Source organism: Acomys minous, assembly GCF_964271855.1.
Source record: "Acomys minous genome assembly, chromosome: 3".
NCBI classification, from domain to species: domain Eukaryota; kingdom Metazoa; phylum Chordata; class Mammalia; order Rodentia; family Muridae; genus Acomys; species Acomys minous.
In genome coordinates this window covers 114,290,384-114,434,562 of record NC_140485.1, presented here as the reverse complement: position 1 = coordinate 114,434,562, position 144,179 = coordinate 114,290,384, and the positions used below count along the sequence as shown (strand labels likewise).

The window sequence follows — 144,179 nt, the reverse complement described above, 5'->3', positions numbered from 1 at the left end:
ATACCCCTGCCCCAATTTGTCCTCTGGCCTCTGCATGTGCACTGTGTCATGCATGGACCCACACAAAAATGCACGCCAGATAAATAAACAAATATAATCAGACAGACAGACAGTCAGACAGACAGACAGACAGAAAGTTTTGTGTGAAAAGGTGGCGAGTTGAAAAGTTTCACAGCATGAACAGCATGAAGGAAGCAGGCAGTGGGGAGAGCAGCACTGTCCGTTAGGGTTGTGGTATTGGTCTCACAGTTTACACGCTGTAAATTTCAGCATGGTATACTTAAAACATGTGGATAATATTTGGGGTCATATGGTCTCAGCTAATTTGAATTTTAAAAGTTTAGTCTTCCCCCCCCCCCCCCCACACACACACAGACAGGGTTTCTCTATGTAACCTTGGCTGTCCTGGGCTCGCTTTGTAGACCAGGCTGGCCTCGAACTCACAGAGATCCAGCCTGCCTCTGCCTCCCGAGTGCTGGGATAAAAGGCATGCATCCATGATCACCCAGCAAGGTTTAGTCTTGATAACCACTAAATATTTTAGGTAGGAGTCGGTGGGCTGAGCCAATCAGATCAGAAGTGAACCTGCTTTTTAACTGTATGTGATTAAAAACTATTTTTAAGTGAAAATTATTTGTCATTTCTGATAGAGGATTTGTCTATGTTAGTGGCATATATTTTGTGTACAAGCAGGTTTCAAGAAAGTATATAGTTGTGTTTGAGATCAGTATAACAAATCCCAGCCTAAAATATTGCAATTGAAGTTTGCATTGACTGGAATTGATTGATGACATATACTTTTTCCAAAAGGTAGGCAAATTATACCAAGTAAAAGGTTTTTTTTTTTAAAAAAAAAAACAAACCTATTTTCAGTTTTTATTTAAGGGCTCTAATGTTCTAAATACTTTCTAATTTGTCACTTGGCATATCATTATCAAATAATGTAGGGTTTAAAAGGTTTTCTTCACATTTGTGTCTTTCTGTGTATACAAGCCAATCTGTTTTCTCTGCTACTGAAATAAATCTAAGAAACGTAGGTTCCTATAGCCTGAATAATAAGTTCTTTCTGCCTACTAGATGTATCAAAAGGTAAGCTGAAATATGTCTGCCCACACATAAATAATATAGCTCTTGTGCCACCGACTTCAATATAGTCTGGAGTCTCAAGGGCAGTAAGTAAGAAAAGGATGGAGCTACAATCGGGGATAAATATTAGTGTTCCAGGAGCTGGACAAAGGTGGATGCGGTGCACTGGTAGGCCTGCAACACCCTACAGTCCACCATCGTCTGAGGGCAAAGGCATGGCATCCAGAGCCCCTGTGCGTGGGAACAGAATTGGCTGATGGCCTAGCTGCAGGCTGAAGGAGGTTCGTTAATATCCTAATGAAATCAAGCCGGAGCTGATACCGGGAGCTTTCCAACTCTGCTATAATGTCTGGTCCCTTCCAGTTTGAGATACATAGAACAGCAGCATCTTCAGGAATACTCGCGGGATTGGCTGGCAGCACGTGGACCAGGAGCATCACTTCTGAGCAGGTCCCTGCTTGTCTTATTTTCTCCCTTGCTGGTGGGAAAGAGCTGAACACTTCCCACACTGCTTTTGACCCCCAGGCTCCTTGCTTGTGATGCATCATCTGATTTCATACTGCTCACGTGTTTATAACAGGAAACCAAGAAACTGACAGGAAACAACATCAACGACAACAACAGCAGCCACAACCCGTCACCCGCTGAAGCTTACACACTGTCATTTAGAGTTGAAGAATAAACTCACACCTGTCTTCTCCCAAACTCTCCTTCCCACATCTCTGTAGAACTAGAAGGTCATTTCTGTCATTATATCAAGAATTAAAAAGACCTTTACAGGCAGGTGCACACTGAAACTCACAGACGCTCGCTGACTCACCGAATTCTAATTTATAAATGCACCGTGAGAAGTCAAACTGACAAGGGAGAAGATGCAGGAGGAGCCAGTACTTCTCTCACTAGACACGAGAGACACCTGGAAAGCAAAATGATGGTCATAAGAATGCTTAGTGGCTATAACCCAGAAGCAACGGCCAGAGTGACCCTTGATATGATGAGACCCTACAGAGAGCTCAGGTTGCCTTCCTCGCTGCGCATGGGGACTGGCGATGGCTGTTGGATCTCTAAACAGAGGCCACCAGGTTCCTGGAAGAGGGTGGCTTGAGATTAGCAAAGAAGTTTGACCATAAGATGAGAGTTTATCCTCGGTCTGAGGCTGTAGCTTAAGGGCAGAGCACATGTCTAACTTGTGTAACGCCTTTAGTGCAACCCCTACTGCTACACACACACACACACACACACACACACACACACACACACACACACACACACTACAAAAGTATCCTGTGTCCTATGACGATCCAATCCCCACTAAATTTCTATTTTAAAACTATTATTATTATTATTACTATTATTATTATTATTAATGTTCCCTGCTCCCAATAGTGATCAGATGATGTTCAGAGAAGGGATTTCTGCCTGAAAGCAGATTTTATTCAAAGCTGATTGTTTACATACGTGGTCATCGACATTTCGGACTTCCAGAGAGGCGGAGGGACGGGTGGAGATTTTGAGGCAGATGGCAGCTGTAAGTCATCGTGGCACTTCCCACTGAGTGACCACAAGCAGAGGCTTAACCTCTCTGCATTTCAGAGTCTCCATTTTATAAACTGAGGGTAATTAAAGTACATTTATTATGCTGTGTGTGTGTGTGTGAGGGTAAAAAGAGTGATTACATGTAAAGCTCTTGACCATGCACAAGAAGACTGTCAATACACACCCCTTTGCTGTCCTGTGCAGGCCTGTACCCCTCACTCCTGTAACTTCTAGTCTCCCCGACTCTTGCCATCTTTGGACAGCTGGCCCTGTAAAATCATACAGCGTACACCACTGCCTGAGGTTTGCTTCCTCAAGTTTTCTGACACCCTTTAGCACTGGTGCAAAGTTAACACACCCATAATTTGATTAGCTAATTTTTTATTGTTGCCATTTTTTTTTTGTTGGTGATGGCGGCTTTTTGTTTGTTTGTTTGTTTGTTCTGAGGCAGAGCTTCATTCTGAAGCTTAGGCTGGCCTGGAACCTAGTAATGCAACCGAGACTGGTCTCAGACACATGACTATCCTCCTGCCTCAGCCTACCAGGTGCTGGGATTTCTGGCATAAGCTAACCATGCTTGGCTGAACATAAGAGCTTGGGGTTTTATTTTTTAAGCCTCATCTCAATGATATCCGTGGCCTCGGCTACAAATTTTTCAGACTTTTCTTTTGAGTAAGTGTACAAACAAAATGTTCTTCTGTGAGAACGAGCCTTGTTGACAAAATGATTTCAAGGGGGTAGGGACAGATCAGGTGACTCATACTTTAAGTGCAGAACCTGGAAGCAGAGGTGGGTGGATCTCTGTGAGTTCCAGGCCAGTCTGGTCGCCAAAGCCCAGGTGAGCCAGGGCTATCCAGTGAGACCCCAGAAAGCCCAGTTAGCTGTGTTTATGAAGGCAGTGTGTAAGTATAGGGTTGTACCAATGATTGGAATGTACCTTTCTCTTCTATCCTACCTTTGAGGATCTGGGAAGCTCTGTCCCCAGCTCTTCCAACCTGTGACCCTTCCTCGCCATAGAAAGGCTGAGTAGGTTTGAACCTCTGACCTATTGAGCTATGAAGTCTGATGAAGTGCATGCACCTGGTCTGTTCATTCCTCCTCTTAGTTCCTTCTCACTAAGCGCATCTTCTGTGGCCACTGGGGGTTCAGGTCTGTTTTGGTCATATTCTCTCTCTCTGTCTCTCTGTCTCTCTCTGTCTCTCTGTCTGTGTCTCTGTCTGTGTCTCTGTCTGTGTCTCTGTCTGTGTCTCTGTCTGTGTCTCTCTCTCTCTCTCTCTCTCTCTCTCTCTCTCTCTCCCACCTGTGATGATGACATATAACCAGCCAGCCACTTGATATCTGCTCTACGAGCTCTGCTGACTTCGCCTCCAGGCCCATTAGTTCAGCTAAGATATACACACTTCATGAGAGGGGGAAGGAGGCTCTTTAGTCTCAGCTGTGGAGCCATGGTGATTTAACGGTGATCAGCAAGGACTAAGGCAGATGGCTTTTGAGCCTGTTCTCTACTCACTGGATGTCTCCGCTTCTAATAGTATCATGGGGTTGGGCTGGATGGCCCCTAAACAGACATCACTTTTACCCTGTCACTGATGCCAGCTCTTCAAGAAAAAAAAGAAAGGAAGAAAGAAAGAGAAAGAAAGATGTTGAAAGGGTCAATTTACAAACACATTCCATTTGGAAATAAAATGAGTGGGGAAAGTCCATGGGGAGAGCCAGATGTAAAAACTCTGAACAAGAAACAGGTCCTATCTGCACTGAACCATATTTACATTGACAGCCATCTGGCCCCGATCCAGTTGTACCTCTCCGCTCTGTGTTCTGTTCAGGGTGCAGCATAGCCTGTTTAGCCCAGTCTTTGCGCAGGCAGTAGGCATTGGCTTATTTAATATGGGCTTTTACTGCCAGCAACAATGGTTCTAAAATTAGCCAAGACAACTGTATACTTCACTGAAGATCTGTAGCACAGAAAAAGGTATTTGAAACCCAACAGAAAAGCCTGGGATTAGCATACCACGGCTGCCTCAAGCTCCTCACAGGGATGGCTGTCACTTTGCTGGAGCCTGTTTCAGTCTTAGAATCTAGGGGTGGTTAGCAATGCGCGCAGCAGACATTTCTTGAAATGTAAACTATATGTACCCTGAGATTTGAGCTTAGCTGAGAACAATATTTCCATAATCCTTTGTTGGCACAGGTTCACCCTAGTATAGGCCATGAGAGTTGGATAAAACTTCTTCCTCTCTCCTTCTCTTCCTCTCCCTCTTTCCCTTTTCCTTTCCTCTGTCCCCTCCTTTTGTCTCTTCTCCCCCTCCTTCCTCCCTTTTTTCCCCTCCCTCTCCCCTCTCTGCTCTCCTTTTCTCCCTCCCTCTCCCCCTGACTCCTCCTCTCTCTCTCCCTCCCTCTCTCTATTCCCCTCCCCCATATAAGATGTAGATGTGAGTGAGTTCAGGTGTGCACACACCATGATAGGTGTGTGCAGGTCAGAGGACAATCTTGGCCATCAGTCTTCGTTTTCCACTTTGCTTGAAATGAAGTTTCGGGCTCCCTGCTCTTTGGCAAGCTAGCTGGCCTGCAAGCTTTTAGGGGTTCTTTTCTCTTCATCCCTCTCACCTGGACTCCGAGCCCAGTTGCATTTATCCAGGAGGCTACAATGCAAAGCAGAAAGTGGTGACTGGGGGATTCCTGGGGTTCACACATACTATGTGGAAAAGCCATTCCTTTAGTAATCAAGTGGTTTTCATACAGAGCCCAGGTGTGTATAATACCTGATTTCTGCTTAAAAATATTGAATGGTTGTCATAAGGAAAGAAGAAAATGACCCAGAACTATGAAAACAAAAGCAGGAATTAATGAACAGTCAGCTAGTCCAGCAATATCTAGACTACAAAAGAGGGAGGGGCGGAGTCTTTCTGAGGGCATCTGTGATAGCTTCCCGTCCTGTTCCCTCTCTTCAGCCACTCCTGGTGTCTATCCGGTTTGCTCTTCTGAATGAAAATTAAGCATCCACCGTGGGGTCCTCCTTGTTATTTAGCTTCTTTAGGTGTGTGAATTGTAGTATGGTTATCCTGTATTATACAGTTAATATGTTTATAAGTGAGGACATACCATGTATGCCTTTCTGTGTCTGTGTTACCTCACTCAGAATGATGCTTTCTAGATCCACCCATTTGCCTGCAAACTTCATGATTTCCTTGTTTTTAATAGCTGAGTAACATTCCATTGTGTAAATGTACTACAATTTCTGTATCCATTCTTCGGTTGAGGGACATACAGATTGTTTCCAGATTCTGGCTATTACAAATAAAGCTGCTATGAACATAAGTTAAGCAAATGTCCTTGGTGTATGGTGGAGCATCTTTCAGGTATATGCCCAGGAGTGGTACAGCTAGGTCTGGAAGTAGAGCTATTCTCAGTTTTCTGAGAAAGCACCAGATTGATTTCCAATGTGATTGTAAAAGTTTGCACTCCCACCAGCAATGGAGGAATGTTCCCCTTTCTCCACATCCTCGTCAGCATGTGCTGTCACTTGAGTTTTTTATCTTAGCCATTCTGATGGGTGTAAGATGGAATCTCAGAGTTGTTTTGATTTGCATTTCTCTGATGACAAGGGACATTGAGTATTTCTTTGTTCCTTAGTCATTCAATGTTCCTCTTTTGAGAATTCTCTGTTTAGTTCTGTACCCCATTTTAAATTGGATTGTTTGATTTGTTGCTGTTTTATTTCTTGAGTTCTTTATATATTTTGGATATTAGCTGTCTGTCAATTGATGAAGAAACTTTGAGCAGAGTGCAGGGATTCTTATGGAATAGTTGGGGGACAGAAGGAACCAGAGGGGACAGGGGCTCCAAAAGGAGACCAACAAAGCCAACAAATTGCAGAGACTGATGCACAACCAAGGACTATGCATGGAGAAGACCTAGACCCCCTGCTCAGATGTAGTCCATAGGCAGCTCCGTCTCCATGAGGGTCCCTATTATGAGGATCTGGGGCTGTCTCTGGCATGGACTCTGTTCCTGGTTTGTTGGTCACTTCCCACTGGCAGAGTGGTCTTATCAGCCAACAGAGGAAGAGGATGCAGACAGTCCTGATGAGACTTGATAGGCTGAGGTCACATGGTAGGGGAGGAGGGTTACCCTTCCTGAGGGCTAGGGGAAGGTGGGGGAAGAGGGAGGGAGGGTGGGACTGGGAAAAGATGAGGGGGTGCAGGGAATAAATTAAAAACTTTTTTAAGGAGGGAGGGTGAGATGGAAGGAAGGAGAAAGAGAGAGAGACAGGGGGCAAGGAAAAGGGACATGGAGGCTGAAGTTTGTAGAGAAATCAAGGGAGCATTTCTAGAAAATTCCTAAGTTCTCACTGGTGGACAAAAACTAAGAGCATAGTGGTGGTACCAAGACATGGGATACAACGAAAGGCACAACAGAGAGAGGGAAGGACAGCACGAACTGGGGGTTCTTGTCTGAAAATGGGTCTTATTGTGCACTTGAGTTTATGAGAGAGGAGGAGGAGGAGGAGGAGGAGGAGGAGGAGAGAGAGAGAGAGAGAGAGAGAGAGAGAGAGAGAGAGAGAGAGAGAGAGAGAGAGAGAATCTGTAGTTCTAACTGCTCAGGAGGCTCATAAGAGCATCATCAGTGCTTACAGTGGACCCTAAAGCATGAACTGGTTAATGCATTTTGAGGAATTAGAACAGGAAGTGAGTGGAACTTAATTTACAAGCATCGTTCTAGTGAGTTAGTTGTGTTGCAGGTCTGAGACAGTCCTGCTGTCACAGGCATCCTCAGAAGCTTCTGGGTTTTTTTTCCCCCCTCTGTGCATTTTAGTACCTCAGAGACAACTATAATGTGTCAACAGCGGGGCCTTCTTGCCAGAATTGTCACCGCTTACATATGGTTTTCTTTAGGAAGTTTAATATAGCTCAGTTCTCTGGTCTGTATGCCACACACATGCACCGCATAAAAGCCTTTTGAAGTCACAGCATTTGTTTAAACACGGACTTCACACACTTGGTCCATTCTCTTAATCCTCAGTGAAATAAACTAAAATCATCTTAGCAGCCAAATTCCTATTACATTGTTCTGAAGGAAACCGTCTGGACTCCCATTACAAGGAAGCAAGGGGGGAAAAATGTTTCCCAGGGCTGAAAGTGGGGAGCACCGTGCTGAATTAAACACAGACTTGAAGCCTTTTTCACAGCTTACCAGAACTCTCCATCCCGTGCATCCGTCATTGGAAGGGCCAGTGGAGTGCTCCCAAGACCAGGCTCCTCAGCGTGAGCATTTTATCCTCTCCCAGCTTCCTGTTACCAAGGCCACAACCTCACTCTGGTTGTCCTTATCGCTTATCTGGGCCATCCTAATAGCCTAACTGCTTTTATCGATAGCACTCTCATTACGCATCTGGGCCTTCCGAATAGCCCTGCAAGTTCCTGTTCCTTAGCAGCTGTTTTCAACCTGCTGTTTTCAAGCCTCTGAAGCTGGAATGCGCATGCTGTCTGTCAACACACTTCCCAGTTGTTCCATGTGCTGCTCTGGGGACCCAGGCCTGAGCCTCCAGAGGCCTCCGACCCCTCCTTTACCTCTCCTCCACATCATCAACCCATCCCCCATTCACCAAACCACCCTCATTTCTTCTGCCCCTCTATGTGCTGTTTCCTCCCTAGTCATCCTGAGTGCATTTTTTTTCCCCACCAGAGAAATGCTACCAGCTGCAAGAAGTCTCCTTCCACTGTCATCTCTCTTAAGATTTTTTTTTTCCTAGCCGCCATCCTGATCTCAAGGCAGTTGAGACATTTTGATCAGACATCTTTATGTCATTTACCTTTATTAGTCTTTGTATTACAGGTATATGTGGATTTGTGGGGTTTTCCCCCCTTCAAGATGCTGCTTTTTAAATTCTTTTAAAACATGCTTTTTAGGGAAGGGTCCAATATCTATTCCAGAATTAACCAATTATCATGACTAAAATAAAAAAGTCAAGGTTATGATGGTATTAATAGTGGTTTTAAAATCTGTAATGGTTCTAGGAGAATTTTCCCACTCAGTGGTAATTAGCACCTTGGTAGACTGCGTTGGAAAAATATGGAAGATATTTAGCACAGCACAGCCATAGGGAGTACTCACTGAATGTTATCTCTTTTGTAATTATGATAGCTTCTGACAGCAGAACGTTCAGCCACTGGTTACATATTCACAACTGGTTGGGCCGGTGGGTGACCTAATTTTACCATGTGGCAAATTTACAGCCATGTCTTCTCAATAATAGTAAGTCACACCAACAGCATGCCTCACCATTTTAATAACACCGTTTATGAGCTTAAAGTAGGACGGGGGCCAAGAGAAGTAGTGTAAGCCATGTGTGGTAGAGGGACAGCTACGAAATCTCTCCTTCATAACCTCTAGAGTAGATGAAGTGAACAGACCGCCAACAACCCAACAGGAGGAAGGAGGACAGCTTTACGAATGTGCATTTGGCATCATGAGAAGGCAAATGCCAATTACCTCAGTGAGGGCGGAAGCTGTGATGCTCTGCCTCCCCGGGAGGGAGCTGAAGCACACGTGGGGGATCTGGATGCATTGGAATGAGCTTCAGAAGAAACTGCATAGGCCCGAAGCACAGACAGTGGTTTCTAAGTGATTTTTCTTGGTAAACAGATTGGTATAGACACACAGGCTGTGGGAAGGCAGGCAGCAGGGCTGCCTCCGAAGAAAGTACCAATGTCTTTTCTCCTCTCTCCTGGAGGTTTTCTCCTTCCTGGAAATCTAAGGAAGAAACTAGGGGGTGTAAAGAGGAGATTTAGGCCAGGCTGTAGTGGCACACCCAGCACTTGGGAGGCAGGGGCAGGTGGATCGCTGTGAGTTCGAGGCCAGCCTGGTCTACAGAGTGAGTCCAGGACAGCCAAGGCTACACAGAGAAACCCTGTCTGGGGGGAGGGGGAGGAGAAGAGATGTAGGACAATTGCTTTTCTGTTTCTCTATAACTCTGAAAGGCCTCTCATTCCTCTCACCAGCTTCCTAAGTTTCTACTACTGGGCAGGAGCCCAGAGAGCCTCTCCCTGAGCTTGGGTAGGTGAAAGGCAACAGAGGTTGGAAATGCCTTGGTCCTCAGGCAATTTCTAAGCTCGTTCAGCTCCTTTTAGCATAGCAACATAAAGCATGCTTCACCCCCTGTTGTAAAAAAAGCTGTTGTGAACTACTATGAGTTCGGGGTATTGTTTTTTGAGACTTAGCAATGGGTAGCAAAGGGCTGGCGCAGCCGACCCTGGGCATTTCTGGACACCGCAGTGGCTGAGTTGTCACGCTGAAGGAGATGGACAAGACCCTTTAGCACCTGTTCAGCAAATCAAATAAACAGCTATTCCAATACTTAGCCGCAATCAGAAATGGGCCATCCCATGCCTGCATGAACAATTTTATATGATTCAAAGGACCCGCGGAACTCACACAACAAAGGACAGTCCAGTGCTTCTAAAGTACACGACCTTACAAGGCAGTTCATTGGTGATGCCAAATGTGCACACACACACACACACAAAAAAAACAAAAACAAAAAACTATGGTAAAAGGTTTATGATCCTAAACTACCTCCAAACAATTCGTTCCTGAAGTCTTCAGTTCTACTTTTCTTTATTAGCTGTCCTGGGCTCGCTTTGTAGAAAAGGCTGGCCTTGAACTCGCAGCGATCCACCTGCTTCTTTCAGTTCCAATTATTAAGGAGGCTCAAAAATTGGGGCACTATGAAAATTAAGGCAGAGACCAAACTGGACTCCCTGTGCCTTAGAAACAGCTGTGAGCATCTCCTTGTGCCATTCCCTAAGGGATATAAAACAAAACCTCAAGGGTACTCATTCTCCATTAAATCTACTAAAATTCATGGAACTTATTATTTTATTTTTATTTTTATTTTTATTTATGGAACTCATTATTAATGTTGACAGAAACATGATCAGACTTCTAGAAGAGGTTTCAATGTTCCTGAAAATCAGCCTAGTTGTTGTTTATTTATTTTTTAAGTTAAAAATCAACTTCTACATGAAATGAGGGAAACCGTCCATGGATAGTATGTAAATTACACCTACTTGGAGTGGATAGGTTCAGCCTTGGGTGGCAATTTACTGACAGAGCACTTGCCTAGCACGCATAAAGTCCTAACTAGCAAAATTAAAATAATTTAAAACGAAGTGAAAAAGAACTTGGCAATTCAATGCTACCCATTAACTTGGTGCTGTGTTGAGTCTTAAGATAATAATGAACACTGAATACTTAGCTGTGTGTGATGGCATGCATATGCCTGGGCCACACACGGAAGGAAAATAGAAAGGGCAGGGGGGCAGGGGAGAGAGGTGGGGGGAAGGTTCTCTATATTAAAATTTGCTACTAAATTTTAAAAGTTGCAACAAACAATTTTCATTATGTGACTCAGATTTTAAGACTAAAACCTGAGTAGGCTTCCTCAAACCTTACAGTGTTTCCTGTGCATGCGGTTTGCCTTTGCCGTGTCTAAGAGTACCTGGCACTTCGTGAAAACCGGCTGAGTGTGTGATAGAGTGTTTCTGTCCTACATTGTGCTGGTAGAGAGGACAGTTGGGAATATTTTGCCTGATGTCTATGGGGTTGAGGAAGGCTTCAGAGATGTGTGTGTGTGTGTGTGTGTGTGTGTGTGTGTGTGTTGGGAGAGCACCTTCCTGTGAGCTGACAGCCAGTACTGGGTGATGAAGAATGCCCCTGTCATCAGTAGACCAGGGTTACGGGGACCTACAAGGAAGATGGCTTGGAGGATAGGAAGTGTTTCTTGACCAAATTGTAGTCAGGCTTTTGATGAGGTGTCAATGTGGACCCCCTCCCGTTGTTGGCCTGCCTGGCCTAATTTTACGAAGCAGCAAGAACCCCTATCCTTAGTGCTGGCTCTTAGTACTTCCTACCCACAGGCCCTCACTTCCCTGTTGGCTCTGAGCCCTCACTTGTCCTTGAAGTATTTAGAATGGAGATCAATCCACCCACTGTCGGGGCAGTCCTGCATCTAGGACAAGAACCTTGAGCACAGTGTCTGTAGCTCCAACAAGAGCAGAGATGGTGAGAAGACGGCAGGAGTAGGAAGCTGGGGGCGGAGGCCAGGAGGCAGGAGGGGCCGGATCAGGCAGAGGCTCCCGCCACATCAAAGATCTGAGCCTCTGCTAAAAAAGAATAGGGAGTTTATTGAAGCGTTTTTTAAGCTACAGGACAGCGATCTGATCAGATTTGCATTTTTGAAAGATCATTCTGTCTTTTACAAGGAGCAAAAGTATCTTTAAAATTCTTTACGTTATGTAAAGGGACATGAAAGAAAATTGAGCTCGCTTAAACGAATGCTAATCTGCCCCTCAGGAGGCTGAGGATCTGAGCAGGAAATTGGAAACTTACTCTAGCCACAGCTAACTATGGGAGACCCTACAGTCTGAGTTCTTCATCCTCAAGGTCCCTGCAGCACCCGGTGCGCTGTGACCATCGCAGCTACAGAAGCCTCCTGTTTAGTGTGGGTGGAGAGTGGGTGCGGGTGAGGTATATGCAGTCATTCCAACAGTTTTACCCGAGAGTACTTACAGTAAGAATTTTGGTCTTAAAAAAAAAAAAAAAAGCAGTTGTGTTATATGACAATATTTTTGTTTTAACAGGTGTGAGGTATGAGGCTGCTTCAGATTGTCCACAGCTGCTGACTATAATGTGTATAATGTGTCTCGTGCTCTGTCAGGGTATTATTTATTTATTTATTTATTTATTTATTTATTTGCCAGGTGTTGATAGTTTAATTCTGGGAACTCTTGGGAGGGTATAAATAGCAGAGCCCCAGGAGTGGCCCTGAGAGGTGCTCAGACAAGGTGGCTGCTGCTGCTGCTGGTCCCCGCTATTGTTGGATCCTGTTGCTGCGTTTGCTATTGCTGGGTTGCTGGATTTGCTGGTTTGCTGATTTGCTGGATTGCTAGATATTCTGACAAAGAAGATTGGACTAGTCTCTAGGATCCCCATTATCCTGATCAGCAGGAAGCAGTCCAAAGAAGTCTATACTCCTTTTCTCCTCTAACCTACTTAGTGTTGGGGGGTTGGAAGGTATTGAGGTGGAGAAGGGCAGTAGATATAAAAACCCAAATAAAACAGCTAAAAAGAAAATGTCCCTACAACCACTGTCTATTTACAGAGCAACTGTGTCTGCTTACCAAAGAGCCTATACCTTAGTCTCCAATTAGAGATACAGTGACATTATGATGCTGCCTTGAACACCCACAGAATCAACTAACTTGGGCCTATGGGGGCTCACAGAGACGGAACTGGCAACCAGGGAGCCTCTATGGGACTGACCTGACATACGTTACAGTTGTGTAGCTTGGTCTTCATGTGGGACTCCGAAAAGTGGCTGTCTCTGACTCCGTTGCCCGTCTTTGGGATGGTTGCCTCATCTGGTTTTAATAGGAGAGGAGGTGCCTAGTATTACTGCAACTTGACATGCTATGGCTAATTGATCTCCATGGAGGGCCTACTCTTTTCAGAGGAGAAATGGAGGGGGAGTGGATGCGTGGGCAGGAAGAGCGGAGGTAGGGTAGAGAAGGACCAGGCAGAGAGGAGGAAGGGGAGACTGCGGCCATGATGTATTATTAGGTGAAATAAGCCACACTCAGAAAGTCAAAAACCTCATCTGTGTAACCTAGATTTAACAAATGACAGTAGAAGGGCGGCTATTGTGGAAGAGTAATAGAATATTAAGATTATTTAGCTATGAGAGGGAAACACACAGGAAAAGGGAGCAGGAGTTACAGAGGGTAATAGGGGCAAATTATGATAAGCACATGTATGAAAACATTGTAATGGAACCTCTTCTTTTGAACACTTAATATATGCCGAAGGAAAAGGATATGATCTTGAAAGATCCCCGAAGGGAGACCCTTACTCAAGCCTCGGGATGGCGCGCACCCAAAGACACACAAACGACCATCTTGCTGTAAACACATGAGGCAGTTTATTGGCAGAGCTCCGGGTCGACACGTATCTCATGCAGGAGACAGAGGGGTCGACCCAGAAGCCCAGGGGTTTGGGGTTTATATGGGCAAGGGTCGGGGGGGAGTGGGAAGTTTTGGAGCGGCCACACACGATTGGTTGTTTCAAACATTTGAACATCAGCAAATTGCATAGGCAGATCTGGGGTAAGCTCAGACTTAATCACATGGGTACAGTCCTTGGTTCTTGTCTTTCTTGGAACCTGAGGGTAGATGTTTATCTGAGCTAACGATACATCTGGTTAAGCTCAAACCTGGAACATTGTGTGCGGGCCTCAAGGGGGGGATTAAGCAGACACCATAAGATTAGATGAGGTGGGTCTTGGCTCATTAATCAATCACTTGACCATGTCTAGTACCTGTTTCTCTCAGGAATTTGTCCTTGTGTATTCTCCCTATCTTTTATGGCCAGCCGGTCCCTGGAACACTCAGTAGGCCTTTGTCTCTTATCTCCGCATTCTTTGTGACTTATCATCTGGGACCTTGGGCTAGCATACCTGTCGACCTGCACTTATGAGTTAGAGAGCTCTGCTGTTCTGGTTGCTTTAATGCTAATTAAAAATTTTCCCTTTCAATCTCAAGAAAGCTCCTTTTAACTCTCGGTGCTGGAGTCGCGGTGACCTCAGGGTTGGTTGTGATGGTGGAGGGGAGGGTTAGGGAAAGCCTGATGAGGGCTGGAGTAATGGAGGTGAGGGGTTTTTGTCATGGGAATGAGAGTTTTGTCATGTGGATATGGTAAGGGGTTTGTCATACGGATGAATTGAGGGCATGGGGGGAGGGTCAGGGTTGGGGAGGAGCATAATGACATCACAAGAGCTCTATGCCCGTTAGTTACAATAAGCTCTGGTCAGAGTGTAAGACCATCTATTGAAAGGCAAAAGTTAGCCTTGGGCAAAGACAGTCTGAGTGATCTGTGCTGTGAAGCCGTAAAAACAGAAAGAGGCAGGTACTTTAACTGTGAGTTGCTTTACCTTTACGATGGACTTTAGCCAGGACAGGAAACCAGGCTCTGGAGAGAATCAGATAAGAAGTCACATTCACCCTGCTTACAGGTGTGACTACAGAACTGATTGGTCTTCCAGTATGTTAGTGAGGGACGCTTGTGACTTAGAACACTGAAGTCCTCTCCATGCCCCGAGCACTGCCTTGCTCTGGTCTTCCGAGTCCCATGGCCCCCATCACCTGCCCAGCTCCCCCTCTGGCTTCATCCTTTTGATGTTTGGAACCTGCTTTGGAAAACATGTATTCCAGCTCAGGACTAAACTTGTCCCTGCACCCCCCACAAACTTTTGTTCCACTGATTAACAAAACAAAACAAAACAAAACAAAACAAAAAGCCCCTCAGTTTCTTCCATTTTTGTGCTACTCTCTCTGGGGTTTGGGGGTTTGCTTCTGAACTCATGTGCAGCTCTAAAGCAGAGCCCACACAGGTCTAAACACGCAAATCAGATTAGCTTTTGGAAGGAATATTTGCCCCGTGATTAGCCTGTGGGTTTCTTTGAGATCTTTTTCCCTCCTCTCATTTGCTATATGGTAAGTTATCTTGTTCCATCGTTGTTTGAAAATAGGATTGAATATGTGACAGGTGAGGACGTGGCTCAAGTCTGATGATGCCTTTCCAATGAGTAATGGGGCACTTTAAGGAACCGAGTGGGCATTGTGCTTCCGTGTCCCACGACTAACTGTGATGACAATGACAGCAAGTAGGACTGGATGTCCTGTGGGCACAAGCCAATAGAGTATTGTCACATCTGAAAAATACAAGGCTTTCCAATCCATTATAGACAAGCTGCAATCAAGACCTCACGGGCTGCTCACGCTCTGGCATGGGTGCTTTAAAAAGCTGGGACTCACCGTGCTGCGTTCTTTGCCTCCCACCCAATGGCTGTGGGTGGCAATCAGCCCTGGATATGATGGGGCAATTGACCTTTCTATAAATGAATGAGTAGTACAGGTGAACATGGCTTGGGAAGACTTTAACTTTCATTAAGCCGTAGGAGTTGTGCCTTGCTATTTGGGTCAGAATAGCTTGATGCCATTAGAGTTTTAATTGGAAACATGCAAGCCGTAATTACCCGTCCGTCACTCTTGTTTGCTGTCAGCGAGAACACTCCTATTTTTAATTTTCTTAGGCCTTAGTTCAGCTCCCTACCTGCCCCCTATGGCCGGTTAAATTGCCTGGACTAAATTTAGGGCATTTTAGCATGTGAAAATCATCTTAATCTTGGGAAGCGTGTCACAGGCTGGGAGCATGGGTAATTATCACATGGATTTCAGAAATCCAATTTCTTCCGGGGCAGTAGCCACTTCCGAGCATCTGAAATAGACTCTCCTGGTGTCACAACAGGTAGATGACAAGGTTGGTTTGGCACAAGGCGGAGCCCATTGTGTTCCTGCTCCCTAGCCCCCCAAGTAAGAAAGTCTGTGCTCTCAGGAGCCTTATTGCAGCTGGAGGTGTCTACACAGAACCCCTCTTGTGAATGTTCAACCCCACTCCAGCTGTTACATGGATATCTGGCAGATTAACTCTCAAGGAACAGCAGAGATGGCCTGTGACATAGAAAAATAGCAGAGGGAAGAAACCATTCTTGTTCTACTGTTGCCACCATCTCTGGCATCACAGCTCCATACACCCATCTCTCTCTCTCTCTCTCTCTCTCTCTCTCTCTCTCTCTCTCTCTCTCTCTCTCTTTCTCCTTTCTCTGACACACACATGGACACACACACAATATATACTATATTCTTTATTCTTTTCATATCATCCACTGCACACAAAGACACCACTTCTTCACTGCTTCCCCTGCCTCTGACTGACTTTATGATATGATGGCTCAGGGGATGCCTTTGTGTCCCCCCAAACTAATACACGTTAGAGTGAAACTTTGAGAACATCCTTTTTAAGCTCCAGATGACTAGATGACACACCAGCATGTCGCTGGCTCCCCCTCACTAGTGTGAACTGTTACCATGCACGCATAGTAAACATTTTGCAAACATACAAACGTCAACTCTGTCCCTAGAAGGCATTTGATACCGACCCTACTTTTGAACTGAGGAAACTAAGTTGGTTTGCGTAAGGCCACAAGGGCAGTAAGTAGCTGGGTTCTTCCTGGCAGTCCAGTTCCAAGTCCTGCACCCATGAACCTTTTTTTTTTTTTGTATTGACAAGGCCATTGGTAAACTAGGAGTGTACAAGAAGCACCTCGTACCTCATAGGAAACAGGACAGAGTGCTATCAGCAGTGGGAGAATGAGATGACTGGGCTTGACTGAGTGATAGGATGGGGTACCTGGTCCTAAAGGGGCCCATGAAGGTGAAGGAAGGCCTCGGAGGGAAGCGGTTACTCCTCCTGAGCAGAGCTGCTTGTCACCATCTTGTCCCGGCCTGTGTCCAGTCTTTGTAACACTCCGGTTAAGCATGCAAAGGGCCATATTCACTAATTCTGAGGATTCAGATGTGGACATCTCTAGGGATGCCCTTCATTATTCAAAGATTGGACACTGTGCTGGTCAGAATGTGGAGAAGCGACAACTGCCCTTGTCACTAATGAGTAGACACAGCAGAGAGGTTGCAGAGCATATACAGGGGCAAAGCTTTAAAACCTTGCATGTGCTGTTATTTATTTATTTATTTATTTATTTATTTATTTATTTATTTATTTATTTATTTCGAGACAGGGTTCTCTGTGTAGCCTTGGCTCTTCTGGACTCACTTTCTAGACCTGGCTGGTAGATCCACTTGCTTCTGCTTCCTCCAGTGCTGGGATCACAGGCATGTGCCACTGAGCCCAGCAATGTGCTTTTTAAAGAGACGTAAAATGGAGAGAGGGGGAAGGGAGGGAGGGAGGGAGGGAGGGAGGGAGAGAGAGAGAGAGAGAGAGAGAGAGAGAGAGAGAGAGAGAGAGAGAGAGAGAGGAGGGGCAGGCATCAGTCCCCTGTTGCTGGAATTAAAGGCAGTTGTGAGTTGCCCAACATGCATGATGGGAATACAGGAATGAACTCAGGTTCTCTGTATGGACACTATGGGAATCTAACCACTGAGCCATCTCTCCAGACCCTTGTGTTTATTTTACCCAGCCATTTAAATAGCACATACCGCTTTCATTGCCCTGAATCTTTCAGTACAGTTCACAGAGAAGGAAAGTGGGGGTTCTAATTGCTTCCTTGTCACCTTCTCCCTCTGGCTTTAGACTTTCTTGGGGATGCAATGGCGTTCTTCTATAGTGCTTGCTGCACATACACAAACATCCTCACACGGAGGCATAGAAAATACATTTATTTGTTCCCATTCCTACTTTGAGCCATGCAAGTGATAGCTCTATTTTAGTACTGCTCACAGAATCCATATGTATGAGTTTAGACTGAGAGTTTGGCTAACAGCAATACAAGCCGCAAAGCTTAAAGCAGTCGGGGCTTTGCCTTCCCAGTAGAAGCCAAGTCATGGATGAGAATCAGAGATGTTGTCACGGCCCAGATTCTTCCCAATCCTCCTTTTCCTTGGTGTGTTTTCCTGGCCTTCTAGTGTCAGGGGCACCAGTGTAGGGACAGGCTTTGAGTGTATGACTCGCAGGGAGGCCTGTGAGCCGAAGACAGAGAGGCTCTCAGCTTGTGTCCTGCTCTTTCTGACATGTTTCCAAAAGTCCTTCTCCATGAAATCCAGTTGTGAATCAATCCCTTGATATCTGAGGCATGGTGCCTGTACCATTGTACCCCAGGATGAGTCTGCAGGAACCTCACGCACATGAGCTGATCAAATGCTTCATTGTCTGAGGAGCCAAGACATTCCGTTAAGGTGAGTTGCACCTACACAATAGGCTCATCCAAAGGGAAGTTTGCTAACGATTGCTACACTATCCATCTATCAAGAGTAGATCCCACGGATGTAGAGGAAGTGGAGTAGGTGTGCACTAGTGAAATATTCTTACCAGAACTTCATTTACACCATTGCTGGGGTCCAGCCCTTGAGTGGGGGTCGGGCCTGAAGAACGGTGGATACAAGAGCAGTGAAGGAGGAAAGGAAGGACTGAGCCAGGCACGGGGGATTGGGAGGAGTTTTGCATCCTGATTGGCAGTCAGAGTGCTTCCTTATTTATACAGAGCTCAATAGACAAGGATAGATGCATGTTGTTCCAGAACTTAGATCATGTCATTTTTTGTGTGTGGACACGTGTTTTAACTTCCTCTGGTCATAAGTTTAGTTATCATTGATAAACCACGACAGAACAGAATTATCTTTTACAATCATCTTCCCTCGGCAACCCTACGATCCAACTTTTAACAAATATTGAAGTTTCAAGGGCATATTTTGCCAAAAACATGACTGCCTGTTCTCAGGCTGGTGGCTCTTGTAGTTTCAAGGGCATTAGACTGAAAGAAAATCTCCAGGCCAGCCTGGGCAGATTGTCATGTCCCAAGCAGTGTATTAGCAACTTTTAATAGTCAGAGTGCTAATTGCTATTTGACCCAAGAGAAGTCTTCAAGCCAAAGTTGCTGCAGTTATTATTCAATTTCTGGAACAATAAATGTGTATATTTTATATATTCATAGAATGTATTTATATGTCTAATCTTGATATTTTTGTTCTTTGCTTACATGACACTGTAGTAGCTCTGTATGAGCTCACTTTCGCTAAGAAAGGGAGGTCTTAATATTTTATTCTGTTATCATCTATCCATACCATTCTTTGTCCATCAGAATGAGAAGCTTTTAATTTGATCTGCTGCCAACTCCCTACCTCCAAATATTGTTTACCTTTGAAAGTTTACTTTGTTTTGACTATCTTTTTCCTGAGAAAAGAACATCCAGGGGCAGATGTGCCAAAGAGTCAGAGCCTCAGAAGGAGGTCTCTGGCATAATTATTTGAGTCACAGCCTCCAGAGCATAAGACAGACCCTCAAATAGGGCCAGATAAGGATATCCCCCTGAAAACAAGACGTGTAGTACAGTCAGGGCATACCTGGGAAAGCTTAGAAACAGTACTCTGGGGGAGAGGGCATTAATGATTCATAAGAAAAATTCCATCAATCCAATATCTCCAAACTATATAAATAATAAAAGCCCCTTAAGCATGCAACACATAAAGATCAAGGCCAAAAAGTGGGGGAATGCACCACAGCGATTACATCACTCTGCTTAGCTTTGCCAGAGCTTTGTCAAACAGCTGTGCTGGCTTTATGACTTTAACTGTTTCCATTAGATATGGCTGTGCCACATCATTATTTTTTAGTTTCTTTCAAGAAGAGGGCTTCCAGAAGGGACTTCAGAGATGGCTTGGTGGTTAAAAGCAGTGGCTGCTCATCCAGATGATCCAGGTTCGATTCCCAGTGCCCACATGGAGGGTAGCTACTGTCTATAACTCAGGGGATCCAATGCCCTCTGCAGACTTCCATGGGTACTACATGAGTTCTTACAGAGGATCTGCCTAGCCTGACAACTTCAGATCCAAGGGGACCCAACGCCTTGTTCTGACCTTTGTGGGCACAGCACATACATGTGGTGCATAGACATAGATTCATACATACAGGGAAAACATACAAAAAATAAAAAGCAAATCTCAAAAAAAATTAAGTCAAGGAGATGTAGCCCAGGCTAGCCTCAAACTTAGGATTCTCCTGCCTTAGCTCCCCAAGTTCCGTGTTTATAGGCATATTTGTCTTGTATTACAGTGCTACAAAGATACGGGATTTCAGAACAGGCGTGCGCTTCAGGGACTACCCAGATTTGGTCTTATAGTTAGGGAACAGACCTGAGCACAGTGACATAATTTACTCAGGGTGGCAGTAAGGAATGACAAAGTTGGTATCCAGAGTGCATCTGTACACTATGAGCCACCCTAGGCTAGTCTCAAGGACTTTCATTGAGTTCACTAGTCTCTACACAGTACTAGGGCCCTGATCTATAGGGTACCAGGGCCCTGATCTATAAGGTACCAGGGCCCTGATCTATAGGGTACCAGGGGCCTGCTCAATATGGTGCCAGGGCCTGCTCTACATGGTACCAGGGCCATGTTCTATATGGAACCAGGGCCCTGCACGATATGGGCCCTGCTCTATATGGGCACTGTTCTATACTGTACCAGGACCCAGCTCAGAGCAACATAAGCAGAAATCTGCATGATCTCAGGGTTTCTTTTCTTTCACACCCAGAAAATAATTTCAGGCAACTACTGCTATTTCGATCAATACAGATTCTATTTATATTTTCATAAATGCAAATTTGATTCAAGAATGAAGACTTCGAAGCTAGAAGTGAGGAGATTCCAGTGTGTGGACGTCTGCCTTAATGACAACTGAAATACATTCTGTCATTTACATATCTGCTTGTTGAAAATATAAATAGGAGCTTCTTGAGACTAGTGTTTATTTTTAAATATTGAAGATGCTGATATTTTCAGAGAACAACATGATTAATAAGACAATTTTGGTAGTAATGTTACCATAGTAACATCAGATCCAGAACTGACTTTGAGGTCCTTTATGCTTTAAGGATTTTTAATTCTAATGACTTTCACTATTGATTCTTTTAAACAGTGTAAAATTGAGAGCCAACTTGATAGGGGTGTGAACCTCATTTCATGTCAGACATTAAACAAAATAATCATAACAGCCCTCTATCTTTTAAGACTAGCTCCAACCAAGGTCAAAGTACTAATTACTGCTTTGACATATTAGTGTATTAACTCAATTATTTAAAATATGGCTGTAGTCATTGTTAAGTATAACACTGAAGATAATAAGTCAATAAGTTGGATCCAGTTCCCAGGCTTGCTAGTGCCAACTGAGTGACCTTAAGATAACCAACCCGTAACACTTGCACCAAGTGCTCTAATAGCTGCCCTTCAAGTTCGTCATCTGCAGAATGCAGTGAGTAGAGTTATCTACGTGGGGCTTACAGTGGCAGCATCAAGGACAAGATGTTCCTTATATTGTTCCCGAACACCGTGATGACTCCTTTAGCCCTGAATGCTGAGCCACCCAGCTCTTGAGTGGATGGATTTCTTAAAAGGGTTGCACCTCTCCCAATGGTGAGGAGGAGGGAGGTGTTGGGGGATGACAAAAGAGCTAGAGGACAAAGGGAATCCATGACCAATCAACTGGAGAATCCAAACAACACATCCGGCCCCTGAAGTGAGCGGCAGAGAGTGTGTGGGGGTGAGCTCTGTAGATGCACAGGCAAGAGTCACAGGATGATGTCGAGGAGCTTGTTTGTTCTACCAAATGTGAAGTAGGTAAAACTCAGGAAAGAAGCAGAAGTTGAAGCTGGAAGCTGCTGGTACCTCTGGCCACTTGATCTTCAGAGAAAGAGGCTGTCGTTGAATTCTGCCTCTCAACTCTGGCACTCTGACACAAGTTAAAAACACCTGCTTCTTGCTTGGAACTACTGGAAGATAGGGACTCTAGCAAGCATCATTCTAGCTTAATTGAATTGGTGCCAGAGATGTGGCCCAGTGGATAAAGCGCTGTTAGGACCCAAGTTTGAAGCCCTAGAACCCAAGCAAAGCTGGACAGGGTAGTGTGCACCCGCAATCCCAGTGCTCCACAGTGAGGTAGGGCAAGGGGGGAGGGTAAGCTCATGCCGTGTGCAACAATGAACGATCGATCGATCGATCCTGCCTCAAAAAGGTCAAAGGCAGAAATTAACATTAAGGTTGTTCTCTGACCTGCACACAAGGCATCACAGTATACTTGAGCCCACGTGTGGCACATGACCATATTCACATCCCACTCAGACTTTCTGATATCTCTGCCCCTTTGCAAACAGCATAAACCCTTGGTACAGTCAGGTAAGTGACAGACCCTTTTCAAGCATGGGCTCAGAAACATTTGAAGATTTAGGAACCATGTAGACAATCTAAAAGTGAAAGTTTGGTCTAGGACTAACCCAATTGTCTGCTCACACCAGCACCTCCCTCCACACAGATGCCCAGGCTGTGGGAGGGAGAAGTGGGTGGCTTTACAGAAATGGGACATGGAACCAGAAGGGAAGGGGAGGCAGTGGGAGGAAGTGGTGGTGGTAGGAGGGGAAGAGAAAGAGAAAGGAGAAAGAGAGAGTGAGAGGGAGGAGGGAGGGAGGGAGAGAGAGAGAGAGAGAGAGAGACAGACAGACAGACAGACAGACAGACAGACAGACAGACAGAGACAATGACAGAGACAGAGACAGAGAGACAGAAACAGAGAGGCAGAGACAGAGAGAAGAGGAGAGGAGAGGAGAGACAGGAAATATATAGAAGCATGGAATTTGGAATAAGCAGGAATGAATAATGAAGGGACCCAATGCGCTCAATCTGCCTGGGCATAAGACCCACCTGGGGGAATTTTCCCGTTTCTTTTTCTTTTTCTTTTTTTTGCTTGGGCCGTTTTATTTTATAAGGGGCCTTGCTATCTAACCTTGGCTGTCCTTGAACTTTAACAATACTTTCTTTGCCTCTTAAGGATGAGAGGGTACTTTCACATCTGTTTTCCATTTCATCTTGTTGAAATATTTTATATAACTCATGGAATGTGTGTAGGAACACATTTAAAGGTTAATGAGCTGTAATACATTAAAAGTCCAAAGACTCACTATACAACTTTTAAAAATTGACATTGCCCACTTTTTGAAGCTCTCTGGGTGCTCCCCTCTCTCAGCTTGCCTTTTCTTCTTCACTCTGTTTAATATTATTCATCTTACCCTAAATTTAGGGCCAACAGAAATGAGATTATTTTTTTTAAAACAATGTAAAGGAGAGAAAATAGCAAGTCATAATGCTATGAATGAAAGAGGGAGATGAATTTAGTTTTACTGAACAATTTCTCTTCTTCACAAAAATCTTTCTAAAGTTTCTATAAAATTTCACCCTAATCAAGTGTCTTCAGGCAGCGGAGGCCACTTGGGTGGTCTCTGGGTATGGTGGTATCTCTTGCAGAGTGGGCCAGCAGGAATGGTTGTTCTTTCTAAGGTGATATTTTCTTCTCTTGCAATTCGAATAACTGAGTTTTGTGCAGTTATGCCTAAATTACTAGAATAACCTTGTCTGTCAGTAGGCATATTTGTAAAATTGGAGTCATTAATAGAGACCATTCTTTTTTAAACATATATATTTATTTTATTACACATGAATAAAACAAACTACAGCAGGGAGAACCAAGAGACAACAATGAGTTGTATAAATGTCACATTCATAGTGATTTGGCTATTTGTATTTGTCAAACTTGAAATAAGCATCTTTCCTATCTTGTTGGGTCTAAATTTCTAAATGAAGTTCAATATCTATCATATCTCATCTCTATTAATTAATGTAAAGATTCTTTGACAACAAGACAATTTAACTCCTGACAACACCCAGCTGACCTCAAAGAAGATGGTGAACATCAAAGAACATCCTTATGGAGTTGACTTCAAATGTGGCAAACAAGCCACTGGGAAAAATGTCCTCGTTTCTGCTACAGACAGGATTCTGTCTAAAAATGGCAACCTTAGATGTAGGCAGAGTCAATGGCCTAACTCTGCCAAAACAGGATAATTAAGTCCTCAATAGTTCCTGTCTCCCAAATAAGTTACAAATATGTCTGGCAGAAATTTGGGGCCAGAAGGCCGAAGATGAGGCTCCAACATTTAGAGAGTGTTGGGTGACCGTTCAGGCAGTAAACTGCCTGTCTTTTTTTTTTTTTTTTTCATTTTGGAAGCTGCTAACCTGCACTACTAGTTCACTCAGGCATTTAAGTTTTATTCCTTCTCAAGTCTCTGAGGGGAGTTGTAGACCAGATAGTTTAGTTTTATAATCAAGTTTAGTTGGTTAGGGGCTAAGATCTTTTTAGATCAAGATAAAGGAATTAAGTTATTAGAGATGAGACCATTCTTGTATATAAAAGCACTGTCCAGTGGCTCTGCAGAAGCCTGTTACTGTGTAAATGATGTTACCAGAATCTTTATAGGATATAAAGCAGATACGATTCTGCTGCCTTTTACCAAGCTCTTAGATGTGTCTCCAGGTCCTCATAGCCCTGCAGGTCTGAGCAGCCAGTCACTAGAAGTAATTCAGAAGGAAGGGCATGGGAGAAGGAAGCAGGCGGCAGAGGGCAGAAAGAGCCGGACAGTCGAGGTTTGTCTCCTTGAGAACAGGACTGCCTTGGCCAATGTCAAATCCTTCCCTGTGCTTCCTGCCCAGCCTGGTACAGACCTGTTTGTTAGCAGGAGTCAGAAAGACACGGCTGGTCAGCAAGGCCTCCAGGGCTTTCCAGATTACCTCTGCTTTCCCATTGTCTGTGATCCCAGGGAAGGACTAGCAGGACAGAAGGCCACGGGGAAGCTCTTCAGTCCAGTCTCCCTCTGTTTGCCAAAAGAGGGGTGACTCAGGAGCACCCCTCCTCTCCTCAGTTATTCCTTGACAAGCCTCTGAAGGCCCAGAGATGAGTCAGCAATCTGAGCCTAAGCCTCTGAAGCAAGGTTGTCAGAATGCTCTGTAGTAACTCCTGGGCCGAAGCAAGAGGAGTTGGGATAAGTGGTCAATATGTACCAAAGACAAAATGTGCTAAGTTACAGGGCCATGTCTGACTAGAGCAGCGCGGCCACTGGGGCCTTTTCTCCACCTCGGCACTGCTGACATCTGGATCAGCTCTGTTTCGGGAAAGAGCGCATCATACTGTGTCTAGCTGGACCTATGGCCTGTTCCTCTTAGACGACAACTGTTTTTAAGCAAAATCGCAAATGTTCGATTTTACCAATAAAGACCCAGGAGCCAGATTCTGAAGTCAAAGCTGGCTAGCTCAGAGAGGCAGAAAAAGCACCCAGCTGATGTCCCACAAGGAAAAATTCCCCTTCTCCTTCTCCATGCTATCTTAAATACCCTCCAAACCGAATGTCCCTCTTTTCTACTTCCTATGCATCTCTCTATCCATCCTTTGGACTTCCTCTCACTCTCCATGGTTTTTCCATGTTCACTTCCTGTCAACTGGCTGCTTGCTCCACCTCTTGACCCAGGGTTAACTTTATTTAATCCTGTTTACAGAAACCCCTTGTATTAAAGGTATATTCTAGATCTGAGACACATACAACTACCTTTTTACAACAAAAAGAAAGTTTTTGGATTAAAGGTGTGTGCTAGGGCTGAGCCACACCACAATTAGAAGCAGGCTTTTCCAGTCCACAACCTCAGGGTTCACAGTGTGATCAAATATCATGCAACATCTCTGTCTCCTCGACTCAGGACAATGGAAAATGTCTGCACACATTGACTGGTTCCTTCTTGGCAGACTCATCCTTATCTGAGAGTAACTGGGAAGTACCTGATACAGAGAGTGTGTCGATAGTGTACTTCACAAACATTACACTCAAGCTATCTGCAAGAAAAAGGAATTCTGCTGATAAAATGCTGAATCCTGGGGGCCAGCCCAGAACTACTGGACTCCCAGAATTTACGCTTCAATGAGTATACTACGGTAATTTTTATTTATATTTATATTTTATTTATTTATTTATTTATTTATTTATTTATTTATTTATTGTCTTTTAGTCCTGGGATAGAATTCTGGGCTTCACACATATGAGGTACACACTCTGTCATTGAGCCATAAGATCATCTACTTAAGAAATTCAGATCTGAAACCCATGGTCTTCCCTGGTAGTTGTATTAGAGAATTTTGTGTTTAATAAGCCGATAAGGAGGGGTCGGCAGGTCGGTGGTGGTAGGAAGACACAGTTTTCCTGCACTGATCAGTGTTCCCTCCACCCTGTATGGACAACACAACCTTCTGGTCCTACCATTTGTAATCCCTCTAAGTTTAGCTCAATGAGCAACAGTTTGGAGTTCTAAGAAGGCTGATTCTGTAATTAGACATTTACTGGAAGTAATGTCTTACAGGGATACCTGTACAAATTAAGACTGACAATGCCCCTGCATATGTCTCCAGTAAGATGAAATAATTCTCTGCATATTATAATATAAAGCACGTTACAGGCACACCACACAATCCTACAGGACAAGCAGTTATAGAGAGATCTAATTGTACCTTAAAGGAAATGCTTATAAAACAAAACACAGAAAAGGATAAAGGCCCCCTGGGATAGACTAAATAGTGATCTGTTAACTTTAAATGTTCTGAATGTTAGTGAGAAAGGAGCAACAGCAGCAGAGAGACACTGGGTTACAGGAAAAAAAAACTATGGAATTAAATCTGCCTATATACTATAGGGATGTGTTAATACCAGAATGAAAGCCAGAGGAAGTTTTGCATTGAGGACATGGATTTGCTTATTTTCCACAGGAAATGAAAACCTGTGAGTATTATCTAAACTGATATAAATTAGAACTGAGCAGGAGAGGGCTTGTGAAAACCTTGGGCACTAATGCAAACTTTGCTTATTTCATTGGAAATGTTTCTGTGTACTATTTTCTGTTACACATGGCAAAATTAATGGCACTTCTAGAATTTTGATTTCTTAAAAAAAAAAAAACAGAAATATTATAAGAATATGTTTTCATTTTACTCAGGGGTGTAGGATGTGGGGCTGCTTCAGACGGTCCACAGCAGCTGACTATGATTTCTCTCATTCTCTAGCACAGGGGTGATTTTGCCAGCTGCAGATAATTTCTGCGATTATGTGACATTTGGGATTCTGGGAACTCTTCAGAGGGTATAGAAATGCTAGCTAGGGCCCTGAGAAGTGAGGTCAGTGGTTGTTGGTCATTTATTGGGATTGTTTGCTATAGCCACGGGTCAAAGGTCAAAGAAGAAACAAGAGGGAAGAGATTAGTTCCAGTGATCTTGAGCTTTCTCTGCCCCCTCTATCTTTCTTTCTCTCCTATCTAGTGATAGGGGGTGAAATCGTAGAGTGGAGTGAAATCCCACAAAATAGCAAAGACCGGCTGCACTGAGTCATTATTGTTATGCAAGTACCTTACCTGGTAGAGGAACCCTTTACAGCTGGGTACCTCGAGTTCCAGCACAGTGCACTGAAGAACCCTAAGTAGAGACATTAATTTAGAAGAATGAGTGAAAATAATTTTGAGTTTCTAATGCAACGCACATTTATTTCCGCTTGCTTGTCTTAGCTAGACAACCCCTTAGGATGCTTCCATGGGCACTACTTCACTCATTCTTCTTTCCGCTCTTTGATGCTGCAGAGCATGTGGTTCATGGATGCTTTCTGCTGAGTGAATGGATTCGGATGTTATCAGAGGGCCGGGTGCGCGGTGGCTGCAAGGAGTGGATATACACGGAACCCTGGTGGTTGGGGGATGGAAAGTCATGTGTTGAGAGGCGGGGAACTGAAGGAACTAAAGGACCCTAAAATTTAAGAGCCTGTCTTGACTCTTATCTTAAGGCTGCTTCTGCCAATAACAATAGTCCATATTTATGATGTACTTTCTTCGTGTTCACAAGGTCTTCTCAAAACACTAGGAGGAAGGCATCCGTCTTCTCTGTGGCTTTTGTGTTAGGTCTCAAAGCAGACACAAATGTCTAACTGAGGTGTCCGTCAACACAGCATAGGGGATGCTCAGCCCCTACCTGTGGCATGGCTGGCACGGCTAGCACGCAGCTTGGGTTGGGCTTCCCTGCCCACAGCTCCTCTGGCCCCTCTATGACTCAGTGAATTTGGCTATGCCAGTCTCTTGGCCCAGGCCATGACTCTAGGTCTGTGCCTCCTCCCGCCTCTGCCCTCCCCTTTCTCCTCACAAGACTTGTGTTCATGTCCACTCTGGACTCTCCCAGATGTCCCTGCCTCTGGCTCTGCTCTCCCTTTTATCTACAATAAGCCTTCTCCTCCACTGTATTAGGAGCAGCCATGTCCTTTCCTTTTTTCTTTTCTTTCTTTCTTTCTTTCTTTCTTTCTTTCTTTCTTTCTTTTTCATTCAGTTTCTTAGACTAAAGTTGTCAGAGAGACAAAATGTAATTCTTTCTCCTCAGACCCAGGCTCTTATTAAGGACATTATGATGAGATACCAAAAGAACTAAAATTGGATTTCAGGGTAACTGGGGCAAAGGTTAAGAAAGAGGCCTACAGGAGATAGTCTGGCCAGCTGTAAAGAGCAGCCCCACTAGAGATAGCTTTGCCTAGTGACTGACCCAAAGGGTCCCACCAGAGATAGAGTTGATAAGAGTTTTATGGCCACATTCCTTCCTGCCCACCAGAGATAGCGTTACCTCACAACTGACCCATCCTGGAGAACAAAAGAAGTTAAGCCATGGGTGGTGTTGGTGCCATTTTCTGCTTAAAGGACATTGAGAGGATAAAAGGACCCCAGATCACACACTCCTGAGACCTAGCATTTGGGGGATCAGGTGCTACCCAGCGTGGAGCGCTGAATTAAAGATTCCTCTTGGATTTTACAGCGGCTTCGTGTGTTTTCTGGTTCTTTTTTTGGGGGGGGCGGTCAGTCTGGGCGCGACAATGAAACATCCGGGTTCCCTGAAGTTCTACTTGGGAAACACCCGTGAGATCATTCAGATACACAAGGAAAAGCCCTGTGTGAGCAGAGGGTAGGACAAAGCTCCCAGCAGATGTGGGAGTCAATCTAGTCTATGAGAATAGGTTTGATTTAGTTCATCACTCAGGCTTCTCCCATATCAGCACCTTGTCTGTCTGCCATGGCTTAGCAGGGTAGTCCTGAGGAAAGTGGGAGCGCATGTGGAATCTGCAGGACCACCCCTAAGGAGTCCAGCAGAGAGCCTGGGTCTGAACCCCAGGGCCCCAGGAAAGAGACTGAGAGCTCTTTAAACAGTTCCTGGCTGCCTTGGTTTCCTTCTGTACACTGTCTTTTGCATGCAAATTACCCTTTCTGTCTTCTTTTTCTCTTTCATCTGAATTCATTCCTGTAACATAAAGGGAAACATGAAGGACACTAAAAGAGATTGCTCACTCTTCAGAGAAGATGGGAGCTCTAGGGTTCCTGGAGTCCACTGGGGAGCGCTGTCTGGACTGAAAGGAAGGTGGTATTGAGGGTCTGAAGCAAAGATGGCTTTGTTTAAAGCTAAGTGGGAAGACAAAGAAAAAGGGAGGGAGAAAAGGAGGGAGTGAATCCAGCAGATAAAGAACACAAATACTCTGATTGGACCATACAATTTTAATGCCCCAGAATTATATTAACTTAGAATTGCCTCATGTGATTTACTCTGTCTTCCTTGAATTTTTTTTTTCTGAGGTAAGGTTTCTCTGTGTAGCCTTGGCTATCTGGACTCACTATGTAGACCAGGCTAGCCTCGAACTCACAGAGATCCACCTGCCGCTGCTTCCCAAGTGCTGGGATTAAAGGCGTGCGCCACCACCACCAGCTATCTTCTTTGAATTTTTTTCCTTCCTTTGATTTTGTCTCCCTGATTCACTTAGCCTGGAGAACACAGTTTTGGGGGAGAGGCAAGATCTAAGGAGCACAGCAAGGTGACTTTTATGGTTACCAACACCCCAGCCTGTGTTCTAGGGCACCCAGATTGCTTGCAGTCCCTCAAAGGTTAAGTTCTACAATCAACACAGAGAATATTTATCAGAACATAAAATTGTGCTGTAGCAAGTTTTCCAAACGTGCCATGGCCTTTACTTGGAACATTTTCTCCAGAGAGCCAACCTAGAGCTTCACACTGACTGTGCCCAGAATTACAGAAAACAGTGCTCACAGAGGGTTCTTCCTTGTGTGTAGCTGAGCAAAGTCATAGCTGACACATGGCAAAGACAGGTACCCTGTGGGCGGGGCGGGGTGGAGCAGGGCTTCCAGTGTCTGCCTCAGCATCTCTTGCCTTTTAGGGTGAAGCACCTACACAAGCCCTGGAGTGGAATTTGGGGCCCTAAGTGGTCCACTTAACATGGTGCAGGGGGCTGGGTCAGTCATCTCAGTGGGAAGGCTTTTGTCTTTCTCAAGGCCACACCGGGCTTCACTTGCTTTGTAAGCACTCCACAACTGTTAAGTGTCTCTGTGGTGAATGCCCGTGTTTGCAAAGGAGGTATCATCTATAAATTTAAAAAAAAGAAAAAAGAAAAACCTCACAGTTGAAAGGGAAACAAGCCAGCCCAGCAGCCCTTTGTTTCCACCCAGAGGTACTCCCTCATGTTCCAAGAAAAAAAAAAAAGAGAGAGAGAAAACCCTGACAAAACCAAAAGGCAAGAAACCTTGATAACAGCCACCACCGGGAAGCACTCTGCTTCTTACTTTCACAAAATAATTTGGTCTAAAACATCACATCTGTCTTGTCTATTTTAAAGGCTTCCCTGCAGGAATGTCTAGTCTCTGAACCTCCAAGGTAAAGCACTCCCTCCCAGAGAATGGAGCTAATTACATTCATGTCTTATTCAAGGGATCCCTTTATCACGGTGACAGTGGACTTTGAAAGCAGCTTGAGATTCTGCGGTGGGACTGTGGGAGTTTTCCTGGATGGGAGCCTGAGACCGAGGCAAGGAAGCCAACTGAATTCCCAAGGCCAAATGCTGCTCCTCCATCTCGATATTAGAAGGACTGGAAAAACCAACAAGCAAACAAACAAAAACAGAGAATAACTTCATTGTAGCTTTCTGAATGTTGGAGGAAGTAGCAGGAAATTGTCCCTGAGCACTGGCCAGAGGCATAGACGGTTGTGCTTGTGTCATTCCACAGTCAGAATTTACTGAAAAACAATATATTCACAAAGTTTAATGGGTTCATCGACAACAATTTGTCATAAAAAATCATCCTGCCTTGGTAGCTTGGTGGAGGTGAGTGAAAGTTTTTTATTATTCAATTACAAATATTCTCTCTTTATACAGAGCTCACGGAAAATAGCTCTATATCTCTCTACATATGCGTAGGTTACAGAATAAATACAAATTAGAGGCACTGCAGCAGAGTTCAACAGGTTCCCTAAACGATGGGTCAGGTCCAGGCCCAGATGGCAGAACAGGTACATGGCAGGGAGGTGACAGGCTGTGTCAACAACAGGGAACCAAGCCAAGCTGGGGAGTCCTTGGTTCTTGACACACACATTGCTATCATCAAGAATGAGATGCCAAGCAACAAACAGGATATGGAGAGATTCACTTGGGGGAAGGGACGGGAGAAGAGTTAGGGCCTGAGTGAGCCATGAGGGGAGACAGTGGGGGAGAGAAAGGGGGAAGGGAGGGAGGGGGCCCCTTAGGGAGCCAGGTAGAGACAGGGAGGCTGAAGAAATAAGAGTGCAAGAGAGAAAGATGACATGGCAGATTGGTCCTTTCATAGCCTGCTACACCTAGAGGCAGGCTGCTGGGCTGCTTATGAAATAACAGCCTTGTCATTGCAATGCTAGGTGTTCATCACTTCTTGGGTCCAGGCAAGGGAGCTGCACTCTTTACTAGGTCTGGTATTGTCCAATCAGTTCTTGGGCCTGAGTTCTCTGATAAGATTTTAATATGCTCACATGCCTTCAAAGTTCTCTCACTTCTCTCCAGTAAACTGATGAGGTGGCGCCCTTTCCACCCTTGGGAATGAGTTACTTATCAGTCTGTGCCGCGTGGGTGGTGACCGATAAGTGGTGCCTGTTCTAAGTCCACCCAGGGGCTACAGTCACCCTTTTTCCTCAAAACGGAGTGAAAAGCTGCTTGTCAAGCGGAGTCTCCTAGAGCCATGCGTGGCCTGAAAAAAACAAGTTTTACATAATATAGAGTAACTTAAAGTAGGGCATACACTATTCTCAAGAGGAGTAATATTTCACATCTGGTGGTATCCATTGCCTCTGAATGAAGGGATATACTAAAAAAAAAATTCAAATATTCGATTTGGGAAGTGTAAAAGATTGCTCTGTTTTAAATATTGCATCCCTGATGGGAATAGAGTAATGCCTCTTTTATCTCTCTCCTCCTATCTTCTTGCACTGTGGACTGTGAGTACTTCGCAGGTAAACCATCCTCAGGGGCCCAGAGAGGTGGCTCAGTGGTTATGAGTGAGTCTTCAAGTTTGGTTCCAAGAATCTGCACGGTGGCTCACAACTGCCCATGGTTCCAGCTTCAGGGCCTCTGACTCCCTTCTGGTGTCAGAGAACTCTTGCACGTACATGCATATACCACCTTGACATATCTACATAAATATATGAATAAAATAATTCCTAAAACAAATCCCCTTCTGTATGCCCTGTTTCTGTAAGCTTATAATCCTTTGCAAGTATCTTTGTAGCTGTGAACACTTAGAAATTCAGTGTGAGCAACTTGCCTAAGGACCAGAATAGCATTCCCACAGTGTGCACAGCTTATGGCACTACAAAGTGACCAGTCCGGTATTGATGACGTCACCTCTCTGTCCCCTTGTCCTCTCTCTCTCTCTCTCTCTCTCTCTCTCTCTCTCTCTCTCTCTCCTGCCTATTCTAAGAACATGTTTCTAAGCCGGCACATGCTGTATAATTCTAACTTTTGGCCAGAGTGAAAAAATGAGAGAAAATATGTATGCCCACATCATATGGTTGCTTAAAACCCGGAGAGCTAGCATTTAAAAAAACCTATCAGCCCAACCTTAGGAGTCACCGCCTGTGTCATGCTAAGTCTGGCTACTCCTCCTCAATAAGCCAATTAAAAGAGCAAAATCAACAGTAGAAAGTAGAGCATGGAGATTTATTCAATTTGGCCATGTTGTGAGAAAAGAGATCTGGTGATCCCTGTCCCCAGCTCCATCCTCAAGATCCTGAAGTGAGACTGAAGTTTAAATAGAAGGCAGAGGATGTGACATCTAAACAGTCTCCAAGCAAAGTGTGGTCCCTCCTACTCTCCACCCATCACTCCGATCCTGTAAGACGGTCTGACAAGTTGTTGGAGGTGTATGGAATCTCTTTGTTGGCTGGTGCCATTTCTTTTTCCCAGCATGAGATTCTAATAGCTGATATTAAATTGGGAGACACAGTCATTTCTTTAGAATGTCTTCATTTCTGTTGTTTAATGACATTATTATTATTATTATTTATTATTATTATTATTAATGACTTATTAATCAAATAGCTTAAGATGCACAAGATGAAAGGATTTGAAGAAACATAACAGGGATGGAAACAAGGTAATGTTAAGAGACAACAAACTCGAATTTTCCAGAGCCCATCTTTCCTAAATGACTTTAACCTGCCCTCCTCCATTGTTCTAGAGATTTTCTAGCAAAGTTTTTATACTCACTGACATCCTTGTCACTTCCAGTGAAGACAGGAAAGATCAGAGCCTTTTCCTCATTTGCAATTCACTCTTGAATCTGATTAATCTTAATAACGTCAATTGTACTTGATTGATAACTTTGGTTTAAAGAACGCGTGATTTTCACTTAGTATTTATTTCTTTTTCTTGGAGAAGTTATACCTCGATCTCTTCTGGCTATTTCCATATAAATACCATAGTGATACATTATGCATGTTTAAAGTTATGAAAATTTAGATAAAACACTACGAGTTTCTTTAGTCAGTAGAAGCCTCTTGGAATTTAAAGGCATGGTTTCTTGAAATCAGAGAGGAGTGTTGGCTGATGACACCCTGTAATCCAAACATCAGAATACAGATTACTCATCATGCTTAGAGCTGATTCAATGTGATTCTAAAATCAGTGATAGGGGAGATTTATGCCTGCATCTTAACATTATGGGATGGCCAGGCCAGTGCTGTCGCACAAAAATCAACATTGCAGTTGCCAGGGAAACAGATCACCTTGGAGATGATTAACACCGGTAGGACTAACAGTGAAGGCTGCAATCAATCATGCCCAAACAAAGAGCGGCAAACATTTTTATAAGGCGTAAGAGACAGAGCTTTCCTCCTGAGACCGTTCAGGATCATAGCGGCATGGTCTCTGCAAGTGTAGGACTGCCCTAGTAAATTCTTGCATTCCTAACCACTGACCGACATTTTGCTAGATTAATTGTTTGGGCTTATGAAAGTTTCTTTTAGGTATGGCAGAGAAGGTCCCAGATGGAAGCATCCTTGTGACTTTGCAAGTACCATTAGTTATTATCTATTATTTTCCCTGTATGGTGAGTCTTAATATTTGAGACTCTTTTGACTCTGAAGCATCATATTTGAAGTTTTACAAAAAATGGTCTCACCTGAGAGAACTTGGCCAAAATATCAAAGACACAGTACTGCTAACAAAAAAGTTTGTTACTGGGAAGGAAAACAGTGTTAGTCTTAAACCAAAGATTTTAAAGCTGAGTGTAGGGAGCACAGCCCTTTTTTTGGTTGTTGTTACATGGCAGGCTTGTGGAGATTAGACTGTCCTGGCTCCAAAGGACAAGCAAATACTGTTGTCAGCAATAAAGTTACCCTAGTAATACACTTACCCCAAATTTCAGCATTAGAGGGGGAGATAAAAACAGAAGTAGTAATGCCTTTTCATATAAAGAGGCTTGCATTATGAAAATGATGCTTAAGTTAAATAGTGTTAAAAATTGATTCAATGTATGCAGTGTCCTTTTTATTTTTTTATCTTATTTTTTTAAATATTTATTTAATGTATGAATGTGCATGTACACTTGGAAGCCAGGAGAAGGCATCAGATCACATTATAGATGGTTGGGAGCCACCATGTGGTTGTTAGGAATTGAACTCAGGACCTTTGAAAGAGCAGTTGGTACTCTTAACCACTGAGCCATCTCTCCAGCCCCCAAACAACAAGTCTTAAATCCAGTCAAGTAATTGCATTACTGAAAATGATCTAAGCACTCTAACTAGAGGAATAGGCTGTGAGATGTGATAAACGAAACAAAACAAAACCAAACAAAACTAAGAACAAACTACCCCACGTGCATGCTCTCTACATACAAAAAGGCAGGGAAGGGCTGGAGAGATGGCTCAGTGGTTAAGAGCTCCACCCGCTCTTCCAGAGGTCCTGAGTTCAATTCCCAGCAACCACACGGTGGCCCACAGCCATCTGTAATGTGATCTGATGCCCTCTTCTGCAGATAAAGTACTCATATACAATAAATAAATATCTTAAAAAAAAAAAACAAAAAGGCAGGGAAAATATATTGTGGAAAACTGAGCTCAAAAGAGCCTGAGTGGGCTGGAGGTGGCTCAGTAGTGGAATGTGTGCTTCGCTCTCATGAGGGCCCAGTTTCGATCTCCAGCACCCAAAACCAATAGGCAACAATAAAGTAAGATAAAAACAAAGGATTCGCCAGTGGTTACATTAGTGTCAAACAAAGCAGACTTCTGATAAGGACATGGTCCTTACAAAGCACCACAAATGCTGTCCCCCATGGTGCATGGGGTGACTTTTCCTGCCAGTGCTTGTTTTTATGCACACAAACAGGGACCCCTGCATATGATTTTCTACTGCTTTTGTCTTTCCCTCTCTTTCTAGAAGCTTGGAGGGTGCTCTGGCTTCCATGAGCTCACAGGTAGTAGTCAACATGGTGGATGAGCTGGGAGACCTTTAAAGGCCTATGAAGGAAGTTCACCAATGGGACTAGGCCCTTGGTAAAGAGGCTTCACCCAACATTTTGTTGGCTTTTTCTGTCATGTGGAGACACACCGCTTCTCCCCTCAGGAAGACTCAACAGAGAGGTGCTACTGTGGAGGCAGATACTCTTACTGGAGCATTGGTCTTGGTCTTTTCTGCTTCTAGAACTGTGGAGAAGGAAACTTCCACCCAGTGTTAGGTGTTATGTTGTAGAAACATAGAAAATGAAGGCCGGGAGTCCCAGGTATTATGATATCTACAGGGCCATCTGGTTGGCTCACAGGATGATGAGGTTCATAAACCCTTACCTTCAATTGTGGCTTGTCTGTGATTTTACCTGGTCCCGCCCTGATCCATGCGCTCCTAGGGGCTGCTCTGTCTTGTCTGTTTCTTGCTACACTGTTCTGGAAGCTTTAGTGGGCAGTCTCTTGGTACCCTGCTCACTCTTTACCTCCCCTACCATCTGGCTCAGAGCAACTCCTTGCTGTGTCACTCACAGGACTGGGAGAGAAGTTCTCTGGACTTAGGCTCTTTTGAAGGATCTCTTGGGAAGGCAGCTTGGTGCCACAGCTCTTTCAGTGTTAAACACTTCATCTAAGGTACAATGGTGAATAGGGGAGCTTTCAAATAAAAAATTTTCATGCTGCCATTGAAACAGCATCTCCCCTTCTTCCCTGTTGCAAATAGGCAATGTCCTTTTTAATATTTCCAAATGAACAAAAAGACTTGGCACCTGTAACAGGAAACCCCAAACACCTTTGCTTCACTTAATAAAAAGTTTTTTTTTCACTTCCAACATTTTCCAATTTATCAGTTTTTACACCATGGCAAGGTACCATAGATTTCATGTAACTTAAGGAGAGCAATAAGAGGTTCCTAATGATGTCCGTACAGTGAGTGCTCTTGATGACTAACTTAGTAGATCAAAGGCACATAAGCAGGGCACATGGAAGCAGAGAATGATCCAGCTTCTCCAACGAAGAAAAGTAAAGAGGAAACAAAAGGGGGGGGGAGAGCACAAGACAGACTTCGGCAGCATATTAGCTACCTGTCAAACGTGAGCCTCACTTGGATTTTAATACAAAGAAATCAGTCGGAACAAAAACTTACAAAACAACTTGGACACACCAAGTGATAGTTGATAAGATTAGAGACCCAACGTTAAATTTTTGGTGAGAAAAACCTTATGATAAAATTAGAATTAAAAGAGGATGCTGTGAGTTGGCCCACAGGTAATGGGCAATGCTCCCAAGCCTAATGACCCAAGTTCAGCAGCTGGACCCCACGTGGTAGAAGGAGAGACCTCAACAGTTGTCATCTGAGTCCCTCACATAGCATGGCACGAGTCTTCTAAATAAATAGATATAATTAGACACACAAATAAAAAAATAGTGAAAATGAAAGGAGGCCCCTTGAAGGATAAATGATGGGACTATTTACAAGTGAAATGATTTGCTTTAGTTTTAAAATACTTCAGCATGCTGTAGCATTGAAGGCGAAGCCTTTGCCTTGTGTAATCATCAACACAAGAGAATTCGTTAATTATAAAAAAGAGAGAGTAGAAGTAAACCTCAATATTTCTAGTTAAAAACGTAATTCGTTTCTAAAAGTGAGCTGGACATGAAAGAAACACGTTCTGGTGAAACCCTGGCATTCAAGAGTAGATTCGACAGACCCTTCTGACTTCAGTTCTCCATTTGCAAGAACAGGGCCTTGTTCATTCTGAGGAACAGTACCCAGGCTTTATTCTAAACTCTCTACACTCAGATGTCAGCCATAGGATCCTGGTGCCCTTGGCTCACGTTCAAACAACCAAATCCTGACCAGAGATTAGTCTTTCTCCAAGAATGAGCCAGAGGCACCAGGGGCCCAGCAGGGAGGAGGCTAAACTCATTTTCTCAGGATACTGATGCTAAATGTTGCTCTGCTGTCTCTTTCTATCTTGAGCAAACAGAGGGGATTTCCAGAGGCAGCATGAATTGTGAAAAAAATGCCATTCCTCTGGCTGTTGGGTGGCAGTTGGTGAGAAACCTGTTTTGTTGTTAGTTCTCATTTAAGTTCTTGGCTTTGTTTTCTGATATGTTAAATGCCTGTAGATAGAAAACATATGTCTTTTTAGTCTTTAATGCTTTTACTAAGAATAAAAGAAGTTCCCATGGCTAAAAACCTGAAAAGTATTATTACATTTGTTGTCATGTCTGTCTTAAATGGCACTTCTGTGCAAAATGTTACAGGAACACATATGTTTTGGAAAATTTGGGATTTTATCGAGCATACACAGCAAACTGCTTAATCTACTTATTTACAGCTTGTCTACACTGCTAATAAGATGTCTACATTGTTATAGAGTTCTCAGCAGGATCCTTGGCTTCATTATATATGTCAAAAGGCCAAATTTATTTAATTGATTGAATTGGGTTTTTATCTGAATCACGGGAGTACCTCACAAGAAGCTTAGAAAGCTTCTCCCACATGAAGAGCAGGAATTATAGGCAGAGGAAGGCCAAAAACAGTGCGAACAGACAGCAAAGGTAGGTTAGTCAATTCGACATATGGTTAAAACAAAGAGAACAGCCTATCTCTGGTCCATAGCAGGTCTGTCTATTGTAAATCTTAAACTGTACAACGCCTCTGTTGAGACCTATGCTAATTCCTAGCATAACTGTGACTCCTCTATTAATGCCTGCTGTCACTTTTTAGCACATCAGAAACCATTTTGCTTCTAAGTCTTTATCTGATCATAAGATAGAATTAAATTCATATTCTCAGGCTCCACCTGCCTGGGAGCTTGAACAGTCTCTTACTTACAATTCAATACTTACTTGCTGAACATTCTGACTGAATTAATGATTTATGTTCTACTTAAACAAAACCACGGTACCCTGCCATGCTCCTTTCTCCTGGAATGGTGGGGAACTGAAAACTCCCCAAGCGCGTGTCCTAGCCACTCAGCTTCAAATGCTTTGTCTACCTACTTGGACACTGTGCTTAGCTCCTGTTTGTTGGCATGGAACCTTAGCCCTGAGTGACTCTGCTCAGTTTGGGTTTACCGAGCCCTAGTATTGAGCTCAGGCTGGACCAGCAGCCTCCTGTATATCTCACTTTACACATTTTATTTAACCTACCAACTTATTTACACCACTTATAACTATTAGTGTTTGAATCAACCAATAAATAATTGTATCGTTATACGTGAACAGATAAGACTAACTAGATATATGCCAATAGTGCACACCATCAGCCCGTGCTCAGGACATGGGGAGCAGGGGGTTAGAAGGCAGCAGTGGGCCAAGGGCCAAGGGCCCAGAGGAGACAGTGGGATCCACAGGAGAGGGCTGGCATGCAGAGAACGGGAGCGGTCTGGAAACATGGAGCTTGGGCTTCTCTGTTTCCAACCATCCTTGGCTGCTGTCCAGGGCAGTCCTTGCTTTCTGGTTGAAGGCTCTACTGCGGGGGAAGTAGCGCCTACAGGGTACAGATCCCCCTTCTCCCTGCTTGCAAAGCCTGTGCTGGTTACGGAGAACAAAGACAGTCGCTTTGTAGGTAGACATTAGACGGCTAGAGCGAAAGGGCAATCAGTCAACTGACATGCAGGAATATGTGCCTTACATCTTGTCTTTATCAGTCAACTGACATACAGGAATATTTGCCTTACATCTTGTCTTTTGGGAGCTGAGTGGACAGGGCACAGGGAATGACGAAGGTTTACTACAACGATGAAGTGGGCAGCAGTGAGGGCGGGGATCTGCAACTCTGCACTCCAAAGGTTGGAGATTCCCTTCTTTTTGTCGTCTTCTCAATAAACGTTCTCACATATTCTACGGAGAAAGTAAAACACTGCTTAGGAGTACTCTGATCCCCTCATTCACAGACAATGTGAACTAATGTGCTTTGAGGTTTTTGAATCATTTCAGAATCAGACTTTTCCCGCTGGCCTTTGCTCTGGGAGGTGCAGTCTAGCCTTGGTGTTCTGAGTCCATTGCTCTCCTCGCTCCTCCCGACCCCCGTCACTGTGCTATTGGGAGGGGTGTTCTACACTCACACTGTGGAGGGAGCAGGCCACGGAGAGGAAGACCCAGGCTACAGCGGAAGGGTTAATGTTCAGGGTGGGGAGTGAGCTGAAGGGCACCGCAATGCAGTGACCATGTCGTGTGGCACAAGAGGATTTGAGTTTATAAGTCTGGCAAGATCTTTGAAAGGTAGGGTGTTGTTCTCTTTCTTGGTTTTGTTTCTGCGATATTTTATACAGTACCTGTGTTCAGTGAGGGCTCAAAAGGTGACCATGACAGTCATCTGAGTGTTGGGCTCTGGGATCATTTTATCTTTTAAATTATATTAATTATTTTTAAAATTTATTGAATTCATTTTATTTGTAATTTTTAAATCTTAAATGATTAAAATAAAAAACATTTAATGTATTTTTATTCTAAAAACCTACATTTTAATGTTTATGTGCCTAGTAAGATTGAGACAGGGTCTTGTCATACAGCCCAGAACAAAGATCCTTCTGCCTCTACTTTTTCTGGGTGCTGGAATTGCAGGTGTGTGCTACTGTACCCAGATACACTTTTAAGGGTATTTGTAAAAAAAAAAAAAACTAAAGAAAGTCTTGAAAGTAAAAAAATAAAGTGATAGCTTGTGGTATAGCAAAGAGAACCCGAGACAAGGCTGAGAGAGTAAGCAATGCTTAGTGGAAAGATTGACCCCGTCACAACCATAATCAGAGCTGGAACAGCAGAGCTGCAGCCATGGAGGAGACACAGCTTACACCGTAGACCAAATCAGAGGGAAATATCTAGAGTTCCTTTCTTTCTTTCTTTCTTTCTTTCTTTCTTTCTTTCTTTCTTTTTTTAAGACAGGGTTTTTTCCTGTAACCTTGGCTGTCTTGGGCTCTCTTTGTAGACCAGGCTGGCGTTGAACTCACAGAGCTTTGCCTGCCTCTGCCTCCCAAGTGCTAGGATTAAAGGCATGCACCACCACTACCCAGCTACAGTTCCTTTCTTAGTGTGTTAAAAGTTTGTCTTTCAGTAAGTCATCCAGGTGGGAAGATAAAAATCTTGATAATGCAGAGGATAGGGCTGAGATGTTTCTCAGTAGGAAAGCTTTGTGTGACTCACTGAAGGCCCTGGGTTCCTTTCGCAGCGCACGTGATGGGGGTGAACGCGGGCCTGAAAGTTATGAGCATGAGGTATGTGTTAAAGCCAACAGAGTACAGCAAGCACTGGTAACTTCAGAAGTGAAAGCTAAGGACTGAACCCTAGGCCAGCCCAATGTTAAGTCGTAGTTGAAAAAAGGAAAACCAAAGAACAAAACAACAACAACAACGTGGCTTACGAGGAAGAGCTAAACAAAGCAGGAGCACTTCCTCTAGGACAGAATATGAGCGTGTGTGAGTCTGTGTACAAGTGCGTGCGGGCTGTACGTGTCCATCCAGAAAACCGAAAGTGGGGAGAAAAACAAACAAAGGCAACTGGGTACACTAAAGTGGTGACAGTCAAACGCAGTCCTGTTTTTTAATTTAATTTAATTTAATTTTTTTATGTTTTCTTCAGTATTTACCCAATCACTCTGCAGGTCACTAAGTTTGTATTCTAAACAAACCTCACCCCACACATGTCTTTGATACATAGGAAGTTTTTATCATCATCGTAGAACCACGTTTCTTGGCCTGGCTTTGAGTCACTACCAGTGTACATATCTTTCCGATCTCATCTTCTGTTCTTGTCCAGTTTAAACTTGGAGCTGTGGCCACGTGTTCATCCTGACATGTGTGCCTCTAGACTGTAGGCCTGCAGCTTGGCTGCACTTTCTCTGTATGAAAGATATTGTTTTTGAAACATTTCTTCTTCTTCTTCTTCTTCTTCTTCTTCTTCTTCTTCTTCTTCTTCTTCTTCTTCTTCTTCTTTCTCCTCTTCCTCCTCCTCCTCCTCCTCTTTCTCCTCCTCCTCCTCTTTCTCCTCCTCCTCTTTCTCCTCTTCCTCCTCCTCCTCCTCCTCCTCCTCCTCCTCCTCTGAGATAGGCTTTCTCTGTGTAACAAGCCCTGGCTGTCATGGACTCACTTTGTAAATCAGACCAGGCTGGCCCCGAACTCATCAGATCTGCCTGCCTCTACTTCCCCAGTGCTGAGATTAAAGGCATGTGCCACCGCACCTGGCTAGAACATTTCTTTAATTCATTTAAAGACCTTCAAAATCTACCCCAAGCTGTTCGACAAGAGAACATTCTCTCTTTTTAATATTCCTTCAAGGTGTCAGGGGTAATGCAAGTCTCATAGCCAGTTTGAGTACAATAAACGAAAGCTGCATAACTGTGCACAAGAAACTCAGTCTTTTATAAATTATTTGTTTATACTAAAGTTAATAAGGTAATGGTACCTTTTCCTCCTCTACTTCTGAGAATAAATGTTTTTGAAATTTCTATTTTTCTACTTCTGTAGTATCTGAAGTTAGTTCAAATGTGTAAAAGTTTAATTAAGACTGGTTTTCTATTTTAGGTTTATGTCCCAGAAGTGAAGGTAATTTGCATGCACAGGTAATACTGGAATTCCCATGAGACTGGGGAATGAGGCAGTGCACTGTCCAGTCCTAGGGCCTTGGTACAGGAATGTAACCCGCCACTCTCTAAACACTAGCCAATGAAATGCAAATCTCTCTTTTTATGTCAGAGAATAAAGACCCTAAGATTAAAGTAAAAATATATGGGGCTATAAGGTAATATAAAATTTCAAAGATTCTTGCCTATTCTTTACACATTAAATTCCCTTTTTACTTCAGAAAGAACTTTCATATTTTGTTTTGAAAATGATATTCATAGCTTCTGAAATTCCATCCCTCTTTGGCTACAGACTGTAATGAACAAGAATACCACTGTGTTAATTCCTCCTCCAAGTCCTTGTAACTGATTTATACCCCAGTGAAAGGCTGATAGCTCAGCCACACTGGAACTTTTCTAACCAGCCACACATGCTCTCTGCTTATTGTCAGACAGGCTGTGACAAACTGACTCATAAGTATGTGGTGATTAAATTTAGATAGTGTTTTTTGCTACCGACTAAAGTTTGATCATTATTCACTGAAACCTAGTATGTACTAGCACTGTATAAGACCCTGATATAGAAAAAATAAATTCCGAATTTTTGTGATTTCTTGGTACATAAATAATTCAATGACATGGATAAATTGACAGCAACTTGCATTCTGATCATTGAATTGACTTTTGGTTGATTATGGTAGTAGAAGTGAGGGACAACCATAGCCAATACCAAGGATGTAGTGAGATTCTACCCTTTTCTTTCACATGTCCTCCCTGGCCTTCCTTTGTAATTCCACATATTACCATTTCATTGTAGACGCTGTGTAGATACATTGTAGATCCAATGCAGTCAATAGTAGATTTTACCTCTCCTCTCACTTGCCAGTCAGCAAGTATTGGCATCAAACTGGCGCAACAGAAGCAGATTTATAAATAAGGAGAGAAGCGATCTGATGACTCACAAATGAAGTGCTAACTATGGAGTGGTTGAGACTAGGCAGTATTTTTAGAACTAGACCAGACCATTTTTGACAGAGTTTTGTAAGCATACAACCATTTTGTATCACAATTTCTGAGTGTGTATCTTTGCCAGTAGAAGTGTACTGTAAGAAAGGAGAGTGGCTTATATTAAATTTGCTTTGTAAGTTGCTAAACATCTTTCTGGCAAATATAAAGCAACATGCGACACTCACATGCCAAAGTGCATATAATTTACTTACGTTAGTTCATAAGAGACTCTGGTAATGTTTTTCAGATGATAATGGACATACTATACAATATGGGGAACTACAGCTTATGTTGAATACAATCTGGGATTAACTGTAGCTATATTCAACATGATCTTAGATTTCAATGTCCTCCATAGTTTTGATCACATATGTTTTGTTCAACACTTGATATCCTATAACAAACTAAAAATAAAAATCTCATCTTTGAAAGAGATTTCCTTTACTTGTCAAGTACTGGTAGAAAAGTTAAGTTGGCTTCCCAGATTATTAAGAGAGCAAATGACATCATAAGATAACATGTTTAGAATATGGAAAAGCCTTAGGGAAAATATATCTAATGAACACTGAAAATATCCAAGTTCAGGATTTTGTTTTTGCTATAAAGTTCTCCAAACAGCTTTCAGTTATTGATGATTTGCTGGTTGACAGCTTCAAATGAATGATCAAGTCTCTAACCCTTAGGGCTAGGCCCAATGAGCTGGCTAATAAGCACTGCTGAAATGTGCTTTTAAACCAACTAAAAATATTTTCTCACACCTCAGTAATTAAAAATTATGAGCTTGGTTCTATTCCAAAATAAAGTATAAATGAAATGCCTTTTTGCCACGCATAGGCTTTCAATAAGCAAGAAAAACATATGGTGTTCTCCCCTCCTCTCCCAGCTCCCAGACTGCATGTTCCTTCTTTTTTCAAAAAAATAATTTATTCACATTACGTCCTGATTGTAAACCACTCCCTCATCTCTTCCCTCTCACCCTCCCCTAGTCCTTTGAAAGGGGAGTCCTCCTCCCCTACTATCTGACCCCAGCCTATCAAGTCTCATTAGGACTGCCTGCATCTTCTTTCTCTGTGGCGCTCCACCAGGTGGAAATGAGCAAATAGCGGACAGCAGAGTCCATGTCAGAGACAGCCCCTGCTCCCCTTACTAGGGGACCCACATGGAGACTGATCTGCTCATCGGCTACATCTGAACAGAGGGTCCAGGTTCTCTCCAGGCATTGCCCTTGGTTGGCTGCATGCTCCTTCTTACTCCTGCCTCCTTTGATACAATGCTGCTTATTGAATGTGGATAGAAATGACTTTTAATTCTGTAGTTCACATTGGAAGAGTATCATGGGGCGAGAAGGCTTACAGGTATAATCTTCATGGTAGTATTGGGGAGGCTAATACATTAAAACACAGGAACTCAAAGGATACTCCAAATACTAGAATTTTCCATTGCAAGTTATGCGCCTTCTCTAAGACCAGCCTCTACTATACTCCCTTAGGCCCCTATCTAAGATGTGTTTCTTTCCTCCGAAAATTCTAGTTCTTTCTCTTTGTCCTTATTATGGAACTCCAGATCTAATCATTGCTGTGCATTACTCCACTGATATAGGTATCACTGGTGCACGTGTTTCATTGAAGTCAGAATCGAGGGCTGGAAGTATCGCTAGTGTTAACAGTGTTTACCTAGCAGGTGCAAAATTCTACACTCAGGATTGAGTTCTGCAAAAATCAAACAAACCCGCAGTATTAAGAATCAGAGATCATAGGTGCGTGTCCTGATATTCCTATTAACATGCATCTACCTGAGTGTTGGCCCAAGCATCCTATTCCTTCTGAATTCCGGATACTTCCACTAGCAAATTATACTATATATTGTGCTGCCAATGCTGTAGCTTTGACTACCATAGGGGACCATGAACAACGGCACTGCAAATAAAATTTATGAGTTCATATTCTACACACGCTTCATGAATCTAGGGACAAAATACATACTGGTAACAAGAAGGAACTAAAAGACTATTCATTTTGAAAGTATTAAATGATCATAGGGCAAGAGATTAAAAAATAAATGAAAGTAACTTCAGCCATTTCTATAGTAAAACAACTAATTGATGAGCCAGTTGCAAAGGGAGGTAACCAGAAGAGAAAAAATATTCCAAGCTAAAGACGGGGCCGGCTACAGCTTTTGAAAGCCACCTTATCAGTATAAGAATGGTAAGATGCTGTGTGTAGAAGATTTCCTACAGCCACTCCATTATCTTCTCCCCTTAAACAGTGAGTGAACATTTATATAAAAATGCAACTTAGCTTCCCTACAAATCACTTCTGGAGAGGAACTGGCATCCTGCCACTTAAAGGTTGATTGACCAAGTTCTGTCGCTTTAAGGACTGTTCTTGAACATGTCTGATATTTAAATCACTATCATTGTGACTGCATTGTGCTCCTACCTCCACTTCCTGTATGCCACCTCAATGCCTGCAGAATCTAAGAACACAGCTAGCTGTATTTGCAGACAGTTAGCCACATGGTTGGGTTGGGAGGCTGCTGTTATGGTGGGTCCTAATGCAACCCTGACTGTTGTTCTTTGAAAAAAAGGGGGGGGGATTTGTATGTATACAGTAAGAGTAAATATCCAAGACCTATGAGGACAAGGTGAATTCTCACTAGAAGGTGGCCTGCTGAAAGCCAAAAAGAGAGGCTTTGGGAAGAGAAACCAAATGACCGACATACGACCTTGGGCTTGCAGCCTCCAGAGCTGAGAGCATTCAGACCTCTTGGTAGCCAATAGAGGTCTATTCTGTTATTACAGCTCTAGAAAAACTCATATCCTATCTTAAGACCACAATGATGATTGCGGGATTTTTTTTGTGAAGCAGTTTTTGTCTGGTGCATATTGTTGGGTGAAACAGCAGAGAGAGGGAAAGCAATGATTTGCTTCGGTTTGAATGCAAATCACAAAGAGCTCTAATCTTCAAATGAGAGATTACAGCAAGTTTCGTTAATAGTTCAATATCACCCTTATGTGCTCGGAAACCTTGCTATGAGGTATAAAATATGAGGGAGGAAGTGAGGAGCAGAGGGGTGGCAGGGTGACTCACTGTAAGGACAGGGTAACCTTGCATTATTTTTCCTGTCCCTAGAGAGCGAGAGCGTTACTCCTCAGAGCAACCTGAATTCTACAGTCAGTGGATGTGCAGCTCTGGGCTGGCAGAGACACTAAGGTTAAAATGTTTTGGGAAAAGTATTAGTGAATGAGCAGTTACTTTCTTTTTAAGGTGTAATTTTCCTTAGTCATTCATGGTATGCTTCTGCACTATATTTAAATGTCAAAATTGAGTTGCTAAAATATGTAACTTAATTTTATGTTTAGCAAATAAATTTGCATGAAATATATTTTTCCTCATTTAAAATTAGCTTCATTTCTCCAGATATTTTAAATATTTGGAAACATATATAAAGCATATATTTGAAAGCTTTTACAGCTGATGGCTGTATTGTATTGTGTGATTTATTATCTCAAAGAGGTAATACTACCTGACCCAGAGAAGCTATGCCTCTTTCTCAAAGTCATTATATTTACATTAAAATTATCAGTGCTAAATTTAAGGAAAAAAGATTATCAGTGCAAAAACAAATGTAATGCTGGTCAGATAGTCTATTTGACTTTGTTCTACAGCAGTTTCCTCAAGATTAAAATCATCCGTCTTGGAAGGATTCTCCTGAAGACACAGGATGGTAGAAAGTTAGACAACAGAATGTACTGGGGGGAGATGAAATATTCCATTCTGAACGGAAGCTCACTAAGCTCAGGAAATAAGGACCTCAATGGTTTCAGGAAATCCCTGAAACTGACCAGATAGCATTAGGCTCCTCCCCCTAAAGGATATGGAATCTCTAAGGTCTGTTCAGAGACTCTCAGACCAGCTGAGCTGCCTCAAAGTGAGAGATCACCCAAGCTGTCCTGAAGAAACAGAGAGCAGCTGAGCTAGCTAGAAAGGGCTCAGGCCAACTGAGCCACCTGGGATGGGCAGCCTCCACCCTGTTGGGCGGCCTGCAGGTGGTGTAGTATGCTCTAGATTTCTAGCTTTTGTGATCTGCCAGCCATGCTGTAGTGGGCTGTGGTGATGCAGCTGCTTTTAAGTCAGGTCTGCTCTTGTAAGTAACCCTTCACCCATATTCTTAAAAATATAACCAGAATAAAACTCAGTGGGTCACCAGAACGGATCTTGGCAGTATCCTTAGTTTAGTTGCATCTCGTCCTCGTTATATGGGACAAGCAGCCGTTCGTTTACTTTGCTCCAGAAACAGTGTCATACAACAAACCTCATTATAGGTGACCTTGAAAGCTGCTGAAGAAACCCCTAGTTGGATTTGTTTTATCTGGCTGCTGTAACAAATTACAATAAACGGAACAAATTCAAACATCACTCTTGTTCGGCTCTAGAACTCAGAAGCCATAATTGGGTTTAAAAACAAACAAGCAAACAAACAAAAAACAGCAGAGTCTATTCCTCTGGCAGCTAAGGGCAGTATCTGTTTACTTTGGTTTTGGTTTCTCCAGTCTTGAGCTGACGGCTGTTTTTTTTTTTTTAATATTTAATTTTTATTCTTTAAGAATCTTAAACAATGTTAGCCGGGCGTGGTGGCGCACACCTTTAATCCCAGCACTCGGGAGGCAGAGGCAGGTGAATTGCAGTGAGTTTGAGGCTAGCCTGGTCTACAAAGTGAGTCTAGGACAGCCAAGGCTATACAGAGAAACCCTGTCTTGAAAAAAAGAGTCTTACACAATGTACTTTTTATGACATTCATCCCAACCCCTCTCAGATCGAGGGGGCTGACAGTTCTTGACAGAAAGCTCCCCCTTTCCCCCTTCAAGCTGGGCCCTAAGCAGCACTGGCCCCATCACCACTTTCTTTGCGATTTCCCCACAGCTTCCCTCTTACAAGGACCTTTTGTCGCTGCACTATGTTCCCCTGAATGGGCCAAGATAATCTCCCCATCACAAGATCTGTAACCCCATCACTGTCACCAGTGCATTTTGCCAAGTAATTTAACGATCACATATTCTAGGATTGGGGGGGACAGGGGCATGCCCTGGGGGGCTTGTTTATTCATTCTAGAGTTGGTGATATACTTGGTGTGGGAGCAGGAAGGGCATGAAGGCTGGAAACATTTTCAGAAACACTTCCATGTGCTAGTAACCTTTAGATATTAATTTTCATTATGTTTTTGCCATGACACCCGTCCGGACCCTCTATAAAGGTCATCTCGTATACTCTACAAAATCCTGGGAGCAGGGCTAGCACTTGGCACATCGGTACACATGACAGACCACTGCCTGTTCCCAGTGAGAATGTTACAGTGCCAGGCTTCATGCTCTCGCAGTCTGGCTGCCAGGTGGGGGCCACTCTGCCCTAGTGCAGCACCGGTCGGTCCTCCCTGATGTGGTAAGCACAATCTGCTGCATAAACACAACGAGGACCAGTGGATCCTCAAGAGTGCAAAACCCTTAGTATTAGAAAGAATTAATAGTTCATGTTCTGACTCATCTTACGTCATAGTTGGGGAATACTTGATCTGACTGAAAGTTAAGAAATAAGATGATAATTGGGATACTAAATGTCATTGCTGAGGCTGCTGAGGCCATACTCTGTTTTTTGTCTTCTGCTTTAGGCTAAGGATACGCAGTCAACACTCTACGCACCATGTTATGGCTGACCCACATCCAATACCTTGCAGCTCAGATGATAACCATGTTTGCAGAGAGATCATTTAAAGATAGAACTGAGGTTAAGTGAGGCCTATTGGGGGGGAGGGGTAGAGCGCTCATCCAATTTAGCTTGTGTCCTATAAAAAGAGTCAACAGGGATATATATATACACATGCACAGAGAAAAGGACACAGAAGGACGTGGTGACAAGGCCACCACTCATAAGCCTTGGCTGACATAAGCCCCAGGAGAGACATGAAAAATGATCTCAAGACAAGAAACTATGAAAATAGCCCCAAAACACAAGTGGAGAGACCTTACTCTAACCTAACCTTGATCTTGGATTACTAACTTCCCAAAAAAAAGTGTGGGAAAACTTCTATTGTTTGACCTATCCACTGCCTGGCTTTTTCTTATTACACCACTGGAACACTTGAACACTGCCCTCAGGCTCCAGGCATTGGAGACTACCTGGGCTGGAAGCAGCTTAGCTTGATCCACTTCCTGGGGTTTCTCATAGGGAGAAATTACAGCTCTAAATGATTTTTCAGCATTCATAAGAGCATGGTGTCATATGCAAAACATGAAGTAAGTTGTCTTCCTGGTTGGAATGATGCCAAATTAACAAGGTAGAAGAATTGCCTCACACTAATAGTGATGCATGAGTCTGATTAATTCAAATGTGAAGACTATATATCATTTAATAAGGTTCATTTGTCTAGCGAATAAAATCCTGGTGCTTTTTTTGATGAAGAATTGGTTAGGTGTGAGCCATTGCTTTTAGCTCCCAGTTGTTTTATTTAGCTGTTCCAAGAGGCATGCGCTGCTCAATGCTTTTCATATTTCTGGACCACTTTAAAAGGAGAGACTTGCAAATTGTGTCTCATGTCACACCAGGCACGCTGAGAACTGCTGTGCTGAGGTATGGGAGGGCTGTCCACATTTCCGTGCTGTATGTGGGGCTTGCTTCTTTACCTGGAAAGTCAATACAAATGAGATGAAAATTATCACAAGATAACAAAGTATGAGAACAAGCTGATGAAAAGAGTGGCTGAGCACCTTTTTAACCTGACCGAAGCAGTGTTAGAAAGTCAGAGCACTCATGTACCACGGTAGTAAATGCCATCAATAGAACCTAGCAGAAAATTGCAAACCACTGTTTTAAGCAGAAATGTACATTTTATTTAAAAATAATAGCAAAGGTATGAAGAACACACACTTCTATGAATAAAACATTTATTAAATGTTTTGTAGTAAAATATTGAGCTCAGTCTATTATAACACACAAGCTTGAGGTTCTATGAAGCAGGGTGCCTCTCAAGAAGGAAGCTGTCTGTGTAAACACAGGGTGGGATGCTAGGGTGCCACTCTTACGATTGTATCTTTTCTGCTCTTCCTGGCAACTATAATAAGAGTGGTCAGAAATGTCTAGGCTTTGGGAAAAGCCAGCAAAATTTCCTGAGTATTCCATTAGACTTTTTTTTTTAAGTAAGATTTTATTTTATGTGTATAAGTGCCTATGTGTGTATGTGCAGCATACGCATGCCTGGTGCCCACAGAAGCTAGAAGAGATTGTTAGATCCCCTGTAATTAGAGGCACAGATGCATGCGAGCCACTGTGGTGTCAGGAACCATATCAGGGCTCTCTCTCCCAGAGCAGCAAATGCTTTTAACTGCTGAGACACCCTTCTAGGACCTCATTAAATAACTCTTCAACTGTGTTACCTTAGTGAAAAACGTCTGATGGAAACATTCATGTTAGTATCTAGTATCTTTGACACTTTAATATATTTGAGAACCACAACCCTAAAAATTTACTCAACCATGAGAAAGTCTTTGGAGTTAGCAGAAGGTCTTCCAGCACAGGGTAAATCGCAAAGGCAGTTTATCAAGTGATAAGTTTTCTTTAACCACCAAAGTAGTGGTATGTGGAGATAGAAAAGATGCCAGTGTTAGCTGATTATATATGGAAATAAGGATATGGGGGCGAGCAAATACTGGACAACAGCAGGTGGCTAGAAAAGGTAAGATGCTAGCAAATAGCATCTTCATTCCTCAGGAAGCATTCTCTCTGTGTGTGTGTCAAGACAGAAATTCTACAATCTACATTAGTTCGTTCACTTTTCACATCACTTGGCATAGAGATTTTTGATTTTGAGGCTCTGAAGTAACAACTGGTAGCTTTTTGCTATTTATCTCGAAACCATGGACTTCCCAGCCACATTTCTCTTTTTAATTAAAATATCACCCTAACAGAACTGATGTGGAAATATATATATACTGCCCATGAAGAGTTCAGAGTGAGATTCATAACACATGTAAGAGAAATCACTTCTCCTTCTGTGTCACTAGGCAATCCCGTACAACACAGTAGCCCAGCGATCACAGCTCGAGATTGCACTCACCCCCATTTATAAATACTTCTATTGACTAATGGGCCCGAATTTAACACTTCCGCCCACACTTTGGTACCCTACACTTTTCATACTGGCCGCTCCATTCCATGAAGATGATAATCGGTGACAGGATTCGAAAGTGAAGGCAAGTTCTTCACATGAATGCAGGTATTTTGTATTCACGTCTACAAAAGAAACCATGCTTTCCAAGAGTGAGAAAACAGAATCCCACATGATAATAATCTACAGTACAGCCGGGAAGAGGAACCCATACACACAGCCATCTTCCTTACAGAACTACCAGCCACTTCTAACACACTACCGTTTGATTTTAAAAGGCTTACAACCAACGCTTTAAGAAGGAAAACACTGGTGAAAAAAATAGTATATATCTCCATGGGAAATGATCTATTTTTAAACACTAAAACCTTGTTTCCGAAGTTCCTCGCTTTAAGTTGTTACTCAAAAACTCATCGTGTTCAAAGCTCAGGTTGTTGTGAGATCTCGATATCATAAGAAGTTTCTCTTTATTCGTAAAGTCCTTTTTGATTGCTGTCTGGGGAACCAGCAACCGGTCCATTGGGTCCTCTTTGTTCTCCAGTTTCATGTACCCTTTGCTGTTGCTCCGATCCAACCGAGGCCAACTGGGGTGCTTCCGTTGTTCTGCCTGCACGGTCAGGGTGGAAGGACGGCGGTCTAAGTCCAGGGATTTGGAGTGAGAAGAGAGCAAATGTAAGGAGGTGTTGGATCCAAACTGTCTTCTAGCAGCCCCAGGTGACAAGAGTTGTCCAGTCCCGGGTCCCAGGGCCACGGAGGACTTGTACTGACTCGATAGCGACTCCCCAACGGAATTGTTCCTGGGGAGTAATGTGCTGGCGGCGGGCTGGAAGGACTCGCCACAGCTGGGCAGTGGGACCACAAGGGAGTCCATTGAAAGATTCCTGGACCTGCTTTTGAGGTTGTCTGCGACCTCAGTGATGCTGTCTATACTGGGCTCGTCAATGACACAGTTATTCAGTTTGATCACAGGCAGCGTAAAAGCACTGATGGATGATGACACGATCGATTTGGTGTCACATTTCTTAGAGCTGCTGGCCTTGTCATCGGTGGTCTTGGATGGAGGTGGATAAAGGCCAAAGACAGAGACTGCACTGCCAGATAGCATAGGGGGCATGAGGTGCCCCGGGCTCTTATTTTCACTCAACATGAGCTCATCCTCCTCCACAGAGCTGTCCACCCGAAAGCTGTTGCGCATCCCTGAGAAGGAGGCCAAGGTGGTGGCAGCCAGCCTGGATGCACAGGGGCTGCCGTTCTGCTTCACCTCTGCGTCGCCCAGCAAGCCCGTGTACAGGCCGTTCGCTTGCTTCTGCTCCTTGAGTCTCAGCGTGTGAATGTCAATGACCGTGGAGTAGATATCCCTCATGTGGATAATTTTGGTTTCTTTGTCGCGGTTCTCGTGAAGGATGGCGTTGGCACAGATGAAGATGAAGATGCCGATGCCCATGGTGAATGGGCCAAGCATCTTCATCTTATCAGAGTGCAGATGCTGCTCAAAGAAGCGCACCACCACACCGCCCTGGTTCCGAACCACCTGCGTCTCATTGGTGGACAGCGTGGTCTCCGCGTCAATGAAATGCTCTTTCTGCGGCCAGTATCCAAGGACTGCCATGACGATTCCTATGATAGACACCAGCACTCCCAGAATGAGGAAAAAGCCAGATGGAGAATAAAGCCGGATTTTCCCACGAACCACCACGACGTCAGCTCGTGGGCGCCGTCTGACGGGTTTCTGGTCCTGGGGAGCAGGTAACGGGCTGAGGTTGATGTGTTGCTGGGACCTTGCGGAGTCCTGGCGCTTCAGGGCCGCCAGGCCGGTGATGACTCCGCCAGTAGCTATCATAGCTTCCTCTTGTACTCTGAAAAGAAAGGAGACAGGTGATCCACAGGTGCGCCTGGGGAGGCTGGGAAATTCAGTTTGAGGGCTGCTCGCACGGGACGTTGGCTGCTACTGTTCCACCTGATAAAGGCAGAGGAGTAACTTTTAAATCCTCATAGTTTGGGAAGAGGTTATGTTCATTGACTTAATGTGAATTTCTGGAGCTTCCCCCTTCCCCCTTCTCAGTATAATACAGTGTGTCTCTCTTTTAGTATTAATGCCATGTGAGCTCAAAAAGTATTTTTGGTTAAATAATTTTGTCACCAAATATGTTACGCTGTCTCTTGGTCGCAAGCCCCCACTACCCCCAGACATACAGACTTCCCGTAATTGTTTATGTTATTTAAAGAATGGGGACTTGGATGAGAAGATAGGAAGTCAGTTGGTAGTGTGTGCTTTACAAGCGTGAGGGACTTCGTTCAATCTTCCCCCAGATCTGGGTGTGGAGGCTTGCTCGTGTGAGCAAGACAGCAGGGACCCAGAGATAGGAGGATCCCTTGGGTTCCCAGGCCAGGGGGAGACTGGCTTAAAAGGCACACACAGACACACACATGCACAGACACACAGATACACACACAGACACACAGATACACGCACATACATACATACACATACACAGATACACACACAGACACACACAGACACACACACACACACACACACACACACACACACACACACCTGTGTATTGAATAGGTCAAAGAAAAATCTCCAGACTCAACAAAAGAACACAGTCCAGCATCCATGGTAAAAATAAAAAAATAAAAAAATAAAAATCATCCATGAACCCTTCTTGTCACATTTTAGTTTCTCTTTAACTTTTCCTCTTCCTTCCTTGCCTGCCTCCCTGGCTATCACTGGCCCCGAGTCCTGCCCTTGGACACTTGTCTGGACTCTCCCTTGGCGTGCAGGTAGTTCTATTCCCACATCTTCCACAATGGCCTTTGTGCTGATGAGGAGTCCCCAGTCTGCATTTCAGATCACACTGTGAACTTCAATTTCACATTTTCAGCTGCTTCTTGTGGAACACGCACACATCTGCAAGCTGCTGGCAAAGCTGAGCTCACATCTCCATGCGCCATTGGCCTCAGTGTCACACCTGGCTTTGCAGTGGGGCCAATCCTCAGGCTTGGCCCTGTGCAGTGAACCTTCCTCCCTTTCTACTCCCCATTTCAACATGGTCTTAAATCATAGAGATTTCATGCCACACGGCATCACAGTTCCACCTTCCTGTTACAATCCCATTCTTTCCAGATATGTGTAGCATGTATTAACCACCACTGAGTAACCCCCCAACTTCTCTCCAGCATTTGGGGGTCCTCTTCCTGTGCCAGCTGGGTTACATGGAGTGAGCAGATTATTCTATGAAACACCTCTGAAAGAGTATAACAGTAGAGAAAATGGCCCTTGCTACTGGCACATTAACCTGGGAGTTCAGACCCCGTGTGTTTAATCTCCCTGGCCCCTTTAATGTGCACACACCATTTCTCTTCCTCATGTATTCTGTATGCCACTTTGAGACTACTGAGAATGCTTCAGCCACCTGTGTATGCTGGTGCATGCCTTTGATCTCATCACTTGGGAGGCAGAAGCAGGCAAAACTCTGAGTTCAATGCCAGGAGTACACAAAGATACCCTGACTTGAAAACAATCAACAAAAGAATGTTCTGGCTGGACCATCCAGATCGCCTATTGCCCAAGTCCTGGCTCAGAAAGTCCTTCTCTGACAGACTCCACTCCCGGGTCTCACACAAGCTTCATTCCTCAGCTCATTTGAACAAGGTGTGTGTGTGTGTGTGTGTGTGTGTGTGTGTGTGTGTGTGTGTGTATGTATGTGTGTGTACATGCCCAGGGTATGAATTCTCCATGCCTTATGGTCAATCCCATTTTAATTAACACTTTTATTATTCACTATAGTATCTTGCACACAGCCAGCATTCAAAAAATAGTTGCTAAGATGATGACTAAAGAGCGAGACAGCAACTGACTTACTACTACACTGACTTTCATACTTAAACATATAAGCAAAGAGAATTAACACCCAGACAAAAAGCAACCCTTTCTAAGTTTGTAAAATTTATGTCTTGTTTTATAGTAACAGTCCTCAAACTGCCAAATTTAGTTGGTAGAGAAGCAAAAGTTACTTTAAGATTCTCTAGGTCTTTGAGAAGTTTCTGAAAGGGCATTCAACTTTATCTTCCAAGAAAGAGATCTCCTTTTGAATTCCTACTTATGGTTTCTGAATTGCTCTGCAATGATAAGGTTGTGGATGGTGTGTACTGTCTGAGTGAGCTGGCAAGGAGACACAGATTGCTGTGGAATTATAACCAGGATTAAGGTAGTTTAATGTTGAGAGAACAAACAAGGGCATAACCCATGGCTCTAGTCTGTGGGATTTATCAAAGTATACATACTAAGCTTCAAGCCAATCGCAAACCTTGGCAGAAATAAAGCATAGCATCAACCTCTGTTTTCTGGAATCCAAACCAGTTCCAAATATTCGAAGGAAATGCTTAGTTTAGCTTGCAGATTCCAGGCTAGCTCTTTCCATATGGCAAGCTCAGGAAATGGTCGGAAATCTTTTTTTTTCTTTTTCTCCAGACAGGGTTTCTCTGTGTAGTCTTGGCTGTCCTGGACTTTGTAGACCAGGCTAGCCTCAAACTCACAGTGATCTGATGGCATCTGCTTCCCTGAGTGCTGGGATTACAGGTGTGCATCACCGTGCCTGACTTGGAAATCTTTTTAAATAGATATATTGGAGGAAGAAACAGAAACAAGGATGGATGATTTCTCCTTTGTTTAAAAGCAACTATAGCGAGCCACATTCCAAAGAGATGCCCAGGCCTTTACCGTCTGTATACAGAAAGGTGGAGAGAAAGGAGGAAGGACTAGGTTTCCATGGGAGCAAGCGAGGTGAGCCTGCTAGGTTAAGAGGAAGAAGGAAGGAAGGAAGCCAATGTGTGGAAACCCAGACCAAACCCTGCTGGAGCAGTTCAGAGAGAGAGAGAGAGACTTGTTTGTGGTAGGAATCTCATAACACCCAAAGCCATCTGCCTTGGTTAGGCCTAGCTACACAGGGCAACAGAGATCTCAGAACCAGCAAACCAAGGTTTGGTGGCAATTCCCTCCTTAACTTGATTCAAAGCAATCCCACACTGCACGATTCTGAATCACCACTCAGAGATTCAAAGTAGAGCCCAGGGGAAAAAAAGCAAAGAAGCAAAATCAGTGACTGTTTCCTGGAGCTTGAAACCTAATAGAAGAGCTAATAGACCAGCAGTGAGCAGCCGGAGGTCACTCCAGAAAGAAAGTCTCAATTAGGAAGGGCTTTGTGCCAGGGTGCTTACGAGAGGCAGCGTTTTCACATTTATCATGGTGAGAAATCCAGTTAGCATCAATTCAGATGAGGTGGAGGGAACCAGCAAGCTGAAGAACGGGAGTGTGGCCTTCCTTTTGGCCAGTGGCTCTCAACCTTCCTAATGCAATGGCCCTTTAAGATTTAGACCATCAGAGATTTAGACCATTATCATATTGGCAGGAAGCATGGCAGCACACAGGCAGAAATGATGCAGGATAAGTAGCTGAGTCTAGATCCACAGGCAGCAGGGAAAGTCCTGGCTTGGACTTCTGAAATCTCAAAGCCCATTCCCAGTGACACTCTTCCTCCAACAAGGCCACACCCACTCCAGCAAGCCACACCTCCTAACCCCCCTCAAATAGTGCCACTCACTGATGACTAAGCATTCAAATATTTGAGCCTATGGGAGCTATCCTGTTCAAACCACCACAAGGAACGAGCTGTCATAGTCTTGTTCTTTAGCCACATGCCTCTGCCAGGCTATGAGGCTTTACCAGGTAAACTCCTCAGCTCTAGAAATGCAAGCAACCCATTTTTGTATAAACTCTCTAGACTCTTTACTGAAATAATACAGAAAAGATTTGGACAGAGGGGCACAAATTACAGTTCTGAGGGGTCCATCCTGACGACCTAATGTCCTGCTCAAGGCCCTTTTTCCTGAGACTGTTGCCTTAGGTGTTGATAGTCAATGAGTGAATTTGATAGCCAAGTGAGTATTCAGTCAAGTGGTCCATAAATAGAGAATATAGATGAGAAAAACTGACTGAGTTCTGTGGTGAGGACTGGAAATCTAAAAATCTATGTTCTTTTCACTCCGTCTTGCTGCCACTAACTCCATGCTAGAAAAGGAGAAAGGAAACGATGAAAACAGAAAAACTCTCACCTGTCCCCCTTCCCCCCAGCACCCTGATTTTTGTTTCCATATGCTTACCACTCAGGCATTATCTGTGGGGTTTCTCTAAAAGATTCATAAAAAATATGTCCCTCGGTGCTAAAGGAATTCGTGTTTCCAGCATTAGAGAATTCTGTCTTTTTACGAGTGGAGGGGGGTGTCTTGCCATCTTTCCACAGGCTTTTTCCTTCACACCTTCTCATTCCTTGCTTTCAGAGAACTCCTGAATGGATTCTACTCATAGGTGGGGAGAATAAAACAAACAAAACAAAACAAAACATCAGCCAAAATGATGTTTTCAAAAAGGCCACAGGTTAGAAAATTTCACAAGAGGCTTAATGTGCAGGCTCCTGTAAATTATGGGATGGCACACTTTAGTGCTAATGTGGATGGTGAATTGGCTCTGGGGAAACATGGCTTATTTGCAGTGTAGACGACAGTGAGTCCTTCAGTGGCCTCGGCAGGCTGGATGCATGTGTGTTGCTTGTGGTTCTGGGAGTCTTCCCCAAGCTGTGAGATACGAAGTGAAGGCACTTGTGTTCAGATGACCATCTGTCTTCAGCATTTCTTTCTGGCCTATAGGACTGTCACCAGTGTGTGCTGCATTGTCCAGGCCTAATACCAATAAACATGATCTTAAGTCTTAATAATTATTAGCATCTCTCTTTCCAGTCTTGCTCCACAACTCATGGTAGCCATGGTGCTGAGGGCAGCTGCTGTAGGTAGCTGTGCTTTGGTGAGGGGTGAAAAGCAAAGGCTGCAGTCATAAGTGCTTCATCTCTCAGCTGGGACATTTCTGCTGACCTCCTACATGCTGGTAAGTTGGTGATTTCCATAGCAATGGCTTCATTTTCACAGTTCAAGCCACCTTCCTGTGGAGTGGGGAATGTGACAGTTATTGTTGAGAGACTGTCCGGATTTGAAGAGCTGGGTTATGCGATGGGAGCATATTTCTACTTTAGGGAAAACAGGCTTCTAATGCCTTCTGTTCCTGCCAAATACGTCTCCCACTGGGTCCCGGCAGGGTGTTTTCTGAGATCATTATGGAGCTGCTACTTGGCCTTCTGGAGATTTCTGTGTTCCAGAGCTTCGTGGCTTTCAGTCCTTGGAGAGTGTTTGTTCCATGCCATTGTCACACAGCTCATAATTGGTTCAGGCCTGCACTTCGTAGTTTGTCAGGCCGGCGGGTTTTGCAGAGGCATTGCTGACAAAAGAACGTGTATAGATTTTCAGGTGCCTAAGAAGGCTGCACTGTCTGGAGGCTCAAGATGTGCTGGATCACAATTGTTACATTTACATACAGTGACTCCAGTGTCCATCTGCCAGTCCTCTAGAGGCTGTGCTCTGTTTCCCTTCAAGTGTTTCACGTGGCTGTAGGCCTTTACCCTACACCGAGCAGTAAGAAGGGCAGCGAAGGTCTTGAGAATATGCGAGGCTCGTTGGCACAGAACTAACATTTTGCAGATTTTCATATTATATCACCATACGGCTTCTTCTCTAAGTCTAGGCTTCCTCTTCCTCATAATTCTCTCTCTGTTTTATTCCCTAGTAACCCAGCAGCGTCAGAACGGTGCCAGCAGAACCTTCCAACAGCAGGTCCAGGTTTCCTGCTTGATCACTCCTTACACTATACATTCAATATAATTTTGTAAATCTGAAGAAACAGAATTAATTAGAAAGAAAGGCAAGCCTTCACGTAAACTCACCTCTTCTTTGCAAGCAATGGGTCTATGTCGCAGAATGCAGAAGACCCAGGCTTCTTGATTCCCTGATCATTAATAAGCATACTTGAATAATTAGCCAAACTATGACTTACTTGTATGTGTGTACACATGTGTGTGTGAGTGTGTGTGCAGGTGTATGCCATGGTATGTATGTGGAGGTCAGAGGACAGCCTGAAGGAGTTAGTTCTCTCCTTCCTCCATGTAGGCCCTGAGGATGCCCATGCCATGATATAGCAAGACCATGGACCACTCAGTATCTTGTTTCAGCATCCACATGCAAAACCACTAACGCACCCACGAGAAGAGGACTTCCACTCCACTCTATTACTTTCTGAACTTAGTCTGACTGAACTGCTAGTCACCCATAGGAACTTCCTCTTTCAGCTCTGGTAAGGATAGAGATTTGAAAACATTTCTCAAAGTTTGAAATGTCTCTACAGGGAAGAAAGTCCTCAAACTATTGTGGCTTGAACAGAAAATATTTCCATCTGTCACATTTGTGAATACCACATGGAGTTTTGTGTAATGTTTTGTTTGGTCCTGAAGGCATAGATTAATTTTTACTTCCCTTGGGCAGTTAGTCTTGCATTCTGGCAGTTTTTAAGCCCTAAACAAGGATAAAAATCCCAATATATGAATAGAACAGTGTCAATTATATTGAAAATAATAGGAATACTTCAAGTGAGAAGGATGATGGAAATCTTAGGGTAAGGATGAATCAGATTCTGTGTTCAAAGAAAGATCTTGCTAATGTGCCAAGCTTCTTTCAGCTGCCACCACCTCTTAGAAGCCCCCACCCCATTCCTCCAGAGGGTATGGAAGAACAGATGCTGCCATCTCCGAAGGCAGTTCACTTCATTTTAATTATTTACTTTGACTCCTTCTCCACAAGACTTCTTATCCCCTCATGGGAAACTGGTCTTTATTAACTTTGTGTACTTGTTGTCTCGATTATATTTGAGAATCACTGAGTCAGTTCCTATCGGTCTATGAGGCCCTCAGGTAACATGGGAAAAAAACACAGTAAGACAAATAGAAAGGCAAGAAACAACATTGGACCATGAGTCTGAGAGCTTACATCCCAATCCTATTTTACTGCTAATCTACTGTTGGACTGAGACAGCACACCTGGTCCTTAGTTTACTAAAAAGAATAATGTTTGTGTTGATGAACTTCTAAAGTCTCTCAATTCTGAGAGTCTGGTGAATTGTGACTGACTCCAGTGTGTGTGCCTATGGTACCACACGTGCTGTGTATTACCATGGCCTGCTCAGAATGGTAGAATTACCATGGCCTGCTCAGAATGGTAGATCGACGTGGTCATAAAAGAACCAAAACAGATGTCCGGAAGCACAGGAGAACTGGACACTGGTGTGGATTAATGCTGTGAAAGCATCCAGAACATGCTTTGCACATATATATATATATATATATATATATATATATATATATGCTTTGCCTATATATACATATATGTATATGTATATATGTGTATGTATGTGTATATGTATGTGTATATGTATGTGTATATATAGGAGTGGGGGTGGTGAAGGACAAGAAGGCTTTTAAAATGATTAGACAAGACCAGAAGAGGATAAGAACAGGGATGAGAGCGCCTTCTGTGTGGTGCGGTGCAGCACATGAACTGGAATGTAGAAGTCCCAAGAGAGGCAAAATGAACCTCTGTCTGGAAACAGTGGAATGAACCCAGATAAGACATCAAAAAATATAAGGGCTTGAATAACCGCGAGAGTCCACCTGCCTCCTCGGTGAGAAAGGTAGCCAATGAGGCTGTGACAGTGAATAAGTTCTCATGTCTCTGATGAATGCTAGACTCTCAGAAGATGGGAAAGCTGTGGAGGTGGCCCGTCACCATCTTGGCTGCCTGAGGAGGATGGAGGTATATTTTGTAAAGTTTACACTGATAATATTGATGCCTGTTTGCTAATAAGATGGCGGCTAGTTTAGGAGTACTAGAAATGGGAAAAATGAATGATCCATAGGTAGTCATAACTTAATCTATGCTACTTCATACCAGAATATATGTGCATACCATGTTTCCGGGCAGTCTCTTTTGAATGCTCTCACAAATGCAGTGCCGCGTGTGCATTTCTGTGAACTGCATCAAGGAGTCGCTAAACCAAGCAGCAGCGCCCACCAGAGAGGAGGCCTCCCATAGAATCACACAGAGCTTTGCTCTACGTACCCTTCGGCTTCCCTGTATTTATAGTTTTTGGAAGTTTAACTCACAATATTTGCAGGTGAATATAAACTGGGAAGAACAACTTTGTTTTGTAAGACATTCTCTGAAGCTAAAGATCCAGCTGAAATGAAGCAACAAAAAGTTTGGAATAGGGGTGTGAGTTCTGGCCATCTTGTCACCCCACCCAGCCATCAACTCTTCACAGATACCTCGCTCATAGCAGTGACTCATCCGTGGGTCCCTGCATGAAAAAGTTCTGAAGCACAGCAAGGAAGAAACGAGAGGAAGCGGAACGGGCTTGCTTTCAACGCATGACATTAAATAAGAATTAGACTTGGCTCCATCCTCTCTAAGGAGATGAATACAAATGAGTTGAATAGAAGAACCTTCTCTGCAGGCCCAGATCAGACTCCCTGTCCTAAGGAAGCAGCTGCACGCACCGGGAGAAAACGGTTCCAAACTGAGGATGTTCTCATAAAGAAGCCTGTTTCTCTCTGCCATTCAAAGGGCAAGTGGCGGACATAACACTGAGGGCTGAGCTAGGGAGGCCACGCGCCATTTGGAGGCCAACCAAGAGTCCATGGATTTGTCTCGTGACGGAGAGCAGAGGAGGCCAACCGACCTGTTGAAGGGTGGCTTACGCCTACTTGCTTACTCGAAACATTGTTAGACTTAGACACAACAGTCCTCATTATCTTCTTCTTAGCGGCAGAAAGTAATGTGTTCCCTCGCTTCCTCGAGCGCGCACGAGTGCTAGGTGAGCACTCTAGCACTGAGCCACATTCAGCTCCTCTTTCTCCCTGAGACAGGGCTATCTAGCCTTGAACTGTGCCAGCAGGCTTTAAACTTGTGATCCTCCTGTCTCGGTCTCCCTAGTCACTGGGATCCCAGGTGTGAAACCAGCCTTAAGGCATACTCGTGCAGATGCAGGCGATGCTCACATGCATAGAATTGCCTCTGTGCACATCTGCTTACTTTGTTTGCTTAGCGATTTTAGCCCTTTCTATATTTTCTCTGCTCTTAGATCTCCGCCTCAACCCTGGACTGTGTTTGTTCTTAAATTAGCAGACATACTTAATTCTGCAAGGAGGCGCAAGGTTGATTAATTTTACTGTTACTGCCTAGGTCCCAGCATTCTTTTTTCCCCCTCCTTCTGTTATTGCAATCCTCAAGTGGAAAGAAATAAAAGCCGTTCAGGTTCCTTGCAAATAGGTCCACAGCACAGTTACACCCTCGAAAGCGTGTTCACCTAATTGGCAGTCCCGACAGTAAGCGTATAAGCACTGTTAGTACATCATTGTTGCCTTCTGCATCCGGTCTACACATATCCACACAGGCTCTGAGGCGCTTAGACCCAGGATAGTATCTGTCCTGACATCTCAAGCAATGTGATATGAGTCCTTTTTCTCATTAGCCTGCACTACTACTCCTTTAAAGTTGCATAACAGTCTTCAGCATGTCTCAGTTGACCACACTCCTTCTGTCACCGTCCCTGGGTCTTTTCTGTCTCCAGTTTTTCCATCACTACAGAACCACACAGAATGTCCTCACATGTCATTTTATATACACCTGGGCAACTCTTTCTTACATGCATTTGATTTTGTGTGCATGCGTGTTGAAGGTGGGGTGCACACATGCCACAGTGCACATGTGCTGGTCACATCAGAGGCCAGTTTGCAGTAGTCAGTTCCCCCCTTGCACTCTGTGGATCCAGCAATGGAACTCCAGTTGCCAGGTTTCCCAACAAGCCGCTTCATGCACGGATCCATCTTTCCAGCTTGAGAGTTTTCCCTTGGCTAATAATTATTAGTATGTAACAACTAGACTAATGACTTCATTGTGGTATTTGTAGTTATGCACACCCAGAGCCTGGATTATGTCTCTCCCTAACACAGTCTTGCACTCTCCTGGCCCCATCTTTCCCCTAGACTCTTCCCTAATTGTCTCCTACGGTCACGTCACCACCCTTGTTTGCTTGACTGTTTCCATATATGAGAGAAAACATGAGATACTTCTTCCAGACACAATGGCCTCCAGTGTCATCATTTTTTTGTTTTTTGGGCTTTTTTTTTAATGAAAATGATACAATCCATTCTTTTTATGGCTGAGTACTACTCCATTATGTATATGTGCTATTTTTATTAACCCACTCATCTGCTGGCAGTTATCCCCATCTTTCTAAAGGAGATGCTAAGGGAGTGAAACTGGCAGAGGAGTAAGGCAATGCACATGTTGACTTGGGCAGGTCACTCTCAAATTAACCTAAGCATCTACCATTTCCTCTTCTCATTATACAGAATAAAAAGTATGTTTCTTTAAACCTCACCAGCAGTGCCCCCCCCCCTCTCTCTCTCTCTCTCTCTCTGTGTGTGTGTGTGTGTGTGTGTGTATGTGTGTGTGTGTGTCCTTCTCCCTCTCCCTTCCTCTCTCTGTGTATCTGTCTCTCTCTCTCCCGCCCCTCCCTTCCCCTTCCCCCTACCTTAGTCAGTAAGTTGTTGTGCTTCAGAGTGGTCCTAGTTTGCATCACCTTGTGTCACTCTTCTCAGTTGTGTTAGACATTGCTATTTTTCTGCTATGGAGCAGCTATTAATGCCCATGTCTGCGTTTCTCTTTGATTGCTACCTCATTACCAGTGCAGCAAGCCTTCTCAAGTGTACTCCCTACACTCGTACAACGATAATGAGCATGTGTGATGCTTTTAGCAACACAGTATTATTAGTGTTATTGCTGTGGGAGGCTTCCCTTGGAAATGATTTTTACTGCTAAACATTCTTTTGCATTTTTCCATATTCCTGGTATTTTCTCCTTTTCAGCTAATATACCTAACAGACAATTCCCAACAATGCCAGGGAGGGAAATATCTACCTGTAGCAAATGCTTCCAGAAAGAAGAGACATGGGGCTTGACTGTAGTTCAATTAAGAGATCACTTGCTTAGCATGGGCAATAGCGTAGGTCCCATCCCCAGCTATTGCTCATATGAACACTTGCACTCCCAACACTGTAGTGGTGAGGGCAGGAGGAGCTGAAGGTCAGCTCAACTGCATCCTCAACTGCATAGCAAAGTTGGAGCCAACCCATGCTACATGCACCCTGCTTCAGAAAACAAAGCGAATTTTGAAAGAAGTCACGGAAGGGCTTATGATTATGTACTTAGAATTGAGTGAGGGAAAGTCAGCTGTTTAAGGAGAGAAGTACAGTGTTATTGAAAGAAAGCGGCCCCCAGCCCCCAGCCCCCAGCGTCTCTGAGTTGCCTCACTCAGTGCCATGCCCTCAAAGAGTGGTGACAGCTGCTGAAGAGGACAAAATGAGTTGAGCTTCTGATCCTTAATTCGTGTCTGTAGAATTATCCAATCTGCATGCCAGAGACTATACAATATTCTCAAACAAACACACGGTACGGTGCCATTGAGCAGCTCGAGGATGCTACCATAGAAAACCATGTGATGGTGACACCAGGGGACCTATTCAGTGTCCTATGCATCTAGGGGACAGAGGCACAGTTTCCAGAGTTGATCTCTTTATTGCCATAGTCTGGATCATCTGTCACCAAAGCTAAGGATATTAAAAAGTGGCTCCTATCACCTCAAACCCACTGGTGATATATTTATACCCAATCAACTTAGTGATTTTTTTTGTTAAAAATCTTATTTATTTAGCCTGTGTACACACACACACACACACACACACACACACACACACACACACACCTGAAGAACAGCTGCTTGTATCCTAACACAAATGCCCCTACTGTAACTACTGACATCCTCGGTATGTTTATAGAGAAAATAACCAGATAACACAATTGGAAGTGTTCTTTTTAAGAGTTAACTAAATGTGATTTTAATCTTGATGATCTATTTTCTAAAGTCCCAAATAGATCACTTAAAATGTACCCTTCCCAGTTCATGTACATCTTTCCTTTCAGAGTCAAATTACTTTGTTGTTAGATCAAAATCAGCTTAAGAGCTACAGCCTAAATGTAAAATGAATTTACAGCTTGGACCAACCAACTGAATGACACAGTTCTTTGTATAAACTGGGTACTTTATGGCTGAAACAACGCTTGCTGGCAATTTCCAAAAGGCAAACTGACTACTTAGATACCAGGAGCATAAACACAGTCGGGTGCATGTTTTCAAATATTGTCTGAATGAATCCAAATGTCTTTGCTGCAAATGAACCAACTCTTCACTATTTTGTACAAACACAGACTTTAAAAGATGTATTGGTGACCCCTTGGCGTCCTCTGTCTGTTCTTCTGGAGAACGGCCCTCCCTACAATGTCACAAGCTAATGGGAAATTTCATCCCAATATAATGCTGTGATCCTACTGACATGTATGTGCTCCTATTGCTGATCACTAGTTGGCACATGGCTGTATACACAATTTCATTAGAAAACAAAACAACAACAACAAAAGCTAAGCAAAACCAGGACCTGAAAAGAAATAATTGCCAGGATGCCTTGAGACACAAAAGAAAGGAATAGTGCTGTCCAAATATATGCCTCAAGACGACGGCTTTGGGTCAGCCTGGCAGCTCACAGGCACATGCCCATCCAGCAGGTGTTACAGAGTGGTGACACCTCCACACCCCCTAGCTTCCCGGAATGACCATCTGATCACAAAGCCTGGAGGAGGAAACAAGTAAGAGGAAAGAACAACAGGCAGCACATTTCTGGAGACCCAACACTGAGAAGCCACCATGCTTTCCCTGGGCCCAAGGTGCTTCTGTGTAAATGTTCCTTTCCTTCTGTTACTTAGAAACTTAGCTCCCAGATATTTCTGGACACTGGGGGGCAAGTAAGAATAACAGAATAGGGAGTATGTTCAACATATAATAAATACCCATAAGGCATTTCTCAACCTTACAGGCAGCTTAGCTATAGCATGCCATGAGTCCTTCCTCCAGGCTTCCCAGTATAGGGTCTTACCCTTTAGTTTCACCTCCAGACTCAAAATTAGGTCTTCCACCATCTGCATCTGCATCCCCACCATGCCCATTGCCTCATGCAGCCCACAGCTGTTAGTGAAAGAAAACAATGCCATTTTTAATGTAAATAAATAAATAAATAAATAAATAAATAAATAAATAAAAATTGAGCACCCCTAATGGCATTCTAACTAATAGCCCTTCTTCAGGAGGCCATAGTTTATCCAATACATAGACAATACATACATATATATATATATATATATGTATATATATACACATATATGTACATGAATGATACATACACACATACATACATACATACATACATGTGTGAGTATTGGGGAAATATATACATATTAGAGAAATACAAATATATAAAATATATTTTCTTTCTAAAAGAAAGAAAAATGTGGAATTTAGATTTTAAACAGAGCTGATAAGATAGCCCAATAGGTAAGGGGGCTGGCTGCCAGTCCCGATGACCTGAATCTCCAGCTCCTATAGTAGAGAGGCCTGACTCCCATAAGTTACCCTCTAACCTCAACTAACATAGGCAGAGTCCTTGTGGCAAAATGTAACCAATCAATCATTAGTTAATCAGCGATAATGATGATTCTGTCTTGTTCTGCCCATGTCTGTTGTAGCCCATGGGTCCATCATTTGATTACAGTCTCCTAGACCTGGGAAATCAGGCAGAGGGGGCCGGCTTGCTTTAGGCAGTGACCATAAGAGATGTCACCTTTCTTGGAAAAAAAACTTCTGAGTGACTATATGATTTCTCACCATACCCTTCTGGCTGCCATGGTGACTGCAGCCAAAAGCTACCCATCCCTGTTTCTTGTGTTAGGAAAGCACAGAAGGGCTACTGCTCAAACCAATATGGCCATGAATGAGTGAGAAAGTGTTGGTTATTTAAGATCACGGGGAGTTGGGGCTGTTTGCTACTACATATATCCAATTCTGGCTGCTACAAGCTACAAGTATTATTCTACTTTCATTTGTAAAGAAATGAAAGAGAAGTTAAAATAAATTGGCAAAATAGCACGTAATGCTATGGTCTGAATGTGTGCTCCAAGTCTGTTAAAACAACTGTCAATGTGGTCGTTTTGACAGTGGGGCCTTTGGGATGTGGCTGTCATGATAGCACTGTGCTCTTGGGCAGGACTAGTGGTCTTACAAAAGAGGGTTCATATAGCAGTCATCCCTTCTGCCTCTTGGTCTCCGCTGTGTGAAGACCTTGGCAATATAGAGCAGCCTTACCAGACACAATACCCCCTAGCATCTCTGTCTTGCCCTCTCTAGCCTCTAGAATGTGAGAAATACATTTCCATTGCTTATACATTACCAAGTCTGTGATAATTTTGTTACAGGAGCAAAGTTTGGCTAAGACATGTGGTGTTACTGGGATTAATGTCTGATCCTGTGGTTTAAAGAAATAAAAAGGGGACTTAATTTACAAAGCCACAAAGATTGCCTTCTGTGGCTCTACTGTACACTTTTTTCAATAATGCTATGTGATAACAATCACCTGATTAGAGATTGTCATCACTTAAAGAGACTAAACTCCTTGTGGCTCAACATGTGACCAAAGAGACCATACACCAAATGCTATTAATCTACTCCAGGTTACTTGGAGGATTGTGAGAGGATCTAGTTGGGGGGGGGAGGTGCAGGTATAATAAATTCATATTCACCTTTCTTAGGAGAAAAATTTTTTTTTATTTTGGTTACTTGGTATGGGTGAAAATGCCTCTAAATTTAATACATGTAATAGAATTCATTGTTCCAGGCTCCTCAAACAGTATTAAACAATAATTTAATTTTCTCTCCATGACTCAGAGTTGTTTTGCTTTGTTTTGATTCTGAATGTCAGCTATGACATGGATTTCTGCAGTACCCTGAGAGCTGGGTGAAAAGCCAAGTTTCCTGAAGGAGCTTGCAAACAAGAAGAGGAAATGGGGCTAGGGTAGTGCTTAGAAGTAGAGAATGTGCCAAGTGTAAGCAAGGCCCTGGGTTCAGTTTCCAGCCCCAGCACATGATATATGCACACACATGTGTGTACATACACACATGTGCATGTATACACACACACACACACACACACACACACACACACACACACACACGAATAGGCAGTGCTATAATCCTTTCACTGGACCATCGTGGTCTATTTATCCATGTAAGTAAAGGTTACTGGTGTCAGGATAAAGCAAAACTGAATTCACCACACTAGGTCAGCCCTGACGCTGGTGCTGGCTGCAGCTGCCCTTTGCTGTTAAGTTCTCATTTGATGGTTCTGATACTCTGTGTTCTAGAAATGCAATAACCAAATAGTGGATGTTGCAATTGTTCACGTTAATTACTAATTGTAATTAGTAATTGTAATTGCAATAATTGAGATGGGGAGATCTGCCCCTGTGTGTGGCCAGGATCCTGGACTGCATAAGTGGAGAGAGGGACCTGAGTGGTCATATACATTCACCTTTCTCTGTTCCTTGCTATAGGTGGCACGAGACCAGTGACGTCAAACTCTTGCTGCCTGCCTTATACCCCTTCCATGATAGACTGATAGATCCCTGAAGTGTGAGCCAGAATAAGCCTTTTCTCCTTTAAGTTGCTTTTGTCAGAATATTTCATCACAGCATCAGGCAAAGAAACTACTACAGGTCCTATTTAAAGATTAAGAACAAGCAAAGTAGAGGTGAACACTTTGGAACTATATCTATATTTGAGGTGTGCTGTGTGAGGAGGGGATGAGAGAATGAGTGTGTGTGTGTGTGTGTGTGTGTGTGTGTGTGTGTGTGTGTGTGTGTGTGTGTCTAGTTCCTGGTGTTGCTGCTTCATCTAATGAATAAAACCTGAAAATGCAGTTGTGAGAAGAAAAATGTTTAGAGACCTTACAAAGAGAGGTACCTTGTAGCAAGAACACAACAAAAAAATCTACTCTAGATGTTTGCATTTTGTATACATTTACTTAAGTAACACTTTCTGCTTATTCAGAGCATATAGATGTAACTAATTTTTTTCATCTGGAAGATTCTTTCCATATGTACTCATATACTAACAAATCCCTTTCAAATCTATGTAGACAAAGCCATTGATGCCACCACCACCACCCATTTGTGCTCAAACTAGCATAATTTTATTTGTTTCAAATTTGGATTATTAGCATAATTCAACACCAAGAGTATCTGGGTGAGATTCAAACCAGTCTTTCACTCACGTATTTTTATCTGTCTAATAAATATTTACTGAATGTCTACTATGAGTTAAGAATTCTGTCAAAAGACTGGGGATAAAAATGACATGATCTTTATCTATTTGGATCAAAATACTGAATAGAGAAGGCAGACTGAGAAAATAATCACAAAATTATATATATGTACATATAATTTATATATAATTAAGATATATGTGCTATAAATATAATATATATCACATAAAATAGCATGGAGGTGAACGACAAGGTGGCCTATATTAGTCTGAGGGACTTTGGAAGTCAATTTTTAAAAAATGACCTAGCACAGTGAAGAGAGAGAACAGTAGCCTGTGCCAGGACCCAAATGGTGGAGTGCTGGACCTAAAGAAACAGAAAAACCAATAAACATGGGGAGGGGTAAGTAAGGGAAAGAGCTCAAAGGTCAAAATATAGGTTTTGAACTAAAATTTCAGAGACATCATGAGCAGGCTATGGTATGCATACAGCTAAAGAAACATGAAATTTGCATTTTGGAAGAATGTTGCTGTTGCTTGGTGTAGTTTTGAATCCCAGCACTCAGGAGGCAGAGGCTCTGAGTTCAAGGCCAGCCTGTTCTATAGAGCTAATTCTGGGCAGCCAGGGACACACAGAGAACCTCTGTCAAGAAAAGCAAAACAGGAGAAAAAGAGGAAGAGGAGGAAGAAGGAAGAAGGAGGAGGAGGAAGAAGGAAGAAGGAGGAGGAGGAAGAGGAAGAAGAGGAGGAGGGGGAGGGAGAGGAGGGGGAAGAGAAAGAAGAATCCTGCTGCTGTATGGGATGTGTAAAGGCACCAGGATGAGCTTCTTAAAAGGAGGATTTCTAAGCCCCTCCAATAATCCAGGCAAACGGGATGAGCCAGGCAGGAGAAAGAGAGTTGAAAGAAGACAGAACTATTTAGAAGACAAAATAAAAAGATCTTGACATTATATGTGAGTGGTCAGATAGAGAAAGTGGTCAAGATAATGTCAAGGCTTAGTAATTGGATGGATAAGGGCCTGTTAATTGAAATAAAATGAAAAAAATTAAGCAACTGGAGAAGCTTAGTTTTGAATGCTATTGATCTTCACGTTATTAGAGATTTTCTGTGAATTCACTATATGTGAAGACATGCACAGCAAATCTATGATTAAAAGATAAGCACTTAATCTACTGATAAGAAAACATGTTCCTTGACAATTGCAAACCAAAATAATGTTGATTTTTTTCATAAAATACAGTCTTTAAAGATCTTTGATTCTGTGCACTGGAGTTAAAAAACTGACTGATGAATGTGACTTGGCAACTAATACATGCTGTCTTATGGCGTCCTTTATTTTGTAACCCGAAGCAGCAGTAGTTATTAGCATGGAATCCTTGCTTGCTTAGAGTTTTCTGGCACAAGATCTCACCATGTGGCATTGGCTGGCCTGGAACTTGCTAGTCTCAAACTTGGAGCCATTCTCCTGTCTCTACACTTGAGGAATGGGATTTGAAGCATACAACAACATGCATTCCCTAACATCTAATAATTGTTACTCTACTAAGGACATATCAAAACCAAAAAGACTCTTTCTAGCTACGTGTGCTGACACACACCTTTGATCTCAGGAGGCAGAGACAGGAGCAGGTCAAATTCTAGGCCAGTCAAGGCAACACAGTGAGGCCCTAGGTCAAGCAAAACAACAATGAAAAAGACTTCTTTCAAAACAAAATTCTTAGGTAATTATCAAGGTGATCATGCATGACATTTAAAATATAAAAGGAAAAAAAGCAGCATATCTGTAAAAGTAGTCTAAGAAGCATTTTTGCCTGAGCATGATGCCACACACTTGTTACCCTAGCCCTTAGGAATCTAGACAGGAGGATCTCACATTGGAAGCTAGCCTGGCTACAGGGCAAGATCCCGTGCCAAAAGATAAAACGGACAAACACCAAATTCAAATGCTGACCCCTTGATGTGACCAATTCTTTCTAATTCAGTTTTCAAGTGACTCACCCCTATGATAATGAGGAAGGTTCAATAATGAGTCGCACTTCCATACATGCACACAGCACACGAACGCACCCACACCTAGATCAAAACACTCTGACTAAATACGACCAGCTCCTGGCAGGTCAAGCATACAACTCCAGAAACCCTTTGGGACCAGTCTTATGGGCAGCAGAAAAAAAAAAGCGGTTCTTTGGCACCTAGGTGGAGCAAGGGTTAATCGTGCATAGGGAAGAGATGGGAAATTTCCTCATAAAGCATAAAAGAGAAGTTCCGCAGCCTTTCAAAATGTAAGAGCTATCAAGTTATGGAGACTCTGCCCCCCCGCCCCCGCCTGCCCATCATGTCACTACTGGTACAGGGTCATATTTCACCACATCACTGAATGATGCATATCATAAAGAAGGAAGCCAGGTCCTGGCAGGTCAAGTGCACAAGGCTGGGGAGCACTTGTAGGATAGAGGGTTCATGACCTCAGCCTAAGCTAGATCTTTCTGTCTTGACAGGGCACTGAGAAACATGGCCACTTTCCTCTGCTCTTCCTCCCAACACCTGCAGCCCTGGCACTTCATCACAGGTTTCTAGAAGAACAGACTTGTCCCCACAGGGCAAACCTTTCCTCCTTCTACCTTCCCCCGTGGTGCCTGGTTCCTTGGCTTTGTTCCTCCCACCTTCCTAAAGCTAACTTGCAGACACTTAGCTCCACAGAGATGTCTGTGGAATGTGAGGTGGAGATGGGCACTCAGTTCTCTCAGGTTATCTATGGAATAAAAAAGTCATCATGACTTCAGTTAATGAGTGAACTAGCTAAACTCCGAGCCTTTTATATCCCACGTCCAGAGGGGTTTGCTTAGAAGCTCAATACATGGGCTGAGGAGATGGCTTCTTTGGTAAAGTACTTGCCACGGAGGCATGAAAAGCTGAGCCAGCACCCACGGGAAGGCCAGGTACCAAAGCCTGTCTGTAACCTCAGTGCTCAGGAAGGTGAGGGACAGGGGGCTACAGACAGCTCCATGGCCTTCTACTATGGCCAATTTGCGAACTTCAGATACGATGAAGTGTCCTGTCTCAAAAAATAAGTTGGAGAGCCATTGAGAAGACATTTGATGACAATAGTTGGCGCGCACACAGACACACACACACACACACACACACACACACACAGAGAGAGAGAGAGAGAGAGAGAGAGAGAGAGAGAGAAAGACAGAGAGAGAGAGACAGAGAAAGAGACAGAGAAAGAGAAAGAGAGAGAGAGAGAGAGAGAGAGAGAGAGAGAGAGAGAGAGAGAGATGTGCACCTACCTACAAAAACCACATACATATACACATGCATCAAAAACTAAGATAAGCAAACAAACAAACAAATAGTGAGGGATCAAGGCTTACATAGGATTGTGAGAGAAGATGCTGACAAGAACAGATGCAGCAAAATAGTTTTCAGAAGGATACAAGATGAGACTCGAGGGATAAGGGATGGAGGATGATTCCTGAAATTGACATCAGGCTTACATATACACATGTTTACATGTGTGCACACACAAATGTGCCTCTACACATACAAATGCACACATATATGCACACGCACACACACACACATGAAAGAGAAGAAGAGAGGAGAATGTAGGACATTTCCAGAGTCTTGGCTGGGGGCAGTTGTGATATTAATTGGTGCAGACGGAGGGGAGAAATATGCTCAGTGGGGACGACAGTAAGGAAATGTGTTAGGGAAGCCAAAATGCAGGTGTGAGCTTGCTGAGTTTGAGGTGCTGCTTACATGTCAACCCGGAGAAGTCATGTGGACGCCAGCTGTAAAGCACAAAGCCCAGAGGGTACTGCTTGACATCTGTGGTGTCACAGATGTCTTGACAGCTCACAGGCTTCTGGACAGCAATCTTTTTTTTTTTTTTTTAACACAACCGAGACAAAGGGGCAACCAATACTGAATGTATGACTTAAAGGCAATTCCAGGGCCAAGATCTGGGCAGAAATATAAATTTCAGATCACAAGTATATTATCCACGCATAAAATAGAAAGGCCTGTGTCAAGAAGAAGAAACCAGAGGAAGAGGGGGAGGAGAAGAAGGAAGGAAACAAAGGTGATCAGGATAGCTCAGCAGGGAAAGGTGCTTGCCACACAAGTCTGGCAACATGAGTTTGAGTCTCTGATTCCATAAGAAGGAGAGCGCTGGCTCCTCAGGATGGTCCTTCAACTTTGAAATGTGCACTGTGGCACATGCGCTGTTGCCCACACATACAGTAATAACTTTAAAAGGAGCAGCAGCAGCAGGAGGAGGAATGAAGTATTTGCATAAATTCAATGCACCCTGTGGTAGTTACAAGTGGAAAGCAGTAGGGACCTTTGCAGGGACAGGCTATTCTCAGCCAAGTGATTACATTGTTATCATGGCATGAACGACCTGAGGGCACAGTGCCACACTGGGGAATGCCTTGCCAGCCTGAATCTGAGAGCAAGAAGTGGGCTGGGATAGGTGAGTGGTCAGGTCCTTGCCTGTTCTTTATGAGGTCCTGTGTCCAGTCGCCAGTACCACATAAATCAAACTCATCTTACAAAGAGCAAAGCATTGCTACGGCTGGAGAGATGACTTAGCAGTTAGGAACGCTTGATACTCTTCCAGAAGACCCTAGTTCAGATCTCAGCACCCCATGTTGGGTAGCTAACGATCCTTGTAACTCCAGCCCCAGAATTCTGGTTTCTGTGAGTGCCAACACACACACACACACACACACACACACACACACACACACACACACAGAGAGAGAGAGAGAGAGAGAGAGAGAGAGAGAGAGAGAGAGGATAAACAAGTAAATGAATAAAGATAGTGATTGAAGGCACCTGACATTGACCTTGACCCTCCACACATATATGCACATAGTACACACATATGAACCTCTGTATACCTCTGTACACATACATGTAATACACATGTATGCATATACAAGCATAAACTCAAGCACACACACATAAAATGGAAAAATTAATGTCCTGTCAGTCCACCGATTTTGAAAATCTGTTGAACTTTTGTTGGCCTTTTAGATATGTATTCAAGCCAAGTTTCACACGTGTAAGATGAGAACAAAGCATCGAAACCAAGCCCAGGTTGGCCTCCTGCCCCTCCCTCCCCACCGCTCTCTCCACCATCTGGACCACACAGAACTCCTGCTCTCGTAGAGATCTCCGAGACTCTGAAGCCAGAAACACCAAAGTGTCCTCCCAGGGATAGGATGAAACTCAGCTCCACAGCTTCACCGGAGCACAGTCACTCTTGTTCCCAAATACATGATTTTCAAGGTAGCAGTTTGAGAAAACATAATGTGCAGGTTTTGCTGTTGCCGTTATTATATACATTGCAACCAGCGGGACAGAACATCTAACAACTAAAAATTAACTTCTATATATTTCTGCTATTTAGAGGTTGCAACCTATTTCTAGAACACGATGTGTTGTTTTAACTTCAAGAATGAATTTTCCTCATAGTTTTATGGATGAGAAAGAGACAGGGAAAGGGTGAGAGAGAAGAGGAACTTTCCATAGAGAAAACTGCCTAAGAGTTCACACAGGTTCACTGAAATTAATGCTAGCTTCTGAAATGCTAGACCACAGGCTTATTTTTCTAATCAAATCACCTGTTATTCAAGAGATATAAAAATAATTTGCATTAAAGAATGGCAGGGGAAAAAAAACAATCTTTCTGAAGAACTTACTCATCAAGTCTTTGAATTTCAGCCAACTCTTCCATGGAGAAGGGAGAAAGGCATTACTGAGGAGAAGTAAGTGACGACGGCACCTCCACACTGTCCCCAGAAGCCTGTCAAGTCCCAGCTAGCTGTAGGGTAAACCTTTGTAAAGTCTGGCAGAGCCAAGGGGGTCCAATCTACCCTGAAATCACATGTTGAAAATATGCCCGGCTTCATAAGAACAAAGCAAAACAATGTTTATCATGTGGAAAGGAAGCGTGCTAGTTTACAGAGTGAAACACAAACAGCCACTTACAGCTAAGTGCTAAAATTCAAAAATAAACTTTTAGTGTGCCAGTTTATGGCTTATGGGAAGCAGATGTCACGACAGAATTAGAAATAGAGGATTACTATGGAGGGCAACACCGGTGGTCAGCTGGCCAACTAGAAAAGTCAGCCCAGGGAACAACTGTGGGGCCCAACCGTGCTCTGCCACTAGTTGGAAGCATTCCAGAGAGTGTGTGGCCCATCAGAACCTGCTGGGGCGCGGGGGTGGGGGGTGGGGGGGTTGCATACGACGTGGCACCTACAGGCGGATGGCCAGCAACTCCCAAAGCACGTTTGGAGCTGTGTCCCCAGCAAAGGGCTCAACAGAGAAACGAGCTAGCAATGTAGTTGTTCTATAAAACCAAACGGGGCTGAGGGTGGGAAATGGAGAGGTCAGGTCAGATGTTGCGTCTTGTATCTGCTTCATAGGAGAGTAGATTGCCAAGCTGGTGAGTCGAGCTCCCTGCACGTGGCCCTTCCTGTCCCCTTTCTGTTTCTTCAGCGGTACTTGTCATCTCGTTTGTGAACTAAATTAGTTTTCTACTTCAGTTGATCTCCCTTTAGATTGAGGACAGCTTGAAGGCCACGTCTTACTGCTCCTCTGTGGATGTGTTGCGGCACCTGTCGGTGCTTTGAGCACAGGAGGGTTTATGGTGCTTACAATCAGGTGTCTTTGTATGAGCACAAATGTGAAGGGACACAGTAAATGACACTAAATCACTAGGATAATTACCCTGAAGAGAGATAATTGAGACAACAAATGTTTGGTCTTTGAATCACGTGGTTATCACTTTAATTCCCTCTTCTAAACTTGTGCGAATGCAGACTGAATATAGGCCCCGGCCATCGACAATCTTGTTGCAGCAAGACCCTTGCTCAGAGAACAAGCTATTTACCAGTCCTGCCGGCCAGCCAGGGTGATGTTTCTCAGTCTAGATCCTTGACTACACTGTGAACCAAACCTCTGGAAGAATGGCAGCACGGGGTTGGACTTCTCCCTACTGGTGTCGCTTCTATTGCTGTCTCAGAACTCTGATGCCCCATATTTGACCACTTCTCCTTGGTGGGGAGGCCTGGTGGCACTCAGAGAAATAATAAGCAGACTACCAAGATGAGACTTGATAGCCTATGACCATATAGTGGGGGAGGAGGTCCTCCTCAGTCATGAGACCTAAGGGAGAGGAATAGGGTGAAAACGGGAGGGAGGGAGGAATAGGAGGATACAAGGGATGGGATAACAATTGAGATGTAATCTGAATAAATTAATAAAAAAAGAAAAATGAAAAAAAGAAACTCCTAAAAACAGATTTAGGTGCTTTCAGATACAAAGTCAATTTTCCCCCCTTTCCCCCTCCCATCATCCACACAGATTCATTCAGAACGTTGAGGCTCGCAGAGTACAAGAATTCCAAGAGTTATCCACTCTATGCATTGGAATTTTCACTCTTATCAAAGAAATATTCCAGATCTAGCCGATGGACAGGACATTCTTCACCGCTGAGTGGAGAGTGGGGACTGACTTTCCCATGAACTCTGGTGCCCCATTTTTGACCACGTTTCCTATATGGGGAGGCCTCGAGGCACTCAGAGGAAGGATAGCAGCTTACCAAGAACAGACTTGATACCCTATGATCATATATAGGGGGAGGAGGTCCCCCTCAGTCACAGTCATAGGGGAGGGGAGTAGGGGGAAAGCAGGAGGGAGGGAAGAATGGGAAGATACAAGGATGGGATAAAAATTTAGATATAATATGAATAAATTAATAAAATATTTTAAAAAAGAAATATTACAGTAAGATAAGGTGTGCTATGTTCAAGATGAAGAGTACCAGATGCCAAACTCTTTATGGCCTATTTTAACCTTTAATAGGGAGCCAAGTAAGAAAAATAGCCTGTCATGAGCTTTGTTAATGTTTAAAAAGCATACATGATGGCCTTGGCCTTGGAGTTATCAGATAAGGCCTGTATGGGACTAAGACATGGGTAGTCATGGTGAGCTATGATTTCTAAATGTTTAGTCTTAAGAGAAAGAGGAAAGATCATGATTGAACTAGACACTCAGTTTATGAAAGGGGGTTGTTTGTTTGCTTAAGGTGGGAATTTGTGCTTGAGCAATGAGGCCAGAAAAATAAAATCAAATCAAGTTTTCTGTTTGCAATTCAAGACGTCATTCACAGTTATAGACACTGCAACCGTGTGCCGGGAAAGGGAATAAGATAGAAGGTAAGGTGGAGTTAGTAGCATAGACAGGACAATGTCAAGTTTGAGGACAGATCTAGTCTCAAGCTAAAAGTAAAATATAGAGCTGGGGACGTAGCTATAAGGTAGACTGCTTGCCTAGTATGTTAGTGGTCGTGGATTTAATCGCCAGCTCAGAAATAAAGACAGAACAACAACAGCAGCAGCATATAATGTGTCTAAATGAAAAAGGCATACAAGACCTGCAACATTTCTCAAGATTGATTCTTTACTAGATAAACCTACAGGAACTCTTAAAGGTTATACCTATAAGAGATGATCGGATGATCTTTCCCACCCTAAGGAATCCTAACTGTTGAGTTCACTTTTCAGTAAGCTTGCACTATTTGTTTGCTGTTGCAATAACTTGTGCATGATAAACCGCTTTCCGAGACTATGAATTTAAAGTACACTTACACTGGAAATCTGTGTGAGACTAACGAGTGCTTCTTCAGGACACGTGTGTTAAACTACAAAGGCAAGCAAGGAGGATGAGCAAAAACTCAAGGTGTTAATTGGAGGCAGAGAGAAGAGTATGCACCCAAGGTCTTCAAAATCTTGGCAAGGCTCTAGTTTTCAGCTAAATAAGATTATTATAGACTGCACATATAGTTTATATTTCTTCTGTGTACTTATGGTACATTCTATGTATTTTTTTAATCCAATCTAAACAAAACAGAAAGGCTTGCCTATGTTATGTCAATGCAAAGGGACCAACGGGGTAATGGTAGACACAGAAGATCTGAAAGTATGAGGTTCTGATGGACTGTCTGTTATGGAAGAAAACCTATTAATGGACCCCTCCAGTGGTGAACTAATTTTGAAAAAAAAATCACCTTTTCCCAAAAGTCACTGAAAGGGCAAAGAAAAAGACAAGTTCGTGTTCGCTTAATGTCGATGATGTCTCTGGAGTTTCTAGGCAAAGCCAACCAAGAACAAAGTCATGGATGAGTACAACACGTGGGGAAGCCACTGTCCAGTGAGGGGTAAACTGTGTATAAGACCATCGTCTGCATTGAGAATGGAAGCAGAGAGTTAGAATACCCAGGAATAACATAGGACCGAAGACTAGGAGGAGGCTACAACTGGAAGCACACCCCAGCTGTAAACTACTTGTTACAGCACCAGTCCATGACATCATGCTGTTTTCTTCAGCAGCTCATGTAACCCAGGGTCCCAGGAAAGCTAAGTAAGTGACTGTGCCCATGAGGATGAATACACAAAACTTCCCATCCTTTGCTAGAACGGCTCTTGTACTTTAACACAAATCAGAAATGAACCCAAGGAGAGGGCAAGACAGAACTGCTGCAGGAGACGTAAGAAGAGTAATGCTCCTCTACATGGCTCTGAAATAAGAATCTACGAACATCACACATACTGCTCTGTGCTTCTCTACTTAAAAATGCATGCCATCAAAGATGGTATCATTTCATCTGTATTCTGTAGTCTTGAGCAGATCATTTACTTCCTTCAGAGATGTTCTGATTATACAAGTGATCATTCTGAATTATGAAATGTCACAGTTCATAAATGAGCCTTGACACACACACACCCATAGTGTAGCCAGTATGGACAGAAACAAAGAGGTAGAAAGCATAAGCTATGATGTTCATAGACCGTACTAGATTAAATTGCTGATATTTCAGGTTGAAAGTGGTCATACATCAGCTATTTCACAAGAATCTATTATATAAGAGGTCAAAATTATCACCCACGCGTTATTAAAACAAAACAAATAAATAATGCAAGCTTACTAAACAGTGAACCCAACAGCCAGGACATTTGACGGTTGGAAACATCACCCAAGCGTTATCTGTGATTATAATCCTTTTTAAAAAGCTCCTGTGTAGGTTTATCTACTTAAGAATAAGTTCTGAGAAATGTTTGTAAGCTCGTTGAATCTCAATTATTTCCCACACTCTACTCAACTAATCTTCCACCTCCAAGCCTAGTCCTGTAGTCATCTCTCCACTGGATAAGTTGTTTTCTTCTCATTAATGTTTTCATAATTTGCATTAATCTAAATACCTAAGCTTTTTATTGTTTTTTTTCCGGGAAACATTATTTCTGCAAAATACTCCATTTGCAAAACCAAATTATTCTAATGGCAAATTGGTTTTTCCCTTCCTATAACAACACTTCATAAATTCAAAGCCCTTGGTAATTTTCTTTTTGTCATAGTAACAAAATAAAAAAAACATTAACCATGTTTTTAAAATGTAGCTGTCAATGCATAAAATGTAAAACTCCTGAGAGGTAAACCAAACACTGTCAGTTTGAGAACAAAACAGCCAACAGGGACAAATCGCAATCCAAGTGGCAAGAACAGGACCCTGCCTCTACTATTAGCAGCGTCTTTTAAACACAAAGGCTTTAAAGATGGGAAATAGGTCATAAGTGGGAATTTCTACACGTGAAAACCCCTAAAAGCTCATAAACATACAAAGTACTTTGTTAATAAAGAGAAATTATAAGAGATCCTTTTAACCTCCTAAACTGATATGTTGAAAGACACTGATAAAACTGTGCTGGAAAACCATGGGCTGGAGATACCATGGAAAAACCTTTCAGAATAACCTTGCAGCATTCACAGAAGGCACAGTCTGTCAAAGACGAGCTCATGGTTAGGAAGAAAAATAAGCATCGTCACTAAATGGTCACTATGGCAGTCAGAAGAGTCCCCACGTAGTATGACTCAAGGGACCGATGTTAATAAAACAAAAGGGGGTGGGTAACTTTAAAAACAGACTTTGAATTAACAAAGAAGCAAGAGAAGCACTAAAAAGCACATGGTGGCGTGCTTGCAAGAAGACCGGGGTGTTGAAAGGGACCCCACAGAAGGGAATGGTAGCACTAGATTATAATGTGTGTGCATGGTGGAGTGTCTGTTCTTCACTCCTGGAGACAAGTGCAATTAGAGGATGTTTCTGAGTCAAGTATGGAAAGCAAAGCACTGTGAACAAACAAGGGCATGCTGCACAGAGTTAAAGGCCCTGACTGGCCTGTTGAGAAGCCCTCCTTCTGGAAGGAGAAACTATAGACAGAATTGGAGAGAGAGAAATCAGAGAGATTACGCCCAGAAACTTCCACAGCTGATGAAAAAGAAATAGTCAAGTTGATAAAGTAAACTCAGCCCCAAGTACAAATAAGAAAGCGAAGGAGGAAGGGGAAATCAGAGAGGATGGAGGTAGACAGGAAGGAGGAAAAAGGAGAAGGCAGAGCAAGAACTATTCCTACACACCATATAGGGAGACCACAAAGCGCAAGAAAAACAACCAGGAAAGAGTAGCGTTAAATACCAGGGAACAGGTTGTTGTTGTTTGGTTTTTGTTTCGTTGTCTGTTTTTCAAGCAGGGTTTCTCTGTGTGGCCCTAGAACTGTCCTAGAACTCCCTTTGTAGACCAGGCTAGCCTCCAACTCAGAGATCTTGCTGCCTCTGCCTTGTGAGGAGGGTTCACCACGCTGACACTTACTGTTTGTTCTCTACCACTCACTATAGATAACTCGTCTTTCTAGGCTGTGCTTGTCTCGGCAATCATAGCTGAGTAAAGCTTGGGCTCTATAAGACAGAATCAGGGGATATTAACCCCCTAAAAGGTAGGAACAAAGGCAAATTAGAATAAGTGGGTGGAATTAGCCACAGAATTACACATTGCAACAGCAATACAAACATTTGTACTGAGAAGAGCGAGGGGATCGGTGGGTTTATAACTGGAAATGTGGGCTGGATCCAGTGACAGCAGGTTTAGTAGGAAGTGAAGGGCAGGAGAGGTTGTAGAGGAAGGAACTCCGGGGGGGGCTTGATACTGAGTCATGCCATTCCCTTTTACCGTCCCTCAGTTTTTAAATGGATCTCTGAGAGAGAAACATCCAGTTAGGATGCTTAGTTTAAAATGTATTTTTAAAGACACTCACTCAAATACAAATTAATAATATTTTAGTTATATAAGAAGAATATTTAATTTTCAAAGCACTAGAAGGAAAAAAAAATCCATGAAGAAACCAGCCAATGTGTTGTCACCATATAAAAGGCCAAGGAAAAAGGAAAAAGAATTGGATTGCCGAAATAAATCTATGTATCAGTAATCCTAATTAACCAGAGATTGTACTCCGTCAGATTTTCCAAAAGCACAAAATTAAAACATGAATAACATAAAATGAGAGGCAGAAAAGAAGCTAACGTTTTAGTGTTAACTTTATACAAAATAAACTTGTGAAAGGACATTAGTCAGGTTGAAAGGGGAGTTCCCAGCAGAAGCACCTTGCCATTACTCCATAAGTGAGTAAAATAAATCTGTATGCAGCCAGTAAGAGAGGCTCAGAATGCAGAGAGCGAACGTGGACTCTATATTCCAAAGGTTGATATTTTCTTCTAAGAGTGTAAATTCCATATCTGCAATAATTAGCAGATGTGAAATAGCTCCCATTTTACATGGAGGTGTAAATGGAAATTTCTGTAGACGTACAAGAAGACACGACATCCACTGCACTAAAATCCAATTAAGAAAAATCGAACAAACTAATTCTGTATTATTAGTGTACTATTAGTTGCCTTTCTGCTGTGATAAAACACCCAGACCGGAACTTTCTTAGAGAAGAAAGCGGCTTCTTGGGCTTACACTTTCTGGACACAGTCCATCACTGAGGGAAGTCAGGATGGGAGCTTAAACTGGGACTGAGGTAGAAACTGAAGAGGGAAGGCTGCTTGCTGGCTCGTTCAGGGACACTTGGCTTTTTTATGTAACCCACGACCACTTGCCCATGGACACTGCTGCCTACAGTAGGCTGGGCCTGCCTACATCAATTAAAATCAAAACAGTCCCCACTGAGTGTGCCCATAGGCCAAGGTGGTCTAGACTAGCCTTCAACTGAGGCCCCCCTCACAGGTGACTAACTATTAGCTGTTTGCCAAGTTGACAGTGGACCGCTAGCTAGGACAATACGGCTGGGCGATATAACTGCCTGGGACCATCCCAGCAGTGTAGTTACCTAGAGATACAGGAATGTGTCTGGTTGATTTACAAGAAATAACATTTTGTGATGAAACAGGCAGGCGCCTATGGAATAGAAACACATTCATGTGCATTTTAAATTAGGCAGAACAAGTCTCCCTAATAATGGTATCTGCAGGCAAGGAGCAGTGCCGGTTCTGCCCAAGGAGGGAGGGTGAATCATGGGGGTGGGGTGGGGGGGGGGCGGGGAAGGATCTAGAACAGTATGTTCAGTGTTGGTCTGTTGGGTTTTTTTTTCTTTGAGACAAACAATTTTTTGTACAGAAAAATACTAAATTAAGTCTGAGTGCCTCTAAATCTGCTTACTTCTGTCCACTTGAAATTTCCCACTGTTGAACACAGATGCTAATAGACTGGAAAACATACAGCCATCCCACTTTGATTAAATGTTACAAGAGGGATTACGTCTCGTCAGACTATAATAATCCTGAACTTGTAAAGAAATGTGTATACGTGACTTTATATGTCTAGTTCTGTGCCTTTGATATCAGAAAAAAAGCTATGCCCACCCCTGGAGGATGTAGCTCAGCGGCAAAGCACTTGACCGGCACGCATAAGGTCCTGGGTTCAGTCCCTGTTAGTGGCAAAACAATTAATGAAAAAGAAAGCTGCTCTCACTGTATACGTAAGGAGCATCTAGAGGTCACCACTGACTTTTATTAATTCTATGTCTTTAGACTAGTTGGCTCAATTTTTAAAGGGTAGGTATTATTTTCATAAAAACAAACAACCCAAGTCAATTGTTTTCTTGACTCTTTATCTCATAGATTTGGAATACTCTTAGCTTACAAACCTATTTGGGATCAAAAATAAGTATAAGACTTTTTTCTTTTTTTCACTTTTAATTATTTATTAATGCATTCATATTACATCCCAATTATTATCCCATCCCTTGTATCCTACCATTCCTCCCTCCCTCCCATTTTCACCCTATTCCCCTCCCCTATGACTGTAACTGAGGGGGACTTCCTCCCCCTGTATATGCTCATAGGGTATCAAGTCTCTTCTTGGTTGCCTGCTATCCTTCCCATGAGTGCCACCAGGCCTCCCCATCCAGGGAACATGGTCAAATATGAGGCACCAGAGTTCATGTGAAAGTCAGACCCCACTCTCCACTCAACTGTGGAGAATGTCCTGTCCATTGCCTAGATCTGGGTATGGGTTCAATGTTTACTCACGTATTGTTCTTGATTGGTGCCATAGTATGTGCAGAACCCCTGGACCCAGATCTGTCCGTCATAATGTTTTTCTTGTAGGTTTCTAGGACCCTCTGGATCCTTCTGTTTCCCCATTCTCCCATACTTCTCTCACCTAGAGTCCCAATAGGATGTCCTCACATCTATCCCACTTTCCTGGTAGGTGAAGACTTTCGTGGGACATGCCCCTTGGGCTAATGTCCAGAGTATATACCATTTGAGTCTCTCTGCTTCTGGGTTAACTCACTCATTATGATCATTTCTGGTTCAATCCATTTGTCCACAAATTTTGGGAATTCCTTGTTTTTAATAGCTAAGTAGTATTCCATAGTGTAAATGTACCACAATTTCTTTATCCATTCTTCTACTGAGGGACACTTAGGCTGTTTCCATGTTCTGGTTATTATGAATAAGGCTCTAGGAACATGTCATGAAACTGTAGAACATGTAGAAACATGTTTCTACAAAGTCTACAAACTGTGAAGAGAGGGATCTTTGAAACTGTCCTGTCACCTGAGTCCTTGCCAACATTTCAAACTCTACTCCCTGCAGGGATCACTTAGCTCACGTCCCTACGTGAAGGGTAGGAAGCAGTGATTTAATAAATGAAGAATCAGAGAGAAACATGTAAGTTTTAGTTGATACTTTTGCGCAGAGACAGAGAGGCAGAGACAGATGGGGGGAGGGCGGGGGGTGTTCACAACTGACTTTAAACTGATTTCAGCACCAAATATCCTTTCTCTTTACTTTCCTATTTACTCCAGACAGAAAGCTGGAAATATGTGTGCTGAGCCCTAGCCACCAATGTCTCCCTGACAAGGTGGGTGTCTACCTGCCTCCTCTTTTGAACCACTGTCAGGCTGTGATTGTCTTAAGTAGCCAAAACGCTGTTGTCCTGATGTCTCAAACTGCCATTAACTGGAATGCCTACCTCTGATTTGATCAGGGTCCATCTAGGCTGCATTACCTTCTGGGTGCACAGCGCAGTCAAGACAGGGAGATGGGCTGAGCTCAGTCTATTCTGCAGCTCCTCCAACCTGACAAGCCAATCTTGAAGTAACTGCTTAGCAGGAGAAATTGCATTTTTTTTTTTTGGTTGTTGTTTGCTTGTTTTGTTTTTCACATTATATTTTATTTTTTTTAAACCACTTCCTAATAGCAGGCTTAATAAGGACTTTTAAAAAGTTACTTGCATACTTAAGGTTCTCAGGCAGGACATGAAGTATTTTTAGTGCCTCTTACACTCAAATCGATTGTTTGCATAATCATTCTCTCTGAAGGAACCGTGGTGAGATCCGTTCCCCCTGAGTTTGCCTTCCAAAGCCTGCTATTAATGTTTCAGATTGTATAATGGAACAGACTGTCCGTGGCAGGCGATCAGAACTGCTTTCCACAGCCTTAGAAGTTACAGATTGATTTTGACATATTTAAGCTGGCTGACATTTCAACTAAGGGTTCTATCCACTTGGGAAAGCTTCTCAAGTGACCCCTTTCTGGGCAACTCAACCTAACTGCAGTAGTCAGGATGAGTCCAACCAGCACGGCGCTACAGTTTACCTGAGCTCTCTGCATCCTGTCTGCAGAAAGGAAGATAGTCAATACACCTCATGTGTGTATGTATGTATGTGTGTGTGAGTGTATGTATGTATGTATGTATGCATGTATATATGTATGTATGTGTATGTATATATTGCATGTGGGCATATATGTATGTTTTATGTGAATGTATGTGTGTGTATGTATGTATGTATGTATGTTTGTATATATATATGCGTGTATATGTGTGTATGTATGTGTGTATGTATGTTTGTATGTATATGTGTGTATATGTATAGATATGTGTGTAGGTATGTATGTGTGTATATATGTGTGTATAGTATGTATGCATGTATGTGCATATGTATATATGTGTTTATGTGTGTGTAGGTCTGTATGTTTGTATGTATACTGAGTATCTGCTACTTTCAAAGTAGTTAGATGTATGACAGTTACACAGAGCGGAACAGGATCCTAGCTTTGGCCAGCTCTGTGGCCTTGGGAAAGGCATTCCACTATTTCTCCGCAATCCCCACAGCACAAACACTAATGCTTACATGACCTGTGAAGCTTTATCCTCATATCAGTTTCTGTTCTGTGAATCACTACAGGGTCTTGAGACTGTCGTGAGAAGGCAGGAACCTCCCAGCTGCCGTCCCCTCTTCACCTGTATAGTCGACTCCATTCCTAAAAAAGAGCGTCCAGCATCTCGGGCCTCCTGGGCGCCGGACTCCAATCTCCACTGCTTTGCCTGTACCTTTTGACATCTTAACAAATGCAAATTAGATGCCAAAAAAGTAAATTAGTAAGGGGACTGTCAGCCAGGCATGGGGAGGGGAGGAGAATCCTTGGCCAAAAAATGTCCTCCCACACAGGAAAAAGCTGGTAATTGGAAGTTAGAGGAATTCCCCCACACACCTCCCCCCCCACCCCCCACCTCCCGGAGCAGCCTGTGTGGAGGCGGGCACCCCTGCCATTACCCAAGCCTCTGCCAGAGTAGAAGTGGAGTGAGGAGAGAAGAAGGCTTCCTCATCCTTGATGACTGACTACTTTCAGGATGCCTTCCAGTTCCCGGTAGGCTGGATCCTGCTGGCAGAAGTCAATATTCCCTTCTGTGGGAGCCAAAGGGACTTGGGTGTGACAGTTGTGAGACACTGACTCCTACCAGCCCTTGAACAAGGCTCCTGCTTGTGTTTCTGCCCCTGTGGCCATCTCCAGCTCTCAGTGTCAAGGCCAGGGCCCGTCGTTGGGGTGCGGGTATCTGAGTCTCTCAGGCTGTTAGTAGACTTCTGGGAAATGGACAAATATCCACCTGCAGCCCTAGTGATGGTTATGAGAACACAGGTTCAAGAACAATTCATTGAACCACTGATTATAAAGAAGGTTCTGCATGGCTGCTATTTCCCATCAGGCGAGAATCCCATGGATAAATCATGCATGCAGATGTTAGTGATATATATATATATATATCATATATCACTATATATCATATATCATATATATATATGATCTCAAATAACCCAGGATGTCTTTTCTATCTAAGGCAAAGGTGACCTTCAATGTCCACCCACCGAATGCTGGGATTACAGGTGTGTGGTGCTGGGGATAGAGCACTGGACTTGAGACATGCCAGACAAGCTTGCTAGGCAAGCTTTACCAAGCAAGGACATCCCCAGGCTCTCAATTATGATTTTTAAAAGTATATTTGTACATTTGGATAAAGTGAAGCATATTCTCTGCACCAAAACCCATACAGCTCTTTGAAGAAGTCATAATAAAAAAATAAATTAAAAAGTTAGGGTTTCAACTAGAGATGTTTTTAGTCATCTCCTCAGTGTTTAAAAAAAAAAACGCCATAAACTGTTTCCCTACTTTACATGACAAGTCTGAAAAATTACCCGCCTGACAAAGGAACTCCCGAGGCCCTGTTCTGACAGCAACACTGTCTAAACACTGTGTGTACACAGACAATGACAAAGCACGGCCTTCTGAGGCCATGTGGTCTGAGGCCGTGCCATCTGCTGAACGTGATCCCTAGGTCCTTCTGTGCAGGTGCACTGGTACCGGAGGCCCAAAGATGGGAGAAAACACCACCTGCCCACAGCACACTGCTTCTGTGCGTACCTGGCCCCTTCCAACCCACAAGCCACGGACGGCATCATTCCTTCCACTGCTGAAACATTATTTAATCTCAATTCCACAGACACTAGGTACACACCTTTAAAAATTGCTATTCCATGGCTGAAATTGATTTTTCTCCCCTTTGGATATTTCTCTCTCAGATATTATTGTTATTTTTTTTAACTGAGTGACAATAATAGGGAATGGCATGACTCAGTATCCAAGCCCCTCAGACCTCCTTCCTCTACAACCTCTCCTGCCCTTCACTTCCTACTAAACCTGATGTCACTGGATCCAGTCCACATTTCCAGTACAAATGCTTGCATTGCCGGTGCCATGCGTAATCCTGCTGCTCATTCCACCCACTTAATTCTAATTCTCTTTGGATTATATCCTCTGCTTCCGTCTTACAAAGTCCAAGCTTTGCTCAACTACGGTTGATTATAGAACACCAAGGGTAGATACTAAACTGAAGGAGAAGTCAAAAGCACAGAGCTTGGTGAGACCAGAGTTCGTGTATGTGAGTAGTGTTGGAAAGTAGGCTGTGCGTGCGGTAGTGTCAGCGGCGTGAGTGGACTGAGGCGCCGTGGGATGATGAGATCAGCGACGGGTGGGTGGGTGTTGCTTCTGTGATGCCAAGATGATGGAATTCCATCTCTAAGATGGGCAGGTGTGAGTCAGGTTAGAAGAGAAGAATGAGTCAGAAGAAATGACCGATACAACGGAGGGAACCAGGCACGGTGTGGTTTGGGTTGCTAAGGTGAGCTGGGATGTTATTGATGGTGAGATCGAGAGGGGAACAGGTCAGAGGTGAGGAAGAAAGGCTGTTCTCAGGTTCACTAGAAACCATCAGAGGATACTAAAGAGTACATCTAGCCTGACAAGACAAGAGATAGGTAGGAGGGGTACCGGGGGAGAAAAGAGACAGGCTAACTGGCTACTGTACTAACCTCGGCCAACATGAAGCCATGGTACCTGAGGTGAATAACGACTGAAGCCACAGATAGATGCTTAAAACTATAGGGATTATTTTCTTTTAAAGAGGTAAATAGTGAGGACACGGTTGAAAATGGCTCTTGGGTATCTTATTAAAGCGTATGTTTAGATACTGGTTGTGTTCAGCACTTACGATGTGGGCTGGACACTGTTTTCTAAGCGAGTCACATGCACCACCTCATGTATGTAACTCGTGCTGCCTAATTTAATCTTCACAACAGCCCAGGAAGGCCGGTTTCCATTTGCCTGATAGGGAAAATGAAGCAAAGAGAGTGGGTGAGTCACGGGGCTACCGTGAGTGGCGAAGGAACATCCTGGCACTAAAATGCTACACCATCCCCCGGGAAGAGGGAGCCCTGAAGACGGTGGTGAGTTTGTTTATGTGCGTTGAGCTCTCTAACGGGCTGGAAACAACCCTGGCAGTAAGTGGAGCATCCGAGCTGGAGATGTGTTTCAGAGGATGTTGTGGCTCTAGGTGGCTGCTGCAGCCCCCGAGTGAGTGGAGAACACTCTAGGATAATAACCTCAGCCTTGAAGACTAAAGTCTCAGCCGGCTGGACTCAGATTGTCTTGCATTTTGAGAGAACACAGGGCATAACTCTTTTCGATAATGGGATATGGGGGAAGAGAAGATCCCATTGTGGGAAAGATTAAAAAACAGAGCCAACATCCCATCTGAGAAGATGGTGGTATTCATGGCTTCAGGAAGGGCGCTTAGCTTATGGCTCAGAATAAAACCAGAATGCACAGAGTGGACCGATCAGATGTCTATAACCAGTTACTTTCTGAAGTAGTTCATCCTTCCCTAGCTCCGTGTGTGTGTGTGTGTGTGTGTGTGTGTCTGTGTGTGTACATTTTTATGCAGGTGAATATACATGTGTGGGTAGACACATGTGCAGCCCAAAAATCAACATTGGGAGTTACTCCTCGGGAGCCGCCAACCTTGCTCTTATGAGATAGTCTCCCAGAAGCCCCTGGAGTTCTCCTGCTAAGCTAGGGTGGCCAGCCCAGGAGCTCCAGGAATCTGCCTGTGTCCATCTCTCAGCAGCTCTGGGATGACAAGAGCACACCAGCATGCCTGGGTTTTGTTTGTTTGTTTGTTTTTCTCTCTTCTATATTTTTTAACTGTGGGCTCAGATGATCAAGCCCAGGTCTTCAGTTTGCAGGACAAGTACTTTCCCAGCTTAGTTCCCTCCCTGGCCCAGCATGCAAGGTTCTTCAGAGCCTCCCCATGGAGCTCAGCGTTTCTGCTAGGCAGGAGCAGTGGCTATGACCCCAGGACAACCCAAGGCTACTCTGCAGGCTGGCAGTTGGGCAGGAAGGGAAACTAGGACCAACCCAGTTTTCCATCTCCAAGCAGTGACGGCATACAGCATGCACTCATCCTGCATCTGGGAAATTTTGCTCCCAGAGGGCACCAGGCTGAGTCTGAAGACTTAAGACAACTAGAGATGGGGGCACACTGTTAGTGTGTAGGAGAGAAATCTCTGAACCACAGCAAGGCACCTCATGATGCAGAGACCTTACTGGGACCAAACTATCAATAGCACAGTGGCTCAGAAACCCTTAATGAAAGTAAGCTGACAGAGACCACGGCAGGGGACAAGAGGTCAGGGTGGCCTTGGGAGATCAGAGCAGGCTCAGGGTAGAGCAAACTCTACAAGAAGCAATTTTCCAGGCTAATGAGTGGACACCTGGTTTGAGTGGCCATGTGCTCCTTACTGGGCAGTGTTTCTTATAGTCTGAATCTATTCTTGGAGTTTATTAAATATAAATACCGCTGTATGCAATGTATTCCTCTACTTGCTACAGAAGAAAACTCTCTGTAAAAAGGACAGAGTTTGCCCCTTAAAGGATAGCATGAACAGCAATGCTTGCCAAACCTTTTCACCTACTTCATTATTTAGACTCCAGGGGTCCTAGGAAATATACCGTGTGGTTGTGCTTTGTAAATTCAGAAATGTCTTTTTGAGATTAAGTGGCTTTTTTTCCCCACCAGACAACACAGTGACTCTGACCCCACATCCCTCTCACACTTCTGTTCTTTGCAGAGCAGCATCCTACATAATGCATGTCACAGCACTGTGATACAGGAAAAGGCAGTGGCCATTTGACTAAAGTGTGACACATTTAATTTGGCTGTCCCTACAGTTAGAATGTGCAGAAGGCTTGGATAAAGCTGAACAGGTTGAAGGGGACGATACCATTGGATATCTCCAGAATCCAAACTACAGAGATAATAAACAAAAGCATATGACTAGCAGTCCTGTCTGTCAGGCCTTAGGTAACCCTCACTTAACCAGACTCTTCCTGAAACAGAAACACATCTAGCCATTCTTGTACTTAATGAACATGTAAGCAAAAATAGCCTTTATTAGTAAATTTTGGGTGTCAAGAGAGCAGTTTAACATGGCTCAGATTTCTTAATTGTGTGTGTGTGTGTGTGTGAATGTGTGTGTTTGTGTGCACTTGTGTGTGCATATGTATGAAAGCAACAAGATAACCTTGAGTGTCATTCCTCAAGTATTACTGTCTGTTTATCTGTCTGTCTGTCTATCTATCTATCTATCTATCTACCTATCTTTTATTTATTTATTTTTGAGGGAGTGTTCTTTGTTGCTTTGTAACACAACAGCTATGCTGACTAGCCAGTGAGCTCCTGGGAGCCTCCTGTCTCCGCCTCCCCAGCACTGCAATTACACACATGAAAAAAAGCCCACCTTTATAAATACATGAAAGCAACACTTTTTGAAATGAATGTCCCTAAGTCCCTGGCATCTTTATAAGTATACTAACAGAGAAGTGTACACATATGCTAGGACTTGCTGTGACACTGGACATTGATCTCATAAAGTGCGCTCATGGAATCTTGAACCAAGCCCTTAACTTACCTGGAAATTTCACTGCAGCATTTTGAAATTACTGAAAAAAAAAATGAAGTTCCAATTGTTTCTCAGAACTCTGGGAAAGTTTCTAACTGAATGAATCTCTCAGACTCAGTCGCTGTTCTAACTGGCAGCCAGTGAATTTCTGCATTTAAAAGTAATAGCTTCTCAAAATTATAAAGTGTTCTATCATTTTTCTTTCTGTTAGCCATTTTAGGGGAGGGACATTATACTCTGGAATTCATCTTAACTCTGTAAATCACCTTCAGGTTTATAACACCCTTTACTTTCAAATTGTTTCTTAAAATGTGGTGGTGATACAATGGTGGGTTGAGGGAAGGTGCTTCAGAGGGTCCAGTGAGCCAAAGCTCGGGGAGTCTGTATAGACAGAACCTGGGAAACAACCTTGAGTTTCCAGAACACTTACAGGAAGTGCTGCTTCATGAGGATCAAGTGGAGATCATGTACAAAGTACTTAGCAATGTATGAAGGCGACACATTAACAAATGTCAGCCATTTTCCTTACCGAGAGACACAACGTGAGTCCTAAAATAGAACTTACCATACACAGCCCATCATATTGGAAAGTTGCCTCTCATAGTGGCCATTAGTGCATGGCATATCTGGCTTGCTGAGCTGTAGTATGTGTCTTCTGCTCCTGTTTCTCTGCATGTTGTGGCTAGCTTCTTCTCCTCAGCTAATGCAATGATCAGTGTGGACTGTTTACCACTAATGCATTGGTGGTGACTAAGCACCATTAATCCCAACACGTGCCTTCACAGCATTTACCATGACATGGACAAAGTCCACACTTGGGACTCTGGTCACGTGTTACAGGGGAACATGCCCTAGGCTGAAATTCAGGAGAGCCCTCATTTGCATCTGCCTCACTTACATATTGCTATGTGACTGAGTATGAATTCTAAATCTTTGTTCCCTCTTGTAAAATACAGAGGACTGTATTACAAGAGCCTCAGATCTATGTGAATCCAAGGGAACCAATGTATTTAAAGATGGTAGCTCTAGGACTATTATAGCATTGGCTGTACCTTTATTTCTGTTTATTTTGTATTTTATTTAAGTTGCTCTTTATCTTTTATTTGTGAAATTATTACTCCAGAAATTAAAAAAAAAATTCCTCTGAGTCTGTTTGCCTTCTTCCTTAATTATTGTGGGTGATTAAATGATGTGTGTAGATATCATAAATTACATGGCATTTCAAGCACATACTCTATAGTGGTTTATGTAATTCCCATAAATTGGAGTAATCTCATATTTCTGTAAGACTTTTTGTAAAGTTTTCCATTTTCATTCCCTTTAATTTCAGTGTTTACAACTGAATGATTCAAGAATCTTTTGAATAATAGGATTACAAATACATATTATAAGTGTGGCAGTTTGTAGTCATTGTTTCTAGTTAGGAGACTAAGAAAGCATGATTATCAAACTATGGCCCTAATCAAAGGAATTAATGATTTCATCAGAAAAAGAAAAAAGGGCATATGAATGTAAATCATGAAATACTATGCACATGTGAAAACATGCATGAGCAATAAATAATGTGCACAGTTCATTAGAAACAAGATCTCAAATAAGCAATGAACTCTTATACCCAAGGACAGGCCTCATGGCCTTTAACTAAAGGCACCAATAGCATTATGCTGTGTGATTCATTCTGAGCCTATCAGATTTAGAAAATACTTATGTAGTGAGTACCCTGAACTTGTAGTTAAAATGTATCGCCTTTTCAACTGACTTTTTCCTTAGGAGGGAGGTTTCAGGGCCTTTATTTAAATATAAATAATAGAAGCCCTCTGCTCTCCAGAGACGACACTAGCTCCTTTCACGTTTTCCAGTTTCCTGATTGTACTAAGTAACTACTGTATGGCTGTGACCAAAATAAATGACGAAATAACCTAGGGCAGGAGTATTTTTTGACTCACAGTTTCAGAGGATTCAAGAACCATTGCCACCTGGTCCCAAGAACATGACAGGACATTATGATGTCAGCAGAAGCAGATGACAGAAGACAGCTGTCCACTCCATGGCAAACCAGGAAGTGAAGAACAAGACAGGAAGTGGCCAAGGAATCTCAGGCAGATATCCCCAAATGATCCAGTTCTAGCTAAGTGTCACCTCCTTGCTTCCACAGCCTTCCGAGGTAGAGCCACCGGCTACAGGATGAGCATTTGGGGCATGAGCCTAGAGAGCATGTTTTATGTTCAATCTGTGGCATGTGTCAGATCTATCACATGGCCTAAGCCCTCGACTGTTTCACTTGGGGTTTTGTTATTGTTCTGTTTTTGTTTGTTGGGGGGGGGAGGTTGTTCTGTTTTGTTTTGCTGTTTTTAGATTATTGGTCAAAGGATTATAATGCCCAGAGGATCCTACTAGTTCTTAATTCAACAAAAAGCAATAAAGTCTAACCTGTTATCTCCCTCTTTCGGAAGTAGTAAGTTCTGTTTATATATATATATATATATATATATATATATATATATATATATATATATATATATATATACACACACACACACACACACACACAATCTGAAAACTTTCACCTTGGAAAGGGAGACTCTGAGCATCAGAAACTTATCTATAAATTTTCAATTCCATAAGGCATCTACACATCCATCCCTGCGTCCTTTCCTACCCCCAAAAGCAAACAGAATTCCAAAATCTTCCCAAGGGAACCCACCCCACGCTTCACTTCCAGAACATGACAGAGCTCCAAGCTGCTCTAGTCAGAAAGTGGAAATATGACACTCCCGAGCACAACTACCAGAGGGTTTCATGGCTGATGACCTTTAGAAAGAGCATCATAGTGGAGCCACGTCACCCACATATCTGGTCTAGAAATCTTCTACATATTGGATCCCTGTGGGCTCTTCTAACACCTGCGGATGCGTGGGAATCATGTGGCCAAGTAAATGATTGAACTGAAAAGACAGACAATGGGTTTTCAGGAACTTCATCCAGACATAAGCATCTGCTCCAAGAGGACTATGTGATTTTTTTTAAGCCTATAATCTTTTTATATTATTTTCTGATAAGCCCAGTAAGCTGGCAGACAGGTGCAAACAGGCAACTCATTATTCTTTCTCTGAAGTGTCCTGGTGTCTAGCTCCACCATCTTGGTGTAGAAAGGGATTTTAGAGGTCACCCCCACCCCTTGGAACAGTTAACTGAGCCATCTTCTATTCTCTCCAAAAGCACTGAAGGACGTTGGTGACTGAGCAAATTCCATCATCGCCCAAGTGCCTCAGCGTTAGCCAGGGTCTCTAGGCACGGATGGCTGGCAATGGAGCCTTCAAAGGCCCTGGCTTGCAGAAGCTCCTGGTGGCAAACAGGCAATACTGCCTCTGAGCAGATTAAAGATAAGATGACTAAAATGAAAACATGTTTACTAATTAGAAAATTTGCTTTCTTGAAAGGGTTTCCAAATTCACGTCTATCGATATAATTTTGTTTGGTTTCTAAGTATGTTTTTGTTTAGAATGAAAACAATAACTTAATGCTGATACCACACACACCCTCAAGCGCACACGAACGGTCATCCTGAAAGGCCTATGGTTCTTACTGCAGCGGGTATTTGGAAGGCATAGGGTAAGCATGGGGGCCTGTTTTCCACTCTTCTAAGGCAACACAGAGAACAAAGCTGAAGTGATTGGAAGACTTCTTGATGTTCATGACTGATCTGAAAAGTTCCCAATTCCCATGTGCAAATCTCTGTGGCTGACAATAACACAGTTGCCTTTAGCGACTCTACCATTACCTTATAAAAAGTACACCTTTTGAGCAATTATCTCTCACTATGGCTCCAGCAGCTTGGACCACAGCAGCTTTTAGTCCCACTCCAAGCCAATTATACAGCAACTTCTTTTGTCAGAGAGGACCTCAAAGCACGCAGGTGTTGCCTAGTGGCCCCATCCCCTCCCTCTATCGATAGCCGTGATGCTAGTCCCTGATTTAGAAGCCATTTATCTTTCAAGTAAAGGGCTGTGTCTCCCTATGAGTTCAAAGTCCGTAAATCTTTTTCAATACCACAGATACCTTTTTTTCTTTTTCGAAAGAAATGTCAGTTGTCTTATTCTAACTTAATTCATGCCCAGATACACAGACACAGGAGAATTAAAGAACAGAAAATTCTAGACACTTCACGTTTAAATGTGTGTTTATAAATGCAAAAATAATTGTCTTCAGAATAACATGGCTTCAGAAAACTGGGATTATTTTTTTTTCTTCTCCTCAACAGGGGATAATGTCTCAGCCGCCTATTTTGCATTTCAAAGCATACCCAAAAGCCCAATGGTAGACCCCCCAAAACTCACCTGAAAATCCTTCCTGTTTTACTCATAATGATGTGGGAAACTGTACAGTGTTGTGTGTTGCCTGATGCTCAGACTCTTAGACCAGGTTTGTGAAAGGGAAAATGAAATAAGAGGTCCCCAGTTACAAGGCGATACATCTCCATACTTCAAACAGAATGGGGTGTGGTAATTATTATTTTTTTCCTTTAGACAGTGAGCTTGTCCTTAAGGGCCCCATCTTTGGGGCTGTAGGTGGAGGAGGAGGGCTGGAGATGCAGTGAGTGCTCAGTCATGTTGACAGTCCTTTGGGCATAGTGACCTGCCAAACCGACTTCACAGTACCCACTCTCCAGCACAGGTTACCCGGCACAAATTCACGTTAAAAATGTTCCTTGCAAGGAACTCTGGGTGCCAAAATAAGGCATCTGTTTCATTTACCCAATTTATAAAAGAAATGGTCTCATAAATTCCCAACATTAAACTACATCTGGAAAGCACATGAACTCAGACAGATTAGCAACAGAGTAAACACTGTAGAGGGGCAGAAAGAGTGTTAGGAGCCAGGGACCCAGCTGTGAGATGGTGTCTTCTCCATAGAACAGGGGGGGATGCATCCATGAGACTGGAACAGTATGGCCGCCTAAACAAAGCCTGAACAGTGACACCAGTTGACATGCCAATGTGGATGGGAGGAATATCAAAAGCTCCACACCAGAGGAAGAACCACAGGCAACTAATGATTGCCAAGAAAAGGAAAATCAGTCTTCCCCGGGGATGACTCACTCTCCCGGGGTGACCCACCCTCCCCAAGTGGTTATCTGATCCCAAATGGTCAGCTCTGAAAACACACTAAATGGGCTCAGCAGGCTGCATTTGTATATTGTATATATAGAGAGTTTCATGTATATGTACATGTAACAATAATAATTAAAGGTAAAGAGAGAAAAGATTAAGATTAAAAAAAAAAGGTTCTAAAAAGCCACGATCTGGTTGGTTTTGCGTGTCTGGGGCCCTGACACAAGGCGGGCTGTTACTGAGCTCTGAATCCCAGTGTGCCATAAGTAGCCCCGGACTCTTTTGCCTCCTACAGAAAAGGCCCAGTGTCTCCTGGCTAACACGTTGAGAGTGTTTATTAAACAAGTTTCCCTAACGCACAGGCAGGAAGCATGGTGTTAAAAAGCAGGTGTCTCTCTCTCTCTCTCTCTCTCTCTCTCTCTCTCTCTCTCTCTCTCTCTCTCTCACACACACACACACACACACACACACACACACACACACACACACCAGTGCTCTGTTCTCACACAGTTTCTTCCACATGTTTATACAACATCTGTGAGTGGCCTTCAGGGGTTTTAACAAGTGGACAAGATTCTGTGGTAGAAATAAATGCAAGCTGAACTACCAGAAGAAAAACAAACCAAACAGGAAACTAGTACTTTCAAGCTTTTGAAAAGAGACCAAAAAAAAAAAAAAAAAAGGAAAGAAAGAAAAAATATTCCACCAGAAAAATTATTGGTCCATGGCCAAACTCACTGAACTCTAACCTGATCCTCACTTAAAGGTTATTCTTGATTTTAGTGAGGGCACACATGAACTAATGCATCTAGGAATTGTGGGTTCTTTTCTGAATTAAAAAATATGATGTAAATTCGTTACAAAAATTAATGTTCCTTTTCATTAATTAAAACAGCAGGTGGGAGAATATTATATAGCCTTTAGAGAGTCCTGCTTTTAAAAACTCTCATAATGTAAAAAAAAAAATCTTTCTAATGTGACAAATGCTTATAATTTACTTCAAAAAAGTACTCACAAAGGATAAATTTATTTCTTATAAAAGCTGATTCAAGCCAATTTATATGTAGAGAAAGTACTTAAGGGTTTCTTTTCTCGTGTTGTCTGAGTAAATTATTCCCTTGGATTTCTTTTTGGTAGTTTTTAGAGTTATCAAAAAAATTACAAAGAGAAAAATAATCTTCTGTACTTGCAGTGTAGACAGTACTCACCACCTCCTGATATTCATTTCTCTCATGTTTATGTTAAGCTAAATTTAAAAAAAAAATCCCTGGAAAACAAGGATCACTGAATTGCAGGCACTGCATCACACCACATCACTGAGCAGAGTTTTCAAAGAGACTTAGAAAGCGAGTTCTGGGCCCAAAGCTGAACCAGAGCTCTTTGAGCCAGATCCTCTGCTGTGACAAGACATCCAGGTGTTCACGTGCAGTTTGGCCAAGATGGATTCAAGAATGCTTCAAAACCCCACAGTGAGGCCAGGAAAGGAGCTGGGCTGTCCACAGTTGCCGGCGCTCCTGAGGGGCTGGCTTCCACTGGTGCCAGCTCTCCTCTCACTTTGCCTACATCTTTGGGCTTTGCTACCTCACAGACCTCCGTTCCCGGCCAGGTAGAATGACACTGCTGACTTCTGAGCAATCACAAAGAGGAACATTTCTCAACCTTCCGTGTTCCTCCTCTGAACTGCCTAACGTTCTTGGCTGACAGGGCCTGCATTTTGAAAACACACCACCTTCTCTGTAGCTGCAGATACCTAAAAAAAAAACTCTGCTATTGAAATTTAATCTGACAAATTCAATAACCCCAGGGACAATGGCTTGGGGCCATAAGAAGTTATGTGCACAACAGTGTGTGACACCAGCTTTGAGAAACACACAATTCCCCCTGGCGGGTGACTCATCTCCTCATCCAGTCCCTAGGTGGGCAGGGTAGGGGTCTGGGAAAACCTGGTCATAAAAGTATGACTTAGTTTTCACAGGACCCCTGGGCCCCAGCCAAGGACCATATATGTAGTAAACTTTGAACCCCTACTCAGATCTAGCCAATGGACAGGACATTCTCCACAGTTGAGTGGAAAGTGGGGACTTCCACGAACTCTGGTGCTCCATGTATGACCACGTCCCCTAGATGGGGGTGGGGGGGAAGACCTGGTGGCACTCAGAGGAAGGATAGCAGGCTACCAAGAAGAGACTTGATACCCTATGAGCATATACAGGGGGAGGAGGACCCCCTTAGTCACAGTCATAAGGGAGGGGAGTAAGGGAAAAATAGGAGGGAGGGAGGAATGGGAGGATACAAGGGATGGGATAACAATTTAAATGTAATATGAATAAATTAATAAAATATATTTTTTAAAGTATGACTTAATGATGATATCAAAGCTCATTCTAGGTTCGTCTGCCTTACTCTTTCCTCAATAAGACACAGGGAGAAGTTGAGAGAGGTATGGGATGGAGACCCATCTTGTCCCAAAAATCAATCACTCATTTCAATGCTAGAAGTGTGAAGTGAGCTCTACATAGTAACCTTGCTAATGATATAATTAAAGGCAATCATTCATAAATTAGATCCAGGAGCAGAGAACCAGCCACATTAAGACACACACTGTAACCCTTTATTTACATGACCTTTTATAGCCCCGCCCCATCCGCCCCTCCAAAGAGGTAGCTATGGAGCCAAGCAGGAGCTCGGAGAGGTGAAGCCATTTGGCTCTTTGGTGATCACACTGAAAAAATAATCATCCCTGATGATTTTCAGATTATTCCTGGCAATGGACTCTTATTTCAAACAAAGGTCTTGAGTAATAGATAACTACATCAGTAAAAGAGTGGACTCTGTATTTTTAAAACTATCTTTGAAGAGGTGCCAGCTCAGCAATGCAGCCAGGTGGCTGTGAATTCTGGAAGAGGAAAGAGGAGACTGGGTTCCCATTCAGAGACAGGAAAATTGGCTAAGTAGCCTTTCCATACTAAGCTGCAATTGGCCACCCCTCAAATCTTATTACATAACAGTGGAGCTCCAAGATGAAACCCAAAAAAGCCTGCCAGCTCCTTACACCTGAAGACTTTAAAATGATAACTCTTAGCACCAACTTTATTTGTGGGTCTCAATCGGGGTGGGGGTGTGTCTTTTGTCTCCCATTTGTCAGGTATAATACCAAGTCTTTGTGATTGTCTGGCATAGGGCAGGCAACTCAAGGACTATCACTAGATGTTGCCACAGAAGCTAGCACTTGTATTCTCAAGACCACTGAAATCGCAGAGAGTTGGTCATCTCAGGCACAATAGCTGACCGATGGCTATCTACACCTCACTTTAGCAATAGGTGTATGTTTTTGAGAGGAAGTCAACTTCCACAGACATATAAGTCCTCTCTCTCTTCTGGAAGGGAGCTCTGTTCCCTACCTCAAAGTTCACCTTCAGGGGTGGTTAACAGAAAGGGACAGAATTCAGGGGTGAAAGCAATACTTTGGAGAGGTTGGGTTCAAAGGATAGAAAGATTGCTGGTGCAGCATGCCACGCGGTGTCTACTGCTGCTCGACGCACTTTTCTGATGTGGGTCTTTCATAGCTGGTGGACACTTGTGCTGGAACTGTCAAGACCACTGGTCAGCCTCCCTTCCTAGTAGTCAAGTAAGAAAAGAAAAATGAGCCGGCCACAGTGGTTCGTGCCTACAACCCAAGCACTCTGCGGGGCAGAGGCAGGTGGATCTCTGTGAGTTAGAGGCCAGCCTGGGCTACAAAGCGAGTCCAGAACAGCCAAGGCTACATAGAGAAACCCTGTTCTAAAAGAAAGGAAAAGAAAGAAAGAAAGAAATATGTTAATGGTTGTATTGAAGACTAATTGATCAATATGAGACCCAGAGCAGTTAACTTTCACAGAGTCAAGATCCAAAAGAGCTTTTAACACACTCTCCTTCCCTCCTTCCTCCCTGCTCCCCCACCTGTGTGTGTGTGCACGCACACGCACATTCACACATGAAAGTTTGTGTGGAGGCTACAGGTTGACATTGGATATCTTCCACCTTTTTGAGGCAATCTCTCACTGAACCTGGAGCTCATAGAATCAGCCAGGCTAGCTGGCCAATAAGCTCCAGGAATCCATCCCAGAGCCCAAGGAATAAACACATACAGCCAAGCTCAGTGTTTACAGGGATCCAAACTCAGATATCAAGTTTGCAACAGCAGACTTTACCAACTGTGCCATCTCCCCAGCCTCGCTTAATGCTTTTAAATCATAACTTCAGAGAGCACTAGAAACATAGTAAGCCCTGTTAAGTGCTTTGACAATCTTCACTGTATAAATTAGGTTAACTTATAAATTTCAATATTATAATTTTCGAAAAATTAAAAGACTATATTAAACTAGAGAGCAAATGTAAAATAAGTGTGGTTAATCACCTCTAATAGTGTGTACACATGGCTGATTTTCAATTAATGTACATTAGTTTTATGTACTTCTGGCGGCTCTTCACTCTGTCTTTTCTTGCAGGTAAATGAGAATAAGAATGTGATGTTCTCTTAGGGCCCACCATTTCCTAGAGTAGACGAAGCAGAGCTCCCAAGTGGAGATGCCAAGCTTAGCTTCAACAACAGATTCCATTTGAACAAGCTCAAATATATTCATAATACGTTTTCTGTTAGCTATGCAAACTTTTCTCCTCGAAATCATATACTCTCCTTACAGTCCCCCCCCATATCAATAGTCTACTTAGAAATGCTAAATACACCATTGGTCTAAAAACCATGTGTTACAAAAACAATTCATGAGATGCTAATATTCAAATATTCAGAAAGTACAGTCCCACTACACTGGAAAGAAGCGGTGGAGCTGACAGTGGGAATGAATTAGTAATGAGCACGAGTGTGGCCTCGAGGACATAAGAGCAGGAGGACTGACCCTTCCTCTTGATGGCTGCAGCATCGGGTGAGTTAGCTAGGGCAGTGCTGGAGAGCTTGCCCTGGTGGTGCAGCACAGGCGAATTTCTCCTTTTGTAAAGTCCAGGAACACTACCCACAGCATGATGCTGCCCACATTTAGGGTGAATCTTCATCCCCCAGGAACTCTCTCACAGGCCTAAGGGTTTGTTTGCAAGGTGACTTTTGGTTGGTTGGTTGGTTGTTGAGACAGGGTTTCTCCCTGGCTGCCCTGGAGCAAAGTGAATTTCAGATACTATCAAGTTCAGACATTTCATGCACTTTATAGCAATGCATGCCAATTCTCCTTTTAAAAAGCCTTATGCTGGTCTTAGGACCAAGATTCAGATGTCACCACTGGCCTCACAGGACTCCACATGGGTCCTTGTCATCCCAGCCCAGCAAGCATCACACAGTCATGCCTGAACCCCAGGAGCTCTGTACGGGTCTCTCAATGCTGACCTAAGGTAATCTTTCTCAGCATTCCCTATGGTTTCAGTCTCTCCATTTTGAAAGGTCATTAACTGCAATCCAAACGTCACAGTTTTTTTCCATACTTAATTTAGGCCTGTCACCCACTTTACTAAGGGACCATGATTAAGAGGAGAAAGGATTGGACTGGCCATGTGTTCCTACACTTAACTTGGGACATGGCCCTTGGAAAAGCTAATGGCAGCCCCAGACTTAAGCTTTTATAATCTGCCCAGCTCTCAGAGTCCCAGTGCCAACCCCCACGAAGGCACACTCTTCACAACGTACAGCAAAATTTTGCTCACAAACAAATGAAAATGCCTTCAATTCAGCCTCTCTGGGCTTCCTGCTTCACAGTCTTTATCGGTGTCTCCTTCACTGACATTTTGTCTAAGAACCTTGCGTTACAGATCAGGCTGGCAGGACAGAAAGCTACAGGCAGACACAGGCTTCCTCTCAGGGCTTGGATCCTTCTAGGACTAGTACCAACTGTGAGAGTGAAGGCTAGAGGAGTTTCCGGTCTTCAGATGAAGATGTCAGCTTTGTTCCTCAGGAGAAGACCTGTGGTTCCCTTCTGCAACACTGATCAGTTGCACTGGCCTCCAAGAGCTTCAACATTGTCAGCCAACTAACTGCCCTCTCATGCTGCGTCCTCGGGGTCTCTGCACTCCCTGTCCCACAGTCTGGTCTGGGATATTCCTCCCCAATATATTCTAACAATTTCTTCCTCGCCTCATTCAGATCTCTGTTGCATGTCAGACCTCAAAATGGTGTCCGTGCGCTATTACCAGTGCAATGCGTTCTGTCCCTAGAACCCTGCTTTATCCCTCCCCTATTATCATATTAAATATATATGTGCTGTCTCCTCCAGCTAGAATAAAAGGGTCATAGAGAGCTCTGCTTCCCGTAACATTCCCAGGGCTTAGGAGAATAGATGGTGAGCACTCAGAATAAACAAGCTGAAGGAGTGAATGAGAGGAGAGGCCCTCTGACAGAAATGGGCAACCCATCAGGGTCGAACCTTGGATTCCAAAGTTATAAGAGCATATGAAGAGCAGGGTGATAGGGAAGAGGAGAAAGGAGGAAATGGGAGGGAGGGAGGGAGGAATGGGAGGACACAAGGGATGGGATAACCATTGAGATGTAATATGAATAAATTAATAAAACAAAATTTAAAAAGAGTTTATAACAAGCAAAAAAAAAAAAGAGCAGGGTGGTGGGGAGCTTTTGAGCGCTTCAGGGAGCTGCTAGGCTTGTGGGCTATGGGTAGTGTGAGGCTCCTGGCCTGCCGAGCATGCCAGATGCTGGCTCTCCTATCAAACAAGCAGACCAGCCTCTGGCAGCTGCAGCAGGAGAACAGGGTGTCCCCCGGGTAATATCCGCAGACCTGAGGATCTGGACGCAGGTGGCATAGTCACGTGGAGATGAAAGGCTGCCCTGTGTGGCCCTTTTCACCTGTCTTCCGTGAGATGCGGTTTAATATCACTTAACTGGTTTCCAAATTGCAGCAGCTGTGAGTTAAGTCCCGGGTTCTGTTTCCCACTCCTCCTTTGTAAACTTAAGACTCACGGAGTCCTGCGTAGCCTCTTGTTTCCTGTCTCAGTCTTGCTGAAGACACAGCCTCAGCTGATGGTCCTTGAGACCCTGAGTTCCTTTCGTAGAAATGCCTTAATCCCCTAAGCACAAGCACAGTGGGAGACACTTAGCATTCCCTCAATCAGGAGCAGGTGCCACCTATGTCTACTTTAAAAACAGATCTTCTAAAAGACAGTGAATTAAATAGTCATTAACAAACATCGATGATTATACTGTGCTGTCCTCTTCTTCTTGGCTATGCAGGTGTTAGAAGAGACGCTTTGACTAAAGGTCAATCCTAGAATGGGGAAACTCAGAAGATAAATAATTTCCACGTGTCCAGTAAGATATGATAGGACCACATGATGCTAATAAAACCTTTTTTTTTCTCCTTAATGTTTTATTTTTATTTGTCTTTGGATTTCTGAGACAGGGTTTCTCTATGCATCCATGGCTGCCCTAGAGCTCATCACATAGAACAGGCCGGCCTTGAACTCACAGAGAGTCACTTGGCCCTGCCACCTCCCAAGTGCTGGGATTAAAGACATATACCACTACATTTGGCCCTTAAAGCCTCTTTACAAGTGTGGAATTTCCCAAGGTTCCTACTCATATAGAGAGGAAGAAAGGTGTGTGGAAAGGTGATTGTATCTGTGTGTTACATATTTTTTTATTTTCAATATTTTAATGTTTAACATTTTGTTTAGACTTTTATGTTAGTGAGATGTAGAATGTAGTTAATGGATATAACATTTTCAAACAACTGGAATATTGTATCTTAAGTTTGATTTTATATTCCATTAGGGCATTTTCATATAATAAAAAACATTTACTGAATGGATATAATAAACAGGCATTGTGCTAGGCAAAGTTAAAAACTATATGTTTCACATTAAAAGCTCTGTGGTATACTTCAATACTATGTAGATTCTACTGAAACTTTATTTATATACATATTAAATATGCATACCTATTCACTTATGCTAATTAATACATTCTGGTTTTGCTTAACTTGGAAGGTGAACACTGCATATGTAAAGCTTCTGGCAATGAGTGACGCACGGCTCATCCTAAGCATAGCTAATGATCACAGAAAATCTCTTAAGTGGACATTGTTTTTGTTCCTGTTCTGCTGCCCATGACTACAGTGAGGTGGCATTTTGTACTCTTTCCTTCAACTCCTGTTTTTAGTTGTTCCACCATCATGTCCCCAAGCACAATCTTACACTGGCTTCCCGATGCTCTTCTGTATAATTTATGCCACTCCCTTCTCAGATGCAGGAGGCGGGCGCCTCGTTGTCTCGTGGTCTCATCTCAGTGCTCCAGCTGCCTGCCCTGACCACCACTCTGTGACATTAGACCCTTCCTACTACCTGAAATCACTGTGCCTATGCATGCCTGCTGCTTTCCCCACGTCAAAAAGAAGTTCAGCTGCCACTTTTGTTTGGCTCCCTTCCTCATCTGTAGTTGCCAGTATACACTGGTTATTGACTCACTTACTAATTAATGAATTGCCTGTTGAGTTCAAACTTACCGTTTCACGTATGCTCTCAGAACCTTCATGTCTTATCACTGAGAGAATGATAAACATACAGGACGTACTTTTCTGCACAGACTCCTACATCTACATTGTATAAGAAGATTTCTCAAGCTAGGAAACAGATAATTATTTCTCAAATAAACATAAGTGACTTTGTCCAAAGTTGATTGAGACCTATAAGACAGTTGTAATATGTAAGAAAAGCAAAATAATGTTTATTTCAGCTGCAGATTAGTTTAAGGAGAAATGCTAGCTGTTGACAAGGTGAAGTTGGCATTTAAAACCCATCTCAGCATGATGGGTGCAGAAGGCTTAATAGATAATAAGGCTCAATACAGTACGCATATTAAGTAAACTACATGTAGTATATTAAGAGAACAAAATATTTATGGAGATTTAAGTATATTATAAATCACCCCTTCTTATGATAAAGTCAAAGTTAATGCCTGAAAATTCAATACTATACCATGGTTGGTTTTTCTTTAGAAATGGATAGAGTCGGAACCCTCAAAACTCAGAATCATCATGTGCTTTTTCCTGGGGGGAAGTCAGTAAGTAGAAATCGACAGTCTTCAAGGAAATCGTGGGTGTTTTCACATGCTGCTTCCGAGGACCAGCTTGCCTCGGTCATTTTCAAGGCACTCGATCAAGAATAAGGAGGGCGGGCCTGCCCACTCTTGGTCACGGCTCCATGACAGAGACCCTGTGTGGGGTCGTGAGCACAGTGAAAAGGACCCCAGCCGGGCTTTAACTATGCCCACTTGATGAAGCCTAGAAAATCCTGAGAGGCGCGCGTCAATTGAGGAATGATCTAGATCAGACTGGTCTGTGGGGGGTTAATTTGAGTGTTAGTTGAGGTAGCAGGACCCAGCTCATGGTGGCCGTCACCACTGAGGCGAGCAAGCTCATTGTGGCCACCACTGTTTCCTAGGCCGGAGGTCCTGGGCTATATAAGAAAGCTAGCTAAGCCGGAGCCCAAGCGAACCCGCTAGCGAGCAGCATCTGCGACGGTTTCTGCGGCGCGTTTTCAGCTGTGAGGTCCTTGGTCAGACATAATGCTGTGTGGAATAGGAAACAGATTTGACTCCAAGTTCCTGCTTGTGTTCCTCCCCCAATGTCCTGCAATGATGGATGTAGCCTGTATGCTGAAATAACCCTCCCCTCCTCTAAGTTGCCATTAGCCAGGGTGTTTTTATCACAGCAATACTAAGGAACCGGGCACACAGCGCATGCTCAGAACTGCACGTTACCCTGGACACACAGTCAAGTCTGCAGAGTACAGGCCCTGGGGAGTGGCTCTCACCTGCCACCCTCTTTATCACAAAGAAGGTGACGCTTTCATTGTTCCCCTAGTTTTCTCTCAGTAATGGGTCCCTATCTTCTTGATCAGGAACATTTGTAATATTTTTAGGGCAAGGAGTATTTCATCATAGTATTTTATTAATCTATATTCTAGAAGAAAGGATTTGGTAATCAAAGAAAGAAATCAGCAATCGGCACAAGCTAGCAGCCACCTTTAAATCAAGGGTGGTGTTGTTGTTGTTGTTGTTGTTGTTGTTGTTGTTGTTGTTGTTTAAAAACAACACACAAGGGGCTAGAGAAATGGCTCGGTGGTTATGAGCACTTGTTGCTCTTATAGAGGACTCAGGTTCAGTGTCTAGCACCCACATAGCGGCTCACAACTGTCTGTAACTTCAGTTCCAGGAGATTCGATCCTATGCCCTCTTCTGTCCTCCTCAGGCACTGAACACATGTGGTGCCAAGATATACAAGCAGGCAAAACATCTGTATCTATATCTATTCATCTACATCTATCTATCTATCTATCTATCTATCTATCTATCTATCTATCTATACATATATCTATACACACACACAAACACACACACACACACACACACACACACACATATATATATATATATATAATTAAAACATGGAGAAAAGCATCTCCCTGCTACATCAATTACAACTTCATTTTCTACGATAATCAACTATTAATTATGAAGAGTCTTATAAATTTATAGCCTTTTTGGAACTATGCTTCCACATATTTTACTTTAAAAATAGTCTGTTAAACTATGTTTTAGATTTATTAGTGTGTGTGTGTGTGTGTGTGTGTGTGTGTGTGTGTGCGTGTGCGCGCGTGCACACGCACGTGCATGGACATGCTTAGACCTGAATTAAAGCTTACTGAATGAAACTGCTGTGCTTAGACCTGAGGCCTGAGTCTGATCCCTGACTATCATGAGGTAGAAAAAGAGAGCTGGATTTAAAGTTGCCCCTGATCTCCACGTGAAGACCATGGCACTCATGTACCTGCTCTTGTGTGTATACACGCATGCATGCACACACATGCGCACACATAGACACTATATCTAATGGAATCTAATGGAGTGCAAATTAATGTATACCATTCCTTAAAAGTAAGGAAACAAGCAAGGCTTGGAGGCACACACCTTTATTCCCAGCACTCTCGGAGGCAGAGGCAGGCAGATCTCTGAGTTTGAGGCCAGCCTGGTCTACAAAGTGAGTTCCACATCAGCCAAGGCTATACAGAGAGACCCTATCTTGAAAACAAAAACAACAAAAAATGAACAAACAAACAAACAAAACTAAAGAAATGTCTGATGACACTCGCCTTTAATCCCAGAACTTGGAGGCAGAGGTAAGAGAACAACTTGTCGACATAGTGATTTCCAGGCCAGCCAGACCTACATAGTTTAGACCTCATTTCAAAGAAAAAAAAATCCTCCTGTTTGAACAAAGGTTTCATCAAAGTACTATTTATAATACCAAATGTTTGGAAACAGCCTTAAGGTCCAAGTGTCAGGTCTGATTAATAGATCATGACACACCCATGTAACCCAGCATTGAACAGACATTATTAAGGTTGCCTAGAATCTGGAAAGTGTTTAACACATAAGGTTAAGCAAATAGAGGGGGTTGTAATATTAAGTATGGAAAAAAACTTATTAAAAATGAGACGAAAATGCCAAACGTTATGGATGCCTTTGGGTCATAAAATTGCAGGTAAGGTTTCTCCCACTATTTTTAATTCTTAAAGTATTTTTCCAAAGTTTTAATTGAGAGTATGCTTTGCTTTGCACTTAGAAACAAAAATAATTCTTTAGAAATACTGAGTAATCGATGTGTTATGAGTGTGTGCCCATGAACAGGTTCTCTGGGCCCGTCTGCCTCCCATCACCAAGAAAGGCAAAATACAGTTCTCTGACACTAACATCTGCCTGAGCAGAATACTGCGGACTTTCTAATTCACTCCTCATCTTAGCCTAAAGATGCTGGTTTTTTGTTATTTTTGTTTTTTTTTTTTTAACAAAGAAAATATTTTCTTCCCAGTGCCTCTGGAATTAGTTCACTCTTCAAAAATAAATAAATAAAGCTTGTATTGTTTTGGTTTCACAAAATTTCAATTTTCACCCACAGCTTCAGTTCAATGTGCTGCAGCTGTTTATTTATATGTGACTCACTTACTACATATAAGACTAAATCCCTTACTTCAATAACTCTTAATCTCTTAATCCAGTGGGAGAAAAAACATGAACATGAATGTTGTCTGACCCAAATAATGACAAAATCTCACCTAAATCTGACTGCATTGGGTAATTGTTACTGTGTGTGTGTGTGTGTGTGTGTGTGTGTGTGTGTGTGTGTGTCTGTGTGTGTCTGTGTGTCTGTGTGTGTCTGTGTGTGCATGTGTGTGTATGAGTGTGTGTCTATGTGTGTGAGTCTGTGTGTGCATGTGTGTCTCTATGTGTATGTGTGCGTGTGAGTGTGTGTGTGTATGAGTGTATGTGTCTGTGTATGTGTGTGTCTGTTTGTGAGTCTGTGTCTAGGCCAAAGGATGATGGCAAGTGTCAATTGTCCTCAAGTGTTTTCCACCGTAGTTTTTGACACAGGGTCCCTCACTGAATCCAGAGTTCAGCAGTTCGATCCTACTGGCTGGGCACAGCAAGCCTTGGGGATCCCCTGGCCCTGTAATGAGGCCTCGGGAAGCATCTGTCAGGCCTGCCTTTTTACACGAATGTTGGGCATGCAAAGGCGAAGGTCCCCCATGCTTGTGAATCACATGCCACAGACTGAGCCACTGGTTCTCTATCGACTGCAGTGCTCCCTTCTCCAGCCCTGCCACCTTCTAGCTAAGCTTTATAACGACGCAGAGTCACAGTGCAATCCCCATTCCCAAATCACGGAACACCATGCAAAACTGTATCAATAACGCCTGGCTCTCCTGTCCTGAGACACCTCCACCCCCTGGGCACATTCTCCCTCCTTTTAATGAGCAACAACTAATTGGTTAACCCCCAGGGAAGTTCCTGGTGAGTCCTAGCTGGAAGGCACCAACCAAGTGCCCTCTTTTTCTCTCTCTGCTCTTGCACAGTCCCAACATTACATTCCTCTACTAGAAGCCTCTGGTGGATGACCTGCATTTCTGATTTCCTGGTCCTTTCTCTCATCATAGCACTTATGATCTGCTGTTACTACTGGGTGTGTATTTCATAACGGTAGCTGGCTCTGGGTTCTCCATTACTCTGAAAAATTACTTGAGCCTTACTTTCTGATGAGATGCGAGATGCTCATGAGTAAATTTATTTTCATGTCTTACACACACACACACACAGAGAGAGAGAGAGAGAGAGAGAGAGAGAGAGAGAGAGAGAGAGAGAGAGAGATGCACATACCTCTAGCTATACATCTAAGCCGATAGAAACTTTCTTTTGCCTTTGCTGCAGAATGACATTACGCCGTTCATATTCCACAGTACAACCTTTCAAGCCGGACTTCAGACGGCCGCTACTACACTCAGCATGTCTTCAGTGGAATTCTCTCTCTCAATCTCATTCCTCTGTGTGTGTCTATTCCTACTTTCCATCTTTCTGAGCAAGGCATCTATATGTGTGAGGGGAACTCCAGGCCATGCCACCAGCAGATGTTTCCTTCTCTGTAACTGAAAGCAGAGACTAAAATTAACCCTTCAGGTGTCTGGCTTGCTAGTGGATCCACTCCGCACGGTGATAGGAACTCCGTACCAGAGGGAAGGGTCCTACTAGATGCCAAACACAGTCCCGCCGGACACTCTTTACATGGTCAGCTCTGATCTCATACTCTCTTCTTTCATAACCAGACACTCACCTCCCCACTTCACACTCACACTTGAAATTGACCTTGCCCTGCTAAGACCAGGGTGACTTCCCTGAAAACGCGGAATGAATTCCAGATTCTGTCAGACATGGGAATCTGTGCCAACTCCTTCATGGTCTTGTCTGCCTCCAGGAGTTCAAAGTTCCAGGAGACAAATAACATTAAGCTCCCTGAGATTCATCCCTTGGCTCAAAAGGAGCACATATATTCTACTTATCTTCCCGGGACTGTTGTGAAGATGGAGTGCGAACAGATACATCTAAGGTGTATGGCGCATTAGCTCCCCTTCGAACACAGCACCGGACTGCTCATAGAATCCCTTCTCCCTCTGAGGAGATGCCCATCCCATATTCTATTGATTTACCTCAGGAAGATATTTAAAGTGGAGCCATCTGGTCGGGTTCCTGTTTTCAGATCAACAATCAAACTGTAGCTGTTCTATTGATCTGCCCACCTGTTCATCTTCCCGGTCCTGCTCCCTTCCCTGGCTCTGGGATGATGCCAAGTCCCATACCAAGAATCCATGTATGTGAACACTTTGCTGGAGCCTAACCTTGGCACCTTGTCTGATGTGTCGGTGAGGATTCATGCTTGGCAGTGTCACATGAATGAGCCCTCTCCTGTGCCCTTTGAATCACTGATGCTTCAGATTGCACATTAGAAGGTCTACTGAGCTTGTCTCTATCCGTTTGGCTTCATACAATGTATTCTGGCCATGGCCTTGAGAAATAATATTGCACCTAGGTTACAGCACAGGCTATGGTGACTGGGGTGAGAGTTGGAAATCCAGGTTTAGCACTTACAGCTCATGAAAATTTTATTTTGGCTATTTATCTCTTCCAAATTTTAGTTTTCTTACATTAGAGGTCTCTTGAGATGCTTAAATAATACAGTGACTTAAAGCATGCCCATGGGACCTGTCGTATCAGTAGTTCACAAACAAATGCCAGCTTAAAGGCTACCATAATTGACTCTATAGCAACATTCTTGCTGGGCATTGATAAGGACTGGAATTTTTATCTTTGGCACTCTGGTAAAAATATGGGTGTAGTGGCACAGATCTGTAACTCTAGTATTGGGGTGAGGAGTGGTCAGACAGATTGTTGAAACTCCCTGGCAAGTAAGTCCAGGCAACTGGTAACATCTAGGTTCAGCGAGAGAGTTTGTCTAAAGTATTAAGCTGCAGAAGGTAACTGAGGAAGAAAACCCAATGTCTACCTCTGGCCTCCACACACTTACACACATGTGCACATGTGTATACACACACACACACACACACACACACACACACACACACACACACACACATGCATCTAGGATGGCCGATGACCCCTGCCTTATTTTTGTGCAAGTCAGTTGGAGTTACCTTCTCCCTGACCATGCCCCAGCTGCCTTCCTTGCCTGATCCTTTCAGATTCATTAAATTCCACGAGCACTGCTAGGACCACAAACGCGCTTTCATCCTAACACACAAACACGGATTTCTGCAGCTCAAGCTTCTAATTTAGAACCTGAGTCTACTGCTTGTCCTTGCTCATTTGCAGCAAACATCATAATGCTATGAAAATCATGGTTCTGGGTTCACCACTTCACCTCTCTGCTCCAATGTCCACGGGCTCTATCATTAACAAAGCAAGTTTCTTCAACTCTCAGGACCTCCAGATGGATTTCTGAAAATGAAATCCATGTGCTGGAAATACGGCATGTGCATATTTGTTTAAAGTACATGGCTTAAAATATACAGATAGATTATAGGCTCCGCACTCGATAATACTCTGGAAGTCACATTTCTTTTAATAAAGTCTAGACAAGAAAGCATTATTTCACCACTTTGCTTCCCCTTAGTTCAAAGTTCTACCTTTTAGAATTTGCATGGCTTTGGGCACCAGACTTGCCTAAGTGCAGAGTATATATCCCTGTGTAGGTGAAAGCAATTATATAGAGTAACAAGGGCATTGTTTTTACCTGGAGCATCTTTTGTTTTTGTATACCACTTCTCTGTGATCTTCCTAGCCTCCTCCTCATCAGACTGCTACCAAAAGCCCACACACAGAAAGAGAAAAGAAAACCTAGGCTATCACAGAACACTTTCTATCATTCATAGGGATGGATGCTGTGGCCACCGTACCCTAGCACCTCCAAATCCTTCAAAAGAAGTATAAGTGGGACCTGGAAGAGACAGGATCTCTCTTTCTTACGGATCCCAACTCAAGAGCACAGGGTTGGAACTATTGGCAGTGACTGTTCCCTTCACATTGAAAGACCTCAGGATAAAACTGATGCAGAGAGAAGCAGAACTAGTGAATGAGGAGAGACAGCATCTAAAGTCATGTGCATCTCTGTTTCCACCAGCAACTGAAGCAAGACCCACCTTTAGACCTTCCATTTGCATCAGAGAGCAAGTTCTCCATCGCTGTATCTAGTTCCTTATGTGTACATGCAATTAAATGAGTCCCTCACCCCGAGAGGAATGATGGCAGAGGATCCGGAGCATCCTCTGCACACATGGTGTTCAGAACAAGGGTAGCCATGGTACTGCAGGAAGCAATCTACAGTTCTCCATCTTCCTGCTCCACTATACTCCTATTTTCAATTTTGTAATTTCCCCTCTGGCTATGAAATTTCCAAAGAATAACTTGCTCCTACATATCCCACCAACAGCGCCTTGGTCCAAAGATCCTCCTTTTTATATAGTTCGCTGGCATTCCCTTTTTGACCGGGCACTCAGAATAGTCGTATCAAGGACTCCGTGAAAGGTAAATTCCTACTCAGGAAAAGGTGTGGGGGTTAAGTTGGGGAGGAAGCATGGAACACGAGTAACCTGATGCAGGTCAGTGGTCAGCATCCAAGGCACGTCACAGGTTCTCAAACGCATTAATTATACATTTTTGTCTTCTAGAATATATACAGTTTTTACTAAAAAAATTCAGCCCTCCACTAAAATCAGACACCAAGCTTACCTCTCTTTCTCTCCCCTTTACTCAGAGTTTCCAAGGCATCTGAGCCTCTTTTCTGTCTCCATCACTGCAGCAGAGAGGCTGTGGAGTACACTCCGCTAGCGGGTTTTGCAGCACCAGGCTGGCCTTCATCACCTTTCTGCTCTAATTACCTCTGCAGGTTGTTAGGAAAATCAATTGCTATTATTTGTGGAAAACCCATGGAAAACCATCAAGCACTGAGTGAAAGCTGGGATTTGTTATTTGATTTTACTGTCAACTGGGATCACCAAGATGGACCGCATGCCCCAGGCTAGATTGCTTTCATTTCCAGCTGTCAAGCACTGTCCTTTCCCCACATCCAGCAGTCTTACATCCTGTCTCCCTCCAGCTGTAACACTTACAAGCCACACACACACCCCACATTCAGATATCTTCTTACACTTAATTCCTCCTCAGCGCATCTTGTGGCATTTTAAAAGACCATGAAGGTCTCTAGTCCACAGTCACTTGCAGATGAGGACATCAGGGACCAGAAAAGCCAAACAACTTATCCAAGACTGCATGATCAGTAGCTAAGTCAGGACGACAGCTTCCCAAGCAGTGCCAGTTGGGATCTGCTGTAACTGCCCTTGAGTCTGCACTAGTGTCCTGCTGTCTTATGTTTACCAGACTCCTCATCAGCCTAGCTCCTGTGGGGAGTCCCCTGCTACAGCACAGCTCAGCCAGGGCTCACCACTGTTCTGAGTGTCTGGGCATGTGTCAGACACTAGTGGGCAAATCCCACCTTCAGTCCAGGCACTAGCAATACACTTGTTAAAATCGCAAGTCCCACATTCCTGGATAACGTAAAAAGAATCCGTCTCATCTCAGATTTGTTTTTCTGACCTTTACACAAGTCCTATTTCCAAATATGCTTTGCTTGATAACTACTGCCTGTGTTGTCTCCAGTTTGTGTTCAAACTGCATCATCTTTTAAATTCTACAGTCTGTTTGATAAACAGTGTAAGAACTTTTTGGCTTCCCATTAATACATTTTTTCTTAATACCATTTTCTTAAGAAATGTGAAAGGTAACATTTGCTTATGTCTTTTCATTTTTTATTGTGCCATGGTGAGAGTGAGTTTAGCCAATCAGTTCAGATCCACTCCTCCGGATGTCAGAAGTTGTCTTTCTATGTGCAATGAGCCATTGTCAAAATCAGGAGACCAGGAAGGTCCAAATACACCAATCCAACTATTGGCATATTAAAAGCATGGCTAACAAACAGATGTACTACCTTAAAGTCACAAGGACAGCAGTTCATCCTCACAGTGAAAGCTCCTGAACGACCAGCTCTTGCCAATCCTGTGTCATATAGATACTTTATTTACCTAGGCCTGCCTCGGAAGCAACAGGTTAAGTCATTTTGTGCCAATCCCCTGGAACTAACCCTCAGAGCTCTCCTATGCAGCAGCTCTCTCTCTCCTTACTGAAGGCTTTCCCAGCCTAGATACAAAGTTAATTATAGCCCTGGTTACAAATTATCTCATAATTATGAGGTATCTAGTAGAAATGTTACAGAAAAGTTACTAACACCCCAGCAAACATCTTTAAAATCCAAAATGCAACATTAAATTGCTAAAGTATTGAGGGACAGTTTCCACTTACTGGAAACACTGATTTTTTTTTTCTTTTAGAAGAATGCCAGCTCCTCACTTGAGCTGTTTGAGAGACAGCAAACGACCAGCAGATACTTCGGTGTGGAGAGGCAGCAGCTTGGAAATAAAGTGAGCCTTAAAAAGTTTCGAGATGCAGACTACTTTTCAGCAAAATGGTAAGATGTCCTAGTGCCAACAGCCAAGTAAGAAACAAAAGGTCATTTTATATGTTTTCATCACGCAATGAAAGGCACACGGTTAAAAGAAACAGCATTCTCAGCCACCGGGAACATCTAGGCATAAAATGCTATGAAACTTGGTTTGACTGCAAAAAGGAAAGAGTTCGATATAAATTACGTTTACCAATTCCTGAAATGGTTTCTGCTGTGAACTACTGAGGGTCCTTAGAAGAAAAGACCAGGTAAGCCAGGAATATTTAGTTTTGAAAAACACCAGACTAACGTGCACAGGGACTAAATTATATCTGCATATCATAATAACGAATACAGGGACTGATTCAAGTTACTTAATTATATCTACATATCTGCTTTTTTCTGTCATTATTGATGCCTGGTATTGAACAATGAATTGTTACACACACACACACACACACACACACACACACACACACACACACACACACACTTCGATTTTTTTTAAAGCACCGAACACGAAATGCCTGAGCCTTCATTACGCACGATGTTGGCGTGAACAATCAATTATTGCAAAAAAAAAATTAATGAAGCAAATCGTGAAAGTCCTTTCACTTAAGGAACTCTACGGGGAGGAGAGTCGTGCTGAAACCTACAGATAATTGTCTCTCTTCTTTGTTTTGTTTATGTAGGTAAGACCACACTGAAATACTGCTCTAGGAACCCCTGCCCACACTTTGTTCTACCATAGATTATTAACGCCATAGACTTCCTCACAAAGAATGCTGACTCTGGAACCTAGACAAAGGAGGGTGTAGCTCTAAGAAACGGAGCCAGGCGCTCACAGAAGCCTGCTGCTCACAGACTGCCCCGCACAACCTCTCCTGTGGGGACCAAGGAGTCTGGAACTGATGGCGGACTTGGTTCATTCCCCCAAACTTTGGGAGTCAGTGTTTCCCCTAACTCTGCAGGCTAAAACGGAGGGGAGGGGAGGGGGCTGCAGAAGCCCCGGAACGGTTGCAGGGTTCGCCCACCCACATCTGCACGTCCCTCAGCGCCCTGGCAGTCCCCTCACCTGTCCTGAGCACCTGGTCTCGGGGCTCCGGTGACCTCTTGGGGTTCTTCGCTCTTGTAGCCGTCGCTGCGCCTCCGGGGACCAACGGGGGAGGCAGCAGGGTTGGGGGCGTCAGGCGGAATCTGGGCAGCAGCGGGCAGCTATGGTTTCACTCCCCTTCCATGCGGGGCTCCGGTTGAGGACACGGCGCGGTCACCGCGGGAGGATGAGTCAGGCCGGGGTGCGAGCGCCCTGACTCGCGCATCTGGGGGACGCGGCGGCCGCCATCGGACTCGCGGAGTCTCAGCACCTCTGCCCTTCTAGGTTACCGGTGGGACAAGGCCAGAGAAGCCAGGAAAAGGGGTATCACAGCTAAGGCGTCTCCGCCACTGCTAAGACAAAAGGAACGCCGTGCTCGAGGGAAAGTTTTGGGCTCGATTCCTGACGGATTCTAGCCCCCGAAGCCGCCAAGAGGAGGATCGGGGGCGAGGGTGGGGACGGGCTTCCCGGAGCGTCGCCGCCAGCCGGGGACCCAGACGGTGCCAATCGCACCGCCGCCCACGACCCGTGGGAACTCCGCCGGCCCTGCTGCCGGGCTGTGCCTAGAGCGGCGAGCAGGATCCGTCCCTCCCCTATTGGACCCCAACCCAGCTGCCCCGCGCCCTGAAAGCAAAGTTACACTTCTAGCGCGGGGATGGCAGGCACACAAAACCCTTTTCGGAAACAAAGTACCGGCTCGAGGCGCTCCGCTTCGGCTGAAGGCCAGCAGGCGGAAGCGGACACACCCACTCGCCTGTCACCATCGCGGAACCCGGGTTCTGGAGCGGGAGATCCCGGCTCCTCCTGCCCCAATTAAAACTGGGGGACTCTGCTTTCTGGAAGCGGGAGCCATAGGACCCTCGGCTCCACGCCCCTTCTCAGATGTTTTCTTATCAGATGCAGCCTGGGCGGGTCGGGGTCCCCCTGGCGGCTGCATGGGTGCTGTGCTAACAGAATCAGGCCTGAAGCCCCAAGGGATGCTGCACGCCCCAAGCCCCCAGGGGGCTCAGCTTCTTCAGGGTCCTGGGAAGTTGGCTCCCAATAGATAGGACTGATTAGGGAGGGTTCTGGGCATGGAGTTGTCCGGGACAGGGTCGAATTGCATCCTAACACTTAGAGTGATGAGTCTGAGATTCAACTTCAGGTATAAAATCCAATAAAAGCTTCAAGTTCCCCGAAATTATCAGTGAGTGAGAACCGTGACATCTCCATACAGTGAAATAATAGTTAAGCTGCAATTCTGCAAGAGACCAAGTGATGACTCTGGCTGAGGGTCAAGTCAGTAAATAAACTTTCTCATCCCAATTACTGCATTGGAGTGTGCAGAGCACACCAGCCCTAGCTGGGCTACGGTTTTGTAAACCGGAGAGTCCCTTTGATTTTTTTTTTTTTAACTCATAGATAAGACGCAAATATTCTGCCCTGGTATGTATCTATATCAATATGCCAGTTACTGATCTCTTTCCTCGGAGAGGAACGAACACACACACACACACACACACACACACACCGAAAAAAATTATAGACTCAAAGAAAAATGAATGTAACGCAACTGACAGGTCATTAAGGTGACACCCTCAGGCAATGAGGAAAGACTGTAAAAATGGGCAGTGGTGGGGAGAAAATCTTTTTTCTTCAATCTGGAGGCTGGAAGCTAAATACTTTCTGTAAAATTTCATGACCAAAATGTTTTTTTAAAAAATTAAAGGAGATGGGGTGGGGGTTGGAGAAATGAGTCACCGTTCTTCTGTAAGCCATCTGTGGTTTTCTTTTTCTCCCACCTTCATCTAGCACACTTGGCCCAAAGCCATGTGCTCTGTTCTCTTAAGTTTTCTAACACACTTGCCAAGGAGCCCTATGCAGAGCGTGAGCCCACTAACCCCTTGTAAGAGTATTCCCCGGACCTTTCCTTCTCCCCAAAGCCCTCAAGAGTAGACACTTTGCAGTAAGCTTTCCTTATGTCCAAGGGAAGGAGTGATGGGTTCCTACCATCCAGGAGCTCATTGGACGTGACAAGATCTAAACGTACAATGAGACATTTAAAGTGACAGTCCAATAAGCTACAGCAAGAAGAAGCACAAAACAATCAAGAATTATATGAATGCTACATTCTTAGTGTTTTGGCTATTTGTATTTGGCAGCCTTGAAGAAAACATCTTTCCTATCTTGGCATGTCTAAAATTCTGAATGTATATCAGTATCTATCCTATCTCATCATTATCAATGTAATAAAAAAAAAAGAAATCTCAAAGCTATGGAAGGAAATTGTTATTGTAAGGAAATAGTATTTCCTTTTTGTATCCTTTAAAAAATTTTGGCTCTCAGAGGAAGGATAGCAGGTTACCAAGAAGAGACTTAATACCCTATGAGCATATACAGGGGGAGGAGGTCCCCCTCAGGAACAGTCATAGGTGAGGGGAATAAGGGGAAAATGGGAAGGAGGGAAGAATGGGAGGATACAAAGGATAGGATAACCATTGAGATGTAGAGATGTAACAAGAATATATATATATGTGTGTGTGTGTGTGTTTGTGTGTGTGTGTGTGTGTGTGTGTGTGTGTGTGTGTGTGTGTACAGACATTATAGGCATCAAGTGGCCACGCAGTTCTCAAAGAGAGACTGATGACGAAAGACCGGGGAAGAAGGTCAAAGTTCACTTTTATCACCACTGATCATAATTACCAATCTGAACTTATATTCCAATTATTCAGCGGAAGGAGGAAGAGTATGGACGAGGTGAGATCATAAACATTTTAATTTTTTTATTTTCAAAATAACTACTGTGAGTCAGGCAAGCCCAGTAGTAAATTTTCCTGTAAACTGAGGACTACCTGCAGTTCTGTACTCTAAGCAACCCTCGAGAAGTCATCAGTTCCTCCCTGGCGCTTAGTGCTCCAGGCAGGCTCAGGTAAATTATTTAATCTTTGCTAATGGCCAATATTTTCCATCTGAAAAGAGCCCAGTGAGCATTCCATGTCAGTAATGGATTTTGGGCTTAGCAACTTCATATCCACTTTGATATAATAGCTAGGAATCAACTATTCTTAGTTCTCAGGGTAAAAGCTGCCTGTGTTTCACACATAATCACTCTGTGAGTGTGTTATTCTGAGGTGTGTACGTTTCCATTAGAACTAGTCCATCCTAAAAGATTGCACAAGTACAGAGGAGAGAGAGACTGCTGTTCTAATTGACGTTAACTATGTAATGCCTGAGAGACTTTTGAATATTATTTCTTTTGTTTCTTAAGTAGAAAAAAATACCTAATGTTGTTATGAGTTCAGTTAAATAATATATATGAGATTCTCCTGACCTGTTATACATTTAATTGATTACATACTACTCAACAACCTTGTTTATGGTGATGAGAAAGAGAAAGGTTTTCCTTTGGTATCAAGAAGTCATGGGAAAAAAAAAGAAAAAGAAAAAACTAACTGTGAAGGTCAGCATTTTCATTCAGTACCCTATAAACATATAAATCTGATGAGTGATAAGGAATTTTTAATGAGTTATGGAAACATACGTTAGAATGAAAAAGCATGATCATTGGAATTTTAAGATTAAAAAAAGAATATATGGATAGGTGTGAGGCTGTGTGTATGCATGCCATTTGTGTGCAGGTGTCTGTGGAAGCCAAAAGAGGTGGCAAGGCTTCAGGGAACTGGAATTGCAGACAGTCATAAGGTGTCCAACACAAGGACTAGAAACTGATCATGAGCTCTCTAGGAAAAGCACCAAGTGATCTTAACCACCGAGCAATCTCTCCACCCCCTCATGAGTATTTTAAAGTAGATCAGGTACAAGGGTAAGAGGAAAACTGTTAGGGAGTTTGGGTGAAATAAACCCACTTTGCCACAAATGGAGTCTATACCGTTCTCAAACCTAAGAAGAAGGACTCCCAGCACCAAATGGGAAGATCATTTGTTAGACTTTTGACTGAACTGCTTTGATCAAACTGTGAAAGGGATTGATAGCCTGTGAGCCCCTGAGCTACAGCACTGGCAATCACAGTTACATTTCAAAACAGGGGCAAAAAATAAAATAAAGTCAAATGAGAAAATGACCTTCCTGATTTTATCTTTAAAATAAAGATATAAGTAGAAAAAATGCAGGAGGAAAAGGGGGTAGTGGGAAAATATATCTTAATAGATTGCATTCACTCTTCTCCCCCGTTAACACTGAATAAGTAGTGCCTGTTCATACTTTTGTTTTTTACTGTGTCTCACTGACTGTCACTTTTCAGAGGATTTGGCGGCGGCAGCAGCTACAAATGTGACTAGGGTGTTCGACAAGCATGTAATCAACAGTGCTGCTACCTCTCAGGTAGATTCTTTATGATGTCAACACCATTATGCTAATAGTTAGACACTTTATAATTTCGACATTAGCTCTTTTCTAGATAATAAACTGGTCAGGTTCTTCTTGTCTCAAGGGCACAAAACTGCTGAAGGGACACAATGTCCTTTATTAAGCCTCAGTGCTTTCCTCTAAGCATATATGTATTTGTATGAAGAGGAAAACTACCACATGGGCATCAACAACCCACATAGTTACTTTCCAGTAAGTCTTCCTGATGTCCCAGGTCAACTAACAGGAAGCTCATTTAAAGTGATAGACCATCTAAATTTATATATACACACACACACACACACACACACACACACACACACACACACACACACACACACACACACACACACACATTATACATTTTATGATTCGGCACTGTTCACAGAAAATAGAGAAAATAGAGAACTGACACAAATCATGGATAACACTGCAGCGTTGAACCCCGAGTTCTGCTGTCCATGGTCCTGAACAGGCCTTGTTGGTTGGTGCCCGGCCACTTGGCGAGGTCTATCTTTGACATCACTGGATATAGAACAGCTGAGACCTCAAGACGTATTGCACAACCCTGTTGAACCACATCTTTGCAAGCCAGTCACACTCAAAAGCTACTGGTTTGGCTTGCACATCAGAATTTGGGAAGTGCTGCATCAGGACACAGTTCATTTGCCTTGCAGCTGACTTGCATATGTCATCCTTCATTCCGGTCCCTTCCAGAAGTACCAACCAAAGTGCTGCCTTTTTAGCTGCATTCTACTTCCTGGTGGCTGTGTGGTATTCCATCGAGAGCATTCATCTTGCATTCATCTCTAGCCAAACAAACTAGGTTAGAATCCCAACTTGTACCAATCACCCTGAGCACTTTTGGCCTCATTCACAAAGTTCTAATATTTGGCATATGTTCTTGTAACCCAGATTTGAGTATTTCAAAGCAGTTTCACACCTCTTAGTCTTGCCTGTACTAGATGTTCAACAAATCTCTCAGCCACATGTGTGCACGACTTCCTGGATCAAGTTCACAACAAGATGCACAGGCAAGGTGAAACCTTACCGTGGAAACAATTTAGTCTTCAATTTCTACTCAATAAAATAAAACCACTTTCAATTAGTTTATACAACAGAAATTTAATCCCTATCCATTTTTCTTTTAGCTGGGTTATTTTTACGCTTGTGATTATGATTTAGAGTAACAAAGGTGAGGTCATTGCTAATAATTACATTGATCTGTTTTATTAAGTAAAAATAAGATGATTTGGTGGTTTGAATTTCCAAATGCTTATATGTATCTGGCTGTCTTAATTCTGCAACTGACAGAAGCTGGTACGCACGTGCAGCTGACTTTGTAGATGAGCAATCATTTTTACTGATGTATAGATCCTAATTAGGCCACACTGTTGGTAAAATAGAGTACGATTTAAATTACAGCATGAAGAATCTCTAGGAATACCCTTGTACATATCTATTTGAGAACGTGAGAAAATATTGACACACCCATTGTTTCTTCAAAAAAAAAACTTTAAACCTAATGATACGTTCTATTATATCAGCCATTTCATGGCCTTTGATACGCGAGACCACTACTAACTGTGTGACCATTGGGGCACATATGGTTATAAGAACTAGAGCTAATGTGGACTTGAGGAGGCCCAGATCTTAATTTTGGGTACTATATTCAGCTTTTAAGGCTCCTGGCAGATATTTAAAGAATGTCTGTGTAATGTCTTTCTTGTCCTCTCAGTGATTAATTTATGAATGAAGCTAGTTGCATGTTCAATATCATACAACAATCCTAGGCCATGGCTAGGACTCAGGTCTTCTTACTCAGTGATCAGAGCTTATTTGACATTCAAGATACAGGTTGCTTTAAAGCTCGGAGACTTAAAATATATGTCAGTATACACAAGTATAAGCATTGTTCCAGCCGAACGGCACCTTCATTCCAAAGGAAATCACCCTGTAGCAAAATACAAACAGAGTTTCAGCTTTACATTATTCATTCATTCATTTGGAGAGCATTTACGTCAACTATTGGATTTTCCTTATATATGTTGTGGCATAGTGAGTTGGACAGTTCCATAAATAAATTGTTACACTATGAAGTGTGACTTAATAAGTACACATAGTACTGATAAAGGGTCACTGGGCTCTTTGAGGTCACACTGGTCACTCTTCATTGTCCATTTGATTGGATTAATAAATTAATAAAGAACAACTCTGGGTGTGTGAGCGATAGAGAAGATTAAGGACGGAATAAAAACTTGTGCTGAATGTGGAGAACATGATTTCATGAGCTCATGGCCTGAACTGAATAAAAAGTGAGGAGAGAAAAGGTTAGCTAGGGGGGCCAGCACTCCCATCTTTCTGTTTCCTGACTATGAGTTCACTGATTCAGGAAAGCCACTGCCTCATTGTCCTGCCACCGTGACTTCCCCCAACACGGTGGACCAGACGCCCTTAAACTATGACCCCAAATAGATCCCTCCCCTCCCCACCCCAAGTTACTTCTGGGACAGGTATCGGGACAGAACAGCAAAAGAAATAGCTCGCACTGAGGAATTATGGGTAAAGGAGATTTCAAAGGCATGAGGAGACAAGACTGACTTTGAAATAAAGGGATATCAGGAAGTGGGCAGATAGCTGAATTCAGAGAGAAGAAATGTGTGTGCAGTTCCAGAGCAGAGAGCAGTGGGGCATGGTAAGAGAGTTGACGGTAATGGGGTGCAAGGGGGGGTGCGGGGGGAGTGAGAACTCAAGCCACAAGTGACCGCGTTAAAAAGGAGGCTGGGAAGGCAGGAAGGGACTCGATCGTGGGAGCCTTGCCTTCGGAGTTGAGGCGTGTGGGTTTTTCCTGGAGCAATCAGGGAACTGTCACAATGAGGTCTGACAGCAATGTAGAGGGAACGGCTGGGGAACTCAGGAGCAGACAGAAAAAAAATAACGTTAGGATATTTTTGTAAAGAGAGATGACAACTTGAGTCAGGAATGTGAAGACAGGAACGAAGAGGCACGGCCCAGGTGAGGAATAGTGAGTGTTCACTAATTAGGAAGGGTGCGAGATAATCCCACAGGTTTCAGGTTAATGCCTTGATATTTTTTTTTTAACTCTTCCTTCACAAACTCTACGTGATGTCAGGAGAATTGGTGCACATAAATAAAGCAAATCAGGATGCTTTCTATACAGGAGCTCCACAGGCAGGGATTTACAATTGTTACCTTCGTGTTAAAAATGAAGCATGCATAGTTGATGGTATAGAACTTGTAACTGAAGGCATGATGCTCTTCACTCACCCAAGTCTCAGCCCTGCCCACCATCCCAGATGGCATCACCACTGTCTGTGAAGAACTTCACACCTTCCCATTGTTGGTTCTCTGTGTGCGTACATTGCTATCAAGTTCAATTGACTTTGAGGAGCCTTCTGTTATTTTCTATTGGGAGGCAATCACCATGTCCTCTATTTCTGCCATAGCTAAAAAAGCAACATGTTGGATCAACCTTTTGCCTGAAGATATGATCTCACTGTGTAAAGTCTTTTTGGGAAAGAGAAGTGAAGGAAAAAGTGACATGTTTTAACTGGAAAGAGAGAGAGAGAGAGAGAGAGAGAGAGAGAGAGAGAGAGAGAGAGAGAGAGAGAGAGAGAAAGCAATAACAAGGATGCTCCTGACTCAAGGTGAAAAGTTGCCCCATAAACTAAGAAAAATGGTGGTCACACTCAGAGCCTTGTAGACAGCTGCTGGTACCTTCTCAGCTACATGTTGGCAGCGCTTCCAGGCATAATCCCCATCAGAGAGAACTTCAAACTCCACAATGGATACACAATGGCCTTCAGCTGGCAGGTGCTGGCATAACGGGCCAGGACATTGGCGCTTTCCATGATGGCAAGGACTGAGGGAGTTATGTTCTTTAGTCTTGAGCACACAATGCCACTTGGCAAAGGCAGCTCCATCCTTCTTCTTATACTGGGCACAGTGTTCTGACAGTCCATCCAGGGCTTGGGTAGTGGCCTCGCCACTGGTTACTGCCAAGGCCACCACGCCCTTATCTACCTTAATGCTCACTACACTGCCCTTCAACTTGATAACCTGGGGGAAGGGATGTCCATCATTTGCCTTCTGGTACAGCGTCTCATGGGAGAGGATCACCCTGGCACAATGCAGGGATTCACATGGTCATCAGCAGTCAGCAGCAGCTGGCGGTAGAAGTGCCTGTTCTCTGTGCCAATGGACTTCAGGCACTTGGCAATGCTTCCGGTGGACTCATCTGCAGCCAGGATGCCCTTGCCTGGAGCCATGTCCACTTGGAAGGAACCTTGTTGAAGCCCAACATGGTCACCCCAGGCCATGCTTGCACCCAGAAATTTTTCCAATGAGGAGATTGCCATGACAACTGTCACAGTACTTTCTTGCACAGTGGCCCCTGCTGTCTCTGAGGTTACTTTCCTGTCTGGAGGGCAGAGTAAGGAAGAGGCATCCATCAACTTTAATGCTATCAACAAGTGCCCCCTGCTGAAGCCATGGGCTTTGACTTTCTCCTATGGCTGAGCCCTGCAGGTCTCTGTTCTGAAGACCTGGGCTGGAAAGAAAAGGGACCTCAAGGCTGCCCAGGAGGAGTACATCATGCAAGCCCTGGCTAACAGCCTCAATTGTCAAGGAAAGTATATCCCAAGCAATCAGTCTGCAGCCACAGTCCATGAACCTCTCTTTATCTGTAACCATGCCTACCAGCCAGAGGTGCTCCACCAACACTCCAGGCCCCTGCCTACCCACTCGCTGATGAAGAGGGGCCCTCAGGATCTTTCCCATCACTCTTGAGGCTGACTGGTATGTAGTGTTCTCTGTGAACACTCTATTATTGCCATCTCTCCCAGGCCACTGCCAATGAACAACTAGTTAAGAGGGGAAAATAAACTAAGAAAAATGTACTTCCCATGTTAGGCTACTGCAAACAAATATTGAGTTTAGACAATTCAGTATATTGAAACCCACTAAATGGCTACCTGATTGCTCAATTAACTACTATCTATGATTTACTTAGAGATGGCCTTAGGAAAAAATTTGCAGACTGGTGTATGGGGTGTGTGTGTGTGTGTGTGTGTGTGTGTGTGTGTGTGTGTGTGTGTGTGTGTGTGTGTGCATGCGCCTTTTGAAAAATCATAGCCTTAGTAATATGATTGAATTGAAAGCCTACTTCTTGTGGTCTGGCTTTCATAGCACCAGAAAGTAATATGTAAGCTGCCAAGGGAGGGAAGCAATCAATAGTCCTATCTGGTTTCAAAGAACTGTAACAATGGCCAGAACAGAACGATCTTCCTAAAGGTGCAATAGTGGCACTCATATCTTGGCAGTAACCAACTGCTTTCTAATTGGACATAAGGCTCATTCAGCAAGAGGGAAATCTTGCCTGGTACTAGAGAGAATACTACAGCCTCTTTACTAAAACAGTATAATTCCTACCTGAATTCTAAAAGTTATCTTTCTTATAACCACAAATAACCATAACTCTCACCGCTCATCACAGAGAGGGAACAGAAAGATTGTCCGATTCACAGGACCAGGAAGTCTGCTGTGATGTTTTGTCACTTAGAAATGAAAGGGACACTTCATCCATGACACCTCAACAATATGGCTGGTACATAAGACCTGAAAGATGATACTATTAACAAATATGCTAATGTGAAGAGGGGAAATGTCACAAGTTTTCACTCTCAGACAAAAACACTACAAGCCACCAACGAACGCTTATTAAGAATTATTCTATTCCAGAGGCGAGTCCCCTAAGTAGTAATCCAATGCAAATAGTTCTGTTCTAAAATCATATATACACAAACCACATTAAATAGACTCAGCAGGGTGTATTTATGTACTGATGAATTTACATATATGTAGCAGCAATAACGCAAAAGATGTCATAAATTTGAGAAAGAGTGAGGAGGGACACTTGTGTTGGAAGGTGGGGATATGGGAAGACTTGGAGGGAAACTAAGGAAATGAGGAAGGGATGTAACTATATTTTAGCTGAAAAAAGTTTTAATTGGAAAAATATGGATTAATTGGGCAGAAATACAGTGGTGTGCGCTAAAGCATGGAAATTCAGAAATTAAGGAGAGCCATGTGATGTTTAACAAGGGCACGTGTTCTTTAAAAAGGCATTGTTTAGGCAATTTTGTTGTGTGGTCGTTGCTAAGTGTCCTTTAAAAAAGAACCCTCGACGGTCTAGCTTACAGCAGGCACCTAGGCCTTGTAGGCGCCCCTGTTCTTCCTAGGTTACCAGCCGCCACAGAAACTCTGCTGTACTGCGGATTCTGGGCCATTACAAAACAGGGGCAGGCATTTGTGCATCTAAATCTGTCTAATGGTAGGAAAAACACAATGAAAGTACAGAACAAAAGGTGGTTTATGACTCTTTTTTTCTAGGGCACTTAATATGAGTGGATTTGTAGGAGTAGAATGGTTCTGAATAATCCAACCCCTGTACAGAGCAAAGGTGAAGGACGTAGGACGATGGGACATGGCAGATGCTCTCACCACACACCCAGGCTATACTGAATTCACCAACAGCAGCTCTTCCTTTAACAGCATGTGAATGATGGCTTACAGCAGCCTCTCTCCCCATAAAATTAACATTTCTGACTTTCGGGACTGTCTATAACAGCTTGAAATACAGGTGCATCGTGGAGGTACGTGACAGTGTCTTCCTTAAGTCTTTATTCGTGCTATTTTTCTTTAAAGGTTTTATTTTATTTTTTTATTTTTGAACTTTTTCGTTTAAAACTAAGACCAAAACACATGTTGCCTAGGCTCCCATGTGTGTAAAGGATCCTATTTCTGCCTTCCGTCCCCACAGCTTAGCTCACTGGAAGGTTCTTCAGGAGCAGTGACATGTGGAACTGTCACCTGCTGTGGCATCTACACCTGGAACCTCTCCTGCAGGAGCTGCCCATGGCTCTCCTTAAAGAAATGTCACTATTTTCAGAAACCAGTTTGTCATGGCGTGCTTGGTTTTCTTCATTGCACATTGTCCTGAAATCAGGTATTTCACCTTTATTAATAAAACTCTCCCATTGTTGAGGTTCAGTCACTCCTTTTAATTTGTTATTATTAATGTGCCTCTGTGTGTGTGTAAATCTCTCTCCCTCCTTCCCCCTCTCCATCTTTCTCTCTCTCTCTCTCTCTCTCTCTCTCTCTCTCTCTCTCTCTCTCTCCATCTCTCTCTCTCCCTCTTTCCCTCTCTCACCCTCTCCCTTTCGCTCTTGCTCTCTCACTGTGTGTGTGTGTGTGTGTGTGTGTGTGTGTGTGTGTGTGTGTGTATGCCAGAGGACAACTTGAATGAGTTGATAGATTCCAGTGACCCAATACTACTCTTTGGCCTCCACAGCAAGCACTTCTACCTTCTGAGCCCCTTTGACAGCCTAGACATTGTCAGATTTTTAAAAGACCTTGTTGCATCCCATTCAAGCTTCTGCTAGGCCTTTCACCATGTGTTTTCCTGGCAGACCCTTCATTTTCATCTGCAGTTTCTTCCCGCTTATCTGTACTTCACCTATGGGATCACTGGGCAGGTGGGGATTTTCAGTTCTGTTATAATCCTATGGGGCAGCTGTTGCAGGTGAACCTTGCCACTGACTGACACATCGCCTTGAAGAGGGCTCTGGTTTTGTTTACAGTTTCCAGCACTGCTATTTGGTGAACAGATATATGAATTGCCTTTTCAATCCTTCCACATCTGCTAAATAAACCCGAAGAGTGAGCTGGGATACAGCTGCTTAGCAGAATAAAGACCTGAGGTTTGGTATCTAGCACCAAAAAGGAAAGAGGAAGGGAGAAAAAAAAAAAGAGGACACAGGGAGGGGTTGGGCAAGGAAGGAGACAGTGGGATGGAGAGAGGAAAACAGAGGGCACATTCACTACACTGCTCTCACCCAAACTTTCATTTCATGTGTTCATAAATGCTTATCCATTTAGGGAACAAAAAGTTTATATACTTGCATATAAAACAATAGATTTCAGTATTGACTCTATTAACAAAATACCATAGTAAATCTCCAATTGGCAGGTGTCAAAGGAGAAAACTTAGTGAGAAAAAAAAAAGATAGACCATCTTGTATGGTGTGACTCCATCTCTTTTTTTTTTTTAAGTGTGTGTGTAAGGCGTGTTAAGAAACATACAAAGCTATCAAAAGAGACTATGATCAGGAAATGAATTTGGAGGGTAAGGAGATTCCTCTGTGTATGTGTTTGTGTATGTGGTATGTGTGGGTGCATGCACATATTGTGTGCAGCGGACGGCAGAGGACAACTTCAATGTCATCCTTTTAGTGCCACCCACCTTGTGTTTTGAGAGAGAGTTTGTCCCTGTATTCCTAGCCTTTATCCATTAGGCTAGGCTGGCCAGCCAATGAGTCCCCAGGGACCTACTTCCCTGGCGTGGGGTAACAAGTGTGGCCCCCATAATTTTGATGAGGAATCTGAGGATCGAACTCGGCCTCTCATGCTTGCATAAAAGCATTTTGCTGAGTTATCACTGTCCTTCCCAACTTTTTATTTTGTGTATTTGTTAACCAGTTTTTATACTGGCAATCAATTGCTTTTATAATTAACATCTAAAAGCGATAACCAGCATGATTCTTTCTCTTCCTGTCAACAGTGCAGGCAATGGGATGGGTCTTAGAAGACGAGTTTTAGAAGTTTATCGCCAAGCTTGGGATAGCAGCTCATGCTTGTCATTCCAGCACTTGAACAGCTGAGGCAGGAGGATTACCATGAGTTCAATGCCAGTCTGGGATTCCTGTAGAAATAAGGCCTTTGAGAAATTTAAGTACTCTTGAGAAAGTTGGAGGATGCAGGTTGATTACTCTTACAGACCCAGGCAAACAAATACTCTGAGAAGCTCTGCTCGGACATATGGTTCAAGGGCTGTACCTTTCACCTTCTCTGCTAGTTTGTAGGTTTGAAAATGTAAGCCTATGAGACTGAGGACCATGAGTAGGAAATTCCTGTAGCAAGCATGCTTACAGAAGTGGGGCAGATAAGGTTAGAAAGGCTGTTTTGCAAGTATTTGTGAAAACGAAAAGAGGGGTTTAGCAGAAACTAGGAGCAAGCCGACTTTCAGAAGTAGAGCTCAGCAATCATGATTCTCCGCTATAGAGGCAGCAAGAACTTTAACTCAATCTAATTCCCCTAGTCAGGCTTTGTAGGGAGTTCCAGCCCAGGATGACCTACAGGAGGAGGCCCTGCCTCAAACAGGGACAGAAAGGAAACCAGAAGCATACGTCCCAATTGTCGGAACATTGCACATCTAGCGTGAGTACACAACTGCAAGTTTTAAAACTACCGTTCACCCATGATTCATCAGCTAAACAAGAAAACTGAATTCTTGCTGAGGTCTTTAGGCTGAGTGGAAGCCTTCCTGAAGTTTTTCTAATTTCTACATGGGAAAATGTTTTAAAGAATTTTCTGGAGAAAATGCTAACCAACTGACAGTTTCACTGTTTCCTTCTTTCTTTTACCTCCTTGGCTGAAAATAGATTTTTTTTCTCCCATAATATATCCTGATTGTGGGTTCTTCTTCCTCTCCTCCTCCCAGTTCCCCCTAACTTCCCCTTCCCATCTGCCACAACCCCCTTTCTGTCTCCCATGAGAAAATAAGCAGACTTCTAAGGGATAATAATAAAAATATGATCTAAGCCGGGCGTGGTGGCGCTCGCCTTTAATCCCAGCACTCGGGAGGCAGAGGCAGGCAGATCGCTGTGAGTTCGAGGCCAGCCTGGTCTACAAAGCGAGTCCAGGACAGCCAAGGTTACGCAGAGAAACCCTGTCTCAAAAAACCAAAAATAAATAAATAATAATAATAATAAAATAAAATAAAATAAAAATATGATCTAATATAATATAATAAATTTTAAAATAGCACATTGGAATAGGACAAAACAAACAAACCGAAGGAAAAGAGCCCTCCAAAAGGACACAAGAAACAGACACAGAAACCCATGGAAACCCATGAATTCTATATATATAAAAAAATAAAATCTATGCAGAAAGGACCCATGCATAGGGATGTGTGCTGCCCTGGTCTGTGTGAGTTCCTATGTGCATTGATACTATTGATTTAGGGGCCTTGATTTCTTGGTGTCCTCCATGCCTTCTAGCTCTTCCCTTCTTGCTGTCTCCTCTTCCCCAGGGTTCTTGGAGCCTATGGGGAGGGATTTGATGGAGACATCCCATTTAGGGCTGAGTGTTCCACGGTCTCTTACTCTCTGTATAATGTCCGGCTGTGGGCCCTTATATTTGTTGCCATCTGCTGCAGGAGAAAGCTTCTTTCATGGTGACTGAGCAAGGCAATGATCTACTGGTACACCAGAATAACTTCAGTAGTCATTTTATTGCTGTATCTTTTAATAGAACAATAGTATTTTGTTTTACCCTAGGTCCCTAGGCTATCTGGTCTCAAGATCTTGGTCATTAAAGCAGGTATGGGTTCCAGCTCATACAGCTCGTATCATAAGTCAAATTAGATATTGGTTGATTACTCCCACAAGCTTTGTGCCACCATTGCACCAGCACATCTTGCAGGCAGGACACCGTTGTAGATCATAGGGCTTATAGCTTGGCTGGTGTTTCCCTTTCTCCTTTGGTAGCATGCAGAGTACCTTCCTATAGCAGAGATGCTAGAACATGGGGCGGGGGGTAAGAGCTCTATATGTAGGTACCAGCTTGAATTCTCAGTTTTCAGTGAGTTGTGTAGGTGTTGTCTTCAGCAACAGGACCTTGCTGTCAGCCTGGGTTGCAGGAGGGTTCCCATGTGATCCCTTTGGCCAACAACTCAATTAGAGGTGACTTCTAGGGCTGAGAGCTTCACTTAGTGATAGATGAGCCATAGGGGTTCTGTCTCCCTTCTTTACTTGGCAATTTTGTTTAGATTGTCTTCACATGTGTATGTATTTTAGGAAGCTTCTAGTATATTATATTTCAATACCACCCCTCAAATGTTCCTTAACTTTAGCTGTCTCTCCCCTGTTCCCTCCCTTGTCCTCTTGTTCCCTCCTTCCCACTTCCCACTTGATTCTCTTGTTTCAATTCCCATATCTATCCATGACTATTCTATTTCCCCTTTCTAAGGAGATCTATGTGTCCTCTGCCCCCATGTCGTTTACAGTATACCTAACCTCTGTGGTTCTTGAAGCTTGATTATCCTTTAATTAACAGCTGATAGCCACATATAAGAGAATACAAAGCATAGTTGTCTTTCTGAATCTGGGTTACTTCATTCAGGATGATTTTTTTCTTAGTTCCATACATTTACCTGTGAATTTCAATTTATTGCTCTAGCTAAAACTTCAAGTACCATATTGAGTAGGTATGGAGAGAGTAGACAACATTGTCTTCTTTGTGACTTTAGTGGAGTTGCTTTGAGTTTCTCTGTCCACTTGAGTTGATGTTGGCAATGGGCTATGTAAACTGCCTTCATTATGTTGAGGTATGTCTGTTGTATCTCTATTCTCTCCAGGACTTATCGTGAAAGGATGTTGGGTTTTTCTCCAAAGGCTTTTATTTTTGTTATCTAATATGATAATTAGTGGTTTTGTCTTTCAGTCTATTTATGTGATGGGTTTCATTTATCAAGTTTTGTTTGTCGGACTATCCTTGCATCTCTGGGATGACGTCTACTTGGTCATGATGGATGATCCTTTTTAATGTGTTCTTGGATTTAGCTCACAAATATTTTATAAAAACAATTGCATCCATGTTCATATGGAAAATTGGTTCTAATTCTAATTTTAGGTCTTTATGTGGTTTGGGTGTCAGGGTAACTGTGGCCTTATGAAACACATTGGATGATGTTCCTTCTGTTTCTCTTTTGTGGGATAATTTGAGAAGTATTGGCATTGGAACCTCCTTAAAAATCTGATAACACTTGTGCTGAAACCATATGGCCCTGGGCTTCCTGTTTTTGACTAGTAGACTTTTAGTTACAGTTTCTATTTCACTTGGAGTCAGAGCTCTGCTTAAATTCCTTATGTGATCTTGATTTAGCTTTGCTAAGTAGCATGTATTGAGAAAAGTTATCCATATATTTAAAATTTTCCAATTCAGTGGAGTAATTTTTAAAGTATGCTCTTATGATTCTCTGGACGCCAGTGGTTGTTGTAATGCTCACTTTTTCATCTATAATTTTGTTAACCTAACTCATTTGCTTGGAATATCTGTTTTCATCTTTTTACCCTGTGGTGTTTATCCTTGATGTCAAAATGTATTTCTTGGAAACAGCAAAGGTAGATCCTCTTTTCACATCCATTCTGTTAGTCTGTTATTATTAGGAACTTGAAGAATATCAGCATGCAATGTTTGTTGGTTGCTGTTATTTTGTTATTGTGGGGTGTGTCCTCTTTTGATTTGTTGTGATTATTTATTGCTTGTCTTTTCTAGGGTGTAGTTAACCTCCTTAGAATGGTGTTTTTCTTCTATGGTCTTCTTTAGGGCTGGGGTTATAGAGAGATACTAGTTTTTATCATGGAATATGTTAGCTTTTTAATCTTTTGTGTTTGGAAGTCTTGCTGCATATAGTAGTCTGAGCTAGCATCTGTGGTCTCTAAGAGTCTGTGGAACATCTGTTTAGGCCCCTCTTGCTTTTAGAGTCCCCACTAAGAAGACAGATGTAATTCTAATAGGTCTAATAGGTCTGGCTTTATATGTTACTTGGTCTTTTTCCCTTGCAGCTTTTAATAATCTGTCTCTGTTCTGTACATTCAGTGTTTTTATTATTCTGTGCTGAGGGAATTTTTTTTCTAGTTCACTATATTTGTTGCTCTGTATCCTTCTTGTACCTTGACAGTCATCTCTTTCTTGAGGTTAGAGAAAATTTCTTCTATAATTTTGTGAAAATATTCTGTTGGCCTTTGACCTAGATTTCTTCTTCTTCTATTATTATTTTCAGATTTGCTCTTTTCATAGTGTGCCAGATTTCCTTGACATTTTGTGTCAGGGGGGCAGTTTTTTTAGACTTAACAGTTTCTTTGACAATGGTGTCCATTTCTTCTATAATGTCTTCAGTGCCTGAGATTCTCTCTTCCATCTCTTGCGTTCTGTTGAGGCTTGCTTCTAAGGTTCTTGTTTAAGCTGCTAAAATTTTCATCTCCAGAATTTCCTCAGTTTGGATTTCTTTATTGATTCTATTTCCACTTTCAGTTCTTGTTTTATTCATCTCCTTCTACTGTTTGTATCTACATAGATTTCTGATGGAATTTATTAACTTCCATTTTAAAGGCTTCTATCATATTCATAAGGTCTTTGGCTTGTGCTTCGGCTCTGTTGCAACTCTCTTCACTCATCATGCTAGGGTTGCTGGGCTCAGGTGGAGACACACTGTCCTGGCTGTTGTTGGCTGTGTTTTTATGCTGGCCTCTAGGCATGTGGGTTTGAGATGATTATAATTCTAGGTGCTGATGTCCAGTCTTGTCTTTGTTGGGTGGGTGTTTTGTTCCTGGATTTCAGTTTCTTTCTCCGGTGGCTGTGTGTTGCCTGGTAGGGAATTCTTCTGGGATTCTGCTACTGTGGGGCTTGGGTACAATATAGGTCTAGGCCTTTGGAAGCTGGTACTCAGAACTGGGAATGGGCTGGGCAAAGGCTAATGGAACCCACAAGAGGGAATTCTACTGAGGACCTTGGTCCTTGGGAATGAGGACAGAGGGTGAGCAGAGGCCACAGCAGATAGCTGTGCAGAGGCAGGGATGAGGCTGGGCAGTTGAATTTGGAATAGAGGAGGATGAGGTGGAGATCTGCAGTTAGCCTATCTTGCTTCCCTGGGCGGTGCACCCTGAGGGCTCCCAGGGAATGTGCTTCCTTCTTTCAGTGACAAGAAAGAAAAAATGAGGTCAAGATGCATGAAAAGGCAAAGCGACTGTTGCTCAATTTTTTTTTAAAAAAATATTCTTCTGGGAATAATGTTATCTACTTAGACTATCATGACTCTGTGGCAAAAGGAAAAAAATTTTTTTTCTTCTAGAATGAATTTGATTAGCGGCCTAAGGTTTTTAAACGAGCAGATGTAAAGGGACTAGGTATTGATGTTAAATAGAAAATTTAACTCTCGTTAACCAATATTATAAATAAATTAACATTCCCCTCTCTACTGGCAAGATAATCTCTAGTTCTCAAATGTATTACAATTAGCTCCTTCATTATTACACAGAACAAACATGCAGGATAAAAATGAGGCGTGCACTTTCACAAAGTTTACCCGATCTCACTCCAAACTGTTTTATGAAAAAAAAAAAACCTGCTCTACTCTAGTTTGGATAGGTGTACCCTAAAGCATATGAATTAGGCCTGGTGGGACACTTAGAAGGCCAAGGTTCATGGAAAAGAAGCTAAGCCTTTGAGGATGCTCCCTTGAAGGAGATATTGGGATGCTGGCCATTTTCTGTTTCCTCCTTTCATTTCCTGGTACCACGAGGTGAACAGACTTTCTCTGCAGCAAACGTCTGCCATAATGTACATGATCCAAAAGCACTGGGGCCAGTGGACCATGGCTGAGACCTCTGGAACAAAGTCAAAATAAACATCTCTTTTTAGGTGGACTATTTCTGGTATGTTGTCTGGATGATGTAAACTTACTACATGTTGTTCTTGGAGATGGTCTTGATGGAAATATAATGTTTATCCACAGACGTCTGCAAGCCAAAAAAAAAAAAAAATGGGTGTCAGGCAAGATCTTGCTCTATGATCGAAAGAATATTTTCTTAACTACAGACACAGCTTATCACATGATTTGTTTAAAGTCACATGACGGACAATACGTGCAGTAAACTTCAAACCCCTACCCAGATCTAGCCAATGCACAGGACATTCTCCACAGTTGAGTGGAGAGTAGGGTCTGACTTTCACACATACTCTGGTGCCTCATATTTGACCAAGTCCCCTGAATGGGGAGAGCTGGTGGCACTCAGAGGAAGGATAGCAGGCTACCAAGAAGAGACTTGATACCCTATGAGCATATACAGGGGGAGGAAATCCACCTCAGTCACAGTGATAGGGGAGGGGAGTAAGGGGAAAATGAGAGGGAGGGAGGAATGGGAGGATACAAAGGATGGGATAACAATTGAGATGGAATATGAATAAATTAATAAAATATTTTTAAAAAGTCACATGACAGAAGAGAAAATGTTCAAGAAATTCTGCAAGTGTAACTAAAGGTTTGATCCAGGCATCTGATACAGTAGTAGATGCAAAGATGCAGGGACACCTGATCCTAAGTGGCCGTTTGAGAGAAAACTAAGCAGCCCCAAGATAAATCACCTGGGTTTGAAAGCATAGGAAATACGAACAAATTGTCACGTGTCAGCGAATTCTGCATGGTTCTCTATTTCGTTCGTAATAGCTGTAACAGATGAGTTACATCTTCACAGAAAAGGGCAACTACTAGATCCAGGAAAGGGCAAAGTATTCAGAACATAACTTCTACCCTTCAGGGATTGAAAAGAAGAAAAAGAAAACCAAGGTTACTGAGGCCTCTGCCACCATCTGTGGGAAAATAGTTCTTTGTTTTCCTAGTCAACATGCCCGTGTGTTTCTGCTGCTAGGTTCCAGGCTAAGCACCTCTGCCTTTCATACCTCAGACATCAGGGGTGAATACATATATAATACAACATCTGTGAGTGGTAAGTACTGTGAATAAAAGTATGGTTGGGTAATGGGGGTGATGTGCATGACCCTTGGGTGGGAGGCAATACACAACCTAGGCTGTGCCTGGAACAAGGCAGGGGCCAGCAAACATCTGCAGCAGGACAGCTCAGGATTAGCAAATGCACAGGGCCAGATCTTCTCAGAACTGGGAAGGCTATCCTACGTTTATTCTGGGCATGTAGTAAACCGCTGTACTCCTCCCATAACCAGCTCCCACAGAGAGCGTATGTGAGCTTTCCATTGTGGTGACAGCTGCCTCAAGAGGAAGAACGTTTTTATTCACTGTTTCTGAGGGAGGTTATAGTCTTGTCCTTTGGATCTGTGGGGGCATGGCACAGCACGGAAGAAAGGTGTTGCAGAGATGATCTGGGCATGGTCGGGCTCAACTAGAGGGCCAGGCTGGAGACTGGTGAGAGGTGAGAGAAAAGGAAGAATCTGGTGCCTGGCTAAGGAAGAGTGTTGCTGTCCATTGCAAATACAATGAGAAAGCAGTGCAGCCCTTAAAATGGGTAAACAACATAATCTTATCTGTGAAAAGAGGAGCAGAGGTGAGGAGAGGGGAAGGGAGGGGAGGAAAACAAAGCCAAGGAAACTAGAGTTCTTCCAGAAAGACAGAAGACAAAATAGATTAGACAGGCAATGCTTCAGGGTGGAGGAGACGCAATTGGGTCTTAGCTGACATAAAGCTTTGGGTTTTCTTCAGACATTCACTGTGTCGTGCTGTCCTTTGCCTCCTCTGAGATGTTTCTGTAAATGTCACCAGGGTGACCTTCTCATACTGTTTTTTTGTCCCTGCTCTTCTTTTCCTGCCCCTCTGGCCCGCATTGCTCCTCTGTCCCAGGGCTCACCCCACGCTCTTGTCTCTTGCATGGGTCCCTGGGCCTCTTGAAGAGTCTCCTTCACTTTTTGGTGGGTTTAGCATTAAAAAAACAAACAAACAAACATGATGTTGCCTACCACTGAGTCGAGCAGCCGCAACTCTCTCCCTTAGAGAAGAACGCTGTTCTTTTCAGTGCTGTGGTAACAGCTAGACAACAAGGAGAAGTGTGGCCAGGAAAAAACTGTGGACGCCGACACGCTTAGCAGCAGGTGTCGCTAGTGTAGGTTGCATCACGCTTGGTGGTGCACAGCCGTCAGGACCTTCACCTGGTGACCTGTGGGGTACAAAGCGTAGTTTGTCCTGGAAACCTCGTGAATTTTAATGGCTGTTGAGGAGGCCAGGGCCTTTGAAGGTAAAGCTCTTAGCAGTTCAATTCCCTGGGGAATTGTGGCTTGTACACGCCTCTCTTTTCAAGAGAGCTGATGTCTGAGAGAGAGTTGGCAGCCTGTGGTGTGAACGTGCTGGCCTTACACCTCCATGGCTGTAGGGCTTTAGGCCAGTTATTCTGGCTTCTCTGGATAGACATTTTCCACTCTTTCTCTTTTATTCCTTTCTATCTCAAAAGCCATTGTTGATCTAGCTGGCATATAAGTAGTTAAAAGGCACGTGAGACAGCAGATATAATTTCTCTAATAAACAAAAGGATCACAAAGCTATGACCACTGGGTGCGGTGGTACACGGCTGTCTTGCCAGGTGCTCTAGAGGTTAAGGGTAGAGCAGCGTCAGTTGAGCCTATTAGTTCGAAGGTAGCCTGGGAAGTTGTTGTCAAAAGAGAAGCAATAAAGTTTAAAAAAAAAAAAAGAGCACAGGAAATCACAGCTAAAGCCTTAGTGTGCTAAGGCGAATGATCCCAAGCAGCGTCGTTCAGACTTGAGCCTTTATTTCCTATGCAATTATGAAGATTGGAAACTGGAATTTTATTTCTGAGAATCCATTTCGAAACTATGAAAATAGGAAATAGTGTTAGATGTTAGGTGTTCCTCTCCACAGTTGGCAGTCTTCCTGGACAGAGCAGAGAAAAAAAAACAGTGCCAAGTAGTGGCTGGCTCCTCAGCCTTGCTGATGGCTCTGTGAAAGCACTAAATGCTTCCCAAAGCTGCACTCCTAGGGCCGGTCTCATTTCATTTCCTGGATCTCTCTTACTACATCCTCCATCTCAGGGAGTTAAGATGAAACAGAAAGGAAAGGAAAGGAAAGGAAAGGAAAGGAAAGGAAAGGAAAGGAAAGGAAAGGAAAGGAAAGGCAGCAGCAGAGTAGGACCGCTGTCAGTGAGCTGGGCCTTTCAAAGGTGAAAGGGGGCTGGGAGAGATGGTTCAGCCATGAAAGGCTAGGCTCACAAAAGAGAAAGGATTTGAACAGCAACAACAGAGAACTCACCCCAGCATGCTCGCTCTTTGCTTTGGGACCATAAAACACGAGGCAATGGCGGCTGATCACATGACTTCCTTCAGCCTTATAGCTCAAAACTGGTAAGCAGCACTTCGTGGCCTGGGTCTATGATCTCAACTACCAGGGGAGCTGATAAGAAAGATTTTTAAGTCCAAGGCCTGCTTGGCTATAGAATGCATGGGAGGCCAGCCTGGATAATGTAGTGAGACCTTTTATTTTAAAAAGGACTTGAGATGTAGCTCTGTTCTAGAGTACTATGATGCCCTAGGTTCGCTCCCTAGGGTAAAAAACAATAAAAGTTCCGAAAATCAAAAATACGTTACTCTCGAAGAGCAGAGAGAAAACCTGGGTGTAGGGGCAAGGCGTTAAATTTGCAGAGCCTCTAGTGACGTACTTCTGGCAAGGCTGCACCTTCCCATAACCTCTCCAAACAATACTATGACCTGGGGACCAAGTAAGTGTTCAAATGCCTGAGCCCGTGGGTGAGACGTTTAGCATACAAACTACCACACTGGGTCTCTGGAATCCCAATTGGTCGAAAGGTGTAACCATGACTACGAGGACTGTTGGTCACTAAGGGTTGGGTTCTGGTTTTATTTTATAGTACAGAACTTCCTAGGATGCAGATGATTCAAAACCCTAAAGCTTAAAGACATCTCCATCTGTTTTGTTCTGTTGAGGCTTTGTGAGCAAGAGCCCATTAAAATGGTATCACGGATTCCTGGTGCAAACCTGGGTATGATTCACACAATGAAGCCAAGTAACTTTTTCTTTTTTTAATGAGCAGAAACTTATTAATAGTTATGGCGACTGGGAAGTTTGAGATCAGGGCACTGGCTTCTGGCAAGGGGCATCCTAATTTATTGCTATGTGTAGGGGAGTGGGGTGAAACCACTGCCTCCCAAGCTCTTTATGATAGCTGATAGCGGTACCTATCCTTGAAGATAGACCTGTTGATCTAAATACACCCACTAGGCTCAACTTCCCAAGACCAAGGCATAGGGGATTAAGTTTCAATATGGCTTCGGGAAGAGATGAAACTGTTCAAACAAAGCGTGACTCATACTTGGATTTTAATTTTTAAAAAATACATAAAATAAAAACTGCTAAAATAGTTTTAATGGGCCTTTGCTCATAAATTCTCATTAATATGGTTCTTTAACTTGAGTTGATTCTCCTTTCCTACATAAATCAGCTACGTTGATTTTTTTTTTCAAATCAAATCATTTTCTTCCCTGGAAATTTCAATGGCTGACTATTGTAATAACAGGTTAAAACCGCACAAACAAATAAACAGCCGTCAGCTTTACAAAACAGCCTGCTGTGCCTCGTCTGAACCCTCTTGTACTCCTAACAGGGCCGCCTTTCCAAAATGTTCTGACAGGTCACGTGGGGGAGATACTGAGACTTTCCAAGTCCTCATCCTGACATTTATTTAGTCTTTATTTTGACAATGTGTTTATTTTCCTCTTGAACTCCCTGTGTTCATATGGAAAGTCAGCGAACCTAATCTATTTGATATCATTTGGGGAACACGGACAGTTTCTTACACACTGCTCCTCCCCGACCAAGGGGATTAAAGATGTTTGTTCATTTAGTCATTCAGTTAACAGGTGCCAGGGGCCTGCCCAGTGCCAGGTGCCAGTTTCCAAAGGACTCAAAGGCTTTCCAAATCCTGTTGTCTCTCTGGCGTGCCCGTTCTCTATGTCTCTATCGCCCCCAAGTCAGTCGTATTTATAATTGTTGTCTTACGCTGGGGGAAGCCCACTCCCCAACACAGACAGCGTCTATGTGTCTGCAACAGTTCTTCTTGTCCCCTGCTCTCAGCTGAGGGACACACTCAGCAGCAGACATGCTGGGGCGATGCTTACACCGCTCTCTGGAAGGATTACCTCTGTGGATGGCATCTCCTTGTTTCCACTTGATTGAAGACGCAGCTTCTGAGGCTTTTAAATTTGTCTTTCCTGCCTCCGGCTTCCCTCCCCCCCCCCCTGCCCCCCACCCACCCACCCACCCACACTCCCTGCTCCATTTCTCTCTTCCTCTGTCTCTCACCCTCCTCTTGAGAGAAGACTCGTGTCCTTCTCCTTACCTTCGATGCAGGTACCATCTTTCCAGTTCTGCTTCTGTGAGACAAACACAGGAAAAGGACATCGCACGCCACCATTTCTTCATATTGGTCGGAACATTCTGTGCTTGGTAGATTTGTGTCTACTCCGGAGTTCACAAGGGAACTTAATCTTTGGTGAGGCAGTACGGAGAGATGGTTAGCCCATGAGAGAAGAGTGGTAGGATGGGGTGTGTGGCTACCACTCATGTCCTGTGGGTCTGGGAGCATTGGCTGCTTTGCTTTTGACCTTTAACCCTTCTGCCAGGTAAGTTCACAGAGTCCCTTTCCATCCAGTTCAGTGTCACCAACAAGGTCTCATCTTGGAAGCAGAGTGTAACCCTTACTAGACACTTTCCTAGCCCTCCATCGCCTTGTTGTTAGGCTTCTCAGCCCCTGGGACTATGAAAAAAAAAAGTTTATAAAGTGACCACAGTTGAGTATTTTTAATGGCAACCTAGATATACAAAACCAAAGTAGTTATAGGAGAATTTTCTTTGTATAGCACGATTTCCTATAATTAAAATTTGTTCCTCTATATTAAGAAAAATACATTGTAATAAGACAAGAAGAAACAAAGTAACTTTCCTCTCTTCCTGCTGCCTTGGAGTTGGGGTTCCAGTGACCCTCATTCTTAGGGTAGCTGTTCGAGTAAACATCTCTTGTCCCCTGGGTCAGGCACCTTTCCTCTCTTCTTACTTCCCCTCGGTGCTCCCTGATCCTTGCCTGGCTGTTGAGATCATGATGTGTGTATGCCTCTTGACCTTGCGACCAAGCAGACACCATCCTGGGCAAACAGAGAGCCTTCTTGCATCTGTGTTAGCTTGTGATATTAGTGGCTCATTGACAGTTCTGAGTGTGGGGTTTGGAGCTGACTTAGGAACTTACAGAGAATACGCTTTCTAAGCTACTAGCTTTGTATTTTTTATAAAGATTGAGAATACACCTTGGAAACTGACTTTATTATAGATTTAATATAAAATTGCATAATCACCTCCAAATACATAAAAATCGACTACAGTAATTCCAGAAGTGATTAAATTTAAATTTCATTTCTATGATGCTGTCTTCTTTCAGAATTTTCTTTTCACTCATTTTAGAAAACTTTTCTTCTGAGAGAAATAAAGGAAGCCCCCTTCCCGACTCCCATAGCCCTAACACGGTCTAGGTTTTCAGAGTTGGAGATCTACGTTGCCTACTAAAACATGGTTAATAATTTCTGTGTTAGTGAGTTTTCTATTGCCATGACAAAACACCATGACCAAGGCAATTTAATTTGGAGGCTTTGGCTTATAGAGGGTTAGAGTCCATGACCAACGTGGCCAGGAGTAGGGCAGCAGGCAGACAGCCATGACACTGGGCAATGGATTCTTGAAACCCTGAAGCCCACCCTCAGTGGCACACCTCCTCCGACAAGGCCATGCATCCTAACCCTTCCCAAAGAGTTCCACCAACTGTGGACCAGACATTTGGATATATAAACCCCATGGCAACCATTCTCACACAAACCACCACAGTTTCCTTTCCTTTCACATTTTATAAAGTATCTTACAGTTTCATAAGACCTGAATATTTTTATTGTTGCAATTCAAGGAGGCTACTTAGGATCTTATTATACGTCAAGAACACTTAACGTTGATTAAAATGTTGAGATATGTTTGAAGTTTACTAGGTAATTAATATTGAGTTTGAGAATTGTTTTTCTTTTGGTAATAGATTCTTGCTTTGTTATCAGAGCTCAGTGTTTATTTTTAATATTGTCTAGATGATATTGTGTTTTTTTATTATTGAAAAAAATATAATGCCACAATTTACATATCCCAAAATGAGGGTTAAAAGATTAACTTTAATTATAATAGCTAAATTCATGAAAACAAATTTAAAAATGATGTCTCGTGTACAGGTTGCTTAGCAATTACATTTTATGTTTTTATATTAATTTTCTAAAAAGCTGCTTCTCAGTTTATGCATGATAGATTAAAAAAAACAGCTCATTATGATTCCAAAACAATTTGTTCCTGGAGTTTGTAAGCAATGTCTTGTTAAAAGGAAAGGGGAAAGTTCTAGCTCTCTCAGCCTGAACCATTCTGTGTCTTAGACACAAGGCCCTTTGAGAATCTTGAGACAGCAACACTACTTTATCTTAAAAAGACAGATGCAGCCATCTTCACAATGTTTTTCTACTCTTCGGGATGGTTTAATGATGGCCTGATGCCCGGGTTTGGACCACCCACTTCTCTGTATGCTCACAGTCACGTTATCTGGGGCTGGGGGCAACAATACCAAGGTCACGAGACGTGTCTATGGTTTTTGCTTTGCAGGAATTCAGTACTGTCTTACCAAGGTCGATTCATTGCTGGGATTATAAAAATAGTTTATAAATATTTGAACTTTATGGAACTAAATGTATAAAGGTGTTTGGATATGAAAAGCACATGTTTCCCTGTTTTAAGACTTGATGACGCTGGTCAAAATAAACAAAGAAGGCATAGTCTAGGATTGCCCTTCAGACACTCATTTCTTGAAAGACTCCCCAAGTCAGTACCACTGGGAGCTTAACAACTTGCTACACCAGCAAACTTGCACTCAAGAGTGCTGCACGTGAAGCGCTGACCTCGGGCACCGCACTCCTCGCACACCAGTGGACAGGAGCTGCTCCCCTCTGACAGAGGTTAGACACATCCCTACTGCTCATTGCATGGCTGTTACAAGCCCGGGATGTGCTCATTCGCTTTTAAATGACTTAAAATGTACGTGTTTCAATGAAAACAAACTTCAACTAACCAGAACAGGCTTTCTTTACTTTTGAGGCAAGTAAATCCTGGTTGTTTTTGTTTTGTTTTGTTTTGTTTTTGTTTTTTGTTTTTTTCAATAAACTTTTCTTGAATGTTCTCAGGAAAGAAATTGGAAGACAAACTAAGCAATAACTGGGGATTCCTAGACATCTTATTCTGAACCCCTAAAGTGTGACCATTTTGTGTTGCCTATCTGATAACTGTCAGTTAGCTTTTTAAAAATTCAGTGTATGTGATGTTCTGTATTAAAAACACAATAATGATAATGTTCATTGTTATCATTAAAATATAAGAGTCTTCTGTCCCTTCATTCCTTTCTTCCTTACTTGCTCTTCTTTCTTGACAACAAACTGTCCAACACTAAACCGACCTCAACAGTGAATGCTTTAGATTGCAGTGTGAAAATGCCCAATCATTTCAAGGCATCTAAAGCTTTGTGTGTCCCAGTGATGCAGCAGCCATTTAATGTCTCTAAGCCTCACTTTTTATATCCAGGTGGATTTCACCAAGATGGAATGCTCTGGCTGCAC

The 144,179-nt window shown here is 43.2% G+C and overlaps 1 protein-coding gene across 6 annotated transcripts; it reads right to left on the bottom strand.

The window, feature by feature from the left end:
• Positions 1-50,061: 50,061 nt before the first annotated feature.
• On the bottom strand, positions 50,062-117,334 carry TMEM200A (transmembrane protein 200A). Of its 6 annotated transcripts, none has more exons than XM_084777739.1 (3): positions 86,847-86,983; positions 52,036-53,523; positions 50,062-50,186 (listed from the first exon to the last, which is right to left on the bottom strand). In XM_084777739.1, the coding sequence occupies exons 1-3, from the start codon at positions 86,897-86,899 to the stop codon at positions 50,183-50,185; spliced, it is 1,545 nt and encodes a 514-aa protein (XP_084633865.1). In that variant the 5' UTR covers positions 86,900-86,983; the 3' UTR covers positions 50,062-50,182. The 6 variants fall into 6 exon arrangements, with proteins under 6 accessions (XP_084633865.1, XP_084633867.1, XP_084633868.1 ...); XM_084777741.1 differs by lacking the exons at positions 50,062-50,186; positions 86,847-86,983 and adding exons at positions 116,441-116,811; positions 117,152-117,334 and having other exon boundaries at positions 50,383-53,523; XM_084777742.1 differs by lacking the exons at positions 50,062-50,186; positions 86,847-86,983 and adding exons at positions 116,441-116,808; positions 117,152-117,334 and having other exon boundaries at positions 50,383-53,523.
• Between the last annotated feature and the right edge of the window lie 26,845 nt (positions 117,335-144,179).

Coding starts and splice junctions, on each gene's coding strand:
- TMEM200A (XM_084777738.1), bottom strand. CDS start 86,899: ATGAGGAAGCCTTCTTCTCTCCTCACTCCACTTCTACTCTGGCAGAGG. Junction 53,524..86,846: donor CTACTCTGGCAGAGGCTTGG/GTAATGGCAGGG, acceptor CTTTCTTTTCAG/AGTACAAGAGGAAGCTATGA.